Below are 119,287 nucleotides of genomic sequence, written 5' to 3'. Positions count from 1 at the left end.
CTGACCCTCGGAGATGATCACTGGTATACTCAGCAAGCCTTTAAGAGCACCTCCAGAGGAGCTGATCTAATGGTGCTTATAATCAGAGACAATTTACCATCCAGACGTTTCCCGTCTCTTTCCCTTCAGGAGCTAATTAAAAGCATGGTATAGCAATAACAAGGAGCTCCAAGCAAGCCCACTCGGGAGATGACATTACATTGCAAAACATGGATCAGATCAATGCTGATATCAGACACAAGAATTACTCATTAACAGATGATTACCTGCCCAGCGGTGACTTACAACAGCAGCCTTTCAGCAAGAGACTGGGAAAATTAAAAAGAAAGAAAATAGACATTACTCTAACAAACATTTAGTGTCCCAAAAAGCTCCCTTCTGCAGCCCCCTGAGCAAAGCCATCTCTGTCTTGTAAGTGTTTGGCTGAGATAGCTGCACTGCAGAAGCATTTCTAATAGGAATGCAGAGGTTATTGCTAAAACTAAGATTTCACCAGTGGAGTCTGTTTCAGCCCCACCTTGCCTCACAACCAAAATCCACAGGTTTGGCTGGTACAGCTTGAGGCTTTTGCCAGCCATGTCCTGTCAATCAGGGGCCGCACCTCTTCACACCCGAAATCCCCAGAGCCACAACAACAGAAACAATACCATAGTCCTTGCTTAAGTTGTGCTCTACCCTTTGAAGTTTCATGAGCACAGCTATGGAAGGGATGTGATTTTTTTTTCTTTTCTTTTTTTAACCCAACAAGACTATGGCAATAGTGCCCAGCGGTGCAGTGGAGCTACCCCAGCACAATTTTGCCATGATGGTTTATAATGTTGGAGGGGATTCCCACTGGCTGTGCTACCACACTGCTGTGTCTGTTGTCACAGTAACAGCTCTTTTTAGTACAATTACGAGCCAGCAATGTGCACTTGCAGCCCAGAAGGCCAACCATTGTCCTGGGCTGCATCAAAAGCAGCGTGGCCAGTAGGTCAAGGGAGGGGATTCTGCCCCTTTGCTCTCGTGAGACCCCACCTGGGGTACAGCATCCAGCTCTGGGGGCCCCAACATAAGAAGGACATGGAGCTGTTAGAACGAGTCCAGAGGAGGGCCACGAAGATGATCAGAGGGCTGGAGCACCTCTGCTATGAAGACAGGCTGAGAGAGTTGGGGCTCTTCAGCCTGGAGAAGAGAAGGCTCCAGGGAGACATTCTGGCAGCCTTCCAGTACCTGAAGGGGCTACAGGAAAGCGAGAGAGGGACTTTTTACACGGGCATGTAGTGAATGAACGAGGGGTAATGGTTTTAAACTGAAAGAGGGGAGATTTAGATTAGATCTTAGGAAGAAATTCTTTACTGTGAGGGTGGTGAGACACTGGAACAGGTTGCCCAGAGAAGCTGTGGATGCCCCCTCCCTGGCAGTGTTTAAGGCCAGGTTGGATGGGGCTTTGAGCAACATGGTCTAGTGGAAAGGTGTCCCTGCCTGTGGCAGGGGGGGTTGGAACTAGATGATCTTTAAGGCCCCTTCCAACCCAAACCATTCTATGATTCTATGATTCTATGAATTATGCATATATGGGTTTATGGACAAAACTTTCCTACTGTCAGCAAGGCTTGGAACAGCAGGAACCAGGCAAACTTGGAATTTTCTTCCCAAAATCCATCAAAGAGCAAACAAGCAGAAAAAAATTCTTTGCATCTATGCATTGTTTGTTGCCTGAAGATTTGAAGTAAATAAAGCTTCAGAATAGACTTGTGGAATAGATCTGTCTTATTTTCACTCATATCAAACATGGAAATAGGACGTACAGTTTGATCTGCCTGGGGACACCTGGCAAAGCTGGAACATACATTTCCACTTCCTACCCTTGTTCTTGACTTTGGTAATCGGGCTTCAAACTAGTAATGTCTGTACTATGGCTTGTAGACATTTGCTTACCATCCAGGCAATTGTGCAAAGAAAGAAAAAAAAAGCCATTAGCTGCTATTCCATCCAGATTTCCCAAAAGCTCTGAGAGGACTGGGGGAGTGAGAACTGGACAGCAAGGGGAGGAGGAAGACACTTCCTTAAAGCTGCAGAAATACCCTCTTTCCACACATTCCCAGCATAAAACCCACCCACTTCCAGGAGCAGAAACATTGTACTTCTGTGGTGACCAAGACAGGTTTTAGGAAAGCATTTTCCCATACCTAAAAATAAGAAAGAAGAAAAGCAAGAATGCTTTCTGTGTCCGTGTTTCTGCTCCTGGCTGCTGTAGTTTGTAGGCATTGAACTACAAGCAAGAGTTGCTGAGTGTCTTTCCGGGGAGTCACAACTCCAAGCTTTTAGCTCAAACCGATTCCTCAACATAAGAAAAAGGAAGAAACACCAACACCAGGAGCCACTTCAACCGATAGGACAGTGCTGGAACAAAGCAAAAGGAAAAGACATCAAAGCCAGGAGCTGCAACAGCTGCCAGAGAAGCACCACCATAAAATGGGAAATACACGAGTAAGGTCTGAATAACGACCAAACAGTGATTTCAGGGTTCAGACAGATATGAATCATTAAAAAAAACCCTAACTACTTCATGTCTGCTGCCTGCATTGGTTCAGCAGAAGTGTCTGAACAGGTCTTATAGCCATAGAGAAAAGGCAGAATTTAAGGCGTGTTTTTTTATAAGTTGTGTTAAATGATCAGTTGTTGAGAGGGCACGGAGTAAATGCACGCAGACCAATGTGATCGTTAAGCAGATCTCATTTATTTACGTATCTGAGGGTACATTTATACTATTCTATTGAGGGTACATTTATACTATTCTATTTTTGTACACACTCTGTGTACATGTCATTTCTATTATGATTGGTTAGTATGCTTTGTTCACACACCTCTATATTAGTTCTGATTGGCTTATGCTAAAAAGTTATATCTTGCAGGTGCTGCATTCTTTCTTATTTTTCAGCTTCCCCATATCTTATTTTTCTCATAGCCAAGGTCCTCAACTTCCTCCATATCTTGTTGGTCTCATAGCTAAGGCCCTTGTTCTGTATTATGATTGGCTAGTTCATCACCACCCCATTACCACCCCCTGGACATGCCTGGACATAGCTCGTTCAGTACCTCGTTCCCACCATTGTCCCGTGGGAACCCCACAAATCCCCCTTTTTGTTTTTGAACGAGCTATGTCCTGTCCTGTCCTTTTTTGTCTTTGTTTTTTACTTAACCCTGATTCCCTGTGTCTCACAGAGCCCGGTCAAAGAATCCCAGCCTTGGTTACCCATAAATCCTGCTTTTTGTTTTTGAACAAGCCAGGTCTGATGGAACATTTTCAGCAACACCTGCTTGATACAACTCATCATACATCCCATTATTAGCAAGACAATTATTACAACAACCAACACAATCATTCCTTGTACTAGCAAGTCCTGTATCCATCCTGTGATGCCAATAGACTGTAGACAGTCCAGGAAAGGTGATGTTGATACAGTAAGTTTGCGCATGTTATCCTTCAGTTGATGAAGATGCTGGTGAACAGAAACAGAATGATCTGAAAGATTCATGCAACACATTCCTTCCACATCCTCACATCCATGCCCTTGAGCTAAAAGCAAAAAATCAATTGCAGCCCTATTTTGTAATACTGCATGTCTAATGCTATCAACATCAGTAGCTAAAGTTGAAAGTATCTCAGAAGTTAGATTTAATTGCTTCGCTGTCCAGCACCCTAATATTTTTGTTAGTTGTAATGCTTTTGCAATTCCTACTGGCGCAAACAAAGCAGCAATAAAATTAGTAGGTTTGTTCCAGAACCGTACATGATCATCGCATTCTGGTCCTAGCGGTAATACGGCACGCTTTTTCCGAGAGGCCATGTAATTCCATAATGTTTTGTTTAGCAATTCTCCCACTGAAGGTCGAAACAAGGTAAGTTTCCCTAGGTAACATGGACCTCCAATTGGCCTGCTAGGAATCCCTGGCCAGGCTCGATCACCACAAATTAAAAACAAGCCTCCTGGTAACTTCCGGCCTAGTATGTTGTTTCCCTTCGTGTCAGAATATCGACACCCTAATGGACAAAAGTCATTTTCCCTTATTCCTGTATACAATTCATTTTTTGGAGATACATCTTGTACAGCATATAGTAGTGTATTGTCGTTAATGAGGGCGTGATCAGTTGCTTTGTCACTTTTAAACGTAACTGCCCCATAGGTAGGTCCTAAGGCACCTAACAAATCTAGCTCCTGTGGTTCTATCATAGTGTGATTAAGTGACATGATTATCTGTCCCTGCCACCATGCAGTATAGTTGACACCTGGATTCATGGAATTTGCACATTGACTAGCTGTTGTTGCACTCACTGTGGCAAGGGCAGGGTTTTGTATGTAACCTTGAAAACTGATTGGATCAAAAACAGGAACTCCTATCAGGCAAGTACGAAAAGGATCTCCAGGGGTTGCCATGGACAAGCAAAATGATTCTTGTCCGGTCGCATTTGCGATGGTAACCCAGATATTTTGTCTGATATCTATCACTGCCTGCCCAATGGTTGTGATACATAAGACCATTGCGATTGCTGTCGCTCCCAATCCTCGGGAGAAACTTCCCATGATCGTGGTATGTTAATTTGTTCCCCACACTGTACCTTCACCACACTGCCTGCCAATATAATTTGCTGCTCCAGCACACGTCTTTGTAATGAACTAGCTATTTCAGCTATATGAATTTGTTGACAGTCACCAATTCTATTTGCCACATTAAGTGCTGGAATATCAAATCTCCCAAGCAAGTTAGCCTCTCTCCCTAATAATTGAATTGCCTGTCTCTCTAGCGAATTTTCTGTTACCCACTGTCTTACACATGGTACACACCCGACATGTCTCCACCACGGCTCAGATTGTCGAATAATCCGCCATTTACTTTCCCTCCATACATTACAGTTTTTTAGAAACCATGGTTCGCAACAATGTCCATGTCCATCACAACCACGTGCCAATTTTTCTTCTACTTCAGCTGTTGCATATAAAGGTGGTAATGACGTAAAAGGATCCTCAAGGTGGCTTATCAATGGCGTTGCAATCCCCAGAATCTTTAGGTACGGGGCCAAGATCCTCAGTGCTCGGTGCTGCTCTCTCTGTCGGATCTCCGGATCTAGATTCCACCTCCACATATGGTTTAATACACTTGATCGGAAACCACCGTACTCCTGTGCCTGTAGAGACAGAAGCATAACCTTGACCCATTAGTAATAGTTCCCCTGGTCCTAACCACTCGTTAGTACCTGGTTCCCTATACCACACTTTGCCTTTGTTTTTCACATAGCTTGCTCCCTGTTGAACTGCCTCCCAATGTATTACAATTGGGGGTCGCTCCTTATCTCCTGCTAAAGTTAAATGGTTAAGTACATAAACAGCTTTTGCAAGTCTCTCAGAAGGTTCAGTCACCTCTCCCCCTTTTTGTTTTTGCAAAAGCTGTTTCAATGTACTATGAGCACGTTCCACAATCGCCTGACCCATAGGCGAATGAGGAATCCCAGTGACATGTGTAATACCCCATAGTTGACAAAATTGACGAAAAATCTGTGAAAAATATGCTGGTCCATTATCAGTCTTAAGTTGTTGTGGAACCCCAAGACTCGCAAAGCAAGCAAGTAAATGTCGTTTGACATGACGACTTGTTTCCCCAGTTTGTGCTGTTGCCCATATTACATGTGAAAACGTATCAACAGATACATGAACATATTTGAGCCTTCCAAATTCTGCAATGTGAGTAACATCCATTTGCCACAGTTGCAACGCACACAGCCCTCGAGGATTTACCCCTATCCCAATTCCCATGCCAATTTTCTGACAATTAGGACAAGCACTAACTAATTCACGTGCTTGTGCCATGGTGAGCTGAAATTGTTTTGCTAACATTTTCGCTGATTGATGAAAGAATTGATGGGATAGGCGAGCTTGTTCAAATAAATTCGGTGATATTTGCGTATAGGACACAAGTGTGTCTGCTTTATTATTGCCAATGCTCAAACCTTGATCAAATTGATGACTACAAATGTGAGTAACAAAATAAGGTACCTCTCTGAGGTTTATTGCCTGATGCAGCTGTAGCAAAATGGTGTAAAGTCGTATATTCTTCACTGGTTGTATAAAAGCTCTCTCAATTCGATTTACAATGCCTGCTGCATAAAGAGAGTCTGTTACAATATTTACAGGTAAGTCCTTCCATTTTATAAAGACCTGGTATATTGCAAAAAGTTCAAGTGTCTGCAATGAGTCCTCAGTTTGTCCTGAGAATTTGCAATGTTTCCATTGTTCATCCTCTTGCCAGGTAATAACTGCTGAGTGTGATCGCTTTCCTGCATCAGTAAAAACAGTTAGTCCAGTCACAGGTATCTCTGATCTGATAGGTTTTTCTTCCCAATCCTGTTTGCAAATAAACTGTAGCTTTTTATCTTTTGGTAAATGCGTTAACAATTGTCCAGTAAAGTCCTGTAAGGCTATTTGAAAAATAGTTGACTGATTTGTTAACCACTGTAGATATTCCTTTCTGATAGGTAAATAGATAGCATCTGAGTCTAGTCCGGTAATGTCTGTAATCCTTTTATGTACTTTGATAAGCAATTGTGCTATTGCTTCCACTCTGGTACAAATTGTTGTTTTAGGATGAAAAACCAAAGAGTCCACTCGAGCATTGCCTTCTGCAATAAACCCAGGCAAATTAGTATGATTTCTTACATGTAAAACATAAAACAATGCAGTTTGGATTTGAATTTCTTGCCACAGAGCTCGCAGCAATTCAAAAACACACTGATTACATATATGCTCTATAACAGATCTATCCAATTGCTTTATAATGCCAGCTACATATGCTGAATCAGTAATCAAATTAAAGGGAATGGGAAAATTCTGAAATATTTTCAATACAGCTCGTAATTCTACCACCTGAGGTGAACCCTTTTGTTGTACTACCATAGATTCCCACTTGCCATCAGAATACCAGACAAGGCCCGCCTTGCCTGTGTTCCCTCGCCAACTATAGTAACAATGCTTCTTTTACAATTTTCCAATCTAACGGTTGCCAAATATTTCTTCCCTCAGGACCCGCACCCACAATCACCGGATATGCTTGTGGAATTATAACTCCTAATAACACATCTTGAATGATCCCTTTCCATTTCACTCCTCCCCCCCACTCCCCTGTATACGCGGGCAGACACTGACCCTCTCCGCCACCTCCCACATTACCAGATGGACGCAAACCTCCCCCCCACCCTGATCTAAAGGTGGAGTAGGGATTTGCAAAGGAGGTTGAGGTGGCCCTAATGCTTGTCCCGAACACAGAGGGGGGTTTTGGGGAGACATAGTCACGTGTCCCGAGGCGTTGGCTGTACGATGCTGCTGCAATTCCGTCTTTAATTCTTCCAGTCGTCTACCAAGCTCTGTCACGTCAATTTCGTGTCCATTTCGTGATGGTAATGGTCCTTTAAGTCCTTGTGACTCTGGTACTGCTGACTCCGTAACTGGAGACTTTAACGGTGGTTGTTTAGCACCGGAATGTAAACTTTGTTCAACAGACTCAGGAAACGGCGAATCCGGTAAAGGTGGATACGAAACAGTTTTACCCTCCTTCTTGTCCTCCTTCTCAGCCTCATCCGTAGAGAGATCAATGAGAGGGAGGGGGTTTCGGAGGGGGTTTCTGCCAAGTCTCCTGTTCAGCGTCTGAATCAATTAGTCCAAATCGAGCTCGTGTTTTAGGGCGCACTATCAGTCCTGATGGATCTGTATCTATTTTACTCGCTCCCCGCTCCTCAGCTTTTTTCGGAGCCATCTGTACCGACGGCGATAAAGGAGCTGCCACCGGTACAGCCACCGGGGCCGTGGGAGGTGTTGGTCCCGCAAACAGTGAGGGCGTAGTAGACGTCTGCGGTCCTAAAGCCATAAAATCTGAATGTGTGACTTCTCTCTCTGCTTTTATTCCCTTTAACGCTTCACTAACCAGCTTCCATGTAGCAGACAATTTAAAGGCTTCCTTATCACCACTTGACACCGCATTCCAGAGAGAGTCACCAATCTTCTCCCATAAAGGCACTTCAAAGACATCATTAAAGGTTGTAAAATGTCCTTTGTCTTTTGCCCAAAGCAGTAACTGCTTTAACGCAGCTTCGTCATATTTAATTCCTCTCTCAGAGAGTGTATGTTGGAGGAGTTTCACCACTGCCACTTCTGTCTTGGTCAGGGTAGACCCCATTCCTCCCCCAGCTGCCTGGGAAGTCCTACCCAGGTTTTCCTTTGCTAGCAAAACTCAGGCTTACCGCATCCGTTCCTGCCGGTGTGAAAATCCAGTGCCGGGGCAGCACTCTACAGCTGGCTTCCTCTCACCCTTTCCTTTCGTGCCGTTGTCCGCTGCTTCTCCGCAGTCTCCGGTCGAAGGCCCCTGGTCCGGGGGAAAGTCCCTGTTCGGGCGCCACTTGTTGAGAGGGCACGGAGTAAATGCACGCAGACCAATGTGATTGTTAAGCAGATCTCATTTATTTACTTATCTGAGGGTACATTTATACTATTCTATTGAGGGTACATTTATACTATTCTATTTTTGTACACACTCTGTGTACATGTCATTTCTATTATGATTGGTTAGTATGCTTTGTTCACACACCTCTATATTAGTTCTGATTGGCTTATGCTAAAAAGTTATATCTTGCAGGTGCTGCATTCTTTCTTATTTTTCAGCTTCCCCATATCTTATTTTTCTCATAGCCAAGGTCCTCAACTTCCCCCATATCTTGTTGGTCTCATAGCTAAGGCCCTTGTTCTGTATTATGATTGGCTAGTTCATCACCACCCCATTACCACCCCCTGGACATACCTGGACATAGCTCGTTCAGTACCTCGTTCCCACCATTGTCCCATGGGAACCCCACAATCAGTGACGCTTTCAGCTATTTATAACCAGAAGAAAGTCTGCCTGCCTTCATCAGGCTTTTCCTAGAATCAGTAAAAATGAAGTATGCCATATATTTTTTTGGAGAAACATTGTACCTCATTGGCAAGAAGCTACTCAGAAAACTGAAGATTCAGTTTTGATACTAAATTCTGATAAACCTCACAGGGCTTTGGGCACTTGGAAGTTTACAAGGGTGAAGAACAAGGTCTTGGCTGCAGATATTTGTGCATCACCATGTGAAGCTTTTGGCCATGAGCAGCACAAGAAATGTGCATGGAGGGACCATTGGGGAACAAACCTGGGGAAAGAGAGCTGAGACACAGGAATCCCTCACTCTCATCCAGTTTTATGCCATTCCAGACAGAGCCATCCAGCAGCATGGTCGTGGGTGAGCTGGGAATGACCCCAAAGGCAGGGAAGCACCAAGCAAGGAGCCCATCCCTTCCCCTAACACATGTGCACATCTGACTCCGCAGCCTCTCCATCAAGAATACAGATGCACAGAACCTCCAACGTGAACATAATAAAAAATGGGGAAAAAATAAGCAGCACAGAGCTTAGGGAGTTTCAGCAAGAGTAACCTTTTTTATTTACTTATCCACACCGGTGCCGCAATCACTGGTACTCACACAGTTTACGGGAATTGCACCTGACCTCAGGAATGGACTAACCAGAGATGAAGGCAGAACTGCTGCACACAGAGCATCAAATGGTCCACACACACAGCAGCCCTGCCTCTGCCAAAAAGCCACTCTCATGTTCAGATATCACCAGATTACACGTTGTTAAGACATCTGCAGATGCTGACCATGAGAGAAATGTCTTCTGTTGTAGGGAGGAGATGCTGTTTGGTTTGTATCGCTGCAGCTGAGAACCCACCAGCCTGCAAGACCTAGGTTACCGTGCCAAAACCATCACCCCGTGGGTCAGGCTGATGAGCCCACAGACCTGCTTTCCTTAACCTTCTCAAATAATTAATCTGTGACTCATTATTTCCAGCATACTGAAGGAAACTTTCCATAAAGGGAGAAAACAGTCAGGTGTGGATGGAGTAAACACAATAACAACAACAAGAAAAACAATGAAGATATGGAAACAATCCATATGGCATTCAAGATAAAGTCCTTAGCATTAGATTTCAGACTTCATTTAGTGCCCATTCCAAATGAGGCTCTGTAAAACACTAAATAAATATAAAGATAAATATAAAGATAAAGATCTAGATAAATAAGTGTGTGTGTGTATATATATGTAAATATATATATATAAAAAAGAGAGGAAATCTGGAAATAAGACCTAGAGGAAAGATCTGGCTTTGGGGTGACAGGATATCTGGCAGCTCTAAGGCCTGATGCCTGTATTGCATCTCATCCCACCAGAGAAACTGCAGCTAGAGTCTGGTTCTTGTTTTCTAAGAAAATTCCATTTTCCTTTTAAAGAAATGCACATTCTGGTTCTTAACTTTGCTGCACATAATACTGAACATTTCCTGTGGCACGCACATAATCCAAGTGCATTCAGAGCCAGATTCTGCTACTGCTGAAGTCAATGAAAGGTTTCAAAATAAGATTAGGAACTCTTTATCGTGTTTGCAGGCTGTAATCCTTATGTATCAAAGGCTAAAACCCTTTAGTTTCAGCATTTTTCCCTTAATATTGACATCATCACGGGAAAATGAAAAAGCAAATAAACACACAATAAATGAGTAGAAAGAGACAGAAATCCGTGCTGCAGGGGGTATAGCACATACTGATAATGCTGCCTCATACATTTGCCTTTTCCTCACTTCCCACATTGCAATGTTGTTTTTTTCCTTTAAATTTAACAATAATTAACAAAAGTCCAGACTGAGCCCAGACTCTGAACTACTTAGTAACAATGAAACAATATTAACAACCATCCTAAATCATTAATCTGCAATTAAATACCAACAAGAACTAAATTAACTGAGTCAGCCACCAATACGAAATAATAAAATCAGGGGGGGTTTTTCATCAATTAGTTCACTAGACATAAGTAGAAAAGACAAGCTTAAACACATACGCATGCGTTTGCATTCATTTGCATTCATTCCTGTGTACCAGCTACCAGGCAGACTGGAGGAGGTTTAGCCCATGATTGCAAGTTCATCAGTGCTCTCCATTTTTACATTATTTCCTGATCATTGTAAATGTTTCTGAGCTACTGTAAAAGAGAAGGAAAATTAGAATCTTATCTAATGACTAAGTGATTCCCCCGTGTATTTTTGCAAACTTCTGTGCATTTTCATAGTAATAAGGTAAAAAGGCTTTCTTCTTTCAAAGCCAGGTCTTCATCCCTTTTGAAGGTAACATACGGCAGCCAACTAAGCGGGCAGTGTTGCCTCCTGAGATGAACTGATATCAGGCTTTAGCTGACATTATTGTTAGGAAGCCCAAAGCCAGCTTGCTGGATAAGGAGACAGTTGCAGGCTACAGCATCGTTGGCACAAGGAACTAGTGCTACATCTAAAGTCTCTGCAAGTGTGCTGTGTCCGAGACATTTATACAACCTGATCAGTCCATGTGAATTGGAAGTAATTAGGAGTATGTCTAGCACGAAAAATACAACTTTACATTCATCTTTCAAGGAAGGTAGGATGCAAGCAATCATGCGTGGCAATGCTGCTCCTGGTGTACCAGCAAGGGACTCAGTGCTGACGTGAGACTGACGTACAAACCCTCCCAAAGCTCTTTTCCTCTGGAGGACCTGCAAACCATGCTGCAGACCTTAGTGTCACTGTTGGATAGGATTCCCTTCATCTCTGTTGCTTGAGATCATTCCCATCCTCTGGTCCTGGCAGACAAAACTCTGCCATCCCCATTACTTAATGAATATCCCAACCACCAGAACTGAGGCCAATATTCACTGGCTCCAAGTCTAGTGACTTTTTAAAGATTTTAAAACAAGGTAATGCAGCATCACTGGGAGTGCACGAGAGAGCCTTCCCCTTCCCTCCAACACCTACGGCTCAGGGCTTGCCCTGACGCGGGAGGGGCACGGGTCAGACCTATCTCGGGAAATGGTGCAACCTCAATCCGGTCGCTCACATCCAAACCCAACATCTCCACCGCTGGGCAAGAAGTGAGCTGCCACCTCCTCTTCTCTGTTCCGGAGTGGTGCCTAGAGAAAAGCCATTGCGGTCGTCTTGCTGACACCTCGTGCAAAGGAAGAAAGCTGAAATCATGTCACTTGTTTGCTTATTTCAGCAAGAAAGAAGAAAAGCTTTGGTTCAAATCAAGCTGAAAAGTTGAGTTATTCATATGGGCCTTAAACAGTGTAGCATCCGTCTTGCCACATAGCCACATCGCAACCACAAACCCCTCTGGGTATCACCCCCTGATCTCCCTGGGAGCTTCAGAAATCCCAGGGAAAAAAATCAACATGGTTTTGGCTTTCAGAGAGGATTGGAGTCCTGGTCCATCCACTCCTGCACCAGACTTTGCTGTTAATATCAGCAGTCCCCAAGCTGTGCATAACCTCTGCCACACTGTAACAGAGCAAACAAACCCTTTTACAAACCATCTCCCCTCTCCTAGAGGCAGCGAGGCTGGTAAAAGGGCAGCTGCAAAAGGCTGGCTGCTGGGCAGCTGGGACCCAGCAAACACAGATTTGGCGCTGCTGTGCTTTAGCAGATAATCCTGGGACAGAAAGATATGCCTTCACCCAAATGTGTACTCCTCCTCACTCCTCTCACCTCCCACACTCCTCCAGCACCTCTCCTGGCTTCCCACACCTGTGAGCTCACAGCTCTGGGGTTTTCTGCACCAATTTCCTTTCTCTTCTCTGCAGGGACTGAAACTGTTCTCAGATCTATCATGTTATGTTTTTTGTCTCACTCCCTCATCACCCTCATCCCACTTCAACATGTTGGCTGTGGATGTCCCATCCCAGCCCACGACCTTGCCAGCAGCCTCCACCACCTCACCAGCACACAGCAGCAGAGTGACCGTCTTCCTTCCATGCACAAAACAGTCTCATTGCATTATTGGGTCTTCCTCTCACCTCTGCCTTCTGCAGGGCTTGGGGCCCTCCTTCGGCAGCTCTGCAGATCTTCATGCTGTCATCACAGCTCCCCATGTAGATGGATCTGCCCCTGGACTCCTGGATTTTCTCCCCATGGTTCCTCCAGTTGGCCTTGGCATGTTTTCGTTAAACATTGCTCTTCACCAAACCCCACATGCTGGTACTTATCTGCCGCTTCTACCCTCTTATCTCACTGCTGCCCCTCAGACATGGCCTCTTTGGTCTTGCTGTCCACTAGCATCTTCTCTTCCCAGACTACTGGGTCAGTGCTCAGAGCTATACCTACCTTCAGCTAAAAGTATCAGACCTTGTGAGTCCCTCCCCAGTCAGAGGGTTGTCGGATTCATCTCCCTTCCCTAGCCCAGAGCTTCACAGCCCTCCCTCATCACCTGCGTCCGGCAGGAGCAGGCACAAGACCCTTGATGGGGCACCCCCCGGAAGGTGCAGCCTTTCAAACGGGGTCTCTGCAGCAGCAGCAAACACCCGGGGCACCCCCTCCTCTGGTTTCAGCGCTCCTAGGAAGATTCGCCCCATTTCTTTGTACTTTCCCTGTGGCTGTAGCCCCATTTCATCCATTCTTTTCTGCTAACATTCACTTTCCCAAAGAGGCATATAACATACTGATCAGGCTGCAACTCTGCGAGCATGACCTCCTGGATAGTTTTTCCCATTGGCATGTGTGGCTTCGCCTTGGCAGGATACGGTATCAGACAATATTCTGCCCGCGATTTTTCTCTTTTCAATTGACTGCCTCTGTGTGCACTGATTTTGTAATGGCTTCATGCTTTCTTCTCTGTGAAATCACAGTTTTAGCCACATTCAGCCAGTGCAGTTGCAGGTATATATTTAAAAAGTCTTTACCTGCAGCTGTGCTTACAAATGTTTCTTTCATGCATCCAAAAAACTTTAGTTCTGATCTGAAAAATCAAATCATATAAAAGTAGCAATAGAAGAGCTGGGTTTGAGCTGCAGAAAGAAAACTGGACTGTGATTTTATACCCCTAATCACACAAACCTGTGATTGATTTAAGGCTTTGCTACAAGCCAGAATATGTGGAACCTTCATTTATACACCCCAGACGTGGATCTAGTTGCAAAAACTAGCCAAGACTTCAGAAGTCCATTTCAAGATGATACTTAGTTCTGGTCATACACCCAGATGTCATGACATACCTAAAATACTATGCCTCCAACCAGGCTAGGATGTGTTTGCATGAAGAGACTATTCCTCCTTCTGTGTATGAATAAGAGGGGAAAGTAGGTAACTGTATTTTTCAAGGACTTTGATACAAACCTTTGCCGATAAACCTGGCTGAAACAGTAGGCCCATATACAGAGGCGTATGGGGTTTTTTTTAGCCATGTACTTGCTGAAAACTGACAAGAAGAGGTGTAGAGGTACCCACCTTCCACCGATGCCAACCCATTTAGGTAACAACTTCAGCACAGGCTGATTTGCAATTGTTAGGCACGTACATTTTTAGCTGTGCTCAAATTCCTGCTATTCCACCCACTTTCTTCATTAGCATATTAGACGCCCCCATGGCGTACTTTAAAATGGTCTATAAGGCAGGCGTGTGTGAGGGAAGGTGGCTCCACTGCTGCAGCCGAAGACAGCTGAAGGCTTCCCTTTCGAAGTGTGAAAGAGCACTAATGGGGAAGAGACAGCCCCACAGCCTGCCTCGACTTCGGGGTGATTTCCTATGGTAGGGTGGAGAGCAGAGTTCACAAATAGTGCTCTAATTATTCTGATTGCAGCCCTAATAATATCCTGTATGGAAACAGGTATATATATGTACACATTTATGTTTTCCATATTTTTTTTTCATATATATATGTATTGAAACCAGATGTCTTTTTAAACATTCACTTTCTGCTTTGCAGGTAACTCATATGCCAAGGGTTGAAGTGCTCGGTGACACCCATTGATCAGCCTTTTAGCTGTGGTGACCAGGGGAAGCCACACGATGAGGTGCCCACTGCTAACCTTGCGCCCTGTGCAGGGAGTGCTCCTGTCACTCGGTGTCACTGCGGCAGCTGCCCAGGGCCAGCTGGGCTGCTTGAACACTGGCTTTTGCAATGTCACCATAAGGATACTCACCTTAGATTTATCAATCTGTCTTGTCAATCTGTTAATCCAGTATAGTGTTTGCCCAGGCTTTGCCTGAGGTTTTTGCATCACAAATCTGGTGGCAAACCTCTAAGGGACCCCTCCAGCTTCTCCCTTCTGCCTCCCTGCTGCCGAGGTCCTGCTCCTACGCAGGAGCAGGACCCTTGGACCTCAGTCCCGTGCCTCAGGGTGTGTTTGGGAGAGCTGGTAACACAACAGGTAGACAGAGAGATAAACTTGCCTCCTGGAGGAAGGGACAAGGATGTCCCTTACTGGGGCTCCCCTCTTGCTGCATACAAAAGCCCCACTACTGATATCCTCCTCTTCTCTGTTACCTCCCTCTGCTCTTGCCTGTCCATGGTCTCAACCTTTCAGAGACTGCTGCACAGTTTTTTCACCAAATCAATGGGGATTCTGTCCCTGAGAAAACCTAAAGACCCTTTTTCCCACACTCCCTAAAGTAAGGCAGGCAGAGATGTCCCAGGAAGAACCTGGGGTCCCTCCCAGTGAGCAGCCCTCTCCTCACTGCACAAATCCTGACCCCAGAAGTGATTTGTGTACCACTCACTACCTCACTGCTGGCCTCAAGAATAGGCTTAGGCTAAAGGTTCCCCAGCACGGCCAATATCCCTGCTGTATTTCCATCTCTCTCTTTTTTACCCCCTCATTTCCCTGTACCTCCAGTGCCACTCCTTGTAATTGCTGCAGAAATGTAATTGCTGCTCTGTATAATTGCTGCAGATCTCAGCTGTCATTGACGTACGTTGTTCACACGTCAGGAGAAACTGGCAGTTCAGAGTCACCCCACCTAGCTTCAGGGACCTCTTGCATACATATGTACATCTCAGGTAGGTATCAAGGCTCCCAGTGTAAGCAATGGAGACCTAGAAGATATAGAAGAGTGAAATTCAAGGTACAAGTCACCTGTCCAAAAGTATGTTTCCACTCGAGGATGAAACAAATAATTCTTTGTATCCATGGACAGTATTTAACAAATAATTCTTCATATCCATAGACAGTAGTAACTATATCTCTAACAAATATATAAAGTAACACCCATGTTTAGGATACAAAGGCAGCTTTGGAGTATACACCTAAAGTTAGGCAAGATGATCCCAACTGGGTTCTCCTAAAAGAGAAATCATGACTTTCAGATCAGCTCTGTTAAGTCTATTTTGAATTAAACCAGACTTTCATTTGCTCACACAAGGCCAAATCCTGTTAACTAGACAGTTGTCTAGCAAGGAAAATTACATCTTATGGCACCACAGAGTGGGTTCTTTCATGGTATAAACTGACATTTTTGCAATGAATGAGAGCAAAAACCTCGTGCTTTTGTATCTGTCCTTTTCCCACAAGAGCATAAAAAAAACCAGGCAAGATGCAATGGGAGAACCGGCATTCTCCAAGGGACTGAGGCAGCGCAAGATTGATGGAGCATGCTTAGCCATCCAGCACCTTCCAACGAGATGAACATCTGCCTGTTTGTGCCTTCACCCTCTCACCAGGGAGTGAAGGGGCGGCACGCATTGCTCCAGATTTTCTAATAAATAGACACATGCACACGTTTTACTCAACGCTCAAATGAGCAAGGACAAACTCAAAGATACGTGCCCACCATCACCAATCATCTCCTGGTTGCAAACAGGTTTCAGCTAACTGCTTGCAATACACAAGGCTGATCTCAGCCAGGCATTGCTTCATCCTGGCTGTAGTATTGACTCTGGAGATTTCAAAAGTGTGGAAAGGGTTGAAGTTATGTAGATATTGTCAGTATTCGAGTTCATGTTGTTGGTATACTAGCAAACACTAGCAAATACAGTTACTGAAAAGGATGCTTGTGCAAGTCTATAAATAAGGGAGAATAGTAATTAAAGGGTAGTTTCCCTTCATCACATGGTTTCATCTTTCCAGGAAAAACTCAAATCATTAAGAAAGACCCCAGTTATCTCTTGCAGGAATGGGGAGAGGCATTAGTTTCATTTTTGTGCCCTGATTTAAGATTATGCCACTCCAAGAGGATTAGCTTTAATTAGATGAACTTCTAGCTGCCTTTTCATTTCTTTATCAGCCTGCTCTGGAATTGAGGCTTGAAGCTGTACAATGACCAAGTTATATACTATTTTGAGATTGTGAGCAGATCTTTGCAGGCAGAGAATGCAAATGAGGTAGGTACAGGTTGGTGTGTGCTGGCAAAGCAGACATCAGGTATTTAAGAATACACTTCCTTGGCTTGGTCTTCAGGGCCTTCTCCAATGAGGTAGGTGAGCAGTCTTTACAGTACTCGCCCTGAGGCTTGATGCAGGCTATGGGTGCTTGGAAATGCTCTGGTGGCTTTGCAGCACTGTGTACCTGCAGGGGTGGGATTCAGCATCATCCCCAGAAAAATGAGATTATCATGGGGAGTAATACAGTGTCAGCATGGACTTGGAAGAATTACGTTTCATCCTCTTCCCATGAGCTGTTATTTTCTACTATTGGTACTCAAACCTCTTCTGTAGGGCCCCTTGCTCTGGCACACAGCGTTCAAAGCACAAAGAAATAGGATGGTGAATGAGAAGGGAACCATTTAAGGAGCATCATGACACTGATTTAGGTTAGTCCATACAGACTCTGAGCCACTGGGCCCCCCAGTTTGTTCCATTCTTGCTCTCTGGTAGACAGACCACTCGTATATTTTAGCAGTGCCTGCTGCAAGGGCAGAGCAGTTCTGATGCATTTGTCCGCTCAGAAACTGCAGAGCTAGACAACCCACCAGGACTACACAGAAGGGAAGCCAGAGGGGGATTACACTGTACCCGGAAAACACTCGGCCGCTGCCTTACCTCAGGCTTGCAATCCCTTTGTGTTGCTAGAATAGAGTAAAAGGAATTAATTAAAGGCTAAAAACCTAACCCACTATTATTAAATTCCAGAGGATGAGCTATTTTTAAGGTATATAAATAGTTGGCAGAAATTCTTAACAATCCTCTTATAAAGGAATTTCTTTATCTAAGCCGGGTTTAAGAGGACATCTTTGCAAAATCTAACAAAAAGCAGGCTAGTTTCATGTTGTCTCATACTTCCATCAAAGCTGTGATGTCCAAATGGCAGCAGGTCCCAGACTAACTGAAAAAACTTTTTTCACATCTTTTCCCTACACTGAAATTAGATATGAATGAAACATTATCAGTTCCAGTGGTATAAATTATTTACTTACTACATACATAATTAACATTTTAAATGAGTTTGACACACTTAAGATTCTATAAACATTATTGTGCGGTACAGGATTTCTCAATACTTCGGGGAGACAAGGCATGAGAAATAAATCCAATGTGCATTTGTATATTAGAAAGTCATTATATAGACTTTTAAAGACAAAACCACAAAGAAAACAAGAATACAAATCAAATTCTGTACAACAGCATTTTAGACTGTACAACAGAAGGATCACTTTGGATGAAAAAATATAAACAATTTTATTTCCTTATCTTCCACGCAAACAAGCCAGAAAACATGTTGGTTCATGTGTAACATATTGGATTTGCTAACATTTTGAGCAATGCAGGCAAGATTTTCAGACACCTGAGCATCCAGCACTTCTCAGCAGGTAAAGGTCTTATGAGCCACCTCTTTTAACAGTTTTCTGTTAAGAACAGTAAATTCCAGCATCAGAAGAGAAGGAGGGATAAAGCAATGCACGCTACAGCAAGAGGCCAAAACTTTCAGGCGGAGAAGTAGCGCAAGAAGGACCAACCGGCATCTTTGAAAAACATTAAATAGCCCCCAGAAGACTTTCAGGGGCATGAGAAAGGACATGGTACAGTCAGGTATTGGCTCTTTCCCACAAAGCAGTAAATCTCTTCCAAAGTCTCATTCCAAAGCCTGTTTATGTTCCTTCAGAAAACACGGGTTATTTGTCATGCAGTCCCCCAGAGCTAAATTGCGCAGTGGTTTATTTTGCATGTGTGCTATATCACAGATTTGTTGACAAGGCACACTGCTATAGTAATCCTAAGGGGGAAGTCCCTTTGCCAGTTTGCCTATATGTATATTTTTTATTCTTCACAGAAACTTTAAAACAAAAAAACAACAAAACTGTGACCGCTGTGGAGCCTATGAGGCTGAAACCACTACCATTTGAAAATCAAATACCATGATAACAAGAGAAATATGAGAGAACTGGTATATTAAATAAGATTTAGAATGCTACAGGATTTTCTAAGTGTTGTGGGGTTTTTTATATCACTGGTTGTTACAGTTTCAGGTTTGAGTACTGATATAGGTCAGTAGACCTCCCTCTTCCATGTAAGAGGATGGGGAGACCAAATTCTCCTTTTATTTATCATTGTGGGATTAAGGAGACATAAGAGTAACTCTCTGTACAAGCAGAGTTTCAACAGGGAAAAACTGCGAAAACTAAAAGAGAAATAAAGCCACATAAAATCTAATTATCTTCAGGAACTAGCTGGCAAGATAAAGAATTAAGCTATCAAGCAGCGCTTCAGTTGGGCTGCTTTTTTAATTGCAAGTAGATTTCATTAGTAGTGGAAATCATAGAATAATGAGGCAACTTAAAATCATATTATAATGTTGAAGTCGCACAGTAATTAAAACTGGATGACATCCTTAGTAAAATCTTGGAAAACGTCAGCCAGAGACAGGCTGTCCACATTCATTTTTATTAACTTCATGATTCCAGCAGGTTTAGCTTTTATATTCTGCCAGATATTGAATAGGAGAGCTAATATTATTAATTATTTCTAACTCTAAGGAATGAAATTCCAGGAGTCCTAGCTAAGAAGTCATTCTTTCAAACAATACGCCAATAACTGGCATGACAGCGCAGCGTGGGGAGGAATGGTTTTTCCCATGTCCCTTTGTTTACAGGATTTCCAGGCATCGTGCCAAGATTTTTCCCTATGTTAAAGAAAACTCCGTCCTTTCACATCCTTCACTTCCCTGCACACAGCTTGACTCTCCCATGCTCTCAAATTCCCTTTGAATCCTTGATATAGTCAAATCCAGTTTGCAGCACTCAATTTAAAAACAATGGGTTTGTTTGCTTGGTTTTTGAGCACAGCAGCTCGTGGAAAGAAAACAGGAGAAGGTGAAGAAACAGCTCTTTGATTTGAACCTGGCTTCTACCAGCTTCATCTGATGGCCCCTAACCCTTTTATTAGAAAAGAGTGTGATAGTCAATCCCCATCTCCCCTTTCCATGGCACTCAAGGTTTTTCACACATTATTAATCTCCCCTCAGCTGCCTCTTTTTCCAGCTGAAGAATTCTGTCTTGCTCACTAAAAGCCACTTAAGCACAATTGCACAATGTAAGATAAGCAACCTTGTTTCATCTAAAAGAGCAATCAGAGATTAATGAAGACTGTAATGATTGTATTTGAATTTCAAGCTCTTACCTGTATGATTTAGGATTTTGTTTTCCAAGACACACAAAAAGTGCAAAATGTATCACTGGTCAAAAAGCCCCCTCTTGAATTTGACTGGTGTAATGTTGGTCTTCATTAGAACAAAGCTACTAATTTGCCGGAAGATAGGAAAAAATTGTGACCATTTATCTGTGCAAAGAAATATCTTCTCACAAGCAATTACTAGCAAAATATTACCAAAAAAAAAAAAAGAAATAAACATGGGAAAAACACTTTAAAACTACATAGATACTTAAATATTTTCACATCATTGGGCTATCACTGTTTTGTTACATTGTGTCCTACACAGGTGCTGTATAGTACAATACAAAACAACATATCCTATGGATCAGCACAGAAGCTTTCCCCCTTTATCCTCAGCACGGGTATAGGCTCAGTGCTTGCAAAGTCAGAGTGCACACAGAATGCTACAGCTGTATTTTCACAGCACCGTCCATTACAGCGTGGTCCCCAGTTACATCAGCCTCCAAGCCTGTTCCCTCACTCCTGGTTCTGCCCGCTGCGTTTCCCCAAGTCTCTGGTATCAGCATACCACTATGATTTTAGCATGACTCAAATTAGTTTTAATCTTGGAAGTTTTTAGAAGAGCAACTATTTTCATAGCATATATCCTCATTCAGTCCCACACTGAGTTGAGCCTAACGTTAACAAGGGTTTTCCTCAGTATCAAGAGCAAAATCACTTATCAGTAGAAAAGAACTAAAGCTAACGGGTGTTGTATCCATTTATAACACTGGAGTATTTGATGTATAATGCTTAAAGCTTTAGGAATCTTACTTTACTGTTATAAAATCATATGCACCTCTTTCTTATCTTACAGAGATTTGAGTTTAAGAAACTGAGTGACTGCCTCCAGCATTCTAAGCTATTCAGAAAATTCACAATTCTTGGTATGCTTTAGGAGCAAAGAGAGAGAAGTTAATGAATAATTACTGTGATGCTTTAGACTTACTGCCTGTGTGGATCTGCAGTCTAGGAGCTATGCAAGACGACATTGTGATTCTCACAATAATTTCAAAGCAGTGAACCACCAGAAGGTCTCAATATATACCCTCTGTATTGTCTCACACTGATGAGCAGAGGTCCAACGCTCTCATTTCTTCGTGTACCCAGACTCATAACCTCGTCTGAAGAAATGGGAAAGGAGGAAAAGGAGCGGGTGGCAAAAGCAACATGTTCAGTAGTATTAAGTATCTTTTATTTCTCAAAAATCTGCCCAAGGCTAGAAGATTAACTGAAACTAGCATCAATGACAAGAATAATGATGGGTGCTTAACCACTTATTGAAAGAGCAATAACAAAACCCGCTTCCCCCCAAAGCTAAAAGACACCAAGAGCAGTGATGAGGGACCTGGCTGACCCTCCCATGGCTATGTAATTAGTATATACGTTTCTGGTAAGGAAATGTCACCAGCGTTGGCTACAGGAGCAGCTATTATTCCCAGGACAGGAAATTCACAGCTTTTTTTTTTTTTTTTTGCTTCTTACTGCTTGTATAACAACGGTCTTATTGCATATATACATCCAGGCAATGCATTAGCAAGACTGAATTCTACCTGGACCTCTTCCTAAATGTTATGAGACAGATAGGAAGATATTAAGAAAATAATCCTAATCTTTTTATACCAGTAACTGATTTTACTTCCACTTCAAAAGTCTATGGACACACAAGGAATCCTGCAGACAAGTAAAAAACATTAGAAGATTAAAGTGAAATTATCTTAAATAAAAAGTTTGGATAGGGGAATTTACAGTGAGTTTGTCTTTATTAAAGACAAGAAGAGTAGGGGTGGAGTAATAATTTTAATTGCACTTCGCAATGGAATCATCCCAGGAAAAGTGGTATAGAAATGGTAAGAGAACAAAACCAAACAGCTCAATACTTGCGTTGAAATACTATTTTTTCATTCTACAGGTCCTAACTTATATCAGAAGAGACAGTCTGGCAGGCTCATTGAAGGCAACGGGTACTAAAAACAATCTATAACTTGCAGAAACTTGTCTCTAAGGCATATCTCTGTTGCTGCTGATACCAAGCAAAAATACCAGAACTCTTAATTAAAACCAGAGATTTAAACAAAAGTAGCTTTATACTGATTCTCAGTGCCCTTATTCTTCTCACTCTTGACAGTAATCAGAGATGGAAGGTCTGATGTCCTATAAACTCCAGTCCTCATCCTCCCTTGGCAAGATCTCAGTTCAGAGATGTAACCTTCAAAGCTGAGGTTCCCTTCAGAATCATCACAGGAGCGTGTGCCAGTGTCTTCCAGTTTGACTCCATCCACATCGATTATCCTGTTTACAGGGAGCTCTGTACCGGGGTTCTCTCTCACACCAGGAGGATTAAAACTTCTGCTGGTCTTTGCCTTGTGAGAGGTTTGCTCACAAGAGTTTCCTGAAGTCCCCTGTGAAACCTTTTTCTTTCTGTGGTTTGCACCTAACAGAAGAATTAAAAACAAAAAACACAAAACAGGAGAGTTATGTATCTTCTGGTTTCAGCAGTTTTCAATATTGCAACGTCCTCTGAGGTCCTAATGGTAGATAGTCAGCTGGGATATTTCTCTGCCCCATCAAGGAGAATTACTGATGTACCAAGTAGGTAACTAAACAGCAGATCTCAAAGATTAACATAAAATGTTAATATGTATCTGACTTAATTCAGTACTTTTCAGAGTTTTTATAAAGGCTCCATTAAAAATAACTACATAGTACAAATTTGTACACCTCTAGAACAAAAACTCTCACACCAGCACACCCAAAGGTGAAGGAAGAGAATATGGAGCTTCCACTGCGGCAGAACAGATGTTCCTTCATTTGAACTGGCCTCCAATACCAGATCCCTGCTGAGATATTGTCTTTACTTGGCTAGAGATTAATTCTCTAGCAGACTAAGAAAGGATGATTTGAAGTTGCAGTTCACTGTCCTGAACTGCAACCGAGCAATTATGGGCCATGGTTTACAGGACAAGAAGAAATAACTAAACCTGCTGAAGGGCTTTAGACATTCAAGAAGCACCAGTTATGCGTGATTTTTTTTTTAAACTTGAAATTTCTTTTTGGTACAGCACTTCTAAAATCATAATTGTTAGGATTCGGGTCTATTCTCTAGAACTACTCATACAAAGTCGTTACTATCCCAAGTTAATCCTAGATTTAGTTTTGTGTTAGATGTGACACTGCAAACTGCCCAGCACCTGTTAAAGCAAAGGCAGATAAAGCTGGTTTGCCTGTTTCAACAGGCAACGAGAAGGATGAAGAATGAGCTGATTTCATGATTTGCACCATGGTTATCAACATGATTGCTGTAGTCGAGATGCCCACACCATAATACTGTAAAAAGGGGCAAAATTTGCAGGGAGAGAGAACTGCTTTTATTAGACCAACTGATATCCAAGAAAAAAATAGAAAAACTTTCAAGGCACAAAGGCAGACCTGAGTAAGGGCTTCCATTTCACATTTAATTTCTTTTTTCCATGTATACCAGCTGGTCTTTTAAAAGATACCAACATGCCTTACCCAAACCATTTTTAACCTTTTTGCCGCAGTACACAGCAGTGTCTGACTAGCACATTTAGCCACACAAAAGGCATGAGCCTTGTGTGGTCAAATCCCATAGCTGGCTTTGAAATCTTTGTGTTTGTTGCATGAAGTGATGGGTACACTGTTTTTTGCAAGAAAAATAAATTTCAGTGTATAATCATCATAATCAAGAACTTTTTGGTATTAAGAAGGTGAAAAATGAAAATGAAAAGCACAAAAAAAAAGCAATTTCATACTGTTTCAATCAAATAACTCCAGGGTCTTCTCAAGGGTTAAAGCTTTCTATTTAATGAAAATAAGGTAAAATCCTAAGTAGTGCAATATTATTTTAGTGCTTTAGCTACAGTGCAGCCCCACATTAATAATGTGGATATTCCATATCAGTAATGCTTGCCTTTTTTCTCATCCAGAGGAATTAGTCCAAGCTCCAAACAAATCAGCTGAGCAATAGCAGAGAGAAGGCAGAAAGCTTTCTCAGCCCTGTTAGCCCAGCATGACTTCAGCCTACTAAATTACAGGTAACATTTAATGGGACTATATTACGCTTAATGTTTACATCTTCCTACTGCAGCTGAACACTGGCTTAATTTTAACTGCTGTTTGCATGGCTGTGGTGTAAAATGTTATTCTTCTATTCTAAAATGTTTATTTTACATGATTGTACTGAATTGTACTCTTGATCTTTTTAATCTATTATTCTATGCCCTTGGAGGAAGATCTCTGACTCTCCTTTTATGTTGGTTTAAAAGAGATACCAATTTTAAAAGAGCCATACTAATGACACGTTACACCAAACAGTTTGCGTTGACAGAGCATGAGAGTCATCCAGTTGTCCTAGTATTGAGAATACATCCTTCTGCTAAATGTAATGTAAAGAAAGAACTTTGATGGTGGTGTAAGGTCTCATTGCTCTGTTGACTTGAACTAAGCTGAAACACTTTCCACAGTCCAAAGACACAGCCTGCATTGACAGGCTACAACAGATGAAAGAACTGGAAACTCCTACTGGGGAATGCTATGGAAGGTGTAGGTATTGCTGTATTTATTTGGTTGCTAAGTCTTTCTACAGCTAAATATAAGGAATGCCATTAAATCTTGGAATTATGGTGTCACTGAGTCACCACAGAGAGCAACCGGTTTGCAAGCTGTCTAATAGGAGCAAAAATAAGGTCAATGTTAGCTCTTGGGCTTCACAAGACGTAAGCCCATCTGAAAAGGAATAAATCCATACTATGGGCAGTTTTTTTCTACTAATGCGCTGCTCAGAAGCAATCCCTCTGAAGCATCTACTAAATTACTACTAGAGGCAGGACAGTAACAGAGAAGGTCTAAAATACCAGTTCAAAAGAATACAGAATTACTAAGGGATGATACTGTGAAGATGATTTCTCTTTTCCTGGCAGGGTTGAAAAGATCTTGGCTCATCTACAACAAACAGGAAGATGATTTCAAGAGTAGCACTACACTGAAAAAATATTTTAATGTGCTCTTTTTTTCTCATTTTTAAAAAGAAATCAGTTATGAAGCAAGGCTATTTAGCACAAATAATAGCAGAGATTCCCCAAACCAGCTTGTGTATAAATGTATCCTGCAAGTTTTAAAATAGACTCAAGATTTGCATGTACCCCGTGGAGCTTTATAATGAGGCTTAAATGATGGCTACAGCACTGCTGCACTGGTCTCCTTCTCATATTGTCTTTTTGAGTAACAAATACCTGAGCAAACTGAGCTACGCAGAGCACCGTCTAAGGTGCAGAGAGCTTTCACAGATAAAATTTCTCTTCACATATTCTTGCACTGAAGTGATGAAAACCTGCATGGATATCTTTGCTTTGCCTTGCATAAACTATGTCAGGAATGATATTATATTTTCCCGAATCTAATCTGTCCGATGTCCTACCTAACTTCAGAAGGGAATGGAAGCCAGTTCCTAGAGCAGCAGTTACACAGATCAATTTCCAATCAGACTGGAATAGCATAATCACGGCTATTGGTAATCTTTGGCTCCCCCGCGAAGCATTCCACACAGCTCTAGGGGAATTTTCTTGTGCATCTGATCCCGTTAATATGTTCCAGCTGCTTTAAAGATGGGATGATGTATGTCTTCTGCTGTCTTTAAATGGGAGATCTGCTATTTTACAGACTCGCAGCTAGACTGCTTAGAAAGCTAAGTGCACCGGTCCACATTTTTCAAAAGGTTAACGATCAGGCAGTGTTTTAGCTGATCTCCTGATTTCCTTTACCAATATTACTCCTTTTCTGGTATTTTGATCTTGTGTATTATTTTTATATTTTTATATTGTTTCTACACCGTGATTATTAGATCCATCTATTTTCAATGTGCCCATTTTAGTTTTGATTCACTTGTTAAAGCATAATTTAGATCTAATTTGAAATTGAGCACCTTTATTTTTAAGTGAGCAATACTCAATCTAGTTCCATTCACACCATATTTATCTTTTTTTTTTACAAAAACAAGTAGATGTTAAAGTTTCACTGTAAGAGAGGAGCTCTGTATTTGAAAGTCCATACTGCGTGGATGTCATGTATGAGAATGTTAAATTCTATTCCATAATTTTCCCTACACCATTTCCATACAGACAGACCTCCCCCATGCAGATTCAGTGTTTCCCTTAGCCTTCTAACTTTGCTAAAATCCTACTGTCCTTGTCAAAATCATTTACTATATAGACGGCTCTCAGTTCTGCTGGAAGGTAACAAGGATACTCTCTGATTTCTGTTGATCTCAGGCATTCAACTGCTACTGTCAGAGAGGATCAGATGCTCAGTTAAGAAGAATGAGCTTCAGTTTGATGATTTTGTGCTGACTTACAGCAGATAAGAATCTGTTTGAAGTATTTCATAATACTTATAAGTCTTGTGAAAAGAAATCACCAAAGTTTTCAGGAACAACTTCCGGAAGCGGTTACTTACTGGCATATACTACCTCCAAATGCAATCAGTCATTTTCAGTCCCCAAATTCAGACTGGTGTGCTCTTTAATGCAGGAGATCAGGCAGATCCTGTTCTCATCTCTCATTCCATACAACCTGCCCTAAAGTGACAGCATGCTGGCTGAGAGCGCATTTTTTGACATGAGACTATAGAAAAGGAGCTTTGTGACAGTCGCTTCCGCAGTGGTGGTCACTGCAATGTCCTGGAAATATTTCAGTAGGATCAACTCTTTTCCTTAAAATACATGTAATCTGGCAGATTCACTCCGGGAAACCCACTTCTCCCTTCCTGTCCTAAACTCTTGTGAAATGGTACTTCAAAATTTTAGGCTTCCCAGATGTGGATTCTTTTAAGCGGTGGATAAATGACTTCCACACTGGCTGACGTACTGTTAGTACTGTAGGCATTTATTTTTTTTAAGTTTGTAAAGTGATTCATGCTTACGAAGGGAAAAGGATACTTTACATTTAAAATATAGAACTCTGCAGGTTAAATTCCCTTCAAAAGTTTCCTTCCTTTTATCTCTTAACTGATACAACACCGAGGAGAAAGAGCGTTTAATAAAAGGTTCCTACCTACAGTTTATGCTAAATCTTTTCAAAGGAAATTTGACTTTACATGCTGTATTTCATTTCCACGATCAAACACCAACTGCAGCATACACTCAGTGCCTTGAAATCTGACTCAGTAGCAATGAGGGCATCGAGCTAGGAAATGGATTACTCTACAAAGCAGCAACACTCTGCATTACCAGTCTATTTACTTTTGTCCTGGGAATTTCTGGAATACATTTGCAGCATTAAGTTTAAAAACACAGGGTGGATAGAAATTCTTCCATTGCTCTCATCTCAAAAGCATTCACAAGAAGAAAAAAGCACAAAACATTATTTGGCAAGACAAATTCTGAATATTACATAGAAGAGGGAGCTGGTATGGCTCCTACAGCTCACCAGTGACATATATAAGCAAAAAAGGAAACACTGCAAACTGTGTTTGCTGAGGGCAAACAGTGACCTTTTATATACCTGGCTACAACAGCTGCTGAAGGGAACCGCACACAACGTCATTTAAAAGCCAGGAACAGTCCAAGAATAAACAAAATGAAAACTTCTGAACTTTGATCCAGCGCGACATGCATGCCCTCAATAATGCCAGCCAATTTCCTTAAACTTTCTGCTTCTCCACTGCTAAAATTGAAATAATTTTCAGTCAAATACTTTCCAAGCAACAGGCGTGACAAAACATCACTGCAACAGTCTACAAACCCTCAGCCCTCAGTTCGACCTTCCAGCATTTATTGTTAACATCAGTTTCGCTTTTCCGTCAGTAGTCGGTAACAGCAGGTTTAATTACTGCGGAGAGCAGTACGTTGGGAAATAGTGGATTGAATTGAATCAGTTTTAATTTAATCTACCATTCATTATGTTATTTTTCAATTAAGATATTTCAAAATGTGGTTTAGCAGAGCTACCAGTTATATTTCAACTAATAATTCAACTAAGTTTATTTCATTGTCCAAATGCAAGTCGTGTTTCAATAGATCTGGTCTTAGCCTGTGTGCATTTGCTTCAAAAAGCAGTTGTAATTTGTCTAACATTTTATCTAGTCAGTGATAAAATTTGTAATTCTCTCTAAAATGTGTATCTTGCTGTTTGATTGAAACAAGCTTACATTTCAAATAATTATTCCTCAAGGTCTTCCTCACTTCCCGGTTGTCTACTCTTAACTCTCCTTCTTCTTTGTTTCTTATTGATCTCAGTCATGTACTACATGTAATTCTTCCATTTAATCATGCTCTGATTAAAAGAAGATTAACAGATTCTGGCCTTAGTATTACTGGGTCCCCACGAGTACTTCTTTATATTGATCCAGAATCCAATTATCTTCTATAAAATTACACAGAGTCAGTAAGGATATCATTAACTGCAGGACAACAGCCTTTGTTAAAAATAATTAGTTACATTATTTTTACATCTTTTAGTCACAATCCCTTCCTCTTCTTAAATTTTTATTTCATTTATTTTTTCATTTATGTCGCTATCTTGATGTACATAGGAAACACTGCTGGCTTTTCTCTAAAATACGCCATGTGAATTAAGAGATTATGTAAAATATTAATTACCTAAAATATTATAGAATTTATTACAAAAGTAGAAGTTTATTTTGCATTTTTGAAGATATATGCATGATTGTTTTTAATCTCCTTAACTATCACAAAGTTTATTGCACTTGGAATTCACTACCCTTATAACTGAAAAGTTTATTAGCCAAAAATTCAAAGTCACAGAAATACCGCTGATATTGTCAGATCTCTATTCCTTGGTTGCAGCATACTGCGTCCTCTCTGCGTATAATAAAAAAGAGCTGTTGGGAGGGTTTTTTTTCCTTTGGGAACAACAGCCATCCCCAGGCTCTGAGAGTCCACCCTGCATTTTATTTTTGCATAATTTATCTTTCAAAGCAAAAAAAATCCTAGCACTGGTACTATCACATTTCTGTAAGAATTTTTTCTACTAAGAAATGAAGCAAATTTATGTTTCAGAAGCAAAGCAGTATCTTCAGAACAAATTAAGTAACTGCCTATATAGTCTAAATTCACCCTTTATCTCCCATAGCTGTATTATTGAAGCATAATTCCAGAGAGTTCACCATGCTTTGCTTTTCACTAACTGGCTATCTTAACCAATGACATTATATACCTACTAAAAGGGAGTTTTGAATAAACTCTTTATTCAACCAAATTGCTGGAATCAGTCTACACATCTACTCAAAAAAATACCTTCTTACTTGGTAGGCAATCATTCCATTGACTGTAATTGTAATTTCATTTTAAGAATATTTCTCATCCAAAATTTAAAAAAAAAAGATTTTTTTTTTTTAATAAAAGAAGGAAGAACAATTTGATGGAATCAAATCTACAGTCTGTGCACCTTCAGTCTGGATTGCTGCACATTGGCCTAAGAATGAAATGTTACTCCCTCAAAAAGCCCAATCACTACTAGGACTAAATGCCCACCTACTTTGCAGTAGAGGCAACAATCACAGTGAACAACTTACAGGCCTCAGTGGAATATCGCTGAATAAATAATCGAGTGCAAGGCCTCTGCCTTGATATTCACAGCTCTTGAGGGGACTAAAGGTCTGAAAGCCTGCCTCTCCCATGACATCTATTTTTCACTTGGGTAATGAACGTGCCTAACTCCCTGGAAACTGGACAACATTCAAAGTACCGAGACTACACCATGCAATTAAAAAAAAAAATAAACCCAAAGAGATTAACTTAGTATTTTAACACTTTCAAAAACAAACGCATCACTTCAAGCCAATTACACCACACGACAAAGTTATTTCTTCCACGGATGGGTACCACCGCCATTATATGTAGAGTCATGAAGTAAGAGCATTTCAGAATTAGCGTTCAGATTCCAGAAACCCCTGATTTTTAAAGTGGGACATTTGCCAGAACTAGCAGGCTTATTAAAAAATAAAGACATTTTCTTCTCAATGAGTAACGCAAAAAGAATCTGTAATGATTCTTATATTGCAAATTGATTTGATTATGCACTTCACAGCTAAATACTACCCCAGTATAAACACATTTCACTTTCTTAAGAAAGATCTGTGTTTGAAAAATTGTTCTCAAAAGCTTTGAGCAATGCAAAGTTTTTGCTGTTTTCCATTATTCATATTTTGCTTTCTAGATCGTAAAAAATCTCAAGATTTACCTGTTAGAGGGACGGATATTGGCCTGGCTTTGCTACATCGGTCTGCGGTTAGAAAATTGCCCCCTGCAGAAGATGAGGGACTACTTCATCCCCCCCAGCCCTTCTCCCAGCACACATAAACCCAACATATAAAAGCCCAACACATAGTGTAAGCTTACATGTCATTTGCCTTTATGCCAATTTGAAACCAAGATTATAGACCACTTAGATTATGTAGTCATTATTTTTCTTTTTATCCCAACACTTTAATTCAATAAACCAATCAGAAGTGCATTTTCCATTGATAGGAGATTATGAATGGAGAACCATTAAAGCACTTAAAAAAGCAACCATTATTAATGATTTAGTCCTTTGAAATATCAATTATTGACTGGAGATAGTTTCCAGCAGTCTTTATTATAATTACTGCACATCATTGAATAGTCTTTCCATGCAAACTCCATGAAATCATGAAAGTAGAAAAGTTTTGTTTCAGCCCACACTTTTCCCATAAAATCACCGTACTTTCGTAGAATATAGTTCCCATAAAATAGTAGTGTACTGTGAGAGGAGTGTAGAACAGAGTTAGTGTATGCAATACGGTTGTAGCAAAAAAAGGAAGTGGTTTACATCTTTCTTTTAGATTTGTGTTATTAATCACAAAACCAGATAAAATCTGGTTTGTCACAAAGCTAATAGAAACGAAGATTTTAGATTTGCAAAATTATTTTGTTTGATTACTTAAAGGTCTCTCTTAGGTGACTATGACAGAAAAATAAAACACAGTCACCAGTGAAAGTAGAGTAGGCCCGTTAGAATACATGAAAATTAAACTAGATTTTTAAAAAAAAAAAATAAAAAATCAGTATGTAGGTTATTAGCTCTTTGTTGTGGAAAAGTATGAATAATTCTAAAAGGGGAACTGCTACAGGACTTTCAGCTGCTGCTTCTTCTTTCATGGAGGCCCATGACTCCGTGGGAACACAGGGACTTTTGGAAAAACTACATTTTCAGCTCCCAGAACAAAAGACCTAGGTAACAGCACCACAATACTCCCTGTAGTATTTTTTTTTTAATTAGGCTTCACAGTACTGTTATGTAGGACCCATCTTTAAGAATGAAAAGGGTAGTGCAGTCTCCAGCACCCATCCAGCCCTTCATTTCTTACCCAAGACTACCAAATAAAGAGGTTGTTATATTGGTTACTCCACATCAAATGAACCAAGATCACCAGCTCATTTCTTAAAGACCAGTGAAGAATTGCTTTAGTTTTAAAATAAGAAGGAAAGTAATGAATATAAAGTTTAGCCCAAGAACCCAAAGATAGAAGAGACTCTCCTTTCAGGAGTTCCTGTTATGACTCATTTAAAAGAAATCTCTCCTGTCTTATTTGCCTTCTGGTACACATGTCAATGCTATGGATTTCACATGTGACCCATCAGCATCTCAAGACAGCATTTGCACTTTGATATCTAGATTATTAACAAATATAACGTTTGTCAGCTTTGTCTCACAGTAATTGCTAGTTCATATCTATTAATCTGTTTGGTTTTAGAAGATAATTTCAATCAGAATTCTTAATCCAGGACCGAAAGAACTGTTTTTAAATAATGAAGAAAATCAAAGCTTAAAACCAGTTTGCGTAACTAGGTCTAGAATTTATTACTCCTGAGAGAACAAAGATACAAAATACATGTGAAAACTACACAAAGATTTCTACAAAGTAAAAAGTAGAAAGTGGGAAAAGGGAAAGCTACAGTTCAGTGGTTACACAGAAGTGTATGGCATGCATTAAAATATTGTAAATTCATGAAGTTTTTTTTAAGTGCAAATGGTTTTTTAACAGTTCTTACTGAAAAATATGCACATTGATACTTATGTTGTACACTTGTCATATTATCAGAAAGACACCAACACAAATCTATGCATACACACATCAATATGCCTGAAGTACATTTTGTGGTTTGGTTATTCGTAGGCACTGGTTACAAGTCTGTTCAATACTCAGTTTCAGAAATTAAGTGGTAGCACTTATAGAACATCTCTCAAATACTACTAAGAAAGGAATTTGTTTTTAAAATACCAAGAGGATGAAATAATTTGCATTGCCATTTATAAGCATCCAACACCAAAGAAGTATTTACAAATCATCAACCATACAGATAAAGAACAGTATCAAATACTCTGTGTAAAAAGATAATTAAAATGTATATTCCCACATCACAAAGAAATGTGATCATACAAATTATGGCACCGTATGTTTGTGAAACATCAAAAATAAATGTAGCACATAGATACCTCTTATATTTTACATTAAAATGTACAGTACAATGACTGTAGAACATCAACGTCACAACACCCATTGTCTTCAAACTCTTGTTTCTGGTAATAGCAATTATTGTTAGAGTCCGTATTTATAAAGAAATTCCATACTTCAGCCTTGGGCTAATATTGCTCTGTGATATTGCTAGACCATGATACTTACATCCTAAAAAAGTTACATATTTTCTTTAAAATTATCTAATAGAAAGAGCTATTTCACATGTGAATATTCTGGGAGAAAAGTGTGATAGATGCTATCTATTTCTCTGTGGAGCAAAGTATGGGTTAAAAAAAACCTAACATTTTTATTTTTAGTCACAAATATCTAATTTATTAGGGAAATATTTTTTAAATTAAGGTTATTCCATTTCAAATTTTAATCATAAACAGTACTGCAATTTTCAACACATAATTAGGGTTCCTGCTAAAGCACTTTAACTTCCAAACCCTAATCATGTACCTCATTATGACAAATGGATCAGAAAATCTGGAACGCGACTGTGTCATGCAGCTCAAAATGCTGATATCCTGTTTTGTACTCCTAGGGTAAAGAATGAGATAATTATAGCATATGGATGTATTTTAAAGGTTTGTCTGCATGTGTCCATTTTTGGCCACATGCCAAATCCAAACAAAAGTACATCATTAAAGGCAACCAGAAATATTACAGTTAGCAAAGGCTAAGGCAATGAAAATCTTCTTGTTTTGTAAAAAAATTAAGGTGCAGAGAGAATTTTCTTTCTCGTTTTAATGGGTGCCAAATATTGATTAACAGTGCCAAGGAAAAGTAGTTTTACATGAAAGAAAAGACTATTAAAATCTAGAAATACCTGAATTGGATCTTTGATATCCAGATTTTTCCTGATTACCTGCAAAAGGAGTTGGGGGTGGATAGTTGGCTTCTGCGAGTTTACTGATGTCTGACAGTGGTGTTGGTGGTGGCGGTGGTAGCAAAGTGCTATTAGGGCTGCTAATATCTCCTTCAGCCACAAGAGTCAAGTCTGCCACATTCTCATCATCTACCATCTCTATGCCTTCAGCTTGTAATTCTCTTGACTGCCTTTTCCATATTGTTGCACTGTTTTCCTGTGCATGCGGAATTGGAGACAACGCAGTATTAAAAGGAACACTGAAAGTCTTCTGACTGTGGAGTGCTGTCAAAGCAGATTTATGTTTATTTTCTGAGCAACCCATTTTCTTAACTGAATTTTCATTAAAGTTTTGTACGGACTCCTGTTTTCCACTCGGTGATGTACATCCATCCTTGCCATCATTTTTTGAAACTCGCTTGTTGAGGCTTTTAGGGCCTACGGGAGTAGATGAGGATGGTTCTGGTCCAGTGGGCGGTAAACGAAGAAAGTCAGGAAGAATAAGGTCTTCTTTCCTTAGCAGTCCACGTTGGTCATCTGCTCTGTTACTTTGAGCTTTGGATATGAGTTCAAAAAATTCTATTGGGGAAAAACCCAAAATTGACAAGTTTTTGTCAGAAAGTGCAATGTCATTAAAACGTAAATTTTCAGCACATTTATTTTCCATGAAGATCTTCAATTCTTTCAATGCTGCCTTGAAATAAGATCCCATGTTAATTAGGAACTTTTTCAATTGCAGCAATGTTCGCTAGCATCACTATAATTAAGACCATCAGGATTGCTATTGTAGAGTTTTGCAGTTTAGAATAGCTGCAATTCACTGAGCCTTGAACACATCTTCTATTTTATGCAGTTAATAAATCTGTACACACACACAGGATTTTTTAATTCTTTATACAAAACGAGGCTCTGGTCTTACTGACAATGGGTGCATGTTTTTATATTCTGGATGGTTTTTACCCATCTTAACTCAAAAATAGCCATGCTATTTGAACGTTCAAAGATTCAAGATGTTGCCAGCTTCCTTGTTATATTAAATTTCTCTCAGTTTAATAATATTTTATCACAGTTTAAATTCAATTCATGGTGTAGTTTTAATCCAGGATGTTATCATCACAGGGCATGATCAGATGATGATTTAAGTAACCCCATTTCACTTTGTGCTGCAACGAATCAGTAGCATATAGGCAGTCAATAACCATCAAAGGAGTCATTACTAAAAGTGATGGGGAAGCTTTTTTATAGAGTTTTTAACACAATTAGAAGTGATTTTCTGATCATGTCCTTAATGATGTCCAATGGTTTAATATGTTTCTATATATAAATAATACTCATAATAAAACACCACTGTTCTAGAAAGTCTCAAAACTTGGCAACAAGAAACTTATCAATCATAAGCCAAGAATTATACCACTCCTCAAAAAAGAAGCATCACAACAATAAACAAACTCTTTGGTACAAAACATATAAATATAAAAATATGTAATTCTTAATATAGGGTTTCTGCATGTCCTAATTTTTCAAGAAGAGAGCATTGAAATTACGGAATATTAAAGATGCTTATAAAGGCCATCTCCAACAGATGAATTAAAATCAACAGTTTCAACATAGCTTATAAATACTGTTTGAAGCAAAAGCCATTACAAAATAAAGCATAAAATGTTAGTATCAGTTTTAACTTAGCATAATACAAAGTCATACGCTTGCACTTGCATGACTTTATTCCTAATCCTCTATTCATATTTGGCAGGCTTTGCAACGTATTTGTAAAAATGACTTTTTAACATGCTTTGTCAAATGCCATAAAATCTGAATATAGCCAAGATGGAAGCTTCAAAAGGCTTCTTATTGCCAAAGTTTTGTAAAATGGCAGTATGCATATTAAAGCATGCAACGTTTCTAATATGTCATACAAAAATGTTCCTTTCTGAAATTTCAAACTTCATAGAACAGTTGTTTGTTTTTTTTCATTAAAAAACAGTCTACAACATTTGGTACGTATTTTCCAAACTTGGACAAATTTCACAAAATTCAAAATAAAATGTGAAAGCCTCGAATTCTGAAGTTTTCAAATTATGTTAGTGTTTTACTCAGCCCTAGGAAGAAAAATGAAAATATTAAAATATGGAAAACAAGTTAACAAAATAGCAAGCAACAGAAAATAATTCAAAATGCACTAATATTTTGTAATAACACCTATATTAACAAACATCTATTTTGCAATAAAAGTTTTAGTCACATCATTTTTTTCCATTCCAGACAGTGGACATTTATTCACAGATGAACATTCATTTGCTGTATAACTCTGCATAACCAGGTTTTGGATATGCATATTAGGTAACATCAGCAATAAATTTTAATCTGAGGGTAAAATATGTCCTCTGATTTTTTTTTTACTTGGGAAAACAGGAAGGAATGTGTAGGGCTGACAAGACAGGTAATTGCTTCAGTTAATGCCCTAGGGCAGAGGCTGGTATGTCAAGATTTCTACTGCTACATTGTTTTTATTCCTCTTTCTCCCACAGACATCTTTCTGTAAGAAAGCTAATTCTCTTACAAGTTCTTTTCCAGTGATATCACCAGAACTATTAACATGTAATTGAAGGTAAAAATAGGACTCAGAATATACAAGATTACCAATAACTTCTTTGCTTATTTCTACTTCTAACCACTTTTTCAGAGCAGTTACTGAATATAACAGTTCCTCCACAGTCATCAGATTGTAGTGACTGTTACAGACTTTTTTTCAAAAAATCTTACCTAAGTTAGGGTCTACACACCATTGTGCAGAATGCCTTTCAGTGAACCGAAGACTCTTATGTAAAGGTGAACAGAAACGCAAGCTTCTACATGGCTTGCAAAGGGCACCAAATGGGATATTCAGCTGCATCTGAGTAACTAATTCCTTTTTATTTTACAGGAATTAGGTAGCTTTCACTTTTGAATATCCCACTAGGCACCTACATCTATCTTTAGCTATTCTTAAAATTTTACCTGCAGCTTCAAAAACGTTACAATTCAAACACAGTATCAAACAAACACACAAGGATCATGACTATGATTTTCACAATGCAGTATTAAACACATGGTACCTTTATCTACACAGATACAAAATTCTAATTTTTCTAAGACTACTTATGTTAATACGTAAACTATAAAGTTCACATACCCTCTGCTTCATCCAAATTTATTTTCTGACATTTTTTTTTCCCAATCTTTGCAATAGAGTCTTCTCTCTTTGACAGCCGGACTTCCCTAGCATTTTTTCCATTTTCGCCTTTCATTTTGATAGAATTAGACTTTCCTAGAGTTCTTCCCTCTCCCTGCGTTAGAAGGAAAGTTAAGGTACTACTTACATTTAGGCTATATCATTGTGTACATAATACGGTCTAAGTGAATAAAAAAGTTATTTTGAAAACACATTTCTCTAACACCACCACAACAAATGTTTTAGTTTAATCTTGATTATGGCAAAGAACATTTGCCATAGTAGTTTCCAAAAATGTATAAACAAGTATAATATTGTTTACTCTGAAGAATTCGTATTACAGAATTTCAGAGTAATTCAATCATTTTCAAATATAAATAAGCCAATGAGACACAAAACAACAAACAACACAGTGAAAGAGCTGTTTGATTCATCATGAAGACAAAGTTCTCACAAATAAATGCTGTTGACAGTGGAAAAATATGGATGAATTTATAGCTATACTCAATCTAGTTACATAATTTGGCTGATTCAAAACCATGGATGAATGCAGCTTTTAGTATAGAATCCCAGAAGGAGACAAAAAATGATCTAAGAGACAAAAATCATTGCAGAAGACTTACAGTAGATACTTGATTTCTTGAAGTAGTTACAGTTGCACTCTGTTTTACTGATGCACCTTTTTGTTTATCTGTAAACACTGAACATAAACATATCTTCTATAACTACAACTTTGTAATTTCCCAAAGAAGTAATATTTAAGTGACTATGATGCACAAAACAGATTTTTTTCTTTAAAACTTCTCAAAGATGTACTCAGAAAACAAAGAGTGATAGCCCTGATACTTTTCAGTCAAAACCTACCATAATCTCTCTCTCATCTTCAAATTTTACTAATACTGGCAATACTTCTAAAGTTTAAAGATGCTGAAGTTTCATTTAAGTTCTTAAATTTTCAGTTGATTTAGATCAAATAGCTTTTAAAATCTCAGCTAATAATTCAGTTTGTAATTCTAAAATTTAGACTTTAAACAAAAAAATAATTCAGCAGAAAAGACCATTGAAAGGTCATGTTGAATCTTTTCCAACCTGTTTCGTGCATCAGTTGTTTTCTAGACATTGCCATCTTCCTTGTCTACTTCTGAAGGAGCCATATAGTTACTTAGATTACATCTATCTACAACAAATATACTAACCAAAGACTGAGTTGCAAACACAGAATCAGGGCCCTTTTTCACTGGTATATTGCCACAGAATTTCCTTTAGCCTACTGCTACAATTATCCTCTATGGTTTAAGCTTTTATAGCAGCTGGCAGCACACAGAATTGCAGTTTTACTTGTAATCCTTAAACTAATTATCTGTGAGAGTATTTAGATTTATCTCTTTTTTCAAAATGACAATTGGTTGTTTCCGAGAAAAATGACAAATCTGATTCTCCTCATTAAATACCTCCGTCTTTATTCTCTTAGTTCTTCCTCAAAGAGGATCTCTGCTCTAAGTCAATTTAATTTAACCGCATCTAATTTCATTTTTAAAACTAAGTGTTCTGTATCTATAAAAAGGTCTCCTAATGAAACTGAACCTTTACTCTCAAGGCTGCTTATATTAATCTAGAGTGTTAATTGTGTCAAAAGATTGTCAGCTGTTCCATTGATCACCTTCTAGTTTTCAAATAATTTTGTCCAGGGAAGTCACAAATTATATCCTTTTTTGTATTATCTCCAGAAATCATCACTTAAAACTGGAGATGTAGGCTCTGCTACTTTCTCACATTAAAGAAGGGGGCTATATAACAGTATATATAGCTGCTGCACAAACTGCATCTGTTTTACTTACACAGAATGTTTCTTTTGAATTAATTGCCAAATTCACAGAAGTTACTTGGCATTTTATTCTCATCATTATTACTAGGCACTATGTCCCTAAATGGGGGTGTGGATGTATGGCTGAGTGCAAGTATTCAGGTATTACTAGTGCAAAATTTCTTACAGCAACAGTAAAGTACTTGGTATCAACAGATGAATTTAATCTTCAGTCTCTAGAAACTGCACTCCTTTTTAGTTAAAAAGAATATATGCTACATGTAACATATCCAAATCTAATCACATTTACCTCACCTTCACATCAACAGGAGAAACTAACCAAAGTCAGGGTTTATGAAACTGATTTGACTCTTAAATAAAAGCTTTTGTGCCAACTTACCTCTACCCTTTGCTGGCTCTTTTTCATCTAGAACAACCCGCTGACCATCCAGATTAGATATAGGGACACCAAGATCAAGTGGTTCCTGCTCACCATTCTAAAGTCGGATCACAGTTTGTATATAATAGAGAAAATTCTGTTTTCAGAACAAATTTATGCAGTCTGACATTTTTTGAAAGAAAATGAGCATTTTTCTGTTTCAGTATAGCCTCAATATATATATATCTTCTACCATTCTCAAAAAGTTTATTTCATTTATGTGAAACTACCTTGTTTACAAGCAGTGTAACACATTCATGTGAGGAGAATGGTATTTGCAGAAAAGAAGAAACAAGGAGAAAAAATTCATCCAATTTGCACACGTGCACAAATACTCTAGAACAATTACTGTGTAGGTTCAGAAAATCATATTTTTCAGAAGTAGTTTGTGATTATTTTATATTCTAAATTGGTTGTACTTTGTTAATTTTGTAATTTTATTAAAGTTATCTTTATACCAACATGTTTTTCAGTTATTTTAAAAACATGGACTGGTTCAGTCAAGACAGTATACATTCTAGAAATACCACAAAAGTAACATTCCATTCCTTGATATTCCATCATAACAGGATAGAGAAAATGCTAGCCAATGGTTTATTAGTAGAGCAGCTGAATCAGTCTGCTTCCACAGAAATTTTCTGCAAGGAGATTTGAGGCAACTTTCATGATTCCCAGGACAATGGAACAATAGCTTTAACTGGCCAATAATGGGAAAAGTTGAGCTCTGGAAGAAGGTAAATTCAGGGTCTATTATTTAGGATGTTGGATTTGTTCTGAAGGAGGATATAAAACAGATGCAGACTAAAGCTTTGAGGTAATTACTATTAAGCATAATGGTTATGACTACTATGCATTTTCATCTCAATATGTAGTTATAAATACAGATTTTAATGCCTAATTATAAGGATAGGAATAATTTCAGAGACTATCATATGATCTTCTCCAGATGAAAAATATTGCAGCTTGAATTACATCAAAAGATACTTACTAGTCTTGCCACAAGTTCATTAAGATTTAAACCGTATTTTGCAACCACAGGCCTTAAGACCTCTGTTACTGGTTTGGTGGGTTTAGCCTTCAAACCAACTGATCGATTGATTGGAACAAGATCCAGCCTGAAACATATCAATTGTAACATTAAGTATGAAATATTCCAATAAACAAGATGTACAAAATATAGAAAATCCAAACTACAGCAAAGTTATACTAGTTTACAGCTAGCGACCCTGAAACTTCACTAGCACAAATCTATCCTAACCTGAAGGTATAAAGCACTTTAAATACAAATAAAACTTTGTTTCAGTCACCAGAGCTGAGTGAAGGCATGAGCCAACCTAATTGCATGGTGTTCCTCAGACCAATTAGATACATTCCGTAGCATTTTCATCTTTACAGTGAGATTGCTCTGACCATTCTGGTCCAGGAGTGCTTCCAAAGTGACTCTATTTCTTCCCACTTCCACAAGAGAGACTCACAATGTCATATTCAATTACTTGAGATGGGCTTGGACAGGAATTTTTATTTTTAAGCATAGGAACAAATACAGCGGAATTCCAGATAATGCTAATTTCTGGCTAGATGCCACCATACCACAAAAAATTGCTGCAAGAGAAACTTATATGCAAAAGTTGTAAAAGCAATTCAGTTGGAATTTAAAGGATAAAGACAGCTCACTTCAGAGTCTATTATGCAATTTTATATCATTTCATCAAAATAGCAAAAAATTATTGAAATAAGAAAAATTTTTTAAAACCGAAACAACTCTTCCATTTATGTCTATTTCCCTGCACAGAACTGTGCCTAGTTTGGTTTGGGTTGTTTTTTTTTTTTAATGCTCTTCATCTGTGCCCTGATTCCTCCATAACAGCCACATTTGACTATAATGGCACTATAGTGTGAAAACAAGGGCAAACTTATTACTAACAAAACTATTAGAAGACATGTACATCATCAGAAGAAATGAAAATTATTAGTGATGATTAAATGTAAATCCCATCTTCTCTCTCACACAAATTACCTCAATACAAGATGTTTAGTCTTACTGACTCTTCCCTTCCACAAGAAATCTGAATAACTGAAACTTTATCTTCCATATTTTCTTTGAATACAACAGCTACTAAATAGAAATGATCAATTTTAATCATTAACTGGTAATTGACAGAGAAGTGGCAGACATTCAGGTAACCAAGTGTATCCACATGTCTGAAAACATTCCAAATATTTGAGTATTTCTGCTTACATAGTGTCTACCCACAGAAGAAAATAATGTAGAACATTTCTACACTTTAATTAACCCACAAGTAACATATGGTACTGCCTACTTAAAGTTCCTTTTTAATTTGGAAACTCAACAAACTCACACCTAATAAAAGACTGCTCAATCTCCATTTCAAAATTGAATATGCTATACCATATTCATTAATCTGAAGTTCCCTTAAATAGAAACTAGCTCTACTTCCTGAAGAAAAGTAATGTAAATCCAAATTGAAGAATGCCTGATAAAATAAATTTTATGCACTTCAAAAGCTCAACTCAATAATGCTCAACAAACATTCTACTTCATAACTTTTTTCTGTAATAATTATTTCTGAAGTTTTCATATCACTAGTTTGGATTTTTAGAATTTAGGAACATTAAAAGATTTTCTGACATTTTGGAAAAAAACAGAAAAATATTATTTTGAAAAAACTGTATACTATAAAATAACATTACATAATACTAAATATATAATGTACAGAATTATTTTATACCCATATTAATAATAATATTATAACATTGACTTGTTTAAGAATCACAGTTATAAATCCATACTCAGATGAATTTATATTCTCAGATGAATTTATATTTATACAATTGGTCTTACTGTAATCTGCCAGTTCGGCACATAATTACAGATGTAACTGAATGGGAACACATAATCAATAAACACATGCATTTAATCTTAAAGGCCTACTTTTTTATTGTTGCATTTAGGATTAGACTAGGAGACTTGCAGTTCAATTTCCACCTCATTCTTGTGCTGCTTCAACCTACTAAACGTGTTTCTTCCCGATGTGGAATGTCCCTCTGGGCCTGCAGATCTGTTCTACATGCTTCTTCACGAAACCACTTCAGCTTGAGCAGCTAGACATCATAATAATATTTAAAAGTCCCTAAACTGGATCATTGGCATCAAAATCCCACTCGTATCCACAACAGCAATCCAGAACGCTTCCTCTTCCAGCATTTAAAACTCACTAGGTGCTGTTCTACTGTTTGAAATGGTCCTGTAGGCCCACATTTCTCTCACTGATCCTTACCCATGTTGCCCTCATCTGAATTACCTTTTAGAGGTACCCCAATCTTACCATTACCTGTAGAGGAACACTTAACAGTTGGCTCTAAAACTAAGGGATATCAGTGCCTAAACTTAGGCAGGATATCTAACTTAGGCACTTGTGTAACTCAGAGAATCCCCATGCTAAGTGTGTATCTCTTGCCTAAGCGTTATTGCAATCTAAAGTAAAAATGGCCTTCTCACTTTAATAGAAACTCAAACTGTGAGTTAACTGCAAGTTGTGGAAGTCAATCATTTTCAGTGACAAACATTAGGTCACCTTCCTTCTTCACATGAGACTCTCTGCTTGATACTAAGGCCTGTTTCTTCTAATGTGACTGTACAATGAATGGGAACCTTAGATTCCGTAATGCGGAACTCTGAATTACAATCCAAGATGTTGCACTGCATGGCTAACTGGATATTTTACTGGATTCAGACAAATTCTTTGCTTCATTAACTACTGGTTTGCTGCACAGGTAACTGACAATATACTTTGGTGCACTCACAAAAAGAAAAATGGGGAGGAAAATACTAGAGGAAGATACTATTTTTGACTCTTACCGAAATAAAGTGCGTTTTTCTAAACGTAGGTCCCGAGACTCCAGGATGCTACTGTCTTGGTGCAATACAAGTGGCTACAGAGCGTATGTCAGGAACAAAAGAAGAGAGAGCAAATTAATTTTAAAATACATAAAAAAAGAACAGCTGAGTGGCTAAAAAAATTATTCAGATCACTCAAAAATTATTAATATAGTTTGTATACATTCTAGCAGATATTCATTTACATTATGCAACATGATTAAAGTGGTTTTTATTTTGGCTAGTTGTGAGACAATGACCAAACTTCAACTTCCACTGGAGTCAGCAGGTATTCAGGAACTCAGTGTTTTAAAACAAGCGTAGGTCCTTCAACTTAAGTAAATTATTACATAGAATGATGCATTAGAAAATATGGCAAGTTAACAGTCATTAAAAGATTTAAAAGAACCAACACATACTGTGCACATTTGTCGATTTTTGTCATTGTAATAATCTAGATTGGTCATAAGCACAAATTTAAGACAATAAAAGTTTCATATCCACAGCTTCTCTTTGAATTGGAGATACTTCTGTTGGAATAAAAGCCATCACCCCGCACCAATGTAGACTACTGTCCTGGAAATTTTCCTCAATATTAAATGATGTACCTTAATATTAGCATGAATTAATCTCATTTCACCTTTGAACAACTGAATGTCACTATGTTTCTTAGCTGTAACGAAGTACTGTCTACTACAAAACACTTGTTTTCTTTGTGGATACTCTCAATTGAGTACAAGCTAACCATTCTCCCAGACAAACTACATGCACTAGATACCTAAAATAAATTATTATAAGGAAATCCTTGTCATGAACTCTCTTCTGCTTTCTGTAATGTAGATACCACAACCAATCACAGTACTCCACCAGTTCCAGTTTCACTAAAATTCTCCTTCAATTAACTAGCATTGCCAATGTAAAGCTACAGGCAGAACCAGGACATGTGTATTACTACTGAGAGAACAGAACTCCTTATTAGTAAAAAGAATATGAAAACACTTTAAAAAAAGCACAGGAATATGCAATACCTTATCACCTCCAACTAAAAAAAGGTCCACTGCAGCTATGTTAATGCCATGTTTCTCACAGAGCCCAGATAGCACCTCTTTGATGGAGAATCCGGATTTAACAGCCATTTTGCTGGATGAACCATCCGGAAGGTTTATACAGCAGTATTTGGGGGATTTCTCTTTATCTGGTACAAATGCAGGTAATCTTGAGGCTTCGGACTTGACAGGAGAAAGAAAGAAGTGTCAGTGCCCAACAGGAAAATTAGGAATATGCACAAACTTTTAGAATCTGTACAAATCATACCAAGCCAAGAAGCATACTTTCTATGATGTTTACAGTCTAGAAATCCTTCCAAATATCACAAATATCAGATAAACTTAAATCCTGAAAAAAAGCATTTAGATAAAGATAACAGCACTGCACAAATCTAAATGTATTTCAAGAACAGATGAAGTTTTATACAAGTGCAAGAAGTAAATAAAATCTTATTTAGTTTCCAAATAGTTCAGTGTCTATACTCAATAATGACCTGCTGAGGTAAAAATTACCATTGGCACATTATGAATGAACACTTAAGTGATGAGGAACACCTTTAAACACCAGGTTCCTCAAACAAAATTTCCTCTTCTTTTAACATAATCTGAATGCTACACATACAAATACACCACAGAGAAATTAAAATTTTAAAATAATTCACATGATGACCATGCTTTTGTTTTATTAAAGTGAACAAAAAGTACAATGTTATGCGTTAAGGCTAAAGGGCACAGCATTGACCTTTATTCTAGAGTAACAGCAGAATAGTAACACTACTACGAAATATCAAAAGTATCTGAAAATTTAACAAAAAGCTCACTTAGAAGGACACTACAAAAATACTGTTTTTCAACAGTCTTTTAGGGTACTCATCATGCTTTCTCTCTTCTCTAACTTGCTGCTTCTCATCCAAATCACAGTAACTTTCTGACTTAATCAGCTGGAGTGGGAGAGAAAAGAGGGGTTGTTGCTTTACGGAGACTTTGCGTTTTCTGTTTCTTAAGATAAGACTTTTCTGCAACAGAAATAAACATGACTTTGCCATGCTTCCTTCCTTGATCAATATTTGTAGCATAGGCGAAATTACATAGTTGCTAGAATCTAGTCTACTAGATGGATATCAAGACTACAAAAAAAACTTCTAAAAATTTCCTTTTTTATATTATTCCTCCATATCAACGTAGTTAAAATAAATTTAAAGTATTACATTGACGTTCTATTATTAATACTGTTCTAATTTTGCATTTCATTAGTTTTGCACTGCAAAGGTAGAACTTGATGGTTAGAAAACACATTGTCTTCACTGATTATAGAATCATAGAACCGTTTAGGCTGGAAAAGACCCAATAGGAATCTATTCTTAATAAAAACATATTTCTCGTAATTTAATAAAGAAAAAGGTCTAAATACATTTCTTGTGAAAACAACATAATTAAGACATCACAGAATCACAGAATGTTAGGGATTGGAAGGGACCTCGAAAGATCATCTAGTCCAATCCCCCTGCCGGGGCAGGATTGCCTAGATCATATCACACAGGAACGCATCCAGGCGGGTTTTGAATGTCTCCAGAGAAGGAGACTCCACAACCTCTCTGGGCAGCCTGTTCCAGTGTTCAGTCACCCTCACCGTAAAGAAGTTTTTCCTCAAATTTAAGTGGAACCTCCTGTGTTCCAGTTTGCACCCGTTGCCCCTTGTCCTGTCAAGGGATGTCACTGAGAAGAGCCTGGCTCCATCCTCTTGACACTTGCCCTTTACATATTTATAAACATTAATGAGGTCACCCCTCAGTCTCCTCTTCTCTAAGCTAAAGAGACCCAGCTCCCTCAGCCTCTCCTCATAAGGGAGATGTTCCACTCCCTTAATCATCTTCGTGGCTCTGCGCTGGACTCTCTCTAGCAGTTCCCTGTCCTTCTTGAACTGAGGGGCCCAGAACTGGACACAATACTCCAGATGCGGCCTCACCAGGGCAGAGTAGAGGGGGAGGAGAACCTCTCTCGACCTACTGACCACACCCCTTCTAATACACCCCAGGATGCCATTGGCCTTCTTGGCCACAAGGGCACACTGCTGGCTCATGGTCATCCTGCTGTCCACTAGGACCCCCAGGTCCCTTTCCCCTACGCTGCTCTCCAACAGCTCTGCCCCCAACTTGTACTGGTACATGGGGTTGTTCTTGCCCAGATGCAGGACTCTACACTTGCCCTTGTTATATTTCATTAAATTTCTCCCCGCCCAACTCTCCAGCCTGTCCAGGTCTCTCTGAATGGCTGCGCAGCCTTCCGGCACATCAGCCACTCCTCCCAGTTTTGTGTCATCAGCAAACTTGCTGACAGCGCACTCTAATCCCTCATCCAAGTCATTAATGAATATATTGAATAGAACTGGTCCCAGAACCGACCCTTGCGGAACTCCGCTAGACACAGACCTCCAACTGGACTCTGTCCCATTGACCACCACTCTCTGGCTTCTTTCCTTCAGCCAGTTCACAATCCACCTCACTACCCGATCATCCAGACCACACTTCCCCAGTTTAGCTGCGAGGATGCTGTGGGAGACCGTGTCAAACGCTTTACTGAAATCGAGATAGACCACATCCACAGCTTTACCATCATCTATCCACCGGGTAACATCCTCATAAAAGGCTATCAAGTTGGTTGAGCAAGACTTCCCGTTGGTGAAGCCATGTTGAGTGCCCCTAATGATCCCCCTATCCTTGATGTGCCTAGAGACAGCACCAAGAACAAGTTGCTCCATCACCTTTCCGGGGATGGAGGTGAGGCTGACCGGTCTATAGTTACCCGGGTCCTCCTTCCTGCCCTTTTTGAAGACTGGAGTGACATTCGCTTTCCTCCAGTCCTCAGGCACCTCTCCCGTTGCCCACGACTTAGCAAAGATGATGGAGAGTGGCCTAGCAATGACTTCCGCCAGCTCCCTCAGCACCCGCGGGTGCATCCCATCAGGGCCCATGGATTTATGGACGTCCTGATTGCTTAATTGGTCCCTGACCCAGCCCTCATCAACCAAGACAGATTCTTCCTCTATCCTGACTTCTTCTGAGGCCTCAGGGATCCGGGGCTCCTCAGGACAGCCTCCAACAGTATAGACAGAGGCAAAGAAGGCATTCAGTAACTCCGCCTTCTTTTTATCCTCTGTCTCCAGGACCCCCACCTCATTCGTCAGTGGGCCTACATTGCCTCTAGTGTTGGCTTTATCTGCAATGTATTTGAAGAAGCCCTTTCTGTTGTCCTTGACCTCTCTTGCAAGGTTTACTTCCATGGAGGCCTTAGCTTTCCTAGTTGCCTCCATACATCCTCTGACAACAGACTTATATTCCTCCCAAGTGGCCAGCCCCTCCTTCCACGATCTGTACACCCTCTTCTTCCACTTGAGTTTGCCCAGCAGTTCCCTGTTCAACCATGCAGGTCTCCTGGTACCCTTCCTTGACTTCCTGACATAGAATTGCTTTGGTTGGAAAAGACCTTTAAGATCACGAAGTCCAACCATTAACCCAGCACTGTCAAGTCCACTGCTAAACCATGTCCCTAAGCACCACATCTACTTGTCTTTTAAATACCTCCAGGGATGGTGACTCCACTACTTCCCTGGGCAGCCTGTTCCAGTGCTTGACGACCCTGTCTGTGAAGAAATTTTTCCTAATATCCAATCTAAACCTTCCCTGGCACAACTTGAAGCCATTTCCTCTTGTCCTATCACTTGTTACTTGGGAGAAGAGACAGACCCCCACCTCACTACAAGCTCCTTTCAGGTACTTGTAGACAGCAACAAGGTCTCCTCTCAGCCTCCTTTTCTCCAGGGTGAACAATCCCAGTTCCCTCAGCCGCTCCTCATGAGACTTGTGCTCTAGAGCCTTCACGAGCTCCCTTGCCCTTCTTTGGACTTACTCCAGCACCTCAATGTCTTTCTTGTAGTGAGGGGCCCAAAACTGAACACAGTATCTGAGGTGCACAGTATTTTCCTACATACTATGACAAAATCACAGTGTTAGCAATGAAATTCCCTACCTCTCTTTTCTCAGATTTTAGGAGCAAAGTCATAATGACAAGAAGAAAAACTCACGACTTTAAAAGAAACAGAAAGGAAAGAAGCACAACAGACACTGGTACCACAGAAATCAGCCTAACACAACTTGCGTACAGGTTAAGCAGAGGGAAAGCTTTAACATGTGGTTGTTCAGAACAGAATCTCAAAGCTCCGGTACATGGAAAAAGCTGTTTATAAAGAGCCACAGTAGCTCCCTTTGAAAGGCAAACTTTTATTCTGGAAGTTTACCGGTGCCTGAAGTTAAGACAGACAAGATGCAAAGGATATCTTTCTGTTACAAGGACAAAATAAGAAGCAATATATGAATACAATCACTATTACATCTCTAGTATTCTAAAATTGCTTAATATTACATCTTGCCCTCTAACTGTAATACTTAAAGACTCTTTCTCAAATTATTACTTCAAACAAATTACTTCACACTGCTTAGAAAATTAGTAATTCACTGTTTTCACTGCTTCCCCACTTCTTCATTATTAAGAGCCGGCCATTACCAAGTCAAGACTAGCAGTTGATGACATGGAACCTTGTGATTCCCGTCTGTATGATAATCCATTGGACTGAATAGAATCTGTTTGTGGAAAAAATCAGAAATCAGTAAAAAAGCTTATTTTTGGTATTTATTCTAACACAGAAAGCTAGTTCAAATATTAGCTCCTCTGGTCAGAACATTTTTTTTTCCATTATAGGAAAAAACACCAAATCTTCATACTGTGCATTGAAGCATAGAAAACCACAACAATATTTGGTCTAGTATTTCTTGGTTATGTAACCCTTGAATAACCTCACTTTTACATTTAAAAAAATCTAAAAACTTTTTTTTTTAATCTTAAAATATTTTTTAAAAAATTAAAAGTTATTCTACCTCTTCAGATATTTTGAAGGGAGATAAATATTTAAATGGTGTTAGAAAATTAAATGTAAGACAATCGCTAGTCACTTTCAGAAGTTTATAATCTTAGCAAATGCCTCTGATGTCTTTTCACATATGAGTATAATGAGAATACTTAAACCATCCATATGATTAAGACATCTTGTCCGTCTGGGCTTTTACTAGAAAATAGAGAAGCAGAAACGACAGTAACAATATGGTCCAAATTTGGTGCTTCGATTGATTTTCTCCATTATTGTTAATTGAGTGGAATGAGTTAATGCCTCTTCCTCTAGAGGCCATGTACAGGTGCTTTCATAAGGGAACTCTTCCTTAAACTCTCATAAACAGTTAAAAACCATCAGATTCCAAGAGTTTTCGCAACTTATTTCTTTTTTCATTTTAGTCAGGAAAGGTGGAAACGGGTAGTAAGTGTGTTCAAAACTGAACATACCTGTGTGGTACTAATAAAAAAAAGAAAGATAGGATAATGTAGATGGAGGAATTTTTAAATAGCTATAACTACAGCACTATTTGCATGTACAGCTCCTGAACTTCTCTGTAAAGTGTTGAAATTGTCTCACTATAAAAATAGTAACTCTCTATTTGAAAAAGCAATTGCCAGCACACAGAAATGCAGAGTCTACCAGAAAGCAGAAAAAAAGTCTCTTGGAAGTCAATAAAAACAAATGTAAATATTTTCATACTTTTATGTATTTATTTGTACATCTGCTTCCACAAAACTTCCAGCAATACCAGCCACGCTATGGCCTTCTGACTTGACAGTTTCTTTTCCCTCTGTCACACTCAAGGATGCACTTAGATGCAAACTAAACATCACAAGATTAGTCACATCTATTGCTGAAACAACTGTGCAACAAAGTGGAATGTGAATACTCACCATTTGGATAATCACCGTTTTCTTTTCTCTTCTGTGATTTTCCCAAACTCTTACTTCTTGACCATGAGAAAAATGTTCCCCTTTTTTTCTTCTCAGTATCCTCCTCTCCTGACTCTTCATTTAAAGATCTTCCTGACTTTGATTTACCACTTAACTATCACCAAAACACAATTAAAGCATTGGTTGGATCACAGTTGTAAGTATATTATCTAAAATAAACCTTCCCACTCTTCTTCCCGAAACAAGAATGTGATGGTCAGGTTAGCTGCCTTCTTTATACAAGTGTATATGCCAGCATCCCTCTCAGTAGCAATCAAAAAAAAAAAACAAAACAAAAACCCCAGTGAAATCAAAAAGAAATACATAGGTGGAAATGTACTACTTAGCAGGGAGTACGAAATGGTAGCTGGAAACAAGCCACAGAGAGCTCCTGCAAACATAAAAGAACTCTCCACAGCTCACCAGTAATGCCTAAGTTAAAGTGGAAAGGCCACTTGTCTTGCTTTTAAAGCACAGAATTTCATTTCTGTATTTCACATATTTTTCCTAGGCTAAGCTTGAACATGAACTGCATTTATAGACAATGACAAAGTATTGTTTAACATTTACAAGTATAATCAAAGTATTTGTTACTGCTGAAGAATACAAACATCAGGAATGTTTGACATTAAACTAAACTTACTTTTAGCAAGCTACTATTCTTGTTAGATTATTAGAGTATTCCTTAAAATACTAGTCACAAAAATACTCAATAGCAGATGGGCTAATGTGTAGTGATTGACACGAAAAATGTAAAGTTATAATTTACCCATACAGTTATGTAATACTACAGTAGTATTATCTACATGAAGAAAAAATAAACTCTAAATAATGTTAGGAGATCAGTTAAGACTACTGGTGTAATTTTTAAGCAACTGTATCAGTTTTACACAGCATTATCTTTGTCCAGTAGGAGCTAAGAAATTAAAAAACTACCCTCTGCAGAGATGAGTTAGATTAGGTTAAGCCTTCTTCAATAAATTCTGATAAAATGTCTCCTCTCAGCAAAGGTTAAAATGTGATCACATCTTAATTCCAATATTCAATCGAAATAAGCTGAAGCATTAAAATAATCCTCACTTTTTATTTGTACACATATATTTAAATAATAACAAAGATTTTAAATTATATTCAGGAAGTCAATAGCTAGAAATTCGATTCAAACGTACAGATTTGTAATTATATTTGCCAGCACCATTAAACAAACATTCTAGTTGTTTTTTATATATTATCTTTGATCTTCTAAACAACTTGAAAAACATTATTTAAGAACATAGTTTTCAGATAACAACAATACAAAGGTAACCTTTTTCGGTGTTGAGATATTGGACTTCTCTGAACTGATACTGTGTTTGGAAGTGGGGCTGCTGGGAACACGCTGAGGATCAGGAAGAGGACGACCTTCTACTTCAGCTAAGATGCATTCTTGGTAAAGTGGGGATTTGAGAAAGCGAGTATAGCTATCAAACTTCATCAAGTTAAATATCTGAAATTAAAATGCAATGGATAATGGTTACATAAGCTTAAATAACACATCAAGAAAATGAAACTATTTCAACAACAGCCACAAAATTTAGGTCATTAACCTGTAAACACCAGTAGGCAGGACTTTGTTTAGACCTGGTTAAATACACTGCACCAATTTAAAGTGAAACATAATTTGATCTATTCCCTTAGCACAGGTTCAGAAAAATGCTATGATTTGTGCAAAGTGCATGAGAAGCTAAGATGCTGTAGAGTCTTGACAACACCATCCTCATAGCCATCTTTTATTGCATTTATGCCTTTGTACATTCTATCGAAGCACGTAGCAAGCTAGCCATTTTAAATTTTTTTTAAAGATTGTTTAATCCTGTCACATATAGTACTGATGTAATTATACAAGTGTGTTTTAAGGTAGCTGTGAACAAGAAAAAAAAACGTATGGTCTAGAACTCAGGAATATGATATAGTCACAATATGCAATGGTATGCAATGATACAAGGTACACAAGGTTAATTACTGACGTGGGAAGGAGCAGAGTCCTTTACGGTATTATGTAAAGTTCATGTGCCCAATCATAAGGGAAAAATAAAGATCAGTACCTTTGGAAGATTCAATAATCAAGGTGCTGTAAAATCAAGACCTTGAAAAAGAACAGTTTACATAAAATGGCTGCTCTGGGCAAGACCAAAATTTATCTTTAACTACAATGGAAGGAAGCAGCTTTATACCGGGCCTGGAGCAAATGTCTGAGGCTAATTTAGCCACAGCTAAATTTATGAAAGTAAAGGAAGAGAAGTTTGTTCTTAAATGCTAAACAGAATGCTTGACTTCCTTTTTCCAGTTTTGCAAACCTATAGAGTTTTAAGTGAATTCAAGCTTTTACCTTTACATCTGCTCCATTGATTCACTTAATCTGAAAAAACAATATGAGTGCCACCTTCTTTGGACATGACAGATTTCCTACAAGTGAAGAACAGTATGTGCCACCCAACCGGTCATGGCATTCCCAAGAACCTACAGAGAAGTCCATCACTAAGTCACAGTGGCCCAGTTGCAGATGGAAATAATTTTTCAGATTGTGCAGAGACACCCTTCTCAACAAGCATTAGCCCAAAGCTTTTCTGACAAACAAGCGAGATGCTGCAAGCCTAATTCAAACTGAATGCTGACTTCCACATTCTTGCCTTCCCCCCATACATCCCCATTCCCTCTTAGGTGCTACCTGTTGTGTTTGTTGTGCCCTCTAACAAACTGTTTTCCACATAGCAAGCTACGGAAAAAATGCTTTTGTAGGGTTAGTTTTGCCAGCTTAATGTGCTTAAACAGCTCACCACAAAGACTAACATGCCCTCAATGTAGCATCAAAGACACAATACAGTGTCAACAACTCTTCCCACTGCTCACAAAGGGGAATCTCTCTCTCAGGCTATGAAAAAATACAATCCTTCTCTGACCACAGGTAGGTACACCAGCAAAATTCAAAAAGGCAACTAGTTTCAGAGCACACACAGTCTTCAGGCCAAGGCTCAACAAATTGTTTAGTGCACACAACGCACATAGCTTTGAAACGTTTCTTGAATTCTGTTGAACTCAAAGAATACTACCGTGGTGTATTGCCAAAATAGCGTAAAATACGGAGGAGCAATTACAAGGAATCAAAATGCCTCAATCTCAAGGACTCACAGACGCACTGCTGACACAAGGTTATTGGGGAAAAATGGTAAGTACAGTCTGAAACACCAACAGAGATGCAAAAACCAAGCTAACTGAAAAATACAAAGTACTTCACCTGTCCTTAAGGTTTTTAAGACAATGAAACTTGTAGAGGTTACACCACTCAACAAATCACAATATTTTAAGCTAAACGCAATTTGTGCCCCCGAAATATAAGACACAATTCTACAGCACAGCTAACATTAATATGTTAAATTTAATAGAGTTACAGGATGAAAACCAAAGCTTTTCAGAGTTGCCTCCTGTCACAAAATCCAGCACCAAAAGAAGATAAAATTGTTATTCCATGCTAGGTAGGAAGAATAAAGGAAAATATTGCAGAGAGCTAAGAGACACAAGGAGAGGTACTGCAGAGATGAAGTCTACAGATTAAATATACCTAATATAGCAAAAACATTCCAGCCTTTTAACTTTGCTGGACAGAGTGATGACAGCTGAACTAATTTACCTTCAGCTGATCATCATCTACCCTACTGTGTTGCTAGCCCACACTACAACCCCGATTTCCTATATTTAGCATTACTAACATATTAATTTACACATGTTAATGACTTCTCTTATTTGGAAAAATTTAGCAGATGCTATTTCTTGTTCTTACAAATGAGAAAGAGAAATATAGCTTAGAAAAGCATAATTTGAACTTTACACATAAACAAGGGTAAAAAAACTTGCATCCATTTACACAACTCTACATGAAGTAAATGATATTTTATTCTTATTTTATTATCTTCAAGTGACTTACACTGTCTTGCATCTGGAAACACTCAAAATGCTTGTTCTTATTTTACTGTAAAACACAGTAAAATCCTAACTAGGCATTTTGGCTGCATCCACACTGTCATATCACACTACCCCTAACAACAGGCTCAAGGGCAAATTTGTCAGGCTACGGACAGAAAGCAACTTCCAGCAGCATTCCCAACAGGCAGTGCTTGAGAAGTAACAGCCTCAGCAGTGCTTTCCAAGGCACTTTCCCATACACGCTTCTGCAACTCCACTGCAGCCTTACAGCAACACTCCCTATTCCCCAGCATCATATAACACTTATCCAATGACCACCAGGCACCAGCACCCTTGCACTCTGTGCTCAGCACTGAAATCTAGAAACTCTTGTGAAAGACCACAAATGCAGAGCCTTCGCTTTATTAAGATGGTTTCACCACCATGAGCTGAACTTTGAAAGTCTGTGGGTTTGTTGCAATAACTACACATACCTACAGTTCTGCGTTCCCGAGGTCATGCCACCCCATTAGGACCACAAACTGACCTACTGCAGAAACACCACTAAGTGAAACCAAGATATTAAGGGCCATCAAGGCAGTCGATCACCCAGCACTGACCTCAGCCAGGCAACATGCCATTAGTACCTCTCAGCTGGCACACCTAGCTCCAAGGCTGCTTACTTTGACAGAAGCAATTCTCATCCTGCTTCGACTAATTTCAGTGGGAGGAACAGGCCTGATTGAGGGATCTGACAGGAGAACTACAGGGGCATTGATAAGTTGAGAGAAGCAGGTCAGGTCCAGACAAGCCACATGGCTGGGATTAGACCCACAGCAGCACTTCACATCAGTATTTTCACCCACCTTATAAGCCCTCCAACCTAAGGAAACAGCATTTTCAAAGGAGGAAGAAAATTTGCATCAGCGCAGTCACGAGACTCATAAGAACACCACCTGCTCCACCAAACAACTGGGAAAGGATGAAGAGGAATTCAGGCATGGGCTCCACAAAGCCAAGATGAGGAATGCATGAAAAAATCTCTGGGAAGATCATGGCTGGTAATTCCCACAGAAGCCTCAGGCCTTGGTAGGTCCATGGGCTGTAAGGCTAGAAGCTACCAGACCAGCAGTTAGACCTACCTTTCTATCTCCACTTCACAGATGGAGTAAGATACTATATCCACCTGCTCTTATGCCCCAAAAGCATGCAATCTGAGGTTGGGCCAAGACTAAGACCATAACCTGCTTCATTTACGCAGTTAAAGCTATATCCTTGATTTCTAAATAACATGATCTCAAAATTATTTCTACACATAAATTATTAGGGTAGGAGTTACCAAAGAGATTACTTTGGAGAAAAAGGAAGAAACTTAAATTCTACAGAAAATGTGAAATGTATCCTGTTGTTACATAACTATTCTGTTCTGAACATCAAACATTATTTAAAATGTATCCACTTCAGAGGTCTTCAGACACCAATAGCTTTAACAAGCTCTTTGTTTGACAGTTCTATTAAAGTACATGAGAAGGACTTCTTCAACACAACAGACATATTTTACAAACCACTTTAACCAAAATTAGACACTATTTGTGTTCACAATTGTTCACTAAAGAAAAGAATAAGCAACCATATGAAAACACCATATGCAATGTTGTTGCACCACATGGCATTATTTACTTGCACTAAACCCTCATTTCAAGAATAGTATTTTTCAGATTTTTTAGTTAACGTCGATTTTCCATACATATGCAAATGTACAGAAAAAGTCAGGTACCATTCCATTATACAGCTTCTTTTTGTTCTGCTAATAGAATCTATATGATATTGACTTCTCTGTCTTTTTATGCATAGTAAAACATACAGCATGTGAAACTACTTCTGCAGATTTTAAAGCACTTGAGATGAAAAGATAATAGACATAAATGTACAACAGTCATGTTTTCTATGGTTACCTGAAGCTGCTGTTCCTTAAACATATCTGGATGTGGAGAATTGAGAATATCATCTGCCAGCTGTGCCTGGCTATCAATATTAACTGGGGTTGTAGCTTTGCTACACAAGAACTTACTGAAGATCTCCCGAGCTCTGTAAGAAAGCTACAGAAAAGAAATGTTAAACATATGTTTGCTTTGCAAATATATTTTTATACAGGTATTTTTTACAGTGATATATTCCACACTAAAATACACAGCCAGTCCAGTTTCCTTAATATATAAGCATTTTTCATTTAATAGCTTTTGTTAGTTTTAGGCATATAAAAAGGGTTTTTGCTTTAAAATTACAAATATTCATCAGATATTTCTTCAGCAGTAAAAGTTGCCATCAAAATAAAACTTAAAATAATCAAACTATGAAAATAATAAAGGTGAAGCACATCAAATGCTGTCTTTCAAAGGAGAATAGATTTTTTTAGATTTTAGACCTTTTATATAACAGTTACTATTTAAATAAATCCTCTAAGCTTCAATTTCTAGAAGTTAGAATAAAGTAAACATATATTTGAATATTTACTGTTAAAAACATTCATGCTCTGTTTTTAACTTGTTTATTTTGAAACACCCACATTCTGGAAATAATGAAAAAAACACCAAACTGATCTCAAAGCCCTTGACACGTTGAATTAACTTGCTCTGCGCTCCCTTGCACTGGGCTACTGCAGCTAGCCATTTTTCAACATCCAGTATATCTTAGCTCATTTTTACTGAGCTACCTCTCTACTTCACTGCAGTCTAAATATATCCAACATCTCAAACTTGGGACAGTACTCTCAGGGGACTGAGAAAATTAGACTGAGGCTCCAACCCTATTTTAGTGAAGTCACAGTACAAAAACCCAGCACAGCTCCAATAATGTCAATAATCTTGAAGAAGTAACAAGTTTTAGTAAGCAACACCATGTAATGAAATACAACATTGACTTACCTCTTTTTTATCATGTGCAGGTACATGGTTAAAATATTCACAGGCCTGCCAAAATAAAATATTTTCTTCACTAAATTCTTTCCGTAGAAATTCCTAGGGGAAAAATAAACAAATACATAAATGTCTCAAAGAAAAGAAGTTACTTGCCATTTCAAACAACCTATCTGTAATGCTTGATAAGTTTGCATAATGGTAACATTTCAATCAGTCTCACAGTCCAGTTTTTTTCTACAGTAAAAACCAATGCATGTCCAATATAGGCATAGTGCTTCTCCTCTTTCTCATTTCCTCTTAAATGTATACAATTGAGAACAATGCGTCAAGTTACAATCACATCATCTGCATGTACAAAGATGAAGTCTGAAACTTCATGATACGTTAAGTAATATATAAACTAGTGAATAAACTTTTAATAAAAAATTTAAATAATTTATAACTACATTTAAAAACTACACTGTAAACTGGCTGTCTTTAATTGCAGTTCTACTCGTATAATAGCGTAGACGTTTACCGAGCAGTACCCGTAATCAATTCTGTATTCATTACAGTGTCTTTCTGCATCACATAGCAACTACAAAAAATCTTTTATCACTGCTTGCTGATGTGGTTACATGGGTTCTCCTTGGAAAATACATTCTTAGAGGGAAAAAAAAAAAATCTCCCAATACAACACACAATAATCAGGACATTTATATTATATTATCCAAAAGTTCAAATGAAGACTGAGACCCCAGTCAGCTGGGAAATTGTACAACTACCAACTGTCCCTGATTCAAATCTGTATAATTCAATTTTCTCTCAGCACACGTTTCTTGAAAGCATTTTAACCATTAGGAATGGGGGGGGAATTAAAAAAATTAACTCAGTCCTCTAAAAAGAATTATCTAGGCACTCATGTAATTGGAACAATGCTTGTTTACACTTTAGGTATCAGTGTTTAACTGGAAATTTTATTTTAAGTCAGCCCACAAGCCACAACCTTCACTCGAGTGCCACACTGGTATCACTCTAGTTTCCTTAACATGCAAGGCAGTCTCAAAAAGCAGTCTATGAGGAATCTTCACAGAAATACTTAAAACTTAATTTTATTTGTGCTTTTAAGATATACATAGAATTTAGGGAGTCCAACTGTAAGAAAGCAATTGAGATCAACTACAATATACGGAGTCTAAATTCACTAGCAAGCTCTCAATTTAAACTAAAAGTTCTTCAGATACCTAACCTGAGACACCAAACATAAAAAAGACAATCCAGAGAGTAGTCAGGGGACATTTCTGCATTTTACATGTAATTACAGATTAAAAGAGAATCAAAGTAGTGAGCAGGAACTGGAACCCAAGTGCCAACTTCCCCACTCAGTGTCTTCACTATACATCTATAGACAATCTCCTGCTTGCTTTCTTTCTGGTCACATGATTTGGGCCCAGCTGGCTGTACAACAATTCAGCTTTGTCAGGAAGACTGAGTGGTGTCCCAGTTGGAACATTATGTTGCCCAGTAGTTGTCACACATTGCTGGGAAGCTGGAGATGTTGGTTTGAACCACTTGAGGAGGGAACTTGCAATCAGGTCTCACTTCCTGGATGACTGCTCTAATCAGCAGACTATTATGCAAAATGTGAGTATTTGCAAAACATGCAAAATCTCTTCCTAGAGAGTAATTCCTGCTCAGTGACAAAGCTGTCCTCGGGAAAGGCCTATGCATGCTGAATTCCAAATGCACCAAGATGCTTACCATGCAATCATAAATGAAATGCTGATGCTCCAGTGTTCTTAAATACTGGCAGAAATCTGTATCTTTTGGCTAGTTATAGGTGACTCCCTTCTCAGTCCGTGGGCTTTCTGAGCTTCCCTTTGAAGGAATGCTAACCTATCACTTGAAAGGCAATTTTTTTTTTTGGCATCATGACTCTGCTTTATGCCAGACTCCAAGGCTTACACTCTTAAGTGTACGTAAGTTTACTGGTAGCTTAAAAGTAATGAGAAAAGACAACTAAACTTTCAGTAGACCACTCCCAAACTATATCATTTTTCAGGTGGATTCTAACATCAGATTAAAATTGTAATTTTTCTTTCAGTCTGAGAAGAAGTCTCAGTATCTAAGCAGAAACTAATAACCCTTAAGCTACTCTACTAAGAAAAATGGAAAGACAGGGAACACACTATCCAGGATATATTATTTTGCTTTTATCTTCTCTGTTCCCTCATCAGGTGTTCACAGTTGATGTGTTTTTTTGGGTCCCCACACCATTTCAGATGGAAGTCTACTTATTAATCATTTCATACTTTAATGTACTTTTGTATCAAGTAAAGGAGTCTGAGTTACTACAGATTCCAATAATCTACATCTCTTATACCACAGGTATTTTTATGTTCTGTTTGTGAAAATTATTTGGGCAGCACAAAATGTCCTTGTGATTCAGAATCAGCAAGAGACTTTCAGTGCAACAATGCAGAAGTGTATAAACCTCTGTTTCCTTACATGTAAAACAGATGATACTACTTACAACTTCATAAATGTGCTGTGAAGAATCTTAATTTATGCTTTGCAAATACTTAACACTACTCCTGCAAGCTGCAGCTTTAACCAGTGCTGTTAGCTACCTTAATTGCTTCTGAAAAGTATTTCTAAAAACCTTTTGCAGGAAGATAAGCCACTGTATTATTGAAAAAATGTTCTACGCGGCTTCCAATATTTCAGTAGGCAAACGTGAACAGCTTACCAGTTCTTAGGAAACTACTGCCTCTTCCTTTTTTCAAAAGCTACCGCTACAAATATAACCAAACATAACTGTTTTATAAAATGGGGGAGCTTTCTAGAAGTTCAGATACAAAGCAAGGTATAGCCTCCATTTTTATCTGAAACTTTTGCTATCCAGAAATAGATGTGTATTACTACGAACTCTTATTCAAATGTGAACCAGTTTAAACTTAGAAAGATGCTCAGATAACAACTGTGTAAAAATGAACTACTATCTCTTGTCCTATGTAAGGACAGTGTCAAGAAAGAAAAAAGAATACAGAAGAATTACTGCAGCGATATCAGGTATTTTGAAAGGCCTCTTACCATCCTTCAAAACTTACGGAAAAATATTTAACACCAACAGGATCCTGAAGAAGACGCTCAAATGAAACAGCCCAGCTTGCAACTCTTCTTTCTCGAAGTCGTCGGCAGCTCTGTACACTGGGAAGACTAGCATTGCTACTGAGGCTATTTTCACTGATGCAATCTTTTAAATCACTGCTATTCAGCTCTGTTAAAAAAATTAACAAATTTGTCAATAAAATATTATTCACTTTTACTCTTCAGCATTGTTTACTTGATTCACCACACCTGCTGCTCAAGCTGACAGTAGTGCAGACTTCAAAGTATCCCTCCCCATCTTTATTAGGAGCACCTGCATAGAAAAAGCAACCCCAATCATCTCAATTTTCTTGTTTCACTGCAAAGAAAATTAAATGAGTGTCTCAACAGCAATCCCCTGCCAGAAGCAAAAGGAGCAGGCACAAAAGGAAATCTCTTTTCTTACTCAACAAAATAAGTATTTTGGACAAAATTCTCTGCTCACATTCTTCACCCCATGGACTGCAATCCAAGATTATCCAAGGAGGGTAGACCTTTAAAAACCCACTGTTCACCAGAATGTGGACAAAAACCTATTTAGTGATAGGAGGCAGCAAAATTTCATACTCTCTTAAATCAGTAGAGAGGGACTCTGAAGTTTTTCATGGAAATATGAGATTCCTGTTAAACGCTGAAAATTTAGGAAAAACTGAGGAAAATGAGCTAGTAATGTGTGCCTTCCTCATCTGTGGAAAGTAGAGGCATCAAACCATAGATCCTAAATTTATCAGGGTTTCTGACAAAAACAGGGATCCGTGACTCCCTCCCAGACTTGAGGAACACATTGTGAAGTTAGGAACATCAAGCTGAGAAATAATTGGATTCGTTAGATCTCAAAAAAACAGGAATTTCTTTTGTATTCTGAAAGACAAATTAACAAGAACCTGTAGAGAATTCAGGAAAACACAACCTTGTGTAGCAGCATGACTGTAATAATTTCAAGTATTAACCCCAGATCATCTTTGTCACGTATCAATAAACAGAGTACACACAAAAAATTAATAGAGAAGTGACCACTTGTTCACAGAAGTGGAAAGGTGAAAGAAATGGCTGCTCTAAGTAAAAGAGTGAACTGTATACAACAGCATCCTATTCACAAACTTTTCATTTATTTGTTGCATGCCCTTTCACTGCTGTCTTTACCTCTCGGTTTATACAAATGTAAAATTCATATAGCAGTACTCACAGATGGTACCCATTTCACAGACATGATCTGAGGTGTAATTAATTGTGAAGACACAACTAAATAAAGCCCTGAGCTACCTGGTCTGATCTCATACAGACCCTGCTTTGAGCAGGAGGTTGCACTAGAGAGATGCCAAACTGAGAGATTCTGTGATGAAGGGATAAAAAAAGCAGACATTCAATTCTTTGAAAAATTAGCAGTAATAGACGTGAGAAAATAGTAGCCTCAAATATAAGAGATGCTATCTTCAATAATTCTATGCCAAATGGAAAAGTAAATACACAGCTCTCTGTAAATGTAAACTGACTGAGAAAACTGAATCCACAAGCAGTAAGACATGGCCTGTTCTTCACAGAGACAACTTTATTGTTGTTTAGTTTCCTTGGTTAATCACCTGGACTAACTAAAGCAAGGAGTAATTTCACCAAAATTACTACTTTATAAGATCTCCCAAGTTCTTGTTTTCAGTTATATGTATTTCAAAACACTCAACATTTGGTAACATAGAATTTGGAAACGCAATTGTTCCTCCCTGGAAGTATGAACTTTGAAAAAAAAAGGACCATTCAAAGATAGTTATAAGAAAAAGTTATAAAGATAGTTATAAAGATAAGAAAAATTAAAGAAAAAACAGTTCTGAAACTTCATTTTAAATGTATTCTGTAGCTTAGAAATATTTACTAAGATGTAACAGTTAACTACTGCAAACTTCTGTAAGCAAAGCTATTGTTTAAGACAAAAATAAGACAAAATCAGACAAAGAGACAGGATTAGATTAGGAAGAATGAAAATGTAACTTTATATTTTCAACAAGGAAAATATTTAAGGACCATAATAACACATCAGGTATATATTTTTCTTTGCCTAATCGTCATATTAATCAAAGCTAATTAAAAACACTCAGCAAATAATGCCAAATTTTCTTATAGGAAATATTTATTCACTTTTTCCTTTAAGACATATAAAAAGCATAACGAAGTCAACTGATAGCTTCACTAGAGAATACCTGTCACCACAGTGAAACTATTGTAAAAGAAGCTAATGTGAAACTGAAAAACATTGTATCTAAAGTTATTATCTGAAGTATTTTGCTTTAACTCTGCAGGTAGATACGTTTTATTTTAGAGTCCAGGATATTAATAAACACCCACTTCTGGATATATCTGGAACAGTTTCAGATACTGCCTCACTCCTAGAGGGTTCAACCCCCAGTGTTCTGCATCTGTATGATGAAAATTTCCTAGTTCCTTTCAGGCAAAATCAGAAAGGCAAACTCACCCCACATACCAAACCATTTAAACCTACTTGGCTGACAGAGGGAAATTAGGGAGTAGCCACACAAAGTGCTCAACTCTAAATCCACAAGTCACAGCGCCTCAGGACTCAGGAGGGAATGCAAAGCGGGAGGCACAGCAGCCATTACCAGGTCAGCTTTGCCTTCCTCCCTCCGAGGGGTGGCTGCTCAACTTCCCCGTGGCAGGCAGGAAGACCAAACTGCAATTAGTCTCTGAGTGTTTACACCAGTGTGTGACTGCTAACTACCTTTAATTGCTAGCAGCTGCTTGCTCTCTCCAGCTTGTCAGAGTTACATTTGCTCTAAACTACACCAGGTTCTCGTTCCTCTGATATGCTGCCGACTCTAGAGGTTCCATGAAATAAATGAACCAAAATATGACTGTATTTTCAACAACTTTGAGAGCCACTGGCACAGGTCCTCCAAAGTCTTAAAGCACCATTAAGGAATTACTCATTCACAGTAAACTGTCTCTGTTCTGGTGGATTTTATTTAGCTAATTCAGATTTTTTCAGAAAGAACTATATGAATTCATACTTAACCCTGACACTGCTTTGTTTTCCCTTGAAACACAAATGCAGTCGGTTTGCTTTTAAAATCTGTACAGATTTCTGCTGGGGTGCCTGTCAACCTGAACAACACAGAACAAGGTTGTTTCCCAGAAAAGTTTTGGTTATTCTAGTTTCTTTTACCACATATATCAACAGTTGCAATTAAAACAGTTACAAGCTAGTGCAGGTATACCATTTAGAATCAGAGAAAAAGAAAGGTCAGATGGGAAGAAAAAAACCTCACCAACTATAACACTAGTACACAATTTATGCAAATCACGCTTAAATGAAGACTGTATAAGCCGTAACTCCTGCTCTGCTCCCCATGCAGAGGAATGTTTCCAATGTAAGACTTCAGCGTCAGGTTTCCTGACCCTCACAACCCGTGCATTTCTACATACACACAGCCCACCTTGGAAAGCAGGAATGGAGAAACTTCCCAACCGAGTCACATATTTCACCTAACGATCACTCCGCGATAATCATTAGAGGAAACGTAGAGCCCTGATTCCCACCATCAGACGTTCTAACCACAAGGTTGTCGTGAAAATTGGCCTCCTCCTTCTTGTTAAGTGTTTAAAAAAAGAAGATTAGCTCTTGGGAATCTCAGGATGCCAAAGGAGTTTTACTATGAAAACCCCAGCTCAGGTGCACAGAAGACTTAGCAGTGTTGTGAAGTTTCCTAATGCCTTCCTGCCTTTTTCCTTACTGTGTGAAGCACCAACTCATCTTGCATCACCTGTAGAAGGAGGCTCCTTACTCAAGTATCCCGCACCCCAGGGTCCTAAATTTATTTCTATTCAAGAACCACTGTACCTAGAGAGGAAGCACGACTTGCTGTGCAAACTCATTTAGTTTCATTTATTACCTTCTTCAAACAGAGAATAGACACAGAATGTTTTCTAAAACTCCACAGAAAAACAATCCTTCAGACCTTTTGTGTTTACACATTCTGTGGAGGTTCTTGGTTTTGTTTTACAAAACCAGCATTATGTAAGAAAATGCAGGCATTTAAATATGCTAAAATCTTGAAAGTATTCAGGATAAGATGGCTTTGAAAGTTTTGATTTAAATCATATAAAGCAGTAAGTCTGAATACAACTAATTAAGGATGTTTTTGTATGCATTTGTTCATAAAATCCATATGTATTTTTCAACCTACAAATACTTTCTATTATTGTGAGAAGCTACACGTATTCCTTGTGATCATTGAAATGCATAAATTCATATAATTAAGATATTCCATTTAATCACTAAGTACATTACCTGGATAAAGCTGGTAAGAACCACTGTGGTGCCACTTAATCAAATATTTCAAGCCATTCACTGAAAGCCATCCTTCTGAATCCATACCAGGTTCAGCTGTAACGTCCCGGAACCCATTGGGTGCAGATTAGTCTTACTGTGCGGCACATTGTTCCTCTGCAACTTTGGGATAAGGGAAGCTAACGCATTTCCCCCCAGCAAGTCCTGGTAGCCACTACCACTATTCTAAACAAATCGATTCTTTACCCTCATGGCTTCAAGCAGAGGAAAGCAATAGTATACTTAACACAAAGCATTATAAAATGCTACATAAATAATTTAAAGAAAAGACCTTTTGCCACTGCTGCTAAAGGAACTTGAATTATTTATGTTACAGTGGAACACAGCTACAGAAAGCATGTGCTGCCAATGTAACTGAAAAATAAGTCATATACCTGTTGGAGGAAATAATCCATCTGTATTTATTGCATAAACAGTAGTGCTTTGTTTTATTTTGGATTTCATTGTGGATTTTTTGCTCTACCTTCTTTAGTTACTTTTTAAAATACAGTTTTGCATTATTTATTATTGTAAACATCAGATTCCTTTCAAAAAAGTCTTTAAGAACGCTTTTCCTTATGAAAATTCTTTCCAGGTGATGAACACTAAAAACAAAAATCAGTAGAAAGTACAGCAAAGTAGTATCTTAGGAAAAAGACATGCATATAGTGTCTGTTATGCTTAAGTAATTGGAAATAAGAGACTTCAGCTTTGCAGAACTGATCTCTGTAGGGAAAAGCAGGTAAGAACTGACTTAGACGTTCTCAATAGCTCAGATACATCACCAACTGTCTGTCTGGAAGATGAATGATGATGTATTTCTATTATATGTCCTTTGATCTTAAGGTTTTCCCTTTGCAAAGTGGCATCTAGGTATCAATAGCCAAAGCCAGACATTAGCTGGGGACTATTGATCATCCCTGTGATGCTTTAGACAGCACAGTGCTCAAAACACCAGCCACAGCCTGCATGCTGTGTATGGACTCTCACTATTCCCACAGCCCGCAGGAATGGACAGTTTCCGAGATGGGAAGTAGGAGAAATCTGCTAATTACAGGTCATTCTATAGTAACATAAAATGGTTTCTACTATTCCTAGAGCACAGGTGCTGCAGATTAATTGATCTATACAGTGATCTTGCGTCTAAGCATTATTACAGTTTGCATTCTGATTGTCTGCAATTCATTAAGCAAATAAGTTACAGTTAAGAGCTGCTACTGGTCAGCATCTCTGGAAACAACACTAATTCAAGTACCTATGTATTTTACATGTTACCTATCTTGCAAAGCCCAAGTGCACTATTTCGGCTAATGAGAACATCCCAGCCTTGCACAAGCTGAGTTACCATCTAAAATAAATGCAACGAAGGGTACGGTTGGTTTCCTGACCCTGGCTCTGATGTAATAAAAGTCGTGTGACATGAGGCTTCATTGACCTTGGAAAGAAAATGTACAGAGAGCTGTCATGCCTCCTCTTATACTGAAGGTATATATATAAACACATAATAATTACTTTTTACACATAAATTTCCCTTCCCAGACTAAAGATCAGCAACAGTATTTATGGTATCTATTTATATGCACAAATACTATTATTAAGATTTAGTCTAGAAGGGAAGTATGTACTCCTGTACCAATGGCTACACTGGTACAAATTTCTCCAATCAAGACAGGCCCTAAAAATGTGTAAATCTGTGGATCTATTAATGAATTAGTGACATTAGAGAAGATTGGAAAAATTTCAGTGCTGTGACATATTCAATAAAAGTGAAAGCCTGAAAATGTAATTCAGACATGAATCAGAGCTTTTTACTCAATGCATCTCTAAATGAAATTAATTAGGATTTTATTTCATTTCACTTTTTCTGGTTACAGTCTCTCTGGTTCTTATTTTTCCAATCTACTTTCTAGGTATTTAAGCATTGATTCAATATTACTCAATATAGTTCAACTACTGCTTTTTACATAAATTTCAGCCCCCTTCTTAAGTAGCATATAACAATGAAGAGAGAATCCGTGTTAAATCTTCAGATCTAGGTGAAAAAATAGGTCATACAACTCAGCAGAAAAATGCATATAACTTATTGTCTGTTCTTTCACCTCTGCAACCTACATGGCCCTTAGATTTCATGACGTACAAAACTGTATAGGATTAATCGTGAAAACACAATTACCTATGGAATTGGAAGCCATACTGGAAGAACTGAAAATAAGTCAGATCTTTAAAATAAATTTTCAGCTGGAAGCATAAAAAGCTTGAAATGACTATCATATGAGTACTATCACAGGGATCTCCACCTTTGGATAGGCAACAGAAGTAAAATAAGTTTAATTAACATGGAACAAGAACCCTCACGGAGACAAGACGCAACTACATTCCATTTTAGCTAAAAATGATCAATCAAGCTTTTTGCCACTCAGCAACTGCAACTTAACTCCACTACATACACAAACAAAAAAAGTCTTTGCTCTGTCTTGATTTTTACATCAAACAGGTAACACCTGGGGAAAAAAATACATATTTTTCCCACAAAAATATAAGCTGCATTTTAGAAATAGAGAGCTGAATAGACACAATTATTTTCTGTTTCCTTCTTTTGTCACTTTGCAGACAAGACAAATACAATATAGAGTCTATCCTCTCATCTACAGAAGTACTGTTACAGCAGCAGACTGTGTCAGCAGTGGAGAAGGAAAATACCTGATAAAGTCAGCCAGACATTGTAAAATGCCTCTATCTAAAGGACTGAAACAGTGAGGTTTCTCTCAACTGTAGTTTTAGTTTTGCAAGGAATCAGAAATTAGGATACGGTGGAGTTTTGTGAATAGTATTGCTCATTTTGCATTTACATGAAAAAAATTATCTGTACCATTCAAAATATTTCTTAGATTTCACTGCACTCATTAGAGCAGCACAGTTTGTCCCCTTTTTATTTAATAAAATTATCTTGTACTGTTGTCAAAGAATAGCAAAAGTAATAATATGTACCTAAGTGAGATTCTTTGCAGGATCAAGTGAACCAACTCCTGCCAAGCAAGACAAGTGAGAAAAGCCATCTCTTGTATACCCTAAACTATACAAATTCCTTTATCCCATTAAGGAAGCATATTTAAACTGTTCCAATTAACTTCAAAGGTTCAGAGAAATCATCTTCTAATGTTTAACAAAGAGTGGACATCCTTTAAAACATAAAAGCCATGTTAAAATCAAAACAAACAAGCTTAAGTGACATAAAGAGGAGTTTACATAGAAGTACTCCAGAACTGCAAAAGCTCCATGCTGGGATTTTACAAATACCAAATTACCTACCCCCTTCTTAGAATGCATCACACTGTAAAGAAATTTCAACCTCAACAAATGCACCAACACAGCTTACAATTTAGGAGCTAGAGCATCTCTCTTCAAAAGCAAACAGGATATGTAATGGACAATAAAATAGAGAACAAGATTTTATCTACCATCCAATTATATGAAAATCTACCAGCTCTGCCTCTTTATTATTATGAATGAAGAAGCCTAGTTATAATAAAAACGTGCATATATAGAGATGTGCCACAAAAAAAAAGCATGCAAATAAATCAGTGAAAGTATGTGAACATAATCCTGCAATATTTTCATTGGCACAGTTCCCGAGTCACAGAGTTCTGCACCACTTTGGACTCATATCTTGTAATCTATCACCTTATTTACCACATACCATGTTGCTTAATGTGGAAAACTGATTCTTTTTCATTATAAAAGTAAAAACAAGCTTCAGCTTACCTCCATCAGAAACAGTTGCTGACTGCAATAAGAAAGAGAAAAATAAGTGTTACTTAAGATTCATGGCAAGTATTAGAAATCTCTGAGCTTCAAATAATATTTGAAGTGTTAGCTACTTTTATCAACTTATTAACAACAGGTAACATGAGAGAGGAAAATCTAAAGAAATCAGCTGTTACTTTCTCACAGGTGTTTCCTCCCCACCATGAAATTCACCCCAGGCCTTTTAACCACTGTCCTGGAACTTGACCCCACAATATTTACTGGATGAGGTACTTTCTGCTGCGAGTAGCTACCTTGCTTCCAGCGGTCCTTCTTAGATGAATGGAGTCAATCGGTTGGTATATATGAGAAAGCAGATACCTTAAAACTGACCTGAAAAAACTTAAAATTAAAACAACACCTCATATACTTTATTTTGCTGCAATATCTGGAGATATGTGGAATCAAAACTACAATCAGTATATTGTCAGTCAGATGACTCTGAAAACTTCCCCTACCAATCACTTCTGACTTCCACAGAGCCAAAAGGATGTTAAGAGTGTTTCCAGTAAGCTAGGTAAGAACTCCTCACCATCTCCACTAGTATTTTACATCAAAGTTTCAAGGACAATTAGTCTTCTAGTGAACTGTTGAAGTTTATGTGCTTATCCACCCTAAACTTCTCACCTTTGAACACCAATTACCTCAAGGCAGCTAACATTCCTGTAAAAACAAGTAGGTGACCATTTCCCAAACAGGTACTCCAGACCTTGCACCTTGACACTCAGCTGAGCAAAAAAGTAGAAGGGCAGATGATTTTTAGATTGAAGTTTGTATTGATTTTTAATGGCTATATTAAAAAATTGTTATTTTAATTTGGGGAATCTTTTCTTGGTCATTTAAAGTGTCCTTGAACCTTTAAATAACTATCTAAATAGTTAAAAAGAAACTCTCTTATTTTATACTGCTCTTTTAAAAGCGAGAGAAGAATGCTTATGTATCTACAATATTTCCAAGGTGGAATATGCACAGAAGAAAAAAACATACATATATACACAACTCGAGAGAAAAGCTCTTTCTCCACAGTTTGCCTGTATTATCCAGCCTTGGCAATAAACACCCCCTCTCCGCTTCAAAATTCACAAAAACTTTTAATAATCCTTAAAAGAATAATATCTTCTCCTTTCTTTCTCTTTTCACTGCAGGATTTCATACTGCTGTTAACACTATCTGAAGAACATCCCTTGTTATAAACCGCTGCGGCCTCACCATTCACAATTCTCAGTAGAGGATCTGATCTAGTTTTTAATACAAGTATTTTGGAACTTTCAAAGTCTAAACTAGTCTCTCTTGACATCATTCCTCTGGTGCTAGTTCAGATAAACACAAATACATCTTTCATGGACAAGATCAAAAAAATGACGGCACTTCTTGTTTAACTACACAAAAATAAATGCATCTGAATCTGTGAAGCATAATAATATAAACAAAAGTGTACTCATGCCTCTCAGTTTTTAACAGTAATGTTTCAGGTATCAAAAAAGTACCACTGTTTTGGGTACAGCTCTTCAGGGAGGCTTAGGACATCTTTTCTACTTCTATCTTGCACATAAGTCTCACAAGCATATTATGCATTCAGAAGTTGTACCTTAATTCACGCCTGTAATTTAGAAAATTTAATTTACATTACTGAACTCTTACAAATATGACTGCTTCTGATTTCTTATGCACATACTATATAGAACAGCTGGTGAATAAACAATTTCAATGTCATTTCTCAAAGAATGAAGAAAAGAATGACTCGATAGTATCAGTTTACACAGACAGAAAAAAATAAAAATACTTTCAAAATATATACGTTTTAGGAATGGCCACTTACTTTGGCAGCTTGCATGAATCTAGAGTCAAACACCACGTACAATTCTCCATGTTTTTGAAAAGTATCAAGTAAAATGAATAGGATTCTCATGATAATAAAAAGAATATTTATACTACTTTTTTCAAAACCTGAGAAGTTAATAATCATAAATATCATTTTAAAGGAAAAATTGTGTGATTTCATAGAAAAGCTCAAACATTACAGTAATAGTATCACTAAATTAAGTTCTGTGGACAATGAGATACTGTTTTACCTCAATCCATTTAACACAAGTTAATGCAGTGAGCTTTCTACTCACCACGCGCTGGGTTTGTGTGTTTATTTTAAATGCTGCGGCTAATGCATGTTAAACTGCAGGTATCAGCATCTTAACATCTCTCCAAGCAAGGCCTTAGTAATTATGATGTTTAAACATTAAAAAAAAAGTACCTAACAGAAGAACAGAATTTCTTACCTAAATATCAACTACCTATTTCTGTGCTATTAAGATATTTCAAATTTCCCTTCGGTTTTTATATATTCCAGCTACATGGTATTTTTTTTTACATTACAGTGTCACTGAAACTACCCAGCACATTCCAAGCATTATCAGCTTACTTCTGTAGATCACAGAATAAAATTTATTTTAAGAATATTTCTATAAATTCATTTATGTAACTGAACTAAATCCACTTAATTCAACAAAATCAGCTAGAAACTAAAGCTTGTAATTATTGTGTAAGAATTTCCAGTAATATGTTCAAAACATGGTTGTGAGTACTTCGAAACCTTAATATAAACCTGTCAGAAATTGCATACAGTCCACATTTAGACAAAGTAGTTTCTCTTCTAAACTGTTCAGCTGAAACTTGTCTAGATTTGTCCAAACGTATAAGTTGCAAGACCAGATTTTTTTTAAACGTTATGATCATCTCATTTAAAACATTCACTATATGTTTGGGGCTGTTTTTCTTTCTTCAGTGCTCACGCTTTCCACCACTGGAGGCTCTTCAGGACAAAATTTGATCTACTATACCTATAAAGTTTGATTATTTGATGAAATTTAACACTTACCACATATGTATTAAGAATTACCTATTAAAAAACATATGTATTAAAAAGCTATAAAGTTGAACAGTTCCTGCATGCAGCCATTTCTGAAACATGAGGAAGGATAGTGTATGACCCTGTACCAGTTAGGGCTAATGTGAAGATTTAAAAAAAAGTATTTAAGTACGTCATTGCAAATGACAGGACATATATGTATTCATTTTGTGAACATATATATGAACTATCGCCCAGAGATAAAATCTAATTGTATTCAACGCTCAAATCTTTCACAATCAGATAAGGACCGAAATTAGTTCTTCAAATTACCCTGACTTCCAAACTCGTTTAGGAAAAAGCCCATGGTATATGCTAGGAGTCTGATGGTAACAAATTACCAAAATTTAAAAAATAAATCTAGTTTAGGAAAACTAAAATGTCTTCCAGCGTATCTCTTCATGGGAACTCTGCTTTCTCATCTAGCTGGATTAGCAGCTGAGGTATACAGACCCACACACCCCGCAAAGGTGGAGGATGCAACTCTCTTCCCCAGACTTCAGGGCAAGATCTTGATCGCTGTGATCCAAGTGAGGAGCCCAGTGCCAGGGCCAGCAAGCTGAACAGTGACCTCCCAGTTATCATACAGCATAAAAGATGTTCTAGGTCTCTGTAACCTGGCAAATGCTTCAGCATATATTAGATAGCATAAAGTTCTGATTAAGAGAAAACATGTAAAATTTCTCTTTGCATCATCTCTTTTTGCTAGGTGGAAAAACCAGAAGGGCCCATGAGTTTTTTGATGTCGTGTTCAGGATTTGCTTGCAACAAATCTAAGAGAGTATTAGCTTACAATAATTAACAGGGAGAAAAATACTTTGTGAGTACATAAACTTTTTGTTCCAGAATAGGAGTAGACAACATAGTATCTTGCACCAACAACAGGGTAAATAGGGAGAGAGGGCATAAAGGAGAATAATTCATAAGGTTGAAACAGCCTATATCTTTTAGCTTTCATGGTCTATAACCTGCTAGATGTGTGCACCACTGCATGAAACTAGCCTGCTGACATCTTTCAGTTGACAGAAACTCTCATCCAGAAAATCCACTTAGTTCCATTTTACATGTTCCATTTTACATGGATCAGGTCCCAGGAAACTAAGTAAGTACTATCAAAGTCTGCCATAAAACCATGATGCAGAAAAACCAAAAATACCCTACCCATACCCCAGACATTACACTGAGCAAATAAATGCACGTGTACAGACTACCTGGGCAACACAATACTAAAATGTCTTTTTTCTCCACCTCAAAATTTGTCATTCAAGTCAAAGTCATGCTCAAGTACTTGAGAAGAACAAAGGGAAAGACGGGGATACCAGAAGGGGCACCACATACTAGGAAGTGCCAGGCCTTAGCAATGAAATGGAGCAACATGAAATCATCTGTGCTATTAGAGTGTGGGTGAGTGCCTTCCTGAGTCAAAAAAGACATATATATTTCCAACTCCTGCTGAGATGCAGAGGGATAAAATCTATTAGCAGAGTGAAGAAGAATTCCTCTCTCCTACCCTAACAATGAGAAAATCACAGACTGAACAGAAACATCTATTTCTTTCCTGGGCATCTAGCAAGATTCAGAAAAAAAAAGGGATTAAAAATGACCTCTCTCTGTGTCCTTTCTAAAGCACACTTTCTTCCAATACAGGCATCGACTTTTTGCTGCATCCAAAGAATTCTCTGACTGCGTTAGACTTAGTACAATATTATACTACACACTATTTTACAAAAGCCCCTCTGACTAAGCCATTCAGCTTGGAATAGCACACCTAGCTCCACCAAGCCTCTAAACTGATTTTCTCATATGATTTCAATATACAAAAGAACATTGGGAAACTTGTTGTGCTCTTTAAGAGATAAAGCACCGAAGATTTACAGACTGAATACAAATAGCCAACTTTCAAACATGCTGTCACTTAGCTCAGGGAAAGCCTATCACTCAGTCGACTGCTTGCATCTAGCTTTGTTCAAACTCCTTATTAAATCACCTGAAGCAACTTCTGCTTTTGCGAAGGTATGAATTACGAGCAGGTCCCTAGATCTTCAGTCACATTACTTCAGGACTTACATTACATACATGTATTTTTATCCTTTTAAATGCATTACAGCATTAACATCGTACAGATGCCATGAACTCCAATGATCTCTGGGAGGGAGATCACGTCTCAAAATACAGCAAACATTGTTTTAACATTTTAAATAAAAAATAAAGCCATATTACTTATAAATTATTGCTAGATTTCCCTTCTAATAAATAATCTCAAATGTATTTCTCACCTAAATATTTGAGTAATATTATTTTTATCCTCGGTTCAAAATGTTATTGCAATTAATTTCATGACTTAGAATTCTATGAAAAGAATGCCCCTTCAGAATGCCACTTAAAGGAGAACTATTGCATAGTCTGTCTTTTCAATTCTCTGCCAACAAAGAAGTTCATTTATAATAGTTAATACAAAAGTATCATAGATGTAAGAATTACCAAGGAAAAAGAATACAGTACAACTACTGTATAATAATTTCACTGAATACAGTCTTCTCTGAAGGTTAAGTATTTTTGCCAAATATTTGAATCTATAAAAACAACATAAGAACAGTAAATTATGTGACATTTGGAATTCCTTTAAGAAATAAATGTTCAACTTTTTACCCCAAATAAAACCAATCTTATCACATATAAACACAGTGGCTTAACATCCTTAAAATTACTTCAATAAAGATATACATAAAAATATATACAGTTTTACCTAAAGATATAATATTGATGTAATGGCACAGAGAGCATATACAAAATATATTGCACAGAATTAAAAAATAGGCAGAGATTATAAGCATACTGATTTTTTAGCTTTATACACATTGGGCACAGTTCCTAAATACATCTCAGAATCTGAATGTTAGTTGGTACAATAAGATTCCCTTTACTCTTTTTCTGATAATAAAACCCAATGTTTGCATTTACAAAGGAATTTTAACTCAAATACTTTAAAGTAAAAAAGCTTAAAGGCTAAGCAAAAACCATTCTGAAGCTGATAACATTCTTCTCTAATTTCTTGCCAATAACAATAGCTGCTTCTAATTTCTCACTGCAACAATGCCTTGCCTTAGCTAAATATAATTCATATCACTTACCCGCTCTTCGTAAGAAACAGCAGTTATTTTTCCTAACAGTACTCTTCCTAAATTCATCTTCACTTAATATGGAAAAAGCATTTCCTTAACACATCAGCTTCTCAAAGATTAAACTAAAAAATTCAACCCTGTTCCATGCCTGTACATGCCAGTAAAGTTTAAAGGCATTTCGTATGAAGTTCTATTTTACTCCCTTTATGTTACCCATAGCAACAGGCCAATGCAGGAAGCTGTGGTTCGTCAGGGATTCAGATTAGATCTCAATTATCTCTCACCAGAAAAGCGAGATCATTTTATATAAATCGTGCTGATTGTATTTTAAAACGTTTCCTATAACAAAACAGGAAAATAAAATGTTGTTGAATTGTGTGATAGTCCTGTATTCAGTAAAACAGATTTCCAAGACAGTTTTCAGAAAAACATTAGTTAATCACCCTAACATTAGTTATAGAAACATTTACATAGTAAACCACTATTTTCAGAGGTTTACGTAATGCAAGCCAAAATAAAGTAGGACCTCAAACGGTCTATTCTGCTTAACTTTTCAGTGGTTAACACTATAAATTGCATGTAAAAATCCACAGTACAAGGAAACTCAGCATATTTGGCTGAACCTAGGAGCAGCCCATTGTCACTAAAGACAAAATTCTCCTTTCAGAAACCAAATATTCTGCCCTTCCCTCCTCACTACCTGAGCCTGTACTCAACTGATGTCACGACAGTTCTGTGCACAGCGTCTTAGGAACAGAGAGCAAAACAGGCTACTTGTAATGTAAGAGGGAAGTGCTATTAACTTGCCTGCGACAGCAGTGTCTTCAAGAGACTGCATATGGAAAGTACAGGATTTCATGAAGTTTGCTGATATTCACAAGTAAATAGCGATAGGACCTAAAACATTCATTGCTGTTATTTTCTAAGCAATCAGAATACAATTTTCTGCTAAAAATAAACACCAGCGTTGCAAATTGGGAATGATTAGTGGGCATTTTTATGCTAGTGGGACGTCCTTAAAGCCAAGGTGGACTTACTAGTAGTAGTTTAGAAAAGAGGAATCTTCTCCCTTGTCCAATGCAGCATGTGGAATCCCTCACATCCATACAGTTCCTAGGTTGAGCCCCTAATATAAAAACAGCCCTATGAAGATGGCAAATATTTCTCCGAACTTACATAGAAAGAAAATGAGATAGAAAGAAGAGTCTTGAGTAAAGACCTCACAAGACTGGCTTGCAAAAGACAGTCCAAGTTTGCACATCTTCCCATTTTCAGATTCAGGATGAACAGACTTGGTTAGCAGAAAAACTCAATCTTTTCAATTTAATTTAGAGTGATCAGAGAAGAAATTTTAAGCTGATTGCAGATGAAATGGAGGAACCATGCTTTAACAAGCATTCCAGAGACACAAGCAAATTGTTGCAAAAGACAAAGTTCATTTTATGATTGATTACTTGTTTGAATAGGCACGGCCCTGCACTTTAGAATGCTGTCTTCTACAAGTATTTAATGCCATGAAGAAATGCAATGGAAGCAAATGGGTCGGTAGACAGGAAGGAATGTGTTTCACAAATTACACCCTCCATTATTTTAGGACTTAAGAAGCAAATCCCTTAAGGTAGTTGCACAGCAGAACAGTTTTACTATATGTGGATAAGTATTAAAAATTTATAATTCTATGAAGAAAAAATGCCAGAGCTGTTTAAAAGCTACATATTGCGTGACACTAAACCCAGTAGGATGCAGAATGTACTTGCACTGTCAAGACCTTAAACAACCAAACAGCAACAACATTAGAAATATGCAGGTGATCAGGTACATAATAATTCTTACACGGATAAGTAAAAAGCATAAATGGATCAGAAATGCCTACAGAACTTTCCTGTGAATGCCCCTTTGGGGTAACACAAAAAAGGACTTTTATCAATAGTGTTTACTTAATGCTCAACCTAAGTTCTCTAGGAATCACCTAGAAAGACCAAACATACTAGCAGAGTTATAACAGGTGTGGGTTTTGCCCACAAGAACACAAGAATTATTAGGAGAAAAATAACCCCACATGCAATGCGATGTAGCTGCAGGACTAGCACTTCACCAGAGCAATTGTAGTGAACATGGTTAGGAACACTGTGTGTGGGCATTCTAGGCACTCATACTTGGCATTATAAACCTAATAATCCCTTAGTTTAAACAGACCTTTAGAGTTGTTGACTTTAGTTCACTGAACTGAGCGTTGCACGTCCACATTTTTTCCATACAGTGACTCTACTAGCACTGCAAATAAGCTCTACCAATTAGAAAGTATCAGTTAATGACAATGATGATAATGGCTATGAAATGTCATGCGACTCTCAAAGCCATTTAAAAAATTCATATTCCTCTACATTTTCACAGGTTATTTCAGCAGCTGCCGGATTCAAAATCTTGTGATTTTGTGTACCGTATTTGTAAACCAGGTAGGCAACTCAGGGTTCAAAGGTCAAAAGCAGAAGGAATGTTAAATTGCAAAGCTATTAATGGAAAGTGTTAAAATATGACACAACAGCTTTAAATACCTTATTCAGATATACCAAAGACGACATTTGTAAACCCACATCCATCTGCTTAGAAGCTAAACTGTGGGAAGGGGTAGAGACCCCAGATATGGTTGATCTGTTTTTCTCTTCTACCTTCCCTCTACTTCCTGCTCTTATTTTCGTTTGTACATTTTTTTTCAGAGCTGAAAAAGCTGAAGAGAAAGACAGAATGACAGGAAGCCTGGATAAGTTTTAACTTGTCAAAAGATGAATAGGATTTAATATATTCCCAACTCCTAAAAGAAGAAAACACACACAAAAAACACCAGGCAACTAGTCACGTAAATTCCTAAAGTCAATTTGACACTGGCAGAATGCACCACCAAAAATCTAAAATCTCACCAATATCAAGTATTTCTTTTTTTTTTATCTCATCTTAAAGCAAAACAACTACTTGCATGAAAGCCAGAGAAAAAAATATCTGTTAAGAATATGATTTAGCTCACTGACCCTAGTTACTGAAATAAAAAGCAGAAGTATCAAAGCCTACACCCAAATTAAGAAAACTTTGCTATAAAATAAAATGGGGATTTTTCCTAATTCTCAAAATCATCTATAATCTGTCTAGATATATTTTTGTCAATGATTTGTCAGATACTCAACAATAAACAGACCTCATACGTGCTATTGATTAAAAGAAGGTTCTCCTATTTACAACATTGTGGTTTCCCTCTATCAATTTTAAAGATAAAAGTCCTTCCAAGACAATACTAACAAAAAATATTTTCAAGTCAAACTATTTGGAATTTGTTCGTGTATAAATAACTGAAATACAAGCCGCCTTGTCAAATACCAAGACTTCCCATACAATAAATTCAGTGCAGCAAAGGGAGTGAATGCAAAGTGCTGTCCCGAGTGCCCCCTGCCGTCTGCCTACGCTTTAGGGACTGAGCTACACATTTTAAAGTGTAGTTCAGGAAGATTTGCCATCCAGAAATCTACTCGAAAAACAAACATTTGGTTATAAAAGCCAGATTGTAAACTTTGCAAAATACTTCTGTAGAGCCTGACTGTAAACTAATAATAAAAAATGCACTTATTCAAAAATGTTTTTTTAAATAATTACTATTTTTTCCTTCTGTCGATCAACATTTTAAGACAACTGAATTCTCTCCACTAATAAAAACATGCAGAAACAGCATAAGCTGCACATCCAGATGGGAGGTGACTTGCAGCCCAATAGTAAATAAAAATTAAATTACATATTAAGGAGGATATGATTAAGTGACAGATCACTGAAACACATTAAGCCACTTCTGAATTTCCTACTACTGCAGATAAAGCCTCTAAGAATCAACAGATTTTGAGGAAATCAATGTAAAACCGAGCATGAAAACTACTAATTTTTAAGGAAACAATGCATATATATCTTCCTAAGCCTTGCAATGGTTTATTTCCCTTTTCATTTTAAAAACTGATACTTTTGCTGCTATACTTTTTGTATTAAAGACAATTATAATCTGAGATACATAGATATAAAGAATAAGACTATAATGTCAAAATTTGATAATACAGCTAGGACCTTTACTTACAAAATATATGTTTTCTGAGCAAGAAGCAGCTAAACCTGGTCTGAAGTCTCTACACCTCAGAAATTTTGTATTCTATAAATATTTTTCATTTATTTTCAGTTATTTTAATAACTCATACCATCTGGATTCTGTTTTATTGGATAAAAATCCAGCTGAAAGAAAAATAATCACTTATAAAAAGCAACTGCACACCTTAATAAAATGCTGTAACAATTAGAAGGTAACTTACAACTATAACATGACATTCTTGCTTTACGAAAATACATGTGCAAGTATAGTGAAAATTAAGTGAAAGATTTATAAAAAACTTAGAGAAGTATCTGTATATCTACTATACTCACATTTTAAAAGCAATACAATGCTAAAGAGAGATTTAAAACATGTCTATAAAAATGGCGTATTCTTAATTTCATAATAGAGCTTATATAGAAAGTCAACTTAAATACTTATACTTACGAACTTTGTCTCTTTAAAACCTCATTGAATCCTTAGAAGCATTATTTATCATATTTCACTGCAAGATTTCTTAGCTCAGAAGACTACTCATTAAACCATATTCCTGTTTTCTGTTCGCTTTAGACAAACAAAACTTTATACTTACAGACACTTGACTATCAGTAAAAGTTTTCTCCATGTATAAATGGTTTAATAGCTCATTGTTAGGAACAGTCCCTTCAACTTTATTATAACGCTCTTTCTGAACACATATTTACTTCTTCCAGAGTCCAGTAAAAAAAATGAGGCTTCTCTGCCTGTTGCCCTATCAACACCTCTCCCATTCTCCTCCCTCCCCAGCACATTCTCCGCCCTCAATACTGGTTCTGTATCTACTCATCAAAAGGAACAGGCAGCTTTTAAAATGGTGTTGAGGCAGGTCCTGTGTAACAATAAAGCTTCTGTAAAGACAACAGCATGCTGCTGAGGAATCTGCTAATGTAAAATGCATTCAGTAAGGGCCTACAGGACTCTGCCTTAAACGTTTGTCCAAACTTGTTTCAGCATTGAGTCAACATCGTTTTCTCCTCCAAAGTATTCTCTTTTTTAATACATTCCCCTTTGATGAGTATATTATCTGAATGAACTAGGTCATCAATCCCTATTAAAAACACTTAAAATATAATCTAAAAATACTCTTTAAAAAAATTGTTAAAACTTGTAAGACTCACAGCAAATTTCTTTGTTTCTGGCATGTAGGTACGTGTCTCAGTATGATTACAATCACATGTATGCATATTATGCAATCTATCTCATCCTACCAAAATGCTCCGTGTTCTTTTGAGTAAGCAGGGCATTGGCATTTACAAGGTTTGCGTTCCAAGTGAAACATGATTCTCATAATTTTCAATACCACACCTACTCTCCAGACAGACCAGCAATATCCGCGTATTCTCAGAAAGAAATGCATTCACTTTCTGCCCAACAACTAATGCTTAAATATCATTCTTCTGCAATTCCTCGGTCCAGAGGGAAGCAGAGGATGGGATTTTTACTGTATTATTTTAAGTATCAGAAGAACAGATGAAATGTTTTGATGATTTAATATTGACTAAAAAGCAGTAGCTCATTCAATAGAAGCTCCACAGGTGACTTCTTTTATTTTTTTTTTTAAATTCACTGGACTGAGAAATCCAGGAGGACAGTGAAAATTAAATGATACCAACTCCTAGCCAAAATCCCAGCAGTTTAAGCATGAAGACAGGGTCAGAAACAATTCACGGACAGCTACAGTGTTATCATTTGTGCCGTAGGTATTCTGTGATTATACTCTAGAAATACCAATACAGTTCATTCAACAAGGCCTTAATTCATTCCCTAACATGAACCAGGTCTCATAGAGCAAAAACTCCTCCTTAGCCCCATTAGCACATGACAGGACAAAAACACATACCAGGTAACATGAAGAGTAGCCGAGGGAGGGCAGGAACAGAGGCAGGAAACCAGTTACCCAGTTCCTCATTCCCACCCGGGACCCGCATGGGCAATGTGTTCTGCAGCAGAAGCTCTAACCAAGAACACTGCAGGAGCCCTCTCCCTCTGACAGCACCAACAGTAAATGCTCCCAGAGCCCACAGCAGTTACACTGCACTAGGAGATACTACAGTCAGTGAGCCCTTTACTTTGCAAACAAACAAGTTTACACCAAGTGAAAGGTAACGCGGCTTCCTGTGCTGAGTACAATCCATGACCCCAACGTTAAGGAGAAGCAACGTCCATCCTCGAGCCTAAGAACATAATCAGTTCAGAACACAGGTTTATCAAACCCAGGATTATGTTTCCGGTAGTGGCCACACATGGACGTCTACTGACAAGTAGCACAGGACTACTCCCTGATTACATTCTCCCAGACTTCAGGTATTTTTAGTTCAGGAGATTTCCTGAACCTGGTGTGGCTTGTCTCCTTAATAATCCCCAGGGGCTCTCTTTTCCAAATACTTGTCCACTTCCCCCCAGGACATGCAGATTTCTTGCATCCACAGCACTCAGTGGTGAGGCGTCCCACAGACCGACTCACCTCCTGCATGAACAATCGTGTTCTTCTGTTTGTTTTGCTCCTGGCTCCAGCTACCCTTAATTAATGGTGCTGACTTCTTGTCCCGAAGGAGACAGTGAATAGTCAATCACAACTATTTTTTCTATGCCACCCATGATTTTGTACTCTTTCTTATGCCTTTCTGAACCTTTTTCTACTTCTAATATATCATAATATTTCTGAAATAAAGAGACCAGGTGTGGGCAAATCGCAGATACATACAATGGAATAATTATGTGGGTTTTTCCTCTATTCCTTCCCTAATAATTCACAATGCAGAATTTTGTTTCATTGCTACTGTACTAAGCTGATGTTTTCACGCTCAAAAACCTCACTTCAGAGAAGAAACAGTCAGCTCAGAGACATATATGTCATTTGATATATGAAGCTATGGCTATTTTGTCTCATTTGCATTGCTTTACATTTATCTGCATATATTTTCATCTGTCATTTTGTTGTCCAGTCATTCAGTCTTATAAAAGCAGCCTGCTCTCATCTTCAGAGACTGCTCTTGTCCTTATTACCTTGAGTAACTTCACCTCACTGCTCACCTTCTTGGGAGGAGCCTTAAAAGATGCTCTTGAATCAACAAGGGTAACATAAGAAACTAAAGCAAGGGCCAGCCTTAAGCAACAAATAATTTGGGGTTTCAGTAACAGACCCCAGTGCAGTGAGTTATTATTCTGTCTTAATGTCATGTGCCTCATGAATTAGACCCAGAAGAGCGAACAGTTTCAGTTCAAAGAGAGTAAGCCCAATTTTAAAAGAACGCTAGGTACCACAGGTTACGGAGAAAGACACCCCTGAGAGGTTGCCCACCTACCAAGAGTCCCAGTTCAGCGAGTACTGACTGTTTCATCAATACTCAAAGAAACCAGAACCAAAAGATAAAGCCACAACCAACATCTGATACCTTATATTGCTGAACTAAGGGATATGACCCCTCTATAGCTTCAGGGGGGTACTTTAACTTGTTCACCCTGGCTGATCCTTGTAGTTCCACAAACGTGATGGCATCAGAGATGTTGACAGCTTATGAATTCACCTGCATCCATTTAATCACAAATCTTAAGAATGGGAGTACTGGCTGCTGACAAGAAGTAAGGCCTGCCATCTGATGATTTATGCAGAATCCAAGCCCATATGTAGTCCCTGAAAGCATATACTACTGTGCCTCTGGTTCTGTGACAGAAATTGGCTTGTGTTGGAGAGCCAAGCCCAGAGGCAGAAAGGCTTGGACAGCACTTGAGTGGCAGGGTCAGACAATGTACTGATTGCTACCTCAGGGAGAAATTTCTCCATACGGTGCCAACTGTCTTTGCACATATGGGGACCGAATTCCCTATGGAATCCATCCTAGGCAACACTGTTGGTTTCTTCTCAGGCACCGAAGTATGGGATGAGCGCTGCCGTGGTGAGCACTGCCATATGCACCTCACAAAGAAAGCAGAGATGAGATCCAGCTCTCAGCACATTCTCTGACTGCTCTGCTTTTTACACGCAAATTTACATGGCAAATTTCTCCAGAATTTGAAATAAAGAAAATAACCCAGAAGCAGGAGAAAACAATAAACAGTAAAATTACTGAAAAATGGTCATTTTACCAATTGCAATAACAGAAAACAAATCCCACTATTCTCAGTTCACACAGTTTAAAATTCTGGATTTGAGCTAGAAATAAGTCTCTCCAGTTAATGATAAAGAGGTTACACACAACTGTACTCATCTGTTGACCAACCCGCCTTTGTCAGGTACTTTCCAAAACAGTGTGAAGAGCATAAGAACTTTCCATGATAAAGTCTATAGATGTAAGGAAAACTTAAGAGCATATATTGCTAATATGTTAAAAATTATGGTACAGTACAAAATATCAGCAAAGGCTTAGCATTAATGCTAGTGCACAATCTGTGGAAAAAAATAAAGAAACAATGGACATAAAGTACCTGATAAGATCACACATGCCAAAGTAAAAGCCTGGAGAAGATCCTCTAGAGTCCACTGAAAAGAGTTTGAAATTCTTAATACAGCAGTCTAGAGAACCAAATGTGAAAAAATGATGCTCTTGGAAGTCTTTAAGACATACTAAGAATAATGAAACATCCAGAATGAGAAGATGGTAACCTACAGACACACTGTCTATATCTGTACTACTCAAATAAATAGCACCATAAGCTATATTGTGTAGTTCCAAAGAGAGCTGGTGCTTTCTGGCCACTACCGTACCACCAAGCCCTCCCAACCTCCTACCAATCAAGTTGGTTGCATCCAAACTGCCTGCTGGGCACCATGATGCTAGCTATTAGGGCTAACTTCTAAACCATGTCCAAAATCATTTGAGAAAATACACTAGCTGGCCCAGGATGAAGCCCACATAAATGACAACTCTTAACAATGTGACAGTACAAACACTGCAATCCCCCGCCTGCCCCCATGTCCTGGCACTGTTTCATTTACCAGCACAGGACTGCAGCCACTATGCAGCACAGCAGGTAAACAACTCCAGCCAGGACTGGAACAGTCAAAGGTCTGAACAGAGCAGAAGAATGCCTGGCAGAAACCACTGGATGCTTTCAAAGCCTTACTGACCAGCTCCATGACCACGTATGCTACAGTAATTTAAGGTAGAGAAATCAATGTTTAATGTCATGACTAACACTATTTAAAGCTATATATTGTAGTTCAGCAAGAGGGTTTGAGCTATTACAGCCAATGACTGTAAAACCACTAAGCACACATCCTACGCTTTGCACCGTTTTAAAAGCTGAGCCCTGGTGGCACACTCCAAGGAGCACTGGGATTGTTTAGCCTGCAGAAAAGGAGGTTGAGGGGAGACCTTATCGCTCTACCTGAAAGGAGGTTGTAGTGAGGTGGGGGTTGGCCTCTTCTCCCAGGCAACTAGCAACAGGACTAGAGAGCATAGCCTCAAGCTGCACCAGGGGAGGTTCAGGTTGGACATTAGGAAAAATTTCTTCACAGAAAGGGTTATTAGGCATTGGAATGGGCTACCCAGGGAGGTGGTGGAGTCACCATCCCTGGATGTGTTTAAGAAAAGACTGGATGTGGCACTTAGTGCCATGGTCTAGTTGACACAGTGGTGTTAGGTCAAAGGTTGGACTCGATGATCCCAGAGGTCTCTTCCAACCTGATTGATTCTGTGATTCGGTGAACGGGATCTGTCCTTCACTGCTACTCCACCCAGCAACACCAGACAGGTTCTAGCAAATGGACATCAGAATATCCATATATGAGACAGGAGTAGCCCTTTAAGAATGCTATTATTAGCATGCTAAAAATACCAAACTAGCTTTTCCATACAAAATGGAGATTTCATTCTTGCATGCAGTTCTATTTCACAACTGGCCTTTTCTCCACCTTCATGAAAGCAGACAGCGTAACTGTCTATGGGTCAGTTACATCTTAGATAAAAATTAGGACAAAATACATACAAAAGATGCAATACTTAAAGGTAGTACACAGCGGAACCTGTGTATACCAGCAGCCCATGGCAAGTTATCATAGCTTAAAAACATTGGTGAACGCTAAGACAAAAATATACATTCTTTTCAAATTTTAAGTTCACAATTATAAGCTGAGAATGAAGAGGCCTCTTGATTTAAATCGTGTAATTATACTAGCCATAGTGGTGGCGTTGTGGCTGTGGTGATGATCTAAGAACATCAGTAAAGCAAGCTCTGCAGGGAGAGTTAACACTTTTTATTAGATCAGGGTAGGAAAAGTTTGGGGCATGTTTAGCTTTTGTCTGATTTTCCTAGTATACTAGTTGGTCTAATACAAGCTATTATCTCCCTGTGTAAGCTTTGTCTGATTATTTAAATCAGTCAAACAAAGACAGGTACTCACTTAAAAACTCATTATTAAGTCAAATGAGCATTTAGGGGGTTTTGCCACCCACAGATGCCAAAGCTAATATCCAGCAGAGACATGTCATTCATTAGTATAAAAACCTCACACCAGAGATGTGTTTTATGCTTTCAATTAGCAGATGAAATGCAAAAGAACTTGCTTCAGTGGAATTAACAAAACAGAAAAAAAAACAAGCATTATTATCTATAATAACAGCTACATTATTAATGGTTATAATTAAGATAGAACATTCTAACAAAATTCCTCACACTGATTTATAAAAGGAATATATGATACATTCCAACTTTGAAAACATTACTAAACTCTAGAAATTTGATCCAACAAATGTTCTTTTTCATATAGGATATAGCTTTAAGGTTTCCAAAACAGGATGAAGACAAGAAGAAAAGCATAAACAGCCATCTTTTTTTGTCCTGATATTTAGTTAAAAGAATTAAATAGTGTTTAATTTTAAAAAGATCTCTACATTAAAAGATTATTTAACAATACTCAAAGAGCTTGACACTTGTTTGCCTAAGATTTTGTGCCTCTCATGATACTGTTCTGCCCTGTTTTTAACCACAGAGAAATAGCAAAAGTACAAGTGCCACAATGATTTTCAGGAAACACAAAAGCTTTGAATGTTCTCCTCGGCAAGGAGGAACGTAAATTTGTTGACTTCAAGGGAACATTGCAGGGGTCCCCCATTTTTACAGACCTCAACAAAAATTAATATATGAACAGAATGAGCCACCATTGAAAGTGCTATGGAATCTGGTTCCAAAACTGCTGATGAGTAAAAGGATTACTCTGTTTAATGTAAATTTTAACAAAGGCAGTGTTTTAGTCTCTGCAGTCTCACAGAGTCAAATTAAATGTGTTTATAAACCTATAAACAATGTCTTTGCCAGGACAGAATCGTGCAAGAGGATAAGAGCAGTGGCACTTACCTAGAGGGAAGAAAAGTAGGAAGAAAGATAGGATCATGCTCTCTCATTAGTCCAAATATTAAATAATCCTAAATCATGGCAAGTTCCATTTAGCTTAAGATACACCTTGCAAACATGAACCAGCAAACATGCTATGAAGTAAAATTGGTTGAAATCACAGAATTTAAACACAGTTGTTAATGGACACTATTTCATAACAACAAAAGATTCACATAGGAAAATTTATTACTATATACAAAATAGGAATCTGTTCTTAATAAAAACATATTTATTGTAGTTTAGTAAAGAAGAAGTTCTAAATACATTTCTTGTGAAAACAACATAATTAAGGCATAGAATCACAGAATTGTTTTGGTTGGAAAAGACCTTTAAGATCATCAAGTCCAACCGTTAATCCTGCACAGCCAAGTCCACCACTAAACCATGTCCCTGAGCACCACATCTACTCGTCTTTTAAATACCTCCAGGGATGGTGACTCCACCACATCCCTGGGCAGCCTGTTCCAGTGCTTAATAACCCTTTCTGTGAAGAAATTTTTCCTAACATCCAATCTAAACCTCCACTGGCACAACTTGAGGCCGTTTCCTCTCATCCTATTGCTTGTTACTTGGAAGAAGAGACCTACCCCCACCTCACTCCAACCTCCTTTCAGGTAGTTGTGGAGAGCGATAAGGTCTCCCCTCAGCCTCCTTTTCTGCAGACTAAAAACCTCAGTTCCCTCAGCCGCTCCTCATAAGACTTGTTCTCCAGACCCTTCAACAGCTTCGTTGCCCTTTTCTGGACTCACTCCAGCACCTCAATGTCTTTCCTGTAGTGAGAGCCCCAAAACTAAACACAGTATTCAAAGTGTGCCCTCACCAGTGCCGAGTACAGGGGGACCATTACTTCCCTAGTCCTGCTGGCCACGCTATTTCTGATACAAGCCAGGATGCTGTTGGCCTTCTTGGCCACCTGGGCACACTGCTGGCTCATATTCAGCCGCCTGTTGACCAACACCGTGACAACCTTTTCTGCTGGGCAGCTTTCCAGCCACTCTTCCCCAAGCCTGTAGCAGTGCATGGGGTTGTTGTGCCCCAAGTGCAGGACCCAACACTGAGCCTTGTTGAATGTCATACAGGTGGCCTTGGCCCATCAATCCAGCCTGTCCACATCCCTCTGCAGAGCCTTCCTACCCTCAAGCAGATCAACACTCCCGCCTAACTTGGTGTCATCTACGAATTTACTGAGGGTGCGCTCTATCCCCTCATCCAGATCATTGATAAAGATATTGAACAGAACTGGCCCCAACACTGAGCCCTAGGGAACATCACTTGTGACCAGCCACCAACTGTTCATTTGCTTATGGGTCTGAAGAAGGCTGTATTTGTATTTTGTGTTTTATGAGACATTTTCCGTACCATAGTTGTAACATAACTGCATCCATTAATTTTACACTCCTATCTTATTTTGAGCCCTACAGGCTTAAAATAATCTTGTATACAGGTTCTATTAGTAAAAACAACACCTAGAGATTAATCCTACAGACTTGCCTGTTTTCTTCTACTTATAACACAGCTTCTGCAGATAAGAGGAAAACGCTTAAGGACAGGCAACTGTATCATTACAGCTAATTCTAACCTTATAAGAATATTGTCTGTGCATGTATAGCCAGCCATAATCTAACAATTCAAAAGAAAAAAGCGAAATATTCTCTTGCAATCATTGTTTTTATTTATTAAAATAGTATATATAAAAATGTTTTGTTCTTGGAGAGATTTTAAAAAAAAAAAAAAAAAAACAAACTGCAAAGAAATTACGCCACCTTATGGCAGAAGACAGCAAAACTGACGGCTGGTATTTCACACGCTACAGCTCCAAAGAGAAGAGGAGCAAGTTCATACTTTCACAAAAAAATCCAAATACAGCCTTCTTCAGATCCATAAGCAAATTAACAGTGTTCAGCATACGCCCATAAAAGAAACTGTATGGAACCTACTTACACTGCTCAATTTAGAAGACTAAGCTGGATTCCAGCAGGAATCAAACCCACGAGCTCAGAGAAGCACATTCATTTTCAAACTTCATGTTTGGGTTAGTACCTTATCCATTCTGCTAAGATAACTGGAAAAAACACAAAAACAACTGAGTAGCCTATATAATACGTTCATGATCATTATTCCAAAGGTGGAGTCGCTAAGAATTTCCTGGTATTGTTATTTCCTCTTCCAGCAACTCTAAATAGATGGCCTGAAATAATTTAAACATGTACTAACAACATTGTGTTGTAACACTCAGTGTAACAGTACTTGGGAAAAGCGCTGCAGTAGCAATATTAAAGTTAGAACCAAAACCAAAACCCCTCAACACTATTTTACTTTGACTTATGAAGTTTTTGAAATTCTTCTCTGGGTTGGTATTTCTCCTGGTGACTAGGATATCATTCTCTTACGGCATGCAGGGGGAAAAAGAAGAGATTTCAAAGTGAAAAGAAGCAACTGACAGAGAGCAGTCCACACCCAAACAGCTACATGCGGTAAGGGCGTTCATCCAAATACAGATTTTAATACACATTGTTTCTTTGCCCAGTTCATATCCTGACCTAGAATGTAAGTTTAACCATACAAAGCAACAGCTTTAACAATTAGGACATTAGGTAACACAGAGAGCCTCTCAATCCCTCCTGTTGGTGCTACTCCATTTATATACACTAACGAATACCAACTAAGACATAACGAGAGAAAAATTGACTTTTTAGGCCAGTAACTAGACATCTTTCTGAAATTAACGGAAAGTATCTAGTCTCTATTTTAATGAATATTTCTGTAATGTAAAACAGCTCCAACAACAGAAATTAAATTATATTCTTGGTGTTTAAAACACTCTGTCAAAAGATGAGATGTGCATATAAATCTATATGAAATTTCAATCTCAAAGAACATGGTGTGAACCATGTTTTTCCTATTGCACATGAATTACTAGCACTAGGCTCTTAGATATTCTGAGAGGATTCTCTCTTACTGTGACCAGAAATTCTGTCAAAACTGGTAACATATAGTAGCAAGCTTTTTTAATTTAGAAGAGTCACCATTTTCTGATGCAGAAAGATTTAGCTAGACGGTTCCTAAGCAGTTTTATCCAGAGATCTCGCCCTGTTTGTTAAAGTTATGCACTTACTGTATTAAGGTTATGAGTGCAAAGAAATGAAAAAGTATTTTCCATAACTAGAAAAAAAAAGCAAGACACTTAAAAGCTTCAGGCAACAAGAGAGAAATAGACCGCAATGAAAAATGTCCTTTAAAACATCTGAGAAATAAGTAATTACAGTTCCTACCTGCATTCCCTAAGCATGCCAGAAGCTCCTTCCATATATTCTGTTCCCTAAAAATCCAGTGCACTGAGCTTCCTTCTCCTTTAGTTCAGAGTCAGTGAAATGCCGTTCTTCCTACATTTTCCCACAGCAGGAAACTCAGAATATCTCCTTCTTTCCTCCTCCCATCTCAAACGCTTTTTAAACACCTCCTTCCCATTTGGAGGAATCAGTGTGCCACATTCCCTCCCATGCTGAAGAGCAGTACAATATGTATTACACGGTTCCTATGCCGAGAGCTCTGCACATATTTTTGTTTCTCCCCAACCACAAACCTTCTTCCAGATAACCATGATAAAGAGGTGAGGGAAAAATCTCTCCATTCACCTCCACATCACTATGGGTCAGGTCTTCCCAAGGAAGCACGCTAGAAGAGAAGATATAAGGAAGCTGTATTCCTACGGCTGGTTGAGGGAGGCTCTCAGCAGAGCAGGAGAGCAGCTTTTTGAATTCAGATGGCTTTTCATTCCTTGTTTTCACCAAAATCAGTAAGATTTGGCCACTGAGGCCCAGGCATCAGCTGGTGTTATACCAGATGTGAAATAGCATTATTATATTGCACTCAAAGACCCAAAATCACCATAACCAATGACCAACATCAATTTGAATAGGAATTCCCTTTTCTCAACTGCTGACATATAAGTAGGAAAAACCTATTTAAGTATTTTTTAAAACTTTTCCATACTCAGTAAGCTACGTCCTTAGGAAGTTGTGTAAAGAGCCTGGTCCAGCAACAAATTTAACCTCTCAAAATTTTCTCAATGCAATGATCATCACCTGAACGAAAAAAGAATACGATGAGCATTTGCTTTTTTTATACAATATCATGACACAATGATTTCTAAGATATGATGAACATTTTGATCAGCAAAATTGTATTGTTTTGCTTTACATGACCAGCTATGATGGGTAAAATAAAGTCAAAATTCCCCCAGAGAGAATGGCCACTGCTGGCATCAATGTAAACTATTAAATAAACACTGAAAAAGCCAGGTGATACTTGAAATCTGTATTCCCCTCACATAAATGTCATATAATGATTAGTAACTTTACCACACTACAAATATTATTTACTTACTTTCATTAATGATCATCATTAAGTACTGTAAGTTCCTCTCTAGGACTCACTTCTAAGTTTTAAGCGAGAGTTAATTACCTCAAGGTCATCCAGAGAGCGAGTAATACTAAATCGCTTAGATCTTCCAAATGATCTTCGAACCAAAGAACGCGGCGGAGGAGCCTGATTTAATCCCATTGGATGTCCAAATTTTGCACCCTAAACAAAACAGAAAATATATATTATTATTTTACTTATTTAACTTTAGTACATTGCTGATCATAGTGACAGCATCTGAATTTTAAGCATCAGTAGGTACAGAATTCCAAGGAGATGGATTGCAAACCTGTAACAGGACCACAATTTCAACACAAGTTGGTCACTTACCATGCCCCTGTAAAATCATGTATTAAAATCATTAAAGTTATGACTTTTCCAGTCTCAAGTCAAATATCATAAATACTCAGCATTAAGTTACTGTATAAACATGAGTCGTCAGTTAGGTTGCTGAAGCATACACATGCTACATGTTGGTATGAGTAGACAGAGCTTAATTAAAAGCAAGACAATCCTAGCTCTTTATTGTCTTAACCAGAAAATATTTACAATGACAAAATATTTGTTCTTTCTATAGGAAAACACCATCCTAGAAATCATCTCGCCCAGCTTCTGCTGGAGTCTTTCTCCACACTTTTAAAAATCTTACTTTCACCACTCTTTTTTTTTCTAAAGGCTTGCTACTGTGAAGTCCAACTTTTTAAATCACACAGTACAAAACGCAGGAACTTTTGTTCTGAGGAGATGAACTACCTCACGTGGATGTTCCATGACTAGAACTGGTGCTGCAATAATTAAATCTAATGGCTTTCTCTTTTCCCCATAATGATACTCTTTCTGCTTAAAAATTCACCAGATGTCAGTTAAGCTACAACAGCTCAGCATAGACATATCTAGTTTATTCTAAACAGCGAAGTGTAAGCTTAAACCTAGGAGTAGGCACACAGGCAGTGACTGGTGCTAAGCAGATGTACATAAAATCACTACATTATGAAAACTTGTGATTATGTGCCTCAAATTTTGGATTCCCTTCACTGTAACATTCAATGTGAAGAAAATTCCTCCCTGTCTTCTGACACTTCTTCTCTTTAGAAAATAATGGAGCTTAATTCAGAGTAAATTTTCTTCTGTTTCATTTCAGCATCTTTCTTCATCACAGTAAGGTTAAAAATATATTTATTAGTATTTTTATAATTGCTTATTGGCAGCTTTGTAATATTTACTAGATTTTATATTTGTATTTGTTTCTTCCTTTGGGCAAGCTGCTGTGCTCTCAATTCTGAAATATTTTGGTATCCCTTTGATCACTTGTTTGAAAGTCTATATACGTCACATTAACCAAAGGAACAATCATAAATTTCACATTCTTATCATCTCATGTTAACAACCATGCACACAAAGTAGAGAAGAGCATCAAGAAAACTATACAGCCTCCTTACTGCAATAAAAGATAAGGTATCCAACAGAAGATGACTGCCTGTTTGCTTATTCCCATGGAGTCAACACTGTTCTTTAGCAACAGGGCTCTGTCACCAGTATTCACAACAGACTCTGTTTACAAGCTCATACAACTCTTAAGACATAACCCAGCACACAGGAATCTGGATCCAAAGTATGTAGCAGGGTTCATCGCTGTGACAGGCGGAGACTCCAGCTTCCTCATCCAGTATTGAAAGTGATCCATTTTTATATGAACTCTCCTTCCCTCCCAATTTTCAATTTACTAAGGGTTTTTTTTTTTATTGGCTGAGAAGAAAATTGGGCAGGTTCTGCCAAGGAAAACTGGGAATCTGGTAATGGGAGGTTAGCTTCTAAGGTTTTTAAGAGAACATTTAAAAGTGCAGTATAAACAAGCTAAGGTGACTTTTGTGAAAACAATCAACTAAATGTGAAGACAGGAAAGTTGCTCTCTGTGAATCATAGAATCAGTTTGGTTGGAAAAGACCTACAAGATCATCGAGTCCAACCGTTAACCTAACACTGGCACATCCATCACTAAACCATATCCCTAAGCACCACATCTACTCATCTTTTAAATACCTCCAGGGATGGTGACTCCACCACATCCCTGGGCAGCCTGTTCCAGTGCTTAATAACCCTTTCTGTGAAGAAATTTTTCCTAATATCCAATCTAAACCTCCACTGGCACAACTTGAGGCCGTTTCCTCTCATCCTATTGCTTGTTACTTGGAAGAAGAGACCTACCCCCACCTCACTCCAGCCTCCTTTCAGGTAGTAGTGGAGAGCGATAAGGTCTCCCCTCAGCCTCCTTTTCTGCAGACTAAACAACCTCAGTTCCCTCAGCTGCTCCTCATAAGACTTGTTCTCCAGACCCTTCAACAGCTTCGTTGCCCTTCTCTGGACTCGCTCCAGCACCTCAATGTCTTCCTTGTAGTGAGAGCCCCAAAACTAAACACAGTATTCGAGGTGTGCCCTCACCAGTGCCGAGTACAGGGGGACAATCACTTCCCTAGTCCTGCTGGCCACGCTATTTCTGATACAAGCCAGGATGCTGTTGGCCTTCTTGGCCACCTGGGCACACTGCTGGCTCATATTCAGCCGCCTGTTGACCAACACCGTGACAACCTTTTCTGCTGGGCAGCTTTCCAGCCACTCTTCCCCAAGCCTGTAGCAGTGCATGGGGTTGTTGTGCCCCAAGTGCAGGACCCAACACTGAGCCTTGTTGAACGCCATACAGTTGGCCTTGGCCCGTCAATCCAGCCTGTCCACATCCCTCTGCAGAGCCTTCCTACCCTCAAGCAGATCAACACTCCCGCCTAACTTGGTGTCATCTGCGAATTTACTGAGGGTGCACTCGATCCCCCCGTCCAGATCATTGATAAAGATATTGAACAGAACTGGCCCCCATACTGAGCCCTGGGGAACATCACTTGTGACCGGCTGCCAACTGGATTTAACTCCATTCACCACAGCTCTCTGGGTCCAGCCATCCAGCCAGTTTTTTACCCTGTGAAGAATATGTCCGTCCAGGCCATGAGCAGCTCAGCAAGTTCTAAGGCTAGTAAAATTAATGACATCATTAGTGCGAGTACAACTGGTATTTTGAAACTAATGAACTAGTTACACAGTATGGATTCTGCTTAGTGATCTTTCATGTATTTCTCAAAACAAGATGCATCCCTCAGAGGACTTCATCTTTCATAAAAGAAAACTGGTGAAAGGAAACAAAGGAAAATACCTATCAATAGCAGTCATATCAATTTTGAATAATGAATACACTTTCACTTTTCTTTCTAATTCAGCCCAAAAAGAATATAAACTGTCCAGTATATGTTTAAATAGTGGAGATTGCCGTATACGATTCTGGGAGATTAAGACATACAACTAGAGAACATACACAAAAAAATTTTTGAACAGTAACATTACAAATTGAAGGAACAAACTGTCTGAAGACAAATCTCATTAGATTACACTGAGAAGCAGATTCTAGATAAGATTAATTATCACCAGCTGCCTCATTTTAGAAGTAAATGCTGCTTACCTATTTGTGGTCAGAAACGTAACAAAGAAAAAGAAGGACAGTGGACAAAAAACACTTACAAATTGTATGGTAGTAGAAAAGAGAACAGTAAATTACTATCCAATCAAAATTTTTACTTACAGTTTTTTATATTCTTATACAAAACTCGCTACTGAGCCCTGGATCGAATGGTAAAGATAAAAGCAGGAAAAAAGAAGATCCTGAGAATAAAACAGTGCTTAAGAAACTATTACAAAATATAAAAATTTACTGACCTAACCATTTCCCCAACCCATTTGGATAACAATTGCAATTAGGAAAATGTTTTCAACTGACAAAAACCTCCTCCTTGCTCTGAAGAATCAAATTAGTAATCTAGGAAATTAAGGAAGATATTGCTATGAAGAAGACTGTAGTTCACAAAGTATTTAATTTCCTGGTAATGGTGCTGAGAAGTCTCCCTTTTCTTCTTTTCTTGACTCTATTCCAGACATTCAGACTATGAAGGCAGACCTCCTTCTGCAGATCAATTTAAAAAATTGCCTTGCATACACACATGCACACAAATAAAGAAACAATCACATAGCTTAAGCAAATAGCAGCAATATTTTGGCAAATGTTTTTCATGAGACTCTGAAGAGCTGGAAATAAAAGCATCTGTGACTTGAAGAGAGAACAGCCGTTGCAACTAGAATGTACTAATCAGCATGGCTAAAGAAATCCACAGTATTTGAGCAAAGAGAGGCTGCTAATGCAATGACTGATATTAATGTAAATTTTGCAGTCTGTTAGCCATAAATTATCATACTTCTAAAAGCCTTTATTACACTATTAAACAGATATTAAAAAGCATTAAATTAACCTAAAAAAATTCAAAACCATATACTATATGACCAACAAAATGCTGTTTCATTCACTGTTAGCTGCCAAACTAAAACACTGAAGTTTGCTATACGAACACTGGGCTGTGGGGTTTTTTAAATACAGGTTGCCTATAAGCCTTAGAGCTATTTGCTATCATATCTCAAAGATTCTCTTCCAGAAACAGTGTGTTCCTGGCTCTATAAAAGAAAACTCTACAAATATCTAGATATTTGTAGAAGTCTTAAGAAATCCTATCACAGAACAGTATTAGAAATTAAAGTCCATCTGATACTTCACTAAGTGTCTTCTTTTTAGGAATCCAGAAACAAACAGAAAAGCACAGAAATTTGTGAAAAGTTGATTAGTGACAAGCATGTGCTACATCAATACATCCTCTGCATTTTGCAATACAGGTATTTGCAACCCTGCTACTACTATCTATCATGGTGAAAGTACAAAAGAACGTAACTCTAAAAGCCTTTATCCTGTTATGATTTGGCTGACGGAGAGGAAAAACAACAAAGGATTACAGGAATTAACACACTGATGCACTAAAAAATCCATTCCTTTTTCTGTTCTTATAACAAAGGAAAAATTATGAACTTGCATGGACTGAAATACTAGTTAAATGTATCATCATAAGAGAAAAAGCAGGAAATGAATGAGTCTGCATAATTTTTTTTAATATATGACTAGATCACCCCCTTGCAAATGGCAAGTGCAAATACATTCCCCTGAAATAATCATCAATCACCAACCAAACTATATTCTTCCTTTCCCTTCAAATACAATTTTTTTTTAATTTCATTTTTAACTTGCTTATTTGGCCTTGTGGATGAGCTACCTCCTGATCTACTTGACAAGAAAAGCATTAAAAACAAAAGTCACCAGAGGAGGACTGATATAGCAGCAGTTTGTGAATGTGTTCAGGTAAGAACACTTTCTGTCTGGTAACAAGGAAGGTGTACAAGAGAAGTACAAATGAGAAAGTGGAAAATGTTGTACTTCATGTGTTAGCATGACAGAGGGACTGAAGAAGCACATGACTCATGTTAGACTGCAAACGGAGGGGCAGAAAGAACAAAAATGGTCCAATACATGGTGACTTGCACAAATATAGTTCTTTAAAGACAGAAAGAAAAAAGGATGGGCTCTTCGAAGTAATTTGAACTCATAAACAAGTCAGGCAGTAGTTCCATGTAACATTATTTTCAGCAGCTGTGCTAGCTTAAGGACTTTGCATGTACCTCTGACCACCCAGGCCAGCTCCCAAATTGGAGAGCAGGCTGCCCCCTCATCTCCACTAACAATAAACTATAGTTTACAAAATGAAATAATCCTGTTTCTAACACAGATCCAGACAGTCATGCCAACACAACTGATGATGTTCACTGCCAACTCCAGCCTGGGCCTGACAGGAACTCTTTAAGCTGGTACTACCAAAGAAATGCAATGTGAAACTACAGTCAATACGATACTTTAACCTGGGAGCTTGAGTGCACTGAAGCAAGCTGATGAAACCTTATGAATTATTCAGAACCCAAAGAAACCAAACACCTTTAGAAAACATCTTCAATTAGCTTAAAGAAATTCCCAGCTATAGCATGAGCTGTATCATGCTCTTTCATATTCTAGCAAATGCACTTATCAAGAAGTATTATAACTTCTTAACAAATTCTCATATGTAACAACCTGAAATTTCCATTTTGTACTACATAGTCTTTGTGTCTCTCTACAGTTGAGCACATACTGTCCTCTCACCCAAACATCTGGATATAACTAATAAAACAATGAGATTCCTCTCCTCTGGTACAACAGTTTTAAAGTTGGAGAAGCAGGAAGGAAGGAGCAAGGAGAGGACACTGACGGCTCTTGGAGTACAAGAGGCTACAGAGCTGGGAGATTTTTCCTAGGTGTTAAGTATCCTTGACAAGGACAAAATACAGGGAGCTGACAGCAGGAATCCAGAAAGGGGAAAAAAAAGAGAAAGAAAAACTGAGGCTTAGGCCAGCTTTACAACATCTAGCAAATTTTATCTTTTCATGGAAAACACATTACCATTTGTGACCTTGAGGGGAAACTAAACGGGCTGAATCTTATGGGACAGAGATTTTGGCTGGAAGAGAGTGTCAAAGAGCAGGAAGAGGGAAAGGTAAAATATTAGAAGGGGAGCTAATCTAAAAAGTTGAAAAGCCACTAACAAGCCTGATCATTTACACTCACAGAAGGATGCTTTCAAATCTGCACTTAACAAAAGGAGGGTGCTTATATTCACAGATTTTATCACCAAAGAAAAAGGAACAGCACCATTTAAAAGGTCTCAATTTAAGGAGCTCAACTAATACAGAATTTGCTATGTTCTATGTGTCACAGAATGTGACACATCTTAATCATACTAACTAAAAAAATCACCAAATTGTAATTTGTCCTACTCCTATTTCCAGCTCTTGAAGCTTTTAAAAACTCTCACTGGTTTTAGGTTTGACTTGACTTTGTATGGTAAAGTGCATAATAGTTCGGAACCCAGATACACAGATCATATAATTTGAAACTTCTGTGGATATTCAAAACATGCCAAATTTACTCTCGGATGTTAAAGAGCAGCAGGGTCAGTCTGGAGCAGCAGTTCATCCTTACAAAAAAAGATGAAAGAGAGAAAAGAATCTGGGAGGGAAATGGGAAAAGAGCTTGCTGTGGTCCAGGCCCCTGGCCCGTAACAGGAACAGCAGCAGTAAGTCCTGGGGTACAGGGAGGCGTGCTGATAGAGAGGGCTCCATACGCTACAGAACAAAAAAAGAATGAGGTAACACCCTCCAGCCTGCCCTGCGCTGCTGCCACCATCATCGTGGAGTGACGGCACCTCACAAAACGGGATTGGGTGGGGGAGGGTTAATTAAAAAAGGTCTAGCATCATCATTCAAAATTCACTGACAGCTTTTCCGCAGGCTTTAATTACACTGCAATGCCTGTAATGATTTTTTTTTTTGGCACCAGTATGATAAAGGATTCAAATCGTATTATTCACCATTACCGGTCAATGGATTTGATCACTTTTAAGAATACCTCTTTACTAATCAGATGATAATGACACATTTCACTGCCTTCTAAGCATTACAATGGCATTTTTGATTGCAGTTAGGCCCATAATATAATCAAGAATGACGTAAAAATTCATGTAATATCTCTATGCACTCTGGGAAGACAGAAAAGAGGCTGTCCTGTCACATTGAACATCCAAGTAAATGAAATTTATTGCTTGTCTCCTGTACTAAGGATACAAGGCACAAAACACTGACCACCTACATTTCAATACTATCCTAATCCCTTTTCAAACAAAAACCCACACATGTTGATGGTATTAATGCAGATGGAATAGTAAGATCATTTTCTCAGTATAACTAGATAATAGCATCTTGTATGAGTTGCAAGCCTATTAGTTGGAAATTGCAGAAGAACAGAAAGACCTGAGTACACTAGGGGAAAACGTGGAGAAAATTAGAAGTACACACATAACAATTGGTTCCAAATCATCTTGAACATTAGGCGGGCATTATCTGGGAACATTAAGTCAGTATAGCCCAATAACCAGTTACAATCAAAAAGGCAAATGAAGAATCATCAGAAAAGCAAAAGAAATCAAGAAATAAGCTTTATGAATACATTGCCTGCCCATACATTTTAAAAACTGTTTATAGTTCTGGTCAACCCATCTCAAAAGTAATATAGTACAACTAAGGGAGGAAGATTAAAATTATGAAAAAACTTTTGTATGGGAGGACACTAAGGTGACTTCTGCTTGGAAAGTAAGTGATTGGTGATTGAGGTTTAAAACAAAATAGAATTACTAAGAGAAAATAAATAGAGAGTAAGATTCTTCAATATTTCTCCTGACAAATATTAGCAGGTATGAAATGAAACTATATGGAAAGTACAATTATGTACTGTTTTCTTTCCACACTATTAAACTGTGAAATATATAAGTCAAGTGATACCAGGAATGCCAGAAGTACAACTGAGTTTAAGAAACAACAAATTCAAGAACAAAGGTTCACAAAGGTTATTACGTACAATGATGTGGATGGTGTCTCTGCTGGAGGAAAGTCTCTAAACCACGTGCTGCTGAAAATTAGAAGGGATATATTTTTCACTGATCTTCCATGGTTTTCCTAAGCAGCTGCTCCTGGCCAGTGTCCAAAATAGGACACTGAACACAATATTGGATATCTCATCTGACACATATCAATGTTTTTACTGATCGATTACAAAATAAGTATTAACCATCAATGCTATCTGCTATGAAAAGAAGTAAATAATGAGGTAAATATATGAAGAGGTATTGTATGAAGTATTAACAATAGAGACAGGAAAATGTACACTACAATTACACAAAAGCTTGAGCAGGAAATCAGCATAAAATTTTGGTCACTCAGCTCCCAGAAAGAAGAATTTAAACTAGAATAGTTTCAGAAAAGGGCTACTGAAGTTATCCAGTGAATAAAAACTTTACTTTCCAGAACATTAAAAGACCAAGCACTTCACATCAAACAAAATGAAAGCCAAAAGAGAATACGATTTATATGCATAAACAAAAAGGTAAACACTGAAGAAAGAGTCATTTTCACTAAAGGAGACACTAGCAGCAGACGAAATGGGTATAAGGCAGCCATGACTAGATGTCAGACTGGAAAAAAAAAAAAAGGTTTCTAACATCGTAATAGTGATGGAATATCGTTGCGGTGGAAGGGAAGGTAGGGTGCAAACACATTTTTTTCAAAGGTGTAGCTGCTAAGTATATAGAAGGCATGATAATACATCATTGCCTAAAAGAGCTAGAATTTGGTTTGATGACGCAGAATATCCTTCTCTGGTACTACCTTTGCAAACTTATTCATGTCTTAATGGCCACTTTATTGATGGGATTAATTTTCAAGTCTTTCTCTCGAGGCTTCATTTTTCCATGTTTCTGTTTAGACACTTCAGGTAAGTTTTAGCCATTCCATATTTATTTCTGTTAATTAAAGACCTTTATTCCATATTGATCTATTTCTTCTCCAGTGAAGAACTGATATTTTACATCTCCTTTTCTTCTCTAAATCTTCTCAATTGCAAGGAATTGGGGGTCTATCTTCATAGAAATGAAAGCTCAGACAATAATTTTATAATCTCTTATCTCAAAGCTTCTACATTTAAAACTTAAACTAAAGCCATTTTTCATTATTTCAATTCATTCTGTGCTAATTATTTTTCTCCACACTACTTTCTTCATTATTTCTCTTCGTTTCTCAAGATGCTACCTTCTCCTGTGACTTTGCAACTCAAAACTGGCTCAGAAATACGTAGATGCCTGCATCATAACGGTTGGACTCGATGATCCCCGAGGTCTCTTCCAACCTGGTTGATTCTGTGATTCTGTGATCTCCCCTTAATTGTCATGATGCTAATTGGAGTCCAAACCTACACTTGATGTAGAAAACATTTAAATTCAGGTGTAATGACAAATTCTAAATCTCTAGCACATAAATTTCTAATGAGAAAATTTCACAAAGTCAGCATTGCTCTACAGATATTTACTGTCCAAATTTTATCTAATTTCTTTTTCAGAGAAAAGCACACAGCATTATTTTGGCTTTTTATACATTTTTAAAGATCCTAGAACTGACCATTTTTTTAAAATCATTATTTTAGAAGATTACAGTACATATAAAAAGGCTGCATGAAATTGCTTTTCATTTTCTCATAGCAAAATGTATCAGAGGACCTATTATTTCATATAAATGCCTCTTTGCAGATTAATTCACATTAGCACAGTCTCAGATCTAGCTTGGTGTTTGGGATTTCAGTTGAGTTCTCTTTAAGGTATATACATACATCTCAAATCAGATCAAAACCTATAATTCCACAGGTTAACTTTAAATTGTACTGCATAAGAATAGCAATCCAGCTGCCATTAATTCCGCTTTATAAACAGCTGGGGTGGAACAATTTAAGCTTGTGAGCAAACAGAATTGGAGAGGAAAGGGAAAAAAACATGTAATTATACAACAAAAAACAAATATGGGAACCACACAGCTTTGACAACATTGTCTTTGCATCTAAAATATCTTCCTTTCAGTTATTCACCATCCAGTTACCAATATTAAAAACTGCAATTCTTGGATTTGAAGCAAATTACAAATTTTCACAAAAAAAAACTATTCCATTTTTAACTCGAACAGCGTATCTTTTTCAGTAATACTTGCTTTGGAAACAAAGACAGCTCTGAAGTAGTTACAGTTAAACTTCTGATCAAAACAGAGTAACAGTAATAGTAACCCAGAAAATATATTAGCAAGGAAAGATGCATTAGTGAACCCCACAGTACTGCTTACCTGTCTTCTCTCTTCTACATTTTTACAATATTTTCAGAAGCTTAAGTCATGAAGGTTACAAATCAGTTGATATTGGTTTCAGTTTTTCAAAAAAAAAAATGTATTTGCAATACTATTGTCCAGTGAGTCTCAGACAATGAGATTATCTATGTTTTCTTCCTCTAAGATCTACAAATAGGATTCGTTCACACTCTTCACGAGCACAAACAATGATGTGGTCAAGATAGAAGTCTTATAACAAATGTGAAACAGAAAAGGGTTTCTAAAAATCAATACTCAAAATTTTAAAAGGCTTTTTAATTACTTGTTAATAGATTTGTCACATTCACTTGGAATAAACCTAGTACCCAAATACTAGTTATTAAGCTCAGGTTGTAAAACCTCTTGTGATCTTAAATGTTATACTTGCCTCCACAATATTAAAACAGACTTTTTAAAAAAAAAAAAAAAAGAATGGTGAGAGGTCAATGCCTAGGATTCTGTCCTCACGGAGAGAAAACTCAAAGACTAAACTATCGGTTATGAAGCTCTCCAGTGGAAAAAGGAGTATTTTCCCAGTAAAACTTAATTTAAAACAGTAATGGGTAGACATATTTTTGGCCAGGCACTAGCCCGAAAACAGAGAGTGAGGGTTGAACAAAATCAAACGTATTATATTAATTTAGTCTAGAGGGAAAGGAATGCTTCCCTGTTCAGCAATTCCTCAAGTCCCTTGCCAATCCTAACATCCCCTGATGTTTTCATATTGCTTATGGTGCTTTTCTTTTGCGTAACCCAAAATCATGCAAAAGGGTGAGTAGGTAAGTGACTGGAACTTACTGGGATGCTGAAGAAAGTGGAAATAACAATGCAACAGCAAAGGTAGTACACTGCAGAAGGAATAACAAACAAAAAAGCAGGAATTATTCCACTCCCACTGAAACCATAACCAGACTCTTCATCTGTTAATCTCAGACCTCATGAGACCACAGAGCCCTATCCAGTGTCACTCTTACAGCAATGCAGAAACTTCTCGCCACCAGAAATCTTCCTTAGTCGTTCCAAGACTGAAAGCCACCTTATCTTCCATGATCTGCCTTTTCATTGAATTTCAGCAACATCATCAGGCCTCCCACTACTTCTTTTAGCCTAAGGCCTACAGAAGTCAAGGAGACCCCTCAAGAAGTCTCATAAAATGCCTCTATAGAAATCTGTTCACATGAAACTTTTAAGAAATACAGGAAACATGCACTTCAGTACAGGAAATAATTTTAGAGGTGCATAGGGCCAGAGATACCTTCCAGTAAATCTCCTCAGAAGAGATGGAATAGAACCAAAACTTCCCCGATTTAGTTCTCTTCCCACATACAGCAACCATTTTAAAAGTCAAAGATTAAAAAACAAAAAAATGCAGCAATTGTGTAAGTAACTGAGTTCAGTAATTTAGGTATAAATTCCTCACATTTTAAAGCAAAACAAAAAACTTCATGCTATCCAGTAACATTTAATCAAATCAGGAGTTTTTAATTTTTTTCAGCTATTCACACTTACATTGAACTTTAAAATGCTTTGTAGCAGTGTAAAGAATATTAATATTTTAAAAGTGTTTTTAATTTTAAATTTAGCACGGTACAGTACAGCGTATTTGCCTGAATTACATGCTGTGATCATCACTGTTTAGCTGCACAGCAGTTCTGCTAGATCAGAATTGCATCCAGGAACTCATGTCCTTTTCCCCAGTGTGTAATGAATGAAGATCTAAGGAAGATGGTACGTAATATGGATGTGCAGAGTCCCTCACAAAAAACCTCTAGCTCTGGTAAACTTTTCTCCCTCTAGTGGCTTCTGCAGATTCCCAATCATAGTATTACCCTTCAGTATTAATGTAAAAGACAAAAAATCCCACCTTAACAAAAAAGCAATTTAAGGACTGCTCTGCCAAATGAAGCATTAGACTCAGCCACTAGGTTGTAAAAATATGAATGTAGTCTCATGTGACCACTTTATATACTTTATTCCATGACTGGAATGTGTCTGAGCATGCTGTGTAAAATCAGTCCTTACCACTTAAAAAGGTCACAGGAAGCAGAGGATGTATAGTTTTCTAGAACACAGCATCTAACCCACCAGAATAATGTTTTAGAATAGACAGTCTTACCTCTTCTCTTCACACAAAGCAAAAAGAGAGTCTGAATTTCTGAATATCTTTCTCTTAGGAAAGTAACTTAGTGCTCTATTATGCAAAAACATAGATTTTCCCTATTTCTGCAGTACCTAAAGAAGTACAGAGGTACGTTAATCAATAATGACAACCCCTATTTCCATTAAAGATTTGAGAACATAGTACTACTTCACCTTCATGAACTACTCTGAATAATGCTAAGTGCTTGCAACTCACGCTCGCAAATGATTTCAAGACTTTCATGAGCTTTTCTCATCAGTTTCAACAGCCTTCAACAATACAGGAAAACAAAATCAAAATGCAAAAGAGGTTCTGTAGCCTTAATGAGGAGGCTAAATGCTAAAGTGATGTAGGAACATTTTAAATGCATCTTGAAAAAAAATTTGTTATTAATCAAAGAACAGAATGCCTATTTTGTTAGTAAACAGACTTCGAAGGGAAGATTGAGATATTTAGTGTTGGAACATATATTCTGGTATATGCTGATCTGAGCAATACAATAGGTGAAATAGTATTACTGTTTACCCACATACAGAACATCTTTCATCTTAAAGCGTAGAATTTTCTATGAGATTTTCACTAGGATATTCTTGACTTGCCATGAAATAAATGTTTCAAACATTTCAGAAATATTTTTTTTAGTTTTAAATCTCTAGGAAAAAATCTAATCCATATTACTATCACGGACAACACTGCAGACACAACCTTGTTGCAGAGACCCTGAAGGAATTTCAACAGCATCCCATGCAGCTGGTCAAGTTCCCAAAGAGCACTTGGGACCAACATCCACAGTGCATCTGCATCGGGTGCTGCATACAAACAGGCCTTTTCCTTGGTCCATCAGCAAAGAGATCATGAAGCACAAAGTCTTCAGGGTAGCAGACAGAATTGATTGTTAGGTGGTTTGCTGGGCAGTGTTTACAAATTAAGTGTTTCTGTTTGGATAATTTCTGTTTGGTTTGTGAAAAGTGTGAATCACCTGGTATTTAAGATCACTTGAAATTTAACACATTATTGTGGGTCTGGAAAACATTGCTGACTGTAGCAGTCACTTCACCTTAAAAATACACTAGTGTATAACTATTATATATGCTAGTTTGTTTTTTTTATTTTTAGCACAAAAAGCATACAAAAGAACATATGTGAAAGTTGTTGGCTTCACAGTGAAAGAAAAGCAACAAAAAATAACTTCTCTTTCCACACCAAAACCAAAATGTTCTGAAGTTCTGCATTCTATTCCCCAAAAAGTCTATGCCTGAGTGTCACACCAATACAAAGATTTTGTGTATAATAGTATGAAACAACTAATGAATCTCTACTGTCATCCACTTGAGCAGCAGTTGGATATTCTTAATCAGGTGAAAAAAACATTTTTTTCAAAACCAAATTTGAATAGCATGATGGACACTTGAATCAATCATATAAGCAATACTTCGTCATGGAAGGACAATGCTTCTTGAAGACTAATTTGGAGCATAAGGTTCTGTCTTTCCCTGCAGTCAGCAAATGTTTTAGATACAACTCTGCTACCAACTCTTCTAGTGTAGGACCAATGACCTCCACTCTACTAGAATCCCAGTTATCAACAACAGACTCCCATGAGATTAGTTCCCTCAACAGCAAAACATATATGTGGCAAAGGGAACGGTATGTAATTATGTTGGATAACCCTCCCACACTTTTTTTTTTTTAATCTTCTTGCTTTGTTTTATAGAAGACTAATAGTAGACAAAACAAGTAGATGAAGAAGTAATTTGGAATAAAATCTGAATTACAGCTTATTGGAGAATGTTAGATTTGTGACCTAATAGTGGACACTATAATCACCTCTACCTATCCTCTGATGTAGGTTTAACACTACTTGTATTGAGAGGTTTGCTGGAGTGAATTTTTGTAATACAATTGTCTTTTTCAATTAAAGTCGAAAGGGTGTAACACAAGTTTTTGACTAATGATTAGACTACATCTCTATAAAAACAGATATCACTAAAATAATAACATTTGCAAGCCAGCCTTCTATAAAAAAGGAACCAGACTAAAAATCCAGACTGTTTTCATTTTGCTGCAGGAGGTCAGAAGGAACTGAAGTTGCTAGAATGTCATGTCTCCTTTTATTGCAATGCCACTGCAACATTTGGAAACAATGAAGAGACAAGAAGAAATGTGAGAAAGCTCTAACATACAACACTTCCAGCAGCAGTACAATTCCAGAGCTGCACTCAATTAAACAGGAATATGCAAAAAAGCCTCTGCAAAGGAGAAAGAACCATATTATTTTCTTCATCTGAAATTTTGTAAATGATACAATACATGTTTGAATTTTAGTATGCAAATATCATGGTGTAATAATACCATAGACTGTTGGGTTTGGGGGTTTCTTGGGTTTTTAGGACCTAGCATCAACATATTCTTACCTTTTTATCTTCTTTAGTCTTCCTAATACTGTGCGGAGGGCCAAATTTGTTCTGCATGCAAAACATCTTCTTAGACCATTCATTTTTATGAGATTTTAACTGCGGCTGACCAAAGCTGCCATCGACTCTGTATCTGTCAGCTGGAATCTTATTCATTGGCGGGGGAAGAGTTCCACAGTTAACACTTGACCAGCCATCCGTAGAATCAGTGTACGACTCCTGGTCGCTAGCATTTCCATGCTGCCATTCTTGTAAAACATGTACAGGCAACCACCTCTGATTGCCCATGCCTGCAGTGTTTTTCTTTGATGGGGGTACTGAATTCCGGGAGGAAACCAGTGGAACTTCAATACGAGCAGAAGGACTTAAGTGTTTGCTTACATTTTGGGGCTTATCATTCTGAATTACTTCTAAAGGAATGTTTCCTTCTTGCTCATGACAGAAGCCATTCCAATGGGAAGCAGGCTGACTTTGTCCCCTTCCTACTGGATTTTCCCATATGCTGTTAGGAATGTGTTTACTTGGATTGCTCCCTAAATCAACCACCAGAACTCTATTATTCTTTTCTTCTTGGTTAAAATTTCCAATCCCACTATCACTGTTACTGCTTGTACTATTATTCTGATGAGCATCTGCATCACCATCAAGAAAAGCCCTCGCACGCATTCCCTCAATCAATTCCCCCATATCCCTATACAGGACAGAAATAAACTGAAGAACAGGTAGAGACGATGTTGGAAACTCTAGACAGCCATTTGTGTCTGGATCTGCTGTACATTCCAGTCCAAAACGTCTTGCTATGCCCTGGTGAATTTTATGATGAAATAGTTCAGGATCCACCATAAAAACATGGCAAGATGTCCTCAGAACCCCTTCATCTTCCTGAGCCAAGCTTGCATCATCATTTGTCTGCATTGTAACTAGTCCAAAGAATCTCCTATCATCTGGGCAAACAGCACTGAATGCCAGTTTCTCTGCAGGATATTCTGCCACTACACCTGATTTGTCACTGCAGAGCTGAATACAGTCATGCATTATCTTCATCATCACGAGTGAATGGATTTTTTGTTCTGCCCGCAGACGTCTCATGCATCCACGAATAGCCTGCAAACTCTCATTTTCCAAATTCGAGGTTGTTGAAGGAAGTTCAATTGAGCCTAGGTAACCTACAATCATGGCAACATTTAAAATGCTTGCATCTAATCCAAAGTCTTCTGCACTCTCCAGTCCAATTCTAAAAACCGAATCATCATTCAGGACTTTGGATATTTCTTCCTTTGACAGTAGGTTTGGATTGCTTATACTTTCATTTCCAGTTTCAAATTTAATAGCAGCGGAATCTGAAAATGATCTTTGTTTTGGTGCAGAGTTATCAGAGTTACTAGCACAAAGAGTAGGATTCTCAAAGATCATGCTGAAAATGCCACCAGACTGCATTTCTTCAACAACTTTCTCTGCTCTGTTTATACCCAGAGCTTTAGAGTCAGGTTTGGGTTTCAGCCACCCCTTTCCATCATAAAAACCAACTTCTTCATCACTAGAACATGAATCTATATGACTAATCCCTTCAGCAATGACCATGTGCAGGACTCCAGAACATTTTCCTATAAGTTTCACTACATCTTCATGAGAGGCTTTTTTCACATTGATTTCATTAACTGCAAATATCTGATCTCCTGCTTTAAGTCCAACATAATCTGCAGGGCTTCCTTTCATAACACAACTAAGAACACAAGGAGCTTGTCCAGAAAGGGTAAACCCATAACCTGCTCTTCCTCTAGCAACTTCCACGCTTCTTATCCGAGGAGGTGCATGCATGTTGAGTCGACGTTTGACCGTTTCCCCTGGTCTATACATTTTGGGTTTTTTTCCTGAAATAGGAAAACTTTTAATTAGTCCAGCTTTTTTGTCATGTTTTAAGAGTATCACTCCTTCATCTGATGAAGTTCTAAAGAAAGAAAGAAAAAAAAAGAAACATTTTAATTCTCAATCATATTTCAGGTTTTTTAGTACCCAGTATTCCCTTTACTGTTCAGAAATACAGCTAATGAACTCTTAACAAAAAATATTGCTAGAGAATTAACACCACATTTAAAACAATTTGAAAAGAACAGGTACCACAGTCTTAATTTTACTTATGAGAAAGCAGTAGCAAATGCAAATAAAGTGGCAGTCCAAAATGGCGAAGTAACTGAACAGAAAAGCAAAGAACAGAATCTAAGTCTTCTGGTGTACAGCCAGTGGTTTTATACTACAGCATGTTACATCTCCCCCAACTCCACCACATTCACCTATTATTCAGTTAACTTCTGGCTTACTGCACCATTGCAATACCACCACACCTTACAGCACAGTGAAAATCCTGGATGACGTTCATCTATCCTTTCTCAGCAACATAAAAATTAGAGCTCAAGTGTATCTACTCAGCTATAGCCCATCCCTCTTTATAGTCAATGTACAGAAACAGGTACCAAATGTATCCATGTAAAACAGGTTAGAGAAATTACCCCTAGAGTCAGTCGCCTGTATCTCTCCACTGACTGACAGTAAAAGCAGCTTAAAATAAGTATCTCAAACTTCAACTTTCATACACACATTTCAGTAACATATGCAAGAACAAATGGACATTCAATCATGTATTAGACCAAAGGGATCCAAAATCAGATTTACTGTTACACCAATCAATTAATCTACTCAAAAATAACTTCTCAGAAAGCAAATACTATAAAAAATACATTTCAGTCATTCCAACACCCATGTGTTTTAGTTTAGCTTAAAACTTCCAAAAAAAGAAGAAAAAAGAAGGAACTCCACATGCTGCCAGTATTAATCTAGTCATGACTTTACAATTAAGATAAAGCAGCTTTATATGAACAGCAAGAAATAGCAGATTTCATTACATTTTGGTGTTGACACTGAAGCCTGGATGTCTCATTCTAATTATATTCACGTAAATTCCATTGTTTTAGAGAGGTTTCCTCCGTTAAGCAGGTTAAAATGCATAAAAAATGTTTTAACACGAAGAATAGAAATGACAACTTGCTCAACTTTTGAAACTATCCCCTTGTTGCATGATATGAACTCTTACTTCCACAGGTCTGGAGGATGACTGACTGAAATAACTGGAGGAGCACAGCTATATAAAATTGCAATAAACTTCATCTGAGCAAGCAAGAACTAATCTGAAACTAATTACTGCTCTGAGCTGGTCCACAGGCTTATTCATAACTCAGTCACATTGGAACATACTTCAAGTGTATAAGGTACTTGAAAGCAAGTATCCTGCATACATGGGCAAAATGCAGGCAACATTTTAGATAAATACATACACATTAAAACACATATACACACACACACACACACACACACATTTGTTTATCATATCTAAAGTGTTAAATTAGTGGTCTCCAACTCGCTGCTTGCATGGAAGAAAAATGACCAAGAAATCCTTCTGACATTGCTCTCAGCTACAGAAATAACAGAAAACCCCACACTCAAAATGTGATGCAATCCACAGCACACTGCTTTGACAGTATTTCTGCCAGGGACAGAACAAACAGAAGGGCCATGACTTCAAAAGTTCCACCAAAAAAAAAAAAAAAAAACACCACCCTAAAATACAATTTAGGATCAAAGTCTTAGCTACTTAACTACATATGAGCTGTTTGATGACCAAATTTTAAAAACCACTGTTGTTTCTTGAATATTCTGCTAAATACTCAACTACAGGATGTGATTCCCTTAGGACCCTTCCAAATCCTAAATAGGACAGCCTTCAAGATACTACAGAAGACATTCACTTGGCTTTACTTTTGGGGTTTAGTTTGTATTTTTTGAACAAAGGGACATCAGGTTTTTATGTCTCCATGGCGCAGCTGTGACTGTTCAATGCAGTATGGTTTTTGCAAATTGTTTTAATATAGCAATTATCTAGCTTCGGTAACAAACGCTCCCCTATAATTTGAGAAAATAACTTAGCTTTAAAAAGTAAGGAAACTTCACACTTAACCTTTGAATGGAAATCATAACAGAAGAAATGCTTTGCAAACATTTAACCAAACTCACACGTTGCTGTTAAAGACCTCTGTCAACTTGCATACAGTCTTGTGCCTTAAACGTAGACTGACCTTTTCCTGATGAGGTTGAACTTGCAAACCAAGAGATCACTGTGCATTCAGATACCTCTAATTAGGTCTGGTACTTTCTGAGAATAATCATTAAACTTTTCAAGATATAGTTCTTCAACCAAAAAAACAAACCAACAAATGCCCAACAGTAAACAAAAACCTGCTATCTAGGAGCATGAATATATACATGTTTTAATTTGCTTTACAGTGAATATTTCTGATCTTGATTGTCTGGAGAATAGCCTAAAGTGTCCCTTGGGTACCCTCCAAAAGTGTGCTGCTAACCTGGTCAACATAAAGCACCTAAAAATGTGCTACTAGCTTGCAAAAGGAAAGGGAGCAACTAAGAGAGTATTAGATTATAAATAATCTGATCAAAAAAATATAATAAAAAGCAGTAGTTAGAAAAAAATTACGATTCAATATTGTAATGTTGAAGTTGCTGATAACAAAAACCAGATTTTTCCAACTATCTTTCTAATCTATAAAAAAAATACCCTAAATGCAACTATAAAAAAAACACACAATGAAAACGCAGTTAGGCTGCTCTGGGGAAGAAGCAAACTCCAGCGCTGTCTTACCTCATGATTCCACATTTGCTACAACAGGTTTCCTTTTAACCCTATTCACAAGTCAATTTATCTCTTTGCCTTCCTAACCTATGCTCCTTACACATCAAGCATTTATTCCATATGACAACCACTGATAAGGAAACGTCATTCCAAAACCTGACCATGATAAAAACAAAACAGCAGGCTGCTAATACATTACTTTTCTCTAATGATGAAGTTCCAGAGGTGTAAAGACTTCCAGCTATTAACATATTTGTGTAATTTTCTGAGTGTGAAGTTAGGAAATGATTCAACATTAAAGGGTTCTTTGCTATTAATGTGTATGTACACTAAAAAAAAAAAGAAAAAAAACAAAGAAAAAACTGTGTTACACCACTGGAAAAGCTATCTCTTCCCTCCCTCAGTAGCTGAATAGTACTGTGCATTTTTTGTGCCAATTACACCCATGACAAATAACAGCTCACTAAATTTATCTAGGAAACTTCAAGACAAAGGACAAATGTAGCTCTTCTGCAAGACCCCTCAGCACTCAAATATGTTTTACTGCAACAATGGCATGACAGGCAAGTAGAAAAATTATGAAAACAGTGTTTCTCACAACCAGAGAGATTCCAACAGAGATTAGTTGAGTCAAAAACTATTAACAAACTAGTTCAAAACTGAACTACCAAATTATCTAACTGCCTACATTTTCTTTTAATGTCTTTGCAGATTTGAAACCTGGAGCTGAAGAGATATGGCACAAAAATGGCACAAACTTCCACAGTTTCAAAGTAACCATATGTCTGAATATCCTTTTCCTGTAATAAATTACCAAACCTGTAGTGTATCCAGTGAAACAAAGACATCATTTTAGTTGCACTGATATAAAGCTTTGTAGGTGTCTGCATGTTTACTAAAACATGAAATTGTTAGAGAACTATATAACCTGCGAGAATTGTCACGAGTAACCAAAGATAAAATTATTTGAGCTGTTGATTTTCAGTTCAAATTAAGTACTGAATCTTACTGAGCCTACCAATAATATACTACTGTAATTGCCTCTAATAATTATAGCACTGAATTTTACTAATTTAATAGCATAACTACATTCAGTCATATAAGGTAGGTCAGAGAAACAGTTACACCACAATACTACACATGGCCAAGTTCACTCTGACTTTCCGCTATCGCTAAGTATGATAAAGTAAGTCTTAAAGAAAAAAGTCTGTGCAATACCAAAACACATTAGTGAATATTAGTCAGGAGGATATGTGGATTTTATAGGAGAAAACAGGCCTATAAAAGCAGAATAATTTGTAATACATAGTAACTAAATCCTAAGCAAATAATAGTTTTGTGACATTTCAATATACTTATTCAAAACACTGAAAATATAGAATTCCTACTATCATTTGAAGAACACTGCAAATATTAAATTAATATTACAATTTCAGAAAGTTCATCAAAATTTGTACCAAGACAGCTTAGTAACATGACACAGAACAAATACAGTTTAAAAACTACAAAATATTTCACACGACATTTCAGACAGAAACACTAACATATACAAATTAAGAGTTGTTCAAGTGTGTGAAATAACATGATTTCCCCATATACAGCAGCTTTGCCACAGAACTGCAAAACGAAAAGAAACGTTTGAGTTTTGTGCCAGCATACATTCTGGCCTACTGTTCCAATCAATTATTTTTGGAGTATAAAACACCAAAAATACCAGTTACAGTGGAATTATACTTTATCTCATAAACACTGCATTTCTTTAAGTAATGTTTTTACATATCCATGCTAGCTTTTCACGTCATTTTCAAATGCTCTACTACAGAGAAAATAATACTTATTTGCTTACTTTCAAGAGAGCAGGGTTGTTTGTTTCCTGCTTCTGCTCTTGTTAACTCATAGCAACAAAAAAAGTAAACAGAAACAGGAGGCATACTCCTTTATAGCCTATGTTAGACTGTAACCTTAACAGACTGTAACCTTAAAGTTACAGAGGGCAGTGAGGGAGCATGTGAAGTTTAAGACTGCATTACTGACCACCAGTTCATTTTGAAAAGCCTTTGGAAATGAGCTGATACTCAGTACTACAGTATCCATGTTAATGTGCTTTTTGGGGTTTTTTTGAAAAGCAGAGAACTGTTTGGCTTCATTTTGTTCTTCAATACAGAGACTGTTAGAAGATAAAGAGTGCAAAGTGGAAGCACATAGAGGAGAGAGACTGTTCCCTCATCCCTCACACATCTTGAAGTATTGCAAAATAGGCTTCAGCATGGGTGCCGCTCATTAACGCAGAACTGACTTTCACAAATGATGCCACTACAAAGCTCAAATGAAGTTATAAAATTTGAATTCCACTCACTATTCAAATGTGGTACATGTTTATAGACAAGTTACACAAGAAATATAACAGCACAACCTGTAGAGGACAGCTACCAGTTGTTTGAGAACTTAGGCGGGACAATATTTTAACAAAAAATCTTATCAGCATTTCACAATTGGCAAAACATACCATTATGTTTCCTGTATAAGCAGCAACTGCTTTGCCAGAAAACAATTGGGTGTACCTTGAGTGATCATTCAAAAAATACTGACTTTAATTAGTAACAGCAGGCTAAGAAAACAGTTGTTAATAAAAACTCTTCTCAGGCTGAAGCCAGTGTACAAAGTGTATAGAACACAAACAGGACATTTGCTGTTTTGTCTGACAAGAGTCATGCGATTAAGGACAAAGTTTTCTAAAGCTACTATATAAACAGTCAGGCGTTTACAATTCAGATTAATTTCTTTGTAAGAAGGTGAAAAGGTTTGTAGGTAGGTAGGCAATTTTTTTTCCTCTTCTTTTCTTGCAAATACGTCCCAAAACTGTCGGGACAGCGCGAAAAAGGGCAGCATTTCATACTGGAGCGAGATCTGCTCAGGAATAAAAGCGGTGGGGACACGGCTTGGGACGGCTGGCACTCACGGCGCTTCCACGCACAGGCGAGAGGCAGGAGGGGCAGGTCGGACCCCGGGGCAGCGCTGCGGAAAGCCGCCCTCGGAGTTACGCTGCCGGCTTCTTCGGCGGCACACGGGACCCGGCCGCAGCTCCCCTTCCGCGGAGGGCTCCTGCACCCGGGGGCGCCGGGCGCTGCCCTCCCTCAGCGGGGCGCGGGAGCATGCCGCGGGCGCTGGGCGCGGCGGGGGACCCGGCAGGCCGCGGAGCGGGACACGGCGGGTCCGCACCGCCGCTCCCCGCCTGGAGCAACGGTCCGCGGGGTTACACATTAACCGCCCCGCGGGGCAGCCGCTTCCCAAGAGGGTGGAGCTGCGGGGAGGGGAGAAGCGGCACCTGAGCCCGCGGGGACGGTTTGAAAAATCAAGCGGTAACACGACGGGCGGACAAGGAGTACCCGCGGCCCCCCCGCCCCCGCCGCGGACAGACCCCCCTCAGCGCTGCCCGCCGAGGGTCGCGGGCAGCGCCGCAGCCCGAGGGGCGCGCAGAGGGGGCGCCGCGGGCGCTGCCCTCCCTCTCGCTCCCTCCGCCGCGCTCCCCTCCCCCGCCCCCCCTCACGCCGCCCCCCTCCTCCCGACACACCCCGAGCGGGGTCCCGGGCCAGGCGCTCGGCGGCGAAGGGGAGCGGAGAGCCGGGCGGGGGGAGGGGGGGCTGCTCCCCCGCTCAGACCCACTCACCTCCGTCCCCCCGGAGCCCGGCTGCTCTCCTGAGGCACCAGCTCCCCCGGTCACCGAGGAGACGGGCGCCGGGCTCCGCCGCACAGCGCTTCGGCCACTGGCTGCGAGGAGCTGTCAGTCACGGCACTCACCCGGCAGGGGTGGCGGTCGGGTTCCCGGACAGAGAAAGGGGAGAGACAATACCCGGCGCCAAAGAACTACAGCTCCCGGCGTGCCCTGCGAGCGGCCCGCTCCCTCCGGCCGTGGGGAGCGGGGCGCGCGGGGCGTGCCGGGCCGCGTAGTTCCTTCGCCTCGCCCAGCCGCCTCGCAGGGGCGCAGTGGGCAGCGGGCGCCCCGCCCCCTCGCCTCCGGCGGGGAGCGCAGTGCGCAGGCGCGCGCTGCCGGCGCCCGTTCGAACGGGGCTTCAGGGGGCGCGAGGCTGAGGCGGGAGGGAGGAATGGCCCCGCGGCCGGCACCGGGGCGGGGGGAGGAATTAAATGATCGATATTGCACAAGTAGCGACAACTTGTTCGGTCCCCTCGGAGGCAGGAGAACGAAGTGGAGTCAGTCCTCATACAAACAGCGCTGCCACGTTCGCTGTCCCGGGAGAGGCTCCTTACAGCAACCTGCAGCTCTGAAGCGGCGCTGAGAAGGGGCAGGCTGGTCAGGGAGGACAGGCCGGGAGGCCCTCAGAGGTGCATCAAACAGGTATGCCATGCCTTTGAAGCCCAGGAAGAAAGTGAGACAGACCTTGCGAGCTAAAGATAAAAGTGGCACTAGGTTCAACCATTAAACCGTGTTTAAAAGGCGAGTAAATGTGGTGCTTAAGGATATGGTTTAGTGGTGGACTTGGTAGTGTTAGGTTAATGGTTGGACTCGATGATCTTAAAGGTCCTTTCCAACCAAAAGGATTCTATGATGGTGAGGAGGTAGATGAGGCATTTTGTAGTAATTAAGCATCCAAAGGGCAAGAGTATGTGCAAAGGGGAAGTTTTTCCCCTCAGATGGAGCAGGGCGCAGGTGACAAGTTCTCAAAGTACATTGAGGACAGCTCTTTATTTCAAAAGGGCAATACTAGAAAACCTTATTTTAAATAGGAGAAATAGGAAGAGGGGAAGATGGTACACATAAAAGTGAACATCAGTTAAGAGATTCCCAAGGAATATAAGGTCCAGAACAAGGGAAGAATTAACCAAATGTATTTGACTTTCCTACAGAACCTGAAAAGATTTTGTGATCTTTGCAGAAGATTGTGACCTTTAGTTGTGAACAAGGACTGGCAGAAATCCTTTGTACGTAGGGGATTTCTTCATTTCAGTCTATCTATGCCCTGGAACCCGAAATGGAACCAAACCTACTAGTCACAAGGTGAAGGAGAATGCTGACCTTTTCTTTAAGTTTTTTTTCAATCTCCAGAGTAGGATATATCCTACATCTCACTGCTGCTGTTAGGTCTGTAAGAACACTTTTAAAACTGTGGCTTGATGGTTTAACTTCAGTAATTTGCTTAATTTTTATCCAGTCTAGGACATTTTTTTTCTTAATATCTCCTTCCCTTTCTGAAATGCTTACGGTATACTGGAGTCTTCAGTAAAACCAAAAACACAAGCCAGCAGAAAAAGCTCTTTGGAAAAATAGAGGATCCTGCTCCTCCACTCCCACCTCTGCCTTCTCATTATGCTGCTTTTTCTTTGTCAGTCCATCTCAAGATTTCTACCAACACGAAACATTTCAGATCAAGTTAAATCCAAATTTTGTTATCATCTGTCTCACCAGGTTTTATGGGAAAAGCTTCTGAAGGGGAAATAACTGACTAAGATAAGCATTATTTATTTTCTTCATCCTCACAGGAGACATCTTGGCAGATCAGTGTAAAATTACAAGATGATAGACCTCCTAACTTCTCCAGAAATACTGTGTCCTATAAAAGTAATTATTGATCCTTTAGGGAGGCTAAAAATTCAAATCATAAAAAAGAAAATTGACTGATTGATTTTTAAACCTCACATGTGATTGATTGGTTCTTTCAGGTGTGGTACAATAATTTTTAAAAATACTCTAGAGATCTAAATTTGCCCAAACAAATAATAGTTTTTTTATCCCTTTGACTGGGGAGATTTCACAGGGACAAGAATTGTGTTCCACAAACAAAAGGTGGTGTTTTGGATTGCCATCCCTTAATAGTCCAAATATTTCCAGCTTCCGTATGAGGTTGTGAAGACCTTTTGCCACTATTTCTGTTGCCTGTGATACCTCAATAGATCTAGCATTGACTTGCACTACCTCCTTGCCTACAAAAGGGAAGATTTGTCAACTGTGTATTTCAGTCTGACCTTGCAAACAGCTGTCACAGAAGAAAAAATCTCTTTGGAAGTAAGAAGTAAAGGGGAATGTAACTATTCCACAGAGGTATCTGCAGGTCTCCCATTGAACCTTTATGAAGTTAATACAAAGAAATTATGCTTTATTTTATTTCGAAGAGGAGGGATACCAGAAGTGGCATCAGCGTTTACTACCTATAAAATAATTACTCCATGGCAATGTCAGATTACCTCTTCCACAGATACTGAACCTGTCCTATTTGTGATAGCCAACAGAATTGATCGGACTTTTGTTATAACACAGGGGGGTGTAATTAGTTTGAATTCACAGACAGCTTCTCTGTAGCAGAGCAGAATTTCCTACGTGAGTATTGCTTAGCCAGGAAGAAGTGAACACCCAGGCTGACATGGTAACAGGTGTGTTCACACAGCCTACTTGGAGTCAGAGATGTTCAACTTATCATGAATTAATTTACTGCTTTTCTTCACTGTTTTTGGGAATGGTGATTAAGACTTTATGTTAGAATGTGGAACAAGGTGATTAACGGCCCCTCAAAAATCCACACAAGGTTTCAGCTGTGACTTTTCTTACTGTTTTCACGACTATTGTTGGAGACAATAAAGGAAGAAAGGGTGTGAAACAAAGTGATAAGGATTTGTGGCTTTTGGGCTGTAAAAGCTTTGGCTTATAAGCCTAAGTAGCTTAATGTTGGGTGTACAGACATCTCAATCACACCGAGGGTGGCTGTCACAAAACAGCTTGTCAGATTTGATCTGGAGAGGCTTACAGTACATCCTGTAATGAAGTGTGATTATTGCTGTCACAAAAACCAGATGAGAAGTCAGAAAATAAACTTAGTCCAGCATCTGATGCAAAGTTTTAATTGCCATTGTTTAATTACCTTGGTTAAAGGAATGAAAGTGTTGGTTGCTCCAGAAGGGTTTTATTTTAGACATACAGAAATATCCTCACATAAATGTCAATTTTCTCATTTAATGTTTTCAACATGTTCAAAATAATAAAATTGTATATAATTGTCAGCATTAAATGCTTCTTCAGTATACAAACTTCATTCCAATTTTCCTAGCTTAATTTTGTTCTGAACGTCAAGGAAGATTATATCTCATATACATTATAGTTAGCTTGTGTTGGCCAGTTAGTACATGGTTGGGAGCAAAATCCTCATTAGAGAACTTATTTCTTAAATTCCAAAAGCTCCTTCTCCTTCAGTTAACCATCAGAGTCCAATCCAGAGGATCAGTGAAGACCATGTTTTCCGCACTGAGGACTGCAAGCTGAACACGCTGCCATCAATACCTACCTTGGTTTACTAGTTAATGTAACTAGTAAATAACTTTTCCTTTATTTTAAATGTAGTCTTCTTCCTAGTGGGAGACACTCTTGGCAGTGGGAAAAGGAAGAAAATATTTTTGTATAAATGCATTTTCGTTTGGATGATGGGGTTTCCAACTCTAGCATAGTGATGTAAAAAAAATCTTTACAAGGAGCTGTAAAGTAGTAGAACTAAACAGGGATACTGCTGCTGTTAAATCTGGTCTGGCCAATAGAAGACGTATCTTCTCAAATCCTATTTAGACATAAAAGGATTGATCTATGTATCTCGTGCATCTACTTGGCTTTGTAATTGTGCCCTTACCTACTATGTTATTTAATTAAACTTTAAAATATAATTAAATAGTTTTTGTGTTGAAAGATTCTTGTGTGCACTTACTCTTAAATGTGTGAATGACACCATTTGCAAAACTGAAGGTTTACAAGGTAAACAGTCTGGAACATCTTTCTCTGTGTGAAAACAGGCACAGCTAGGCCATGGTCCTGACTGCTCTTTGGAAAGCACTGCAATATAAATGGAATTATTTAGTACCTTAAGAAAATTTATTTCCCTACAGTAGAATATGCTGTATTTATTTTCCCAAATTCACTAACGTAAATCAAGTGTTTTGTTGTATACAGAAATTGAAAACTCAAATTATTGCTCATTGATCTACATTTTTCTTCCCTTACCCATGACTACATGTGATTAAAGTTGGTGTCATGTTAAACCTCCAATGCTGATGAGCAACCCTAATATGTATAACCAAACCATCTACTTCAAGTCCACGAGCATACCCAACGTACTTCTACCAAGAACTGGAGACCCAAGAATTCATTTTGGCCTTACTGGTGTCACTGGAAGCACAGAAACCTCTACCCCACCATTTCTTGTGGGCAAATAGTGTATACCCTAAATTCCGGCGTTCCTGAGGAATACCTTGCTGAGCCAGAATGATTTTAAACTTTTAATTTCATGTTGTGTCATGGACACCTTCTAATATTGTTAAAACACATACACAAAAAATGAAAAAAAGTCATTTTCTAGTGTATGTCATTGTAAAGTTTTGGCTCTGAAGGGATATCTCTGAGACATTACTGACGGGTTTGTTGGTTTTGGGGTTTTTTTTTTCTCTAAGCCTTGGAGCTTTAATCTTGTAATTCAAAATTGCCTGACTAATTAACCTGCCATGGCCTTGCTGCTCCATTTAAGCTGTGTCTTCTGTCCCATTGGGCTCATTTAAGCACAGTGTCTTCAGTCCCGTTGGCCTTAAAAATGTGTATCATGTAGCACCTGAATGTACATGTTCTGAAGAAGCACTGTATATTTTTGGTGCTGTAAGGAAAACTGCTGTCTCTGGGAGGTATTCTGCGTGGCTCTAAGTACCATGCCAAAAAAGTTATTATCATATTCAGCAATAGCTTCTCACAGAGCAAGCAAGCTCTGTCCTTGCATCTAAACAGCAAGCTGCGTTAGGATCATAAGTGACATCTCTCAGTGCTCTACTCCTGTCTCCCTTTTTTTCCTCTTTGAAGCCATTTTCAGTGCAGTTCTCAGGTTCGCACACCGTGGAAGGGTGACATATCAGGACTCTGCTGCATAGGTTTACTGCTAAGCACGTTTCCTAAGTGATGAGGCACAAATGTCAGCATAAAAGTGCCACTCATATCCCTAAACCTCAGGGAAAACATGCTGAGAGTTCTCCAAGCTCTCACATGATTCCATGAAAAGAAACTGAGTGCAAATGAGAGCCTGAGGCACTGAAGAGGTGACATGAGTAATAGACGG

The 119,287-nt window shown here is 38.4% G+C and overlaps 1 protein-coding gene across 4 annotated transcripts; it reads right to left on the bottom strand.

Moving 5' to 3' along the window:
- Positions 1-22,558: 22,558 nt before the first annotated feature.
- RGS12 (regulator of G protein signaling 12) lies at positions 22,559-113,990 on the bottom strand. Of its 4 annotated transcripts, none has more exons than XM_068403367.1 (18): positions 113,866-113,990; positions 105,500-107,447; positions 90,254-90,373; positions 68,233-68,254; positions 60,095-60,264; positions 57,012-57,104; positions 56,043-56,186; positions 51,455-51,634; positions 50,110-50,263; positions 48,832-48,908; positions 44,254-44,454; positions 43,208-43,281; positions 40,316-40,442; positions 39,289-39,385; positions 37,708-37,784; positions 37,046-37,199; positions 33,838-34,455; positions 22,559-22,923 (listed from the first exon to the last, which is right to left on the bottom strand). In XM_068403367.1, exons 2-18 carry the CDS (start codon positions 107,354-107,356, stop codon positions 22,559-22,561), a joined length of 4,530 nt encoding a protein of 1,509 aa, XP_068259468.1. In that variant the 5' UTR covers positions 107,357-107,447; positions 113,866-113,990. The 4 variants fall into 4 exon arrangements, with proteins under 4 accessions (XP_068259468.1, XP_068259469.1, XP_068259471.1 ...); XM_068403368.1 differs by having other exon boundaries at positions 105,500-107,370; XM_068403370.1 differs by lacking the exons at positions 105,500-107,447; positions 113,866-113,990 and having other exon boundaries at positions 56,043-56,157; positions 90,254-90,313.
- Positions 113,991-119,287: the final 5,297 nt, after the last annotated feature.

The sequence above is a fragment of the Nyctibius grandis genome, chromosome 6 (genome assembly GCF_013368605.1).
Source record: "Nyctibius grandis isolate bNycGra1 chromosome 6, bNycGra1.pri, whole genome shotgun sequence".
Lineage (NCBI taxonomy): Eukaryota > Metazoa > Chordata > Aves > Nyctibiiformes > Nyctibiidae > Nyctibius > Nyctibius grandis.
The sequence above is the reverse complement of the archived record's forward strand: the minus strand, read 5'-3'. Positions and strand labels throughout refer to the sequence as shown.

What these genes read in the sequence shown, in the direction of transcription:
- RGS12 (XM_068403367.1), bottom strand. Translation starts at nt 107,356, where the DNA reads ATGTATAGACCAGGGGAAACGGTCAAACGTCGACTCAACATGCATGCA. An exon ending in GCTCTCTGGATGACCTTGAG is followed by an intron (nt 68,255 to 90,253) that starts GTAATTAACTCT and finishes TTCTTATTGCAG; the next exon opens with TCAGCAACTGTTTCTGATGG. An exon ending in AAATTTGGATGAAGCAGAGG is followed by an intron (nt 34,456 to 37,045) that starts GTATGTGAACTT and finishes TTTCCCCAATAG; the next exon opens with AATTTTTTGAACTCATATCC.